At 44.5% G+C, this 144,179-nt stretch overlaps 2 protein-coding genes and 1 long non-coding RNA gene across 4 annotated transcripts; all 3 read right to left on the reverse strand.

The window, feature by feature from the left end:
* Positions 1 to 4,278: 4,278 nt before the first annotated feature.
* dpy19l3 (dpy-19 like C-mannosyltransferase 3) lies at positions 4,279 to 49,832 on the reverse strand. Of its 2 annotated transcripts, XM_037485902.2 has the most exons (19): positions 49,631 to 49,832; positions 48,993 to 49,124; positions 48,411 to 48,538; positions 40,073 to 40,163; positions 37,329 to 37,450; positions 36,766 to 36,911; positions 35,431 to 35,554; positions 27,666 to 27,800; positions 27,428 to 27,559; positions 26,455 to 26,556; positions 26,100 to 26,173; positions 24,422 to 24,580; positions 23,511 to 23,639; positions 20,264 to 20,375; positions 19,666 to 19,722; positions 19,261 to 19,343; positions 11,295 to 11,427; positions 6,894 to 7,052; positions 4,279 to 5,798 (listed from the first exon to the last, which is right to left on the reverse strand). In XM_037485902.2, exons 2-19 carry the CDS (start codon positions 49,108 to 49,110, stop codon positions 5,604 to 5,606), a joined length of 2,199 nt encoding a protein of 732 aa, XP_037341799.2. In that variant the 5' UTR covers positions 49,111 to 49,124; positions 49,631 to 49,832; the 3' UTR covers positions 4,279 to 5,603. The 2 variants fall into 2 exon arrangements, with proteins under 2 accessions (XP_037341799.2, XP_037341790.2); XM_037485893.2 differs by lacking the exons at positions 48,411 to 48,538; positions 48,993 to 49,124; positions 49,631 to 49,832 and adding an exon at positions 41,548 to 42,299.
* A 1,330-nt stretch (positions 49,833 to 51,162) lies between these two features.
* LOC134127320 (uncharacterized) lies at positions 51,163 to 53,548 on the reverse strand. The gene is made up of 3 exons (XR_009956056.1): positions 53,407 to 53,548; positions 51,406 to 51,554; positions 51,163 to 51,311 (listed from the first exon to the last, which is right to left on the reverse strand). It is a non-coding gene; the product is annotated as an uncharacterized LOC134127320 (long non-coding RNA).
* A 2,512-nt stretch (positions 53,549 to 56,060) lies between these two features.
* Positions 56,061 to 68,562, reverse strand: znf507 (zinc finger protein 507). The gene is made up of 7 exons (XM_037485874.2): positions 68,435 to 68,562; positions 65,105 to 67,234; positions 63,837 to 63,954; positions 63,567 to 63,675; positions 60,752 to 60,856; positions 59,693 to 59,827; positions 56,061 to 59,554 (listed from the first exon to the last, which is right to left on the reverse strand). Exons 2-7 carry the CDS (start codon positions 67,229 to 67,231, stop codon positions 59,140 to 59,142), a joined length of 3,009 nt encoding a protein of 1,002 aa, XP_037341771.2. The 5' UTR covers positions 67,232 to 67,234; positions 68,435 to 68,562; the 3' UTR covers positions 56,061 to 59,139.
* Positions 68,563 to 144,179: the final 75,617 nt, after the last annotated feature.

The following is a 144,179-nucleotide window of genomic DNA, read 5'->3' on the forward strand; positions in this document are numbered from 1 at the left end:
CCATGAAAAGGTTGTTTGGTACTGATTTAGTCTGAATTCTCCCATCAGGCCGCGGGGCCACAGCTGATGAACCCAACAGGGAAGACGTTGAAGGAGCATCCAACTCCCACGGAACATCTGGAACTTCTGTAAGGAACCAGCAAACCCTCCCAACACATCTTCTGTTCTCTAAAGAAGGACTTTTGAAGAACAGAAGCACGACTCGCGTTTGAGGAAACATTTTAGTACATTTGCATACTGAAGAAAACAAAGTGGGGAAATTAGAGTGAGTGATTTAAAGAATTTAATGTGCAGCCATTAGAGGCATTTACAATGTGGTGGGCTCCTGTGATTGGGGTCCCCAGGGGCCCACGTCAAAGCCATTATTTAAAAGAGAGATGATTCAAACAGAAAACATGGATCTAAAGTCGTTGGGGACAACTTCAGCATCAAAGTAATAAAACATTTACAGAATAAAGCACCTGTGATAAAAAATGTGTATGGCTTTGGTCCCTGGTGGTGCCAGTGATGCCCCGCTAAGTGGAGCGGCTCACTGGGGGCCGTAGGGGGGGGGGGGGGGGGGGCGTGGAGTCCTCACACGGGATTCAGTGATGTATTCTCTGGTGAATACGTCTGGTAATCAAGCTGCTGGTGCGACATGACTCATGATGTCTCTGAGCACCCCCCCCCCCCCCCCTCTCCTTCTTCAGTGGGTGATCAGCCTCTGCTTGGTCTGTGACCTTTGGCTCATATCAACGCAATAATTACAGAGCATATCACATGGTAGATCTAAAGTAAAGCAAGCAATGATACACATTGAGTGTCAACTTGCAAAAGTCACAAGTATATTTAGTTGTTTATTTATTCAATGGATTAATGGCTGATTGGTGGAATTAATCCACCACTGTTTCAGGTCTGTGTTTCTTTTCATCTACACTTGACCTTCTAGGCACTGAGTTTTTAATGATGAATGAAAACGTTCTGCCCCTTTGCACCTGGAGCAATGTGACATTTCTCAGAAGTCATTTCTGATTTGGACTTTTGTAAAGCTGGTGTCGACATATTCCAGATATGCTCAATTCAAATTTGCAGAGGTACGTTCACAGCACGTCATCATGCAACTTGTGAATGTCTAGCGTGTGCTGTGATTCAGTCCCATCTAGAGCAGTTGTACATGTACATCTCTGTACATCTATAGTCAACTGACTGTCAAATCAATGACATTGAGTTCACTTGAATTCTATCTCAAAGATATTTGCCAGTTTTCAAATTGAGCTTGATGAATTACAAATATATAATAAAAATGTTCTCTTATTCCAAGTAAAATATGGAAAGTGCTAATCTAAGAGAAATCAATTTCTGAATTGTATGTTCTGCAGCTTTAAATTTGTGTTTTTATAAAGTATACAATGCAGTGCCTTTGATTCCCCAATGTACACAGTTTAGTGAATACGATGTATACTATATACACACCACTCCTACATAGTTTTGTGTAGAACGGTACCAAACTATCATTGAATCATCACACGTTGTCTTGTTGGTGGCTGAGCTGCTTCCTGAGAACTTCCAGATGCTTTAGAGTAGCTGTGCTCTTATTGATCAAGCAGGGAGCAGGTGAGAAGACGCCGATGAGCAGGCAACAGAAGCACGTTCAGCTCCATCCTTCCTCGGCGTGTTGTAGCCATTCAGGGCTGCTCCTCCCACCACTGCAGGGCCGTTTCATGGAGACCACAGAAGAAGACCACTGGGCTGTACTTTAAACTTTTAAGGTATTGTGAAGTTCTGCGAATCAGATATAACAATATTGGTCAGTATCCCACTGGTGTCTATCACAGACCAAATTGTCTACATGATTTTTAAAAAGTTCCCAACGTAGCTAAATGGGTCACTGGTTTTTAAAAAGGTACGGTGTAACAAGCTCTTTAAGATAAGATGGTGCCTCACCAGCAAGTGCCTTGTAGGTGAGGAGAAGTACCTTAAATTCTATTCTTGATTTAGCAGGGAGCCAGTGCAGAGAAGTTAATACAGGAGTTATATGATCCATTTTCTTAGTTCTTGTTAATACACGTGCTGCAGCATTCTGACTCAGCTGGAGAGGTTTAAGCGATTTACAAGACCAGCCTGATAACAAAGAATTACAGTAATCCAGTCTAGAAGTAACAAATGCATGAACTAGTTTTTCTGCATCACTGAGACAGGAAGTTCCTGATTTTCGATATATTCCGTAGATGAAAAAAGGCTGGAAGTCTTCTTTATATGAGAGTTGAAGGACATATCCTGGTCGAAGAGAACTCCAAGATTTCTGACGGTGCTGTTGGATACCAGAGCAATTCCATCCATAGAGACTGGATCACGTGACAGCTGATGCTCACGATAAATTCTGTTTTTCGGAGTTTAGCATCAGGAAGTTTCATCAAAGTTTTGATGTCTCTGATATGCAGCAGACAGTTCAACATAACACACGTTTGTGGGATTTATCACATTTTCAGTTAACATTGACTAAGATGAATCTTACTGCAGCATGGTCCCTATCAATAGATGCAGTGTTTGGGCAGCGGAGGAGACTTGTGGCGTGTTGGCGTCTCAGAGCGGCGTGTAGTGATGACATCCAGTGGGGCGTCGCACATGTTTACCGGCCAGTTATTTGGAGCTGTGACTTTTCCAGAAGCCAGCAATGTCGCATCATCAACAGGCCATTTTACCAACGGAGCAGCGTACAGGCCAACAATACACAGTTCACGGATTGACACTTGGAAGAGAAGAGCCCACAGCGCGCCTCGCTGAGCGAGCTCTTCATCGGTTCCATTTCAGCGACACAACGCAGGCGGACGCAGAATCCATTTAATGCCCCAATGGGAAAATGCAGCTTGAACCACAGTAGCGTCGTGTCCGTTACCCACAGCGACGACCAACAAACCACCAGCAGCACCCTGAACAAAGGACGGCAGGAGAGAACATAGATGTGCATCCTCTGCTGGTCCTAGGACAAGGTCTGTAACACTGTAACAAGCTGCTTTTATTTAATAATCCCTTCAAAACATTTTTCACCAACTCTGACGTAGCAAAATATCTTATTAGTGAAATAATAAAAACTTTATTGGATTGGCTCTGTTGACCTTTAACTGTATCCAGAGAAACAAAAGCGGCCCAGTTTGGAGGACACAGTAACAGGTGTGATTTAAGGTCAAAGGTTAGACTTATTTGCGATTTCTTTATTCAAACTATTAACGTCCCCGAGCAAAAACATGAGCACAAGTGGTCGCATTCCTTCCGTGGCGAGAAGCGGTTCGTCGAACGAGTTCCAACGAAGCGACACGTAGCATCCTACACAAAAGTTAATGACTTTATTCACCCCCCCCCCCACCCTCCCAAATGAACTACTAATCCCAATATGTATGGAAATTAACAATGGTGACAAAAAGATTACATTAGTACACCCTTATTAGGCAATCGTAATTGAATCACTTTCATTTTAAATAAAGCAATCAGACATCTTTAAATTAAACATCCGATACCAAGGCGGGCATCGGGGGGGGGGGGGGGGGGGGGGGGGTTGGTCCGTTTGGTATGCATTACAATGAGGCCGAACACATTTTCAACAACAACAAATGTACGAATTGTCAAAGACAGGAAAGTGAACAGATATCAGTAGACTGTGTGTGTGTCTGTGCGCGCATCCACTAATTGTTGCAGCCCCCCCCCCCATAATTACCGACACGGCCCCAGCCTTTCAAAAGGCCTTCTCTCCTCTGCATTCCGAGTACAAAAGAAGCAGCGAGAGGAACACAAAAGGTTCAGATGCCTGTGAAGGTGGGCTTTGAGACGCTCTGCTGTGTAAACATGAGGCGCTCCCTCCCTCAGCCATTAAAGACTCTTTTTGATATGCAGGCAGTGCCTGCCCCCCCCCCCCCCCACTACCATTTTGGTTTGCGACGTCGTGGTTAGCCGGCTGCAATTTCCTCACCGCTTACATTATTCATGTGAGTCTGAGACAAGATGGAGTGAAAAGGTTCAGGCTGCTGCTGATGAGAATCAGAGCCAACACCCCCCCAGAACAAACAACAACAACAACATCACAAACACTCGGCACATAAAAGCTCATTTATGGGACTCTGGTCCCAAAGCGGATGGATTGAAGGGAACTAAATCCTTCCCCTTCAGGACTAATTGATGGCATCTGTTAGTGAGGGGACCAATGTGACGAAGGCTTGTGGTGAGAGCTAAAGGTCACGGTGCAGCTGTACACATGTGACACGACCACACAGCCTACTTCTAATCAACGTGCAAAATAGTCAGAAACACTGAAAGAACACGTTTATTTGTGACTACAAAAAGGCATTTAACGACACAACAACATTCAGCCACACACGCCATCAGAGGACGGTACGAAGCCCTGAAGAAAGGGCACCGGTTTCCAGGGTCAAGAGTGAACGTTTATGCTTTACTTTGTTGGCACTCCAGATGTTTGGGGGGGTTAATCGCATCCATGGAAGCCCAAAGACGTACGTCTTCACTTCATCAAGCATCTCAGCGGGGCTGGAAAGAAAGAGCCAAATAATCCACAGTGGAGGGAACTAGAGAAGCTTATTAGCTGATTGGCACCATGCACATTATTTGAGTATAAACGTGGCACAGGTACGAACTAAATGAATCAACCGCAGCAATTTTGGCCAAAAGTGGGCCTTCGGCAATGAAACTTTACGGAATGAAATAAGGTACAACACACAGAACAAGATGCCACGGCACAGTACAGAAAAATAAGAGAATCTGACTGACTGGCGTTAGCTCGTGCTAGCGCTAGCAGCCACAGAGCGCTTCACTGAGGTCACGAAGGTCACTGATGGACATCGGGTCTGCCACGCTGTGCAGGGCATCTCAAAGGTTTCCATCTCAGCAGTGCCTAAGCCCAACTTGTGACACACCTGCCACTTGTACATTTGTGATTTGCAGTACTGCAGTACTATTACAGCGTTTCTGTAGTGAGACTCATGGAAACAAAAGAAAAAGTCTATATAGACTATATAGACAAAAAATGAAAAGTAACATGTAAGTAGGGAAATTCAATCCTGGTTGCTGAACTCGTCACACTTCAATTCTTCTCTAAACCCACTAACTAATCCACTAATGGAGTTAAAAATACTCAACAATACTTGCAACTGTTGCAAATGTAAAGAGTAAGAAATATTTTTTTTGCTTAGAACCACCAAGATCAAACAATTCTTAATGGACGAGTGAGTATTATTTGGCATCTCCCCATCTTTTCCAAAAGTGGAGAAGAACCGGAGGTTCAGTTTGCGCTACCAAAAGCATTTTCTTATTACGACGTGTGGAATTTCAATCTTTGGAGTCATTCATGCCGCGTTGCTTGAATGTGAGAAAAGCAAAACTAAAATAATGGATTTGATAAAGTTTTGTTTTTTCATTTGATCTGATGTTGTATCCCGATTTGATCAGTTCTACTGAAAGCCGAGCAGAGAAAACAATATGAACGGATTAGATCCATTTCATGCCGCTGTGCAGCTGCTGTGGTTCCGGAAGCCGCTCGGGGGCCTCGCGTTTGTTCATCTGCACCGAGCCGTGTGTTACAAAAGAATGGCCATTGTGTTCTCTCCCCTGGTCCCGCTCTACAGAGTCCCACTGGGCCCCTTGGAGCTCTTCTTGCTCTTCTTCTTGACCCGGTACACGTGGAAGGTTTTGTTCTGGAAGGTCCTGGTGAACAGAGCGCCGTAAGCATCCGTCTCCGTCTTAATGGCCTCGCAAAATCGAGGATGGGAGGCGGGGACGAGGTCTGGGTCATTCTCCCCCGGGCCGTCCATGATCTGATGGCACACACACACACACACAGCAGCAACGGTTACGTACGTACATCAGCAGCAGGTAGTTGGTTGTAAATAAACACTGATGGTCTCACAGAGGCCGGGAACACTGCTGAGATAAGGTGCAGCAGGTCGGGTGAATATAGGAATCAAATAAATGGGACCTTTAGCTAATATCATCCTAAGAAACCGGTACTATTCTCTGGCAGTCGTGACTTAAAAGGAAGCTCCGGTTTCTGTGTGGTCCCTAAACATTTGTGTCCTGTGTTCAGGGAGCATTAAAGGACATAACCGTCATGGTGCTCTGCAGGGAACGGACCTTGATGCCCACACCACAGAAGCAGCATTTCTTTAGGAAAAGCTTGCTATCTTTGTGTAGGTTAGTGCAGATATCATTTCATATATAACTCAATCTAAATCATTTCAAATATTAGGAGGGTACGATAATAGTGATCGGCTGCAATCCGCCGTCCCTCCAGGACCCTGAAGCGAGCTAGAAAGATCGTAGCCGACCCCCGTGACCCCGGACTAGAACTGTTGGTGCCCCTTCCATCTGGCAGGAGGCGCCGGTCCATCAGGACAGTTTCTTCCTGTCGCAGTCGGGCTCATCGACAGAGGTCCCCCACTGAGTGACCCACTCCCTCCTCTGCACAGTCCTTCATGCCCCATGTTTAAATACACTCGACACTTTTGTTATGCGTTTGCCTGTGCACCTTATTTTTATTTGATATTCTTCTATATCCTGATCTTAAATTGAGGGTGTGCATATTTCTTGCACTGTGTAATTTGTCTTATTGTCCATTATTTTCACCACCCGCCTTAACAAATTCCTTGTATGTCCAGTATCTCCGGCAAATAAGTGGGTTCAGTTTCATATTCACAGAAAGAAAACACATACAGACAGCCATCAGACAAACACACCAGGAAGCTAAAAGAAAGGAAAGACAGAGTGACAAATAAACACAGAAAGGAGGACAGGAAGATTTATTCCCAGTGTTCTGTCAATAAAGCTGTCTGTATGTCAGATGTTGTGTGCGCGGTCTGACATTCACACACACGCTCGGTCAGGATGAGTCACGTTCAATAAATGCCACCCACGTGTCCGTTGGCCAGGTCGAGCAGGTCCCTCAGTCTGCAGCCTCGGCTGTGCCTCTTCTCGTAGCAGATGCTGTTCTCCAGCACCACGTAGTCGGCCCCGATGGCCCTCAGGATGCCGTGGACCTCCTCCGGGGACCGGCGAGCGTACACCTGGTACACCTGCTCACACACACACACACAATAGAGGAAAATTCATCTTGGTTCGTATAGATTGGATTGTTTTCCCCCCCCACAGATCATCTCAAGTTATACATTTAACAGGACATTGCTGGAAGGAAAGAAACTCCTCTCCCGCAACTCAATTACCACACATTTATTTTCTGAATTACATTTTTGATGAAAGTCTGATCAATTATACCATGTTTACTGAAAGAAAAATGAGCATGAAAACATAATAGAAGTGAGAACAACAAGAAGTGTTAAATCATAACGGACCTTAGTGAAATCTGTTATGGTTCATCTTTTTTTTGTAGCGGAACAAATAGAGTGTGCGTCCAATTTCACACAATAACAGATTTAAAGGAACTGGATTTTTAATAAGATTGAAGAGTCAGAATGGGGTTTTGGTTTAAACGAGGGCTGGGACATCAAAGTGACAATAACAAGATGCTTAATGTTTTCACTTTTGTGCCTTTTTTCCCCCACAGACAGTCAAGTGACACTTTCTGCTTCAAATCACACAATTGTCTCGGTTAGAATCACACGACCTGATGAGTATTGATAGGTCAGTGTTCACTAGTGAATACTACTGAAGGGAAATTCCCACTATGATACACCCTAACTACACCTGTGCAGCCATGGATGAAGGATGTCAAAGGGTTAAAGCTTAACTGCTGCCAAGGAAATAGCTCGTCTTTCTATGCAAATGAGACTCATTGTGACAAAGATCAGCGCTGATGAAATAGTTGGAGTCTCCCTCGTAGTGTCTATGCAGTGGTGAATGAGTCCGGGGGGGGGGGTTTGCACACCGCCCTTGGGATAGAGATCAAATTGGGGAAAGAACGCTTACGGCCTATAAATGGCCGAACCCTTTTGTGTCAGCCTTAACAGGAACGATGAAGAACGCTTCCCACACTGCGTCTCACGTACATCACTGAGACTCAGACGAGGCGCCGCCATCCCTTCCTCCAGCCTCTGCTCTCCCAAACCTTCCTATTCACAGCCACTTAATGGATGCCCATTGTGCTCAGAGCGCCGTCTGATCCCACATTCGTCCCCGCAGGTCACATGGCCTCCATCTACAGACAGGTCCCCTCGTCTCGGCCGCTAACGAGGACGCTAACACGGAGCCCAGCGAGATGAATGGTGGCGGTGACGTTGGCTTCGGCGCGATGGATCTCTCTGAGGAAGAGTGGGTGCGCCGTTAGAGCAACGGACAGCTGGGCTCATTTAATACGATGTGATGGCGAGGTTGGGAGTGACATCACAGCCCCACACGAGCTCCCACTCGGAGGGCGAAACAAAGCTGCCTTCATCCCGGGTTTGACCTCAGCGTGAGCCCGAGTGGCGGGCCGACGGGAGGATGCGTTGCTTCAGAACCCCGTGAGATTTAATGAGGTGGGTCACATGTGTTTCTGCATCCTTGAGCTTTTTGTCTTTCGAGAGCAGGTTCAAACACTCGAGGGTCAGCGTGTATCCACCTAGGAATGAAGACGAGCTTCTGCTGCGCTCACAGCGAAGGCCGAGAGGGATCGTCTGTGGTCATTGTGGGGATAAAGGTTCATGGGCTTCATCAGTCGTGGCTGGAAAGGCCACTGTAGTTGCTTTTTACATGTTGAGGCAAACAACCGTGTCACCGGGAATTGAGCTTTAATGTACACTCACCGGCCACTTTATTAGGTACCCCATGCTAGTAACGGGTTGGACCCCCTTTTGCCTTCAGAACTGCCTCAATTCTTCGTGGCATAGATTCAACAAGGTGCTGGAAGCATTCGTCAGGGAGTTTGGTCCATATTGACATGATGGCATCACACAGTTGCCGCAGATTTGTCGGCTGCACATCCATGATGCGAATCTCCCGTTCCACCACATCCCAAAGATGCTCTATTGGATTGAGATCTGGTGATTGTGGAGGCCATTTGAGTACAGCGAACTCATTGTCATGTTCAAGAAACCAGTCTGAGATGATTCCAGCTTTATGACATGGCGCATTATCCTGCTGAAAGTAGCCATCAGAAGTTGGGTACATTGTGGTCATAAAGGGATGGACATGGTCAGCAACAATACTCAGGTAGGCTGTGGCGTTGCAACGATGCTCAATTGGTACCAAGGGGCCCAAAGAGTGCCAAGAAAATATTCCCCACACCATGACACCACCACCACCAGCCTGAACCGTTGATACAAGGCAGGATGGATCCATGCTTTCATGTTGTAGACGCCAAATTCTGACCCTACCATCCGAATGTCGCAGCAGAAATCGAGACTCATCAGACCAGGCAACGTTTTTCCAATCTTCTATTGTCCAATTTCGATGAGCTTGTGCAAATTGTAGCCTCAGTTTCCTGTTCTTAGCTGAAAGGAGTGGCACCCGGTGTGGTCTTCTGCTGCTGTAGCCCATCTGCCTCAAAGTTCGACGTACTGTGCGTTCAGAGATGCTCTAATGCCCACCTTGGTTGTAACGGGTGGTTATTTGAGTCACTGTTGCCCTTCTATCAGCTCGAACCAGTCTGGCCATTCTCCTCTGACCTCTGGCATCAACAAGGCATTTCCGCCCACAGAACTGCCGCTCACTGGATGTTTTTTCTTTTTCGGACCATTCTCTGTAAACCCTAGAGATGGTTGTGCGTGAAAATCCCAGTAGATTAGCAGTTTCTGAAATACTCAGACCAGCCCTTCTGGCACCAACAATCATGCCACGTTCAAAGTCACTCAAATCACCTTTCTTCCCCATACTGATGCTCGGTTTGAACTGCAGGAGATTGTCTTGACAATGTCTACATGCCTAAATGCACTGAGTTGCCGCCATGTGATTGGCTGCTTAGAAATTAAGTGTTAACGAGCAGTTGGACAGGTGTACCTAATAAAGTGGCCGGTGAGTGTATATACCCCCGATTTACTAAACCGAAGAGTACAATATAATGAAGAGTTTTTCAGAAAAAAATGGTGGCAGCACTGTGGCGAGTGCTTCTGTTGCGTTGCATTGTGAACGGAGACAAACAAGAAAATCCACTGAGCGCCTCATCGTCAGCTGGAGACGGACTTCATCTGCTAGAGCTAAAAATGCTTCATGTTCAGTGGGAATTTGTGAAGTTCTTTTTCCAAGCTTCTCTGTCACTGCTGATTTAGAGACGGGAGCAGAAAGGAGACGGTCTGGAGGAAAAATAAATGGAAATCACCGGAGCTTCTGGGCTGTCACGCATCAGCGGTTGCAGCCCAAAGACAGAAAGCACTACTGCAGCAGGCCAAAAGAGCCACGCCCCTCCTATTCCACCAAAAGGACGTGGACCGGGAGCCAGTTAGTAGCTCCGCAACATTCAACTATAACAGAGAAACATGACCCTAAAACTCACTTTGCTGATGAGGTTACATTAAAAGGGAGGGAAGTCCCAGGTCAGACACAGCTATGAACGATGACCCACATTTAAGTTCAAGTTCATCCGAGGAGTCACTCTGTCCACAGAATCTCAGAGGTTTGGTGTTTCTAAACTGTTTTTAAAGCAGTCGGCCCTGGACTGGTTGTTACAGAATCTGTTGTCTACAGCTACTTTAGTCCTTTAGTGTGAGAAAAGCTCCTCCTTCATTCTTTAACTTAAACATAACGGCACACGCAGAAGCTTATTTTCCCAAGCTTTGAACGTAAGGAAGAATCGACATTGGATCCAGCTGGTGTTTTTTTACGAGAAGCAGCTGGCAGGAAAGATCTTTTAGTGTAAATCATATTTTAATATTTATAATTGATTTGTGTCTATTACTTCATTAAAATCTAACATACGGTTATTAGATTTTACTAGAACATTTGGTGTTGTTTGCCTTGATCCATCTGCAGTGGATCCGACACTGGACAAATGTAAGCATGCATGTATTGACACATACTGAAGGATTTACCCTGACCTCAATCCAAAACATCCTTCTCTAAATATAACAATTTATACTACTTTTACTGCACCAAATACCCCCAAGTGCCAGTTATCCATAATCCTCTCTGGCATCACCCCAGGAAAACAAACTATTTTGTTTATTTCAAACCTTTTGTTTGGAACATACATGGCTTCAAACCACCACAGGATGTAACTCCAACACGTGCACCATCGGCACTCAGGACTGACACTAATAACCATCTATTCACCCCTGAGTTCAAATGTTCCTTCTACTGTGTTTGCGCTGTTCCTTGCTGTGTGCAGCCCCCCCCCCCCCCCCCCCCCTGTGTGGGTGTGCTTGACAGCATAGTGCAGCCTGTGGTACCTGCTTGGTCCTCTCCCGCAGGTCTTTATCTTCATAATGGGGGTGGTTGGTGAGAACTCTGCCTGTGCACAGCTTGATGCCGGCCAGCAGCTGCATGCTGCCCGCAAATACTGCTCTCTTAGGGGTCTTTGTGCTGTAGACAAACAAGAGAGAAAAGGGGACACATCATTCTCACCAAATGTGTACAGAATCTTTTAGGGCGCTTTGTGTGATGCTGAAACCAGAGAAGAGAGAAAAAGAGAAAATAAAAACATCTCCCACTGAAAGTTGTAGAAAGAAGTCAGAAAAAGCTTGATTCAATTGTGCTCTCTCTTGTTTTCCAGCTTGATCACCCCTCATCATTTAGCTTCCCGCATCTGCAGCTGTTATTGAGAACATAACAAATAGACTATAGAGCGCACCTTAATCTAAGCCGCACCACCTAAACGGAAAAACTATATGTGTACATATATAAGCCGCAGCGTCCGTGAGTTGTCCGGAGTTCTTCACATTGACGTCTCCAACGTCTCACCATTGATTCATTAATGGGGAGATTACGTGCAGATGCTCTGTTTCCTTCCCCTAGACAGACAGATTGGTTTCCTGTAACGCGCGTTAGCCCTTCAAAAAAAAAAAAAGATACATTGGCCGCACCGTTTTATAAGCCGCAGGGTTCAAAAAGTAGCAGCTTATAGTCCGGAATTTAATTTAATATTGAGGACGGAGGTCTATGTCAGGACCAAAGAGAAAAGCCTTCATTGTGCGGACAAATTGACTCAAAGAGATGACGAAAGCTCTGCAGTTCGAGCGTGTTAACCTGGGGGGGGGGGGGTCATCTCTCATCCAACCCTCTTACCCTGATTTAGCAATGAAGCCGTGAAGTAGATCAAAACAAGGTCCTGCAGCCATGCTAGCATCTCAGCGAGGCTGTTCCTACCCCTAGCACGCTTACAATCACAATGTTCACCAGCTTGGTTCGCTGATTGAAGGCCGAGGCTGATGGGAGCATCTTCACCTTCACAGGCGTCTTGGTCATAAACCAAAGCATTGGACCAAATGACAGGAAAAGTCAGATCACAGAACGTGTTGAGGATTTCATAGCATTCCATGCTAAAGTTGTGGAGGGTTTAGCAGAAACGTTAACCTCATGGTGGTAGAACAGGAAATGCCAGATGATGTCACAAAGACATTAGAACACGCTTGAACAAAACGTTGAGGCATATTTCACAGGCTACGTGAAAAGTCTGTAGGCCTCTTACTGACTAGAATAAACCCCAAAATCATTAGACTTCATCCTCAGGGGACCACGCACTGAACAGAATGCCACAGCGATCAATCCAATAGTTCTGCTCCAAGTGGTGGAACTGCCAGTCACCACAGAGCCACGCAGCTTGCATGGCGACAAAAATAACACGAGATCCACTGTGGCCAAAATCACTTAGTCCCGCCCCTCCTATGGAGAGGCCGATAAAACATAATCACTCTTTACCTAGGCCATTCTGCTCATCCGGCACGCATCAAAATTGATGACCCTTGCAGCAGGTTCCTGAATGAACTCCCCCAGCGGACCGAGATGACAAATTGCTCCCTTTTTATTATGCGGCATGTGGGAGAGCTGGCTGGGGACCATGGAAGAGTCCCGCCAGCATAATGCCATTAGACAGCTTTTTGAGAGATTATGGAGTACGTTGTGCGAGTTTAGAAATGCAGGGCGGTGACAACGTGGCGCCGTGTTGATTTGTTTTTGTGTCTCAGGCACTTCTGTTGTTGAGCCAACTTCTAGAAAAATCGGTGTCCAAGCTGTAATTAAGGCATGAACGCTAATTAAAAACCGGAACCTGGTTATCAAGTGAACTCTGATATGACAAATAAAAACCGCCAAAACAAATCAACATTCACTTTGTATTTTCAGGAGAGAACTTTTTGCAACAAACTTGACTGCAACGCAGCACATCCAGCAAAAATGTGTAGCAGTCAAAGCCACAGATAATGAGGGAGTCTTCAAACCCCGATCTGAAGTGGCAGAGCTCACGCATGCGCGTCACCATCGATAGAACTGCCCGTGTAAAGTCCAGCTGTACATAAAGTGTGATCTGTGTGTGCAGCACCATAATGACTAGCCACAAGCCTCCTGTGTGGAATGCAGCCGCTTCGCTCGAGTGGATGTGCACATAGGCGTGTGTGTGTGTGTGTGTGTGTGTGTTTACACGGTGCGTGTTCTCGGGGCAGATGTGGGGGCTGACGTGTTGCCCTCCTGACCTGTAGTAGAAGTGGGTCATTTCCATTTCTGTCCATTTTCCCTCTGCAAGTGTGTGAATTTAATCGCCCACTGCATCCCGGGGAGCAGCTTCTGTTCCCCTCTGATGCCGATTCATATTTAATTCCATGTTTATATTCTCATAAATAAATGCCAGAAGGCACTGGCATGCTCCCCACTGACATTCTCAAAAGGATAAGAGGACATCAATGGAGCTGGGGGACTCACTGGGGCGTCCTGCAGGGGACACAGGCTTGTATGCATTTTACTCTTTGTGTATGGGTCCATGTATCAGGACCACGCACCTTCAGAAAGCACCATAGAGAGGAAAGTCCATAAAAAAGAAGGTAGAAAGAGATTCACACTACCTGAGAAAAGTGTCGACATCATCCATCACCGGCAGCCATATCCAGTTTTTAAGAATCAACACTGTCATGACAGACAATCTGAAACTACTGTAATCAATATTTCATTCACATTAAATAATGAATGCAATTATTTATTTTTCGGCAGCATGTGTGTGGCTCTCTCATTCAGCGACTGGGGTGTGTCAACTTGATGTATAGCCCGCTAACCCGCTAGCTTCTAGAGTCTGTGCACAAGCCTACTTGAATTACCGTACACACTAAAATTGTGTTTAATTTGATTTAAATTCGACAAAAATAGAAATGTGTTAATATCCAATTTCCTTTCGGAAAGTTAGGTGTGATCCAAAAAGTGACTTAATGTAGAATAACCTATCACACAAATTAGGCCGGATGCAGTTTAATTCCCTTAAACTTCACATTGAGAAAAACTAGGTTTGTGTGATGAACCCACAGGCTTTTAGAACTACGCCTTTTTGACTGTTCTGACCAAAAGTCTAAAAAGATCATTGGTACAATAATAATAATAATAATCCAGTATCAGTAACTTTTACTACCAAGTAATTTGGAGTGAAAGGACGCTGTAGACATCTTAACGCTGACGTTTTATTGCGTAACCTTTTCTCCAAAAAGGTGGCCGGCCAGTTGACACACAATTCATCATTTCACTGACGGGGGATAGCATGACAGACACGTGACTTGCACCATTCCACCATTTTTGCGGGTGTGAGTGTGGTGCAGCACGTCTGAAGAGCTGTGTAACCTGTCTAATCAGCATTTAAAACTAAGCCATAGAGAGATTTCATTTCGGAGGGAACGGTGTGTGTACTTGAGCTACACTCTCCTCCTGACTCCCTTCTCTCTCTGAACTTCCACCAGACGAGTTAGAATGCCAGGGAAGACTGGCAAAGGCACGCACACGCAGACACACACACACACACACACACACACACACACACACACACAGAGAGGATGAGGACAAATGCTGCTAATTTAAACAATTCAAAACGCGACGAGGAGTGGCATGACAGGGAGATAATTAAGGGAACGGCAGAGAGAACGTTGGGAGAAGAGCGAGCAGACGACGGAAGAAACGACGAGGTCGCAGTCTCCCAGAGGGAGCCGGAAAAAAATGGATTGGTACAGAAGGATTGATGTAGGGATGAATAGTGGCACATGCTTCCCAAGAATGGATAGAGTAATTACTTTTAATTATACTGACAAATGGACACTACGAGAGCGACTTGGTGTGTGTGTGTGAGAGAGAGAGATGAGCTCTATTTGCACTGGCCTTTCGAGGGACCTCCTGTGAGTTAGGAGCTTGACCTTTATCCCGACAGAATGCAGAATGGAGGCCGGCCGCCACCACAACCCTGACAGCATTGCTCATTTGCCCGAGCAATCAAAGTGACCATTGTTTATGGCTTTCAATAAAGGCTGCCCTCAGGGGAGAACCAGAGTGAGTATATACTAAACCAGATCTTTCATTTGGTTTTGCCTACTTAAAAAGGACTTCAGCATTTGGTTGTATTTGGCTCCACCTTCTTGTGTTAAGCCAGGATAGCGACTAGAAAATGCTGAACTAGAGGCCACGTAACATTTGTCCACAAACCAGTGCACCATGGTGGCTGCGTCCCCTTTTTTCCCCCCACAATTAATTCTTAGGACATGCCTAAAAATACACATAAAAAGACAAATTAATTGTGTGCTACTGCCAAAAAACAAATGTTGGATTTACAATAACATAAAGAGTATAACTAATACACTGTATTAATTCACTGAAAATTCTTTGGGGATATAAGGAGTGTCTGGAACTGACTTTGGTTACTGTCAGGTTCAGTAAGAGGTAATGTCACAGTCCCTTTATCGGTCACCCGCCCCCCCCCCCCCTCCTCCTCATCCCTGCCTTTGCTCGTTCTACTACATCATTTGACTTCCACAGCGGTCGCTCTGTGCAGCCATTGGCATATCTGATGCCCCGGGATTGAGACCAGGCTGATTCGTTCTTATTTGGGTCTTTCTGATGACCTTTTACATCATTTTGTCAATGTTAAACTCGACTGCTGTCACAAGACACTGACGGATCACCTGTTTTCTTGTTCCAACGTGAGGACTGGTGCGATAAACAGATCCGATTGTACAACAAATACGCTGACTCCTTCACTTGAGCCGGTTCGCTCTCTGAGCCTCATGCAGCAAAACTGCTGCCAAAGCTCTTATTAATAATTCCAAAGGCTTCTCCAATCAGAAGAGGAGTTATATATATATATATATATTATTTTTTTTTGGGTGGTAAGGGGGGGGTTAGGAGTAAAACCTCTTGTGCCAAGGAATGTCAATAAATCCTACAAATACCCTGCAGTTGTGACTTTCAAATAGTTTGAAAGGCCTCTCATCTGTTCTGTGGACGCGTGAGCTCCATCCACCCGGTGAAGCGCCTCCATTCTCCTGGAGCCCCGACAGGGCATCACGTGGCGGGGCCTCAGCTGCTCCGCTCCACGCGGTACCCGGGGCGTCATGCTCGTACGGACCAAGAGCACAGCGGCAGGCGGGGAGGGAAAGGCGGGGGGGAAGGCGGGGGGGAAGGCGGGGGGGTGCTAATCAGCACTCCGGCTTTCTTGCCCAAGAGCACTCTTTGATAAACCGAAGCAGCGCTGTTGCGACAAGCGTGCAATCCTGAACAAAAAGGAGGGCGGCGGTATAGATCAGGGATGGGGGGCCAAATAGGTGACCTTAAGAAGTGCATACTCACAACTATAACTCAGGAGCTGGAGGCAGTGAAACGACCTGGCGCCGCTATTGATTTATTGACCGTACGTTCAGAAGGGACCATCGGCCTGCAGCTTGGGAGCCGCTGCCGTTATCAAGTAGAAACTTGTAAATTATGGCCGTGCAAAAGCACAAATTAATCTCTGCTGCCTGCTACGGCGTTAACCTGCGGCACAGTTAAAGTCCAGGGGTCATGACAGGTTGTCTGGACAACCCCCTCATCCACCTGACCCGATACACATATTTCAATTGCCAAGAGGGCTGAGGATGTTTATCGTTAGCTCCTCTACATGATCCAAATCTTACTGTTGAATACATCTTTTAAACAATTCACTCTATTTTATAATCAAAAGTTACAATTTTGCCTCAGAGGCACGCACACAGATATCTTTACCCTTTTCCTAACCCTCTCCCTGTTTACCTTCTCTTTCTGCAGCCTCGTTAATTCCATCAATACGGATAAAAAGAACCCCTTGCACTCTGGCTACATAAACTCCTTTGGTTCTGTGTAGCCTTATTAGCTTACATGACTCACACATGCAGCAACAACCCCCCCTGCAGATCGAATTAGCATAACATGGCGCTGCCCCTCTTCTATATGCATCCATCTGTGTTTTGCCGTCCGAGAATGTCCCGCGATGCATCATCCGCGGGAGAACAGCGCGGAACACTGAAGCGCTTCTTCTGGGATGTAATTAGCGCAGCGGCAAGGAGCTTAGCGTTTAGCCCCGACCAAGGTAACTGGAGGCAGCCCCTAATCCCTTCGGAGCCTAATGGGATTAGCGAACCTGTGTCACACCAACTAATACATCCTCCTCTACCTCGCCATCCCTGAGCCACTCCACTATCTGTCTGACGGGATTTCTTCAAAATCAACACACGTGCTCCACGCAGCGCCGTGTTCCTGATGATGGGATGGAGGGAAAACATTCCCCACACGTTTCAATGAACCTCCCTCCAACACTGTGCAGCACAATAAGTGGAAGACACTTGCGTCACTGATGTCAAGACTCCTTTCACAGCGTTTCCAGGTACCTCTGCTTTCATATTGCATAGGCCTTTCATACACACATTCTCTGCGCTGCACTTCAGTTCAACCGGCGCCGATCCCCGAGAGGCAAAAACTGTCTGTGCTTCACTGAGCAGTCACACACTCACAACTCCCTTACACTACCGAGTACTTCACATGCGCTTCATTTCATTACAATTTATTAGGTTTTTGTGCCTTATAAGTCAGTAATTAGGCCCTAAAACCCATGGGCGGTGTGGAGGGGCGGGACCGGATACGTTGGAAACGACGACGCAGACCTTTGCCACTTGATTAGCAGTCCCAACATGTCCTTCTCTGATTCGTCACATGAGCCTTTCCCCAGACCTCACAAAAACAGCAGCTGTGATTATTGATCTATCGGGTGCATTTGACATGGAACACTGACTACAGACGGCTGACCTTGTTGTCTCTCCCAGCTGCTGTTGAAGAGTTAAAGTCTGCATTTTGGCACAAGAAGCAGCTGCTATTGTTGAGATTAGCGAGTGATTCTATAGATATCTATCCATCTATATGTAATATATATTGTTCCAGAGAGAAAGACGGCTGCCCTGAATGTACTTTAATTTTTTCGAGCTCTCCACTTTATGTTTTGGACCGGCTGCATGCCACTTCCGAGCATTTCAGAAAGTAGAAAAGAGAGGAGAAGCTCGTATTACCATCTGTCCTACACTTTATATTTTGGACACACAGTATCACAACGAAGACCAACACACCCATTGAGGAGAATATCGTCCGGGGGATCCTGAATGTTGGTACTTTTGTCACCGTACGCCTCGTCTCTCCTTGGTCCAACGTTGGCTGTCAGATCGAGGTTATTGTGCGAAACATGAAGCAGACAGCCACAGTGAGGTGCTTATGGTGAAAAGGAATAGATGGCATACACCAGTAGGTAGAGTGGTGATATGTTTTCAACATTTTGAATTCTCAAAAACATAGAAAAGTTCCCCGTTTCTTTTTAAGATTCCTATCGGTCGATCTCTATTCTGATACATGCTAACCTCAAGTCTAGGGGAGAGGTATAAAGACAGCTGGGCTGATCTGTTCACCGCAACTCACGTCATTGTGCTTCAGCGGACAAATAGTGACAAAAACACACGTGTGATGTTGGTTGCTGCATAGCTACATGGTACGCATTGTAGACCTACAAACACCCTACACACACACAACAGGATACAGTGTCATTCCAAATCCCAGCGCCATCTCTGAGGCCGTCGCCGTGACGCTGTTGCTCAAGAAGCACAGGCAAACGACACCAACCCCCCCCTCCCTGATGGTGGGTACAGCTCCGCAAACAGCTGCGCCCTTTCTAGCACCCCTGAGTCTTAGTCGTGAAGACCTGCCGGCTCTCATCACTCATTGGCCACACTCACTGCAAACCAATGTCAACGCACATGTGAAACACACACACACACACTCTCGATCTCTCACTGACTAATCAGGGGCATCAGGCAAAGTGAAACTTGATCGGTGTAAATGCCCAGATTAGATTTGCTTCAATTAGATGTGTGAGTGTGGAGGTTTGTGTGTGTGTGTGTGTGTGTGTACCTAATCCAGGTCATGAGCTCCACGGTGTCCGGGTCAAAGAACTCCCTCAGTTCGGATAGCTCCTCCATCAGCTTAGGCCAGAACTAGAAGGAAGCAGAGGGGTGATGGAGGGTCGTTCCTCTGTTAGCGCTCATAAAGGCTGTAAAGCCTGAGCACCCAACCCGGGAACGTGTGGAAGATAACATGTCATTCCTGCACTGAATGTCACCCTGAGTGTCCCTGAGAGGAATACATCAACATGGATGAAACCCATTTGCTTGTTATCATCTCGTCTTGCAACTTCCGTTTAAGGTTTTATTTTATTCTTCTTTTTTACAGCTTTTTACAATTTTTTGTTTTTACGGCTCCGTGATGAGACCATACTACACGGAGGATGAACACCACGCCGCAGAGAAAAAGGCATACCTTGTAATACAGGCAACCCATCACCAACAGTGGGACTGCGTATCTCACGAGCCGCAACTGCAAAATGAGAGAAAGACAAACAGCAGTGACGAGACGAGATTAAATAGATATTCAGGGCAGCATTGCTCACAAGCGTCACTTCTTATCCGAGCCAAACACTGCTGCCGTCACGTTGTGACCACACTGACACCTGGTGGCCTCACCAGAAGTCAATGCTTTCGGAGCACATTAAATGTCATTTAATGTTGGTTTGCCCAGATAAATAACACATTATCTGAGACAGAATTTAGTTTGGACTCTTGTTGCTCTTTTGTTTTTGGTGTATTTCGTAACATAAAAGAATGTTGTTCCTGAACCAAGATAAAAAGTGTTGATAGTGGAACAGCGTGTTTGTATGATGAAATTGTGCAAAAGACATTGGGAGCTTTAAAGCCACAGTTAGACTAACTGTAGCGCTTTAATGAGGTGTCATGTTAGAGCTCACAGGGGCAAAGCGCCCTGAGCAGCAGAGGGGGACTCGATGCAGGTGATGTCGCTCACTCCTTCCACGTCACACACAACAATCACATCAGTCTTGCCACTGGTGGTGAGCCCTTACCAGAACTTTGCTGTTGCAGCGGAGAGTGTCGAGAAGCAGAGTCCACAGCTCCTTCCCACACACACCGTAGGCAGCAACGGCACACATGTGGCCGGTCCATATGTACTTCATCCTGAGTGGGAGATAATATCAAGCAGAGTTGTCTTTAACTTTGATTCTTGGACTTTAGTGTGTTCCCTCGAGCCAGGAGAGAACATTACATTTGAAACAAGACAACCAAATTGTCTCCAGTTTAGTGGACGACTTAGCGAAACGGCTCCATAGCTTCACTTCACTTCATTCATTGATGGGAACACAGCATTTCTCCTCAGATCTGCGTTCTGATTCAAAGCACTTGCGTTAGAGTTCTCAAACACATGACAGGACGATTGAGTGAGCAGCAGAGAGCAGACTGAGAGGATGAAATGAGCTGGAACCTTGTTGACAGGTGCAGAGACGAAGCCAACGGAGGGAGGGAGAGACGGGAGGCATGAGTGCCGCCTCAAAGAGATAAATCTCAGTCCCTGTTTTAATGCAAAGGAGCTGTCTGACAGAAAACCAATGGCTTCCTGCACTTTTGGCCTTTCCCTCTTCATCAGCATCTAAGGGCAAAGTGCTGAAAGTTTTCTCCACTGCCTTGCAGAAATACTCTCGGATTGTTCCCCCTTCACACAAATCTAATCAGAGCTTTGATTCTAGACTGTAACAGGGATGCATCGTGCACACTCACAAATATATTATTTATGGGCACAAAAACACAATGTGCATCACCAACAGTCAAATCCAGCTGCTTGATTAAAAGTTTGAAAACCTGCATCCGAATATTCCCCTTTGCTTTTTCGAGTAACAGCACTAGAAATACAAGTCTGATACTCAATGGGAAGTCATCTGCTGGTTACTGCAGAGAAATAGCACAACTCGTTAGCGAGCAGTACCAGAATACAGCACGTACACTCTTATTTATTTACTTTGAAATAGAAAATTGTCAATAAGCAGATTGATAAAATTGTGGAGATGTCAAATGGGATTACTGGGCCTGAAGCATCCCCTGGTTTACGGTTTACTTTACTCCAAGTGGAACATCATTTAGTAAATGAAAATCGACTTGAAACTAGATATTGAGACCACAAACTACAAAGATTACAAAAGGAATACATCAAGAGAACATTAATCATTTTCTCATAGATTTCTGAAGTGGTGACCACCTGATTCATACAGGGACGTCACTGGGTGCTGGAGTCCACCTCAGCTTCCCTACAGCAAGGCGAGCAGTTAAACTAGAGGTTTAACAGTTTGGTAAAACAAAGGTAAGCAAAAACAAGACTTCTAAAGCGTTTCAATTATCAACATTAAAAAAAAAAGAAACCAGAGAAAATGTTTAAAGGATCACGAGTATTTCGATCTTTGCAAGGAAAGACAAAGGACACAGATCGGTACACCACACAACAAGCGACTGCACTGAGTGCTAAAATTGAAGTCGGCCAGTCGGCATCTCCCAGCGGCAGTGCGAGCCGCCAGCTCACAGAGCGGAACATTCAGGGAATTAAAAAGCAAGTGGTTGGTTATAAAAGACAACTGCAAGTATGATGTTGTGCCACGGTGGGCCTGAAGTCAGGGCTCTGCAGTCGAGAGTCTGTAAACGGGCCCTCAGAGGAAACCTGCCAATGGATGATGCAGTTAGGTGAACTGGGCCACAGGGTTTGTGTGCAAGCAACATGACTTGAGGGTAATGAGGCTAGTGCACTAATGCTAACGGCTAATGTGAAATATCCGACAGAGTGCAGAGAAAGTACCATAAAGATCCGTCCACATGCAGCACTAGTGTGCAAGTGGCTGCACGAAGAGACAATCTGCCTTGTGGCGTTTGGAGGGTGGCATCTTGTTTTCTAGCATAAACAAAGCCATAAACACAAAGGCAAAAGTGTAAAGAGTAGATTAAACAGTGTGTTTCCTTTACCGTACGCTGCAAATAGCCTTAGCATAGCTAACCAGGTTGCTGGCTATGTACTTTACTATGTTTTACATTTAAAGCCTAACAAGCACATCACTGACTAATTACGTGGGTTTGTGAGGTCAGGGGTCACATTGTCCTTTTCATTTAGCAAACGTAATGGTCTGGTGAGAGACGCACACATGGCACTGAAAGCCAGTGGGGTTATTGAAGACTTCAAGCAAAACACTCTTTTCTGTAAAAATGAGGGAAACTAATGTTTAAGTATGTTATGGCCATCAGAAGGCAGCAACATGGTTGAAAAAGTTTAAAAGTTTAAGAATGACTACTTAGCTCTTAATTTATTCCCTCAGTAAACATTGAAAAGTTTAGAGTCTCCAGTTTCAAGTCTTCTTCAATGCAGCATGATGGATGGATTAGTAAATTATTGTCCATTAAGAGACAAATAGAACATTAAGCAGAGTGTGCTAAAAGGCGGGTCTAACTTATTTTGATTGACAGGTCCCTTTCAGTGTTGTGTACGCGTCCACTCCTCTGCAGTCCCAATATGCTCACATCTGTTTAGAACAAAATTAAACCGAAACTTTAAAGTCCTAGTCCACAAATTGGTGAAGTCAAAGAAGTTATATAAACAGTGTATGATATAAACACTAGCTCTGTATGTCATAGTTTTGTTTAGTTGTATCCACTTGGGTATCTGTATGTGTGTGTAGTAAACACAAATGCATTTTCAGTATTGTGACATTCCTATTCCTGACCCCAGCACGAAGACTTTGCAGTCAAATAAAAAGTATGATCTTAGATTGTTCCTTACAATACTTTGATGAGCCTTACACTGCAGTACAAAACAAATGTTGTTATTTTATTTTCATGTCTTCTCCTGGTGTGAGAAACTGGGCTTTTTCTTCCATCTAGACATCATTAAAACCCCTCTTCTCTAAAACAAGTCAGACCGAGGGGGAGACGGGGCTTAGCAAGTTGTCAAAGGGATGCTTGTGTTGTGTAGTGTGTGGTAACTAGGAAACACGTACAGCCGTCCAGAAGCAATCAGAGGCGGTGTGTGCCGGACGAGGGATGCTGCTCGGAGCGCGGGCTGATCGAGGCTAGAGTGGGCCACTCAGACACTTGGTGAAAAGCATTTGAGCGGCACTCAGAAGGATTTGCAGGCATCTGCTCACGAGCATGCACAATCATGTGCGAAGCCAGCCGAGGGGAGAAAGAGTCCCCGTCACGAAACCAGACCGGCGGGACCGCTTCGGCATCGAGCATGAAATGACGACAACTGGGTGTAGACGATCCTGCATCACACGAGCTTACCTCATGGTGCTGAAGGCCAGGAGTCCGTAGAACAGCGTGTGCAACAGGTTGTAGGCCACATCGGGACGGAAGGCCACCGCCCGCCCCTCTCCGCCCCCCTTCCTCTCCTCGGCTGAGCAGCCTTTAGGTCTGCATACAGAAACAAAGCAATGCAAGGCCGTGAGGCAAAAGGCAGCGATGATACATAAAACATGACAGCCAGACGCTGCAGAAGAGAGGCAGGAGGGTCGGTGGGTGGAATTATTCAGATTACTCAGATTTGAGTCGCTGTTCTTCAGGTTTCATTAGCCGCTTAGGCACAATCAGACGTGCAATGGTGCACACCCACGGGCGTCTGCAGGTGAAAACAGGCAGACGCACAGACAAAAAAGGCCCGAGGGCAGTGGCCTCACTCCCACTCAGACATACACCGGCGCCCACTTAAATGAAGTTCTTCTTTATATGTAAACCGGGGTGAACTGGACTCAAGTAAATGAATCCCTTCAATTGGGCAGGCAGCCTCTTGTTGTCCCGGTTAGTGTTCCAGCCCTCCAACAATGTGATTCGCTGAGTGTGACCCCTCGCACCAAACCACAGTGGCTGCTTTGCTGTTTCTGTATGAAATGTAGACAACTGCGTGCAGACAATCCTGCATCACACAAGCTAATGAAGCTTTCAATGTCTGCAGCGATGTCCGACGGAGACATGGAGGCGCTGAAGGTAATTCTGTCCCACTTCCTTGTTCCTCCCTGCCAATTTCGATGATTAAACACTTCAAATTTGCTTACGTGAAGCAAATGAATTTGGTTGGAGGAGCTCCCTCGACTGCCACTCAAATAAACATTAATAGAGAGGTTTAAAGAACACATGCACACCACGTGTGTTACCGTGCACCTTATATTTGACAGCAAAGGCGGCTTACACCCCCTTACCTGAGGTTGTGCACGGCAGCCACTGCCAGCATGGCGCTGAGAAGCAGCAGTGTGAGCACGTAGGGGTACAGCAACAGCGTGCCACCCAAGCGCTCTAGTGTGTCCAGGGGCAGCAGGCCGAAGGCCTCCTCGCACAGATACAGACTGGCATCGAAATCCCTGCAGGGGAAGGGGGCAAAAGAGAGGAATAGACATTGAAAGATGTTGATGGAAGTCAGAAGAGAAGGTATTTTTATTTAGTGTGCAGAGACTGCACTGGGTGTGTCGGGGGCCATGTCTCTTATATAAACTGTTAGATGCACTCAGACGAGTTGGGTCCGGTTAAAGTTTGTCTTGTCCGTTGTATAATCTGATTTTTGGCAAAATGGTTGAACCAACAATTGTCTGGAAAAAAAAAAAGTAGCACTTGTAGTCCAAGGGTACAAATTCAACTTGAATGGCATCAGAAATAATCAATATCACGACAGGATTAACATAATGCCGTTTATTAACAGGCAATTTCCTGCCGAGCCAAGTGCATTGGTGCATCACAGCGCTTTATTTGAGATCGGCGTTTAGGGAAGCTTCTGTTTTTCACAAGAAGCGTCTCACAAAAAAAATGGAAGCGAGAAGTGAGGACTGGTCAGCAAGTACCGCAGTCAACTATGGCTCGTTGCAGCTTATGTTTGTATATGTTGAGGGAGGTGAGGGCTGTTAGTTTGAGCGTGTTTTGTAACGAGTTCCAATCATTTGCAGCGGCAAAATGAAAGGAGTTATGACCAAACACGGACTTTTGGAATAATGAGCCGAATGAAGTCCCTGGATCTTAAATGGTGATTGCTGTCGGAAATATCCAGAAGATTATAGCGGTAGCCGGGGGGGTCATTCCCAAAAATTGGATTTGTAGACCACGATCAGCCAGTGTTGTATCCGTCGCCAATCATCCATAATCAAATCAAGATACATGATGTATGTGTGCCAATCAACTGTGGGGCCAGCTTCATGGAGCTGAGCTGCAGTATTACTAACGTCACTAGGCAATTCAACAACTCATTTGCGAGACACAAAAGCGCACTTTATTGAGCAGCTTTTTTTGTCCAGTATTTCAATAAGGCATGCATGTTTCCTGTATTGCATTGTCTTCTTTTTTACATACGTCTGCATACGTCAAGTCGGTAGTTCTGCTCCTGGTGAAACAAGCCGCGATGATAAGTCATTGATCCGAGAATTGAGATATAACCGAACTGAAGGCTCATCGAAAAGCAAACAAAGAAAGGAAGTTTCCGAGGAAAGAAGTCAGTCTCGGCAGGTGAGGAAGACGAGAGACAGCGCTGAATAATTGAAAGAAGGGGAGGGGGGGGGGGGGGGGCAGTGTTATGCCACCCTGGAGGAACCATCCAATGACTGAGCTGCTCAACACACACACAGTATGTGATCAATGGGAGGCCCGGTAGCGTTATCCCAACATCTATTATTCGCACACACTTAACACCCCGGGTGCTACAGCGCTGGCTTGGTGAGTAACAGTCAAGCTCTGCATGAGTGCAGGCTCTGCACACTCACTGCTGTGTGTCTTCGTGGCAACATAGCGATCCACCAGAGTGAAGCGTGCCGATGTTCGAAGAGCGCGCAAAGTTGTTGTTTATGTGTCTCCATCCATGCAGTTTGTCTCTGTGTGTGTGTGTGTGTGTGTTCATACCTCGTCGGTCCCAAGGCCAACTTTGACTTGATGAATTTAAAGATGTGTTCGTCCGATCGGAGCTGGAGAGCTTTCTGTAAACACACACACACACACACACACACACACACACACACACACACACACACACACACACACACACACACACACACACACACACACACACACACACACACACACACACACACACACACACACACACACACACACACACACACACACACACACAAAAAATGTGTAAATAAGTAACTATGGGGAGGGGGGGGGCTGCAGTAGTGGGAGAGGTGGAGAGGGTACGGGCAGGACAACAAGGGGAGGTGACGCAGCAGTCAGGGAGGTTTGAGAGGAGGAGCACCTTGGCCATGTGGTTGATGGTGACGGTGAGGAGGAGAACCATGGCGCTGTGGAGGAGCAGTTTGGCCAGACGGACCAACGGGCTTCCCGTCTTCAGACCGGACTGCAACAAGAGATTAGTACTTAGTACTCATACTAATATTCCGATTAATACAAAAAAAAAACAAATCTGATTTAGCACTGACAGCTATGCACTATTTAATTAAAGTCTGGATTTCTAAAGCTCAACAGTCCAATTTAAACCAGCTTGTGGGGTATAATTTAAATATGGTTACTACTCATCATATAACCAGCCTCTTTGGCAGTGATGAAAAAAAGTAGAATGAAATCTTCAGTAAAGAGGTAAAAATGAAACTTCATAATTTCAAGTGTTGATTAAAACATGTAATCTATGTAAAGAGAGGCTATATGGAATCAACAGTGATTTGGTGCGTTAGAGGTGCCTGGTGACCGTGAAACAAAAGAGCCACTAGAGGCAGGAGGTCATCAATGGTGCTTGGCGTCAGACACCAGTCAAAAGTCGCAGTTCAGCATTTCATGTCAATCAGCTACAGCATCTGCCGTCAAAGGAGTGTGGAACCAGTGAGAACAAACCCAGAAAGACGGACCATTTCTGGTATAACATTTTACAATGACACCGTGTGCGACTGTGTAGAAATGATCTAAAGCCAGAAATAAAATCCATCGCAACCTCCGTCCATCTGTCTCCCCTTCCCACTTTCAGCCTGTCACATTAAATGTTTCTATAATGGTTACTGTGATAGGATTAGATTTAACTACATTACATTCACACCCGACTGGAAAACGGGTCTCCTGCATACAAATGAATGATCTCCTACGTAAAAAAGCTCCTACGTAAAAAAGCAGACTGCTGGGATCTTCCATCTGGGTTTTGTGTCTGTGCGACTTTGACACACTCACACTGTTATGTTGTTTCTTTGTGTTCCCAATTAGTGCCTTTAACTTTAACTAACCTGGCAGTGTCTGATGAAGAGTGCGGCTACGATGAAGCTCAGAACCAGCGATCCCAGTATCATGGAGTTACAGAACTGCAGCAGCCACACACTTAGCAGACCGCACACTTGTACGAGGTACATCGTGGTCACCTGAGGAACAGCACGTTGTGCGTCAGGTCACACGGCTCGAACAAAATATTTTCCAGTTGGATGGATGGCGCCATGTTGGAGGTTCTGGTCCTTGTCGGAGTCATACCTGTGTGGAGGTTAATAAATCGCCACAGTCCAGGGTGTAAATGATGAGCGCCTGAACCAGCAGGATGAACTGGTTGAACTGCCACGTGAGACAGAAGCAGAACGTCGTCACATACATCAACCACACCAGCACCTTCTGAGGAGGGAAACACACACACACACACACACACACACATACGGGCAAAGGTGGTTTGTCAGGACATTTTCCCCGTACTTGCTCAAACCATGGTTTATGGGGACACACCTTTCCCTTTGTCCCAGAGAGTGCTAAGAACTATCAAAATGGTCCTCATGATGTAGGAAACAAAGCCTACTGTTCAGAATTAATTTCTGGTGAAAGAGTCAGGAGATCTTAAGACTTGACATTCTACAGGACTGTGGGGACGGGGCGGGATGGGGGCGGATTCTATCATGATGGCGACTTATAAAGACCACCCTTATTTATGAGGACATTACCGGTACACATACACAAACGTGACCAGACCCTTGGTTATGAGGACCATCGTGGTTTAACAGGACGTTACCAGTACACATACACCAACATGACCAGACCCTTGGTTATGAGGACCATCGTGGTTTAACAGGACGTTACCAGTACACATACACCGACATGACCAGACCCTTGGTTATGAGGACCATCGTGGTTTAACAGGACGTTACCAGTACACATACACCGACATGACCAGACCCTTGGTTATGAAGACCATCCTGGTTTAACAGGACATTACCAGTACACATACACCGACATGACCAGACCTTTCGTTATGAGGACCATCCTGGTTTAACAGGACATTACCAGTACACATACACCGACCAGACCCTTGGTTATGAGGACCATCCTGGTTTAACAGGACATTACCAGTACACATACATCAACATAACCAGACCCTTGGTTATGAGGACCATCCTGGGGATGGATGGCTATATACAAATACGTGTGTTTATCAGGGCCCCTCCCCACCACAAAATTAGACGGCTTTTATGTGAAAATACATTTATTGTAATGTATACCATTATCAAACATTAAATATTGGCAATATATATATATATCTGCTTAAGTATTGCGTCAAAAGACACAGTAACAAGTGCAGTAAACTATACTGCTTCAAAAGACGCAGTCACAATTGCAGTACATTTTACTGAAAATGGAACTGTACATTTTTCTCAAAAGTTGTACTGTAACAGGTGCTTTAAAGAGGTTTCTTGGACATATTCTCTCAAACTAAATTTCCCTTTGTGGACATGCGTCCCCTGTTCCTTACAAAGTCTCTAGCACTGCTCTCACTCCATTTTTTGGCCAAGTGTCCCTTCCAAATGTTGGCCTTGGAGTGTTTCATCACCGCAGACACTTCCATTTTTCTCTATGACTTATTTACATATCTTCATCTACATATAACACATTTTCCTCGTTCATATTATTATAAAGACAATTATACATAGGTAAGATTGTCATGTATATCGGCATTTTGAAAAAACAGCAGAGAAAATGCGTTTTGGAAATACATTAGTTGGACAAAGCTTTATGTTGCGATTTTTGTGTGAAGCCGGAGCTGTTCATAAAAATGGCAAGACATGTGGAAAGATTCAGCCCAACCAAAACATTAGATTTTACCACACTGGCTCTAACTTATCATTAAGAGGCAAAAATTGTGGTGAACAATGTGGCTTTTTCATTCTTCTATTTCAAATTTTCCTAAACACTACAGTAAATGCATTTACGAAGAGTTTTTTTTGGTGTCCGCTTAAGTAGAAACCGTATCGCTGTAGTGCTACATTCAACAGTTACTTGGTATTTTTTTTTTGCAAACCCTCAAAAAATAATAAAATAAATTAAATCTGATTAAATGTTGTGCGGCAGGGCCGATACTGCACTTTTGTAACTGCGACCCTGAGGGACAAGTAGTAAGGGATGAGTCCTACCTTTGGAGCTGGTGACCTCACCTCTGGTTTCCAGGTGAATTGTCTTTCCTAGAGAAAATAAGTAAAGCTTTATTAACCTGTACAGATGTATTTAACCTGAATTTACAGCAGAGTAGTAATCGGGTGAACGAGTAGTAGCGGTAACCAAAAGGAACAACAGCGCTGCATGTTGTTTACGAATTGATATAAATAAATAAAAACACCTCGGTCAGAAGTGAGGGAACCGTCAAGCATTCCACACATTCTCTGTCATTACCTTACTTGATGACTCACACTGATCAATCGCGATCGAACCTATTGGGCACCCCTGATTTACAGAATATAGAATAAACAAGGTATCTGAACTGGAGCCTGTATTTCACTGTATATACTTCTATTCGAATCCTATTTCACTAAATATACTATATACACACACACATATACTCTGTATATAATTGTATTATGTGCATTTTTTCTTTATTTAATATGTTCTTCTCTCTTTTCGTGTTTTGCATATTTCATTCCATAGGGAATACTTTTATATTATGTTTACTATGTAACCTTACCTACGGTTACACACAAATTTCCCCTCAGGAGTTCTCAGGTGACCAGATTTAGCTTATTGATTGGTCCATTTAACTGGCAATTGATTGCCTGGTTTCAGACTTTAAGAAGAGCAGCGTGATAAAGTCAGATTGTGTTAATAAGAGTAACAAAAGGGAGCTACAGTGTATGGTCCAGAGTCCAATCTTATATGCTGTACTACTAATGGATACTATAAGACGACATATTCATTACATACCTCTTAATCCAAGGACAGGATGAGACTTTTCACCATCTCCATCATCGTCATTGTCGTCTGGATCTTCCTCTCCAATCGTTTCCGGTTCCAATTCATCTAAAGAAAAGCATGTTTGATGAGCACACTCACCCCATCCCATGACCTTGAACATACTAAAAGCACACTGCAATGAGAAAAATTTAAAGGTAGTATACATTTATCTTAGTTTTAAACGTTAAATCACTTTGTACTGTAGATGGTAACAAATATGAAGGTAACTCCAGGAAAGGCATGTGAGTGTTTGTGAAATGGTGATGGTTTAGCTCAAATTTCAATTAAGCAAAAAAGAAAACGTGTGTTTATGTGAAACTGATACTGACATTTACATGTCCAACCAAGCCATTTTAGACTTGATACTGGTCCTGAGCAGTCTTGACAACAATACAAAGCCAAGATAGATGCACTTGTGAATTCATGGTGGCACTGAGGATCCACAAATGTAAATATAGTAAGACAAGGAATGAAGAAAAACAGAAAAGTGCAGTAGCTATAATACAATTAATAGCCATGAGAACCAATAGCCACTGAGCAATCCCCGGAAGTAGGCCGATATGTCAGGTAGGCCTTCCCCCACCCTACTCCACAAAAACCAGTACGCAATTTACAAAGATAAACTCACCATTTCTTTTTCTCCCAAGGCTGGAACCACTTGCTTGGGCTCAGGATTGGACAGTTCTTTGCAGGGTGCCTGAGAATGTACAGAGAAGATGCACACTGTTGTCATATAACTTCTGTAGCGGTTTGGGGAAGACTCGTTTCATGTCTGAGGTTTTGCAGTTATGAAGTTCTGTACATCGTCGCGTTTACAACTGTCCTTTGCGCTTGGCGTCGCTCAAGGCGGCGTTCCGCCCCAATGCGCACAGAGACCCTTAACCGTTGTCACAACAAACTGAGAAAAACCCCCGCACCCCTGAAAAAGTGTGGATTTCTTTCCCCTACATACAACTGGGTGACAGCCGTGCCGTCACCGACCCGTCAGCCGTACCACTAGGCCACATGTGTCAAACTCAAGGCCCGCTGGGCCACATCCGGCCTGTGAATGAATTATCTTTGGCCCGCATGATCAAATCTATTTACTATTGGAGCTGGCCCCCCGATATAGGCACGCATCACCATAATACTACAAATCCCACAATGCACTCTGTGTGTTGTTGCGCATTCGCAGTCCTGCGAAAGTGCGCCTCACAGTCTGTATTACATACCACTTGTGTCAACTTTCACCTATCCCAAGACCAACTGACAACTTTTTACTCGGTTAATTCTGTGGTTTTTCCCGTAAAATGAAAATACGAAGCGTAGCCGCTAAACCGGAAGTACGTAGATTTTTGCAGTAAGAATCGACGCAACCGTCTGTAATGACAGCGGTTACCAGGGTAACAAGAGGAGAAAAGTTCATTAACGGATATAAATAAATAATCCTGGTCTGACGGGATGTGTTAGCAGCAGTAGTTGACTACACTCGCTGCTCTTGGCTCTGATATTTATTGTTCACAGATTGTTTTGCTTCAGTGAGCAGAGCAGAGACAGTTTAAGGAGACGCAGCGTAAACGTGTTCGCATCTCCACCAGCATGTGACAGAATACGTGTATTTAAACAATAGATTTAATCATATTGAACTGTCGATGTTATTTGTCTAGGTTACATATGTTGAACTCGCGCCCGTCCAGTGCAGTGCGTACGTCCCACCGTCAGCGAACCGTCGGTCGGCCCGCAAGCTCCCCCTGTCAGCCGTTCGCACATCGTCAGTGGCCCGCGTTCGGTCGAAGTCGGCAGTATCTTGCCAGAACCTGAAATGAGTTTGACACCCCTGCACTAGGCGGTCAGCGCCACCCCCCCACTCCCGGTCAGCCGTACCGTTAACCATCTGCTCGACCACCCCCTCCCCCCTTGAAGTTGTAAACCTAGGGGAAACACTAAGCTAATATAAAACCAACTTGTCCTCACAGAGCAGGTGTCCTCACAGAGCAGGTGTATGCTGTGCTCATCGTCTGACACAAAAGTGCCACTACTGATGAAAACACGATGGAAAATGATTAGTCAGGTTTGACAATTTACCTGCTGTCCTCACAAGACACCTTGACAAGACAGAACTTTCCTTTGACGACTATTCTAAAAACATGTCATTAGTAGGAAGTAGGCCAATATGTCCCCCCACCCTAATCCACAAAAACCAGTACGCAACTTACAAAGATAAACTTACCATTTCTTTTTCTGCCAAGACTGGAACCACTTGCTTGGGCTCAGGATTGGACAGTTCTTTGCAAGGTGCCTGAGAATGTACAGAGAAGATGCACTGTTGTCATATAACTTCTGTAGCGGTTTGAGGAAGACTTGTTTCATGTCTGAGGTTTTGCAGTTATGACGTTTTTTAACATTTTAACCGTCGATCACAATAACAAACTGAGAAAAATCCCCCCACCCCTTGAAAAAGTGTGGAATAAAAAAAAGTTCCCCCACAGGGCGACTTCGCTAAAACACGTGTGCGCATATGTCCGTATACGAGTATTCTAAAAACATGTAATCAGCTTCTGTTTAACTTTATACTTCTCCACACTTGAGGTCAATGTCAGACAGTCATGTCCTACAGTATTCTCCCAATGAGCCACATGTAACGTCTTGTGTGTGAAAGAAGAATACTTTCTAACTCATATGATTGACAAAATGCAGCTGGTTGACGCAAAATGTGCCCAAACCCATCTTTTGCTCTTAGAGCAGCTAAATACAAAAGCTAAAATCACTGCACTTCAGTTTTACTGGGACTTCAAGGACTGGTTAACTTCTAAAAACACATATTGGGGAATAAAAGGGAACATAAACTCACCATTGAGGGCCATGGCCAACAATAATCCCCATAGTTGTACGTTATCTCCTCGTCTGGAAATATCTCTTTCACAGCAAACAGGCACAAGTGTGGCCTTCCTCTGACAGTATTTTCTTTTACTCTGCAGTTGGGGTTTATGTGGTCATCATTTGCCAGTCGTCCAGTGTTCCATCCTCTTTCGAAGAGTCTATGCTGAAAGACAAATAGCCCAGATAAAAATTACATTTTGTGGGATTAAATATTTTCTTGTAGAAAAGATTTATCTCTGCCCAAAATGATGTGGTCCACGGCATCCTGTTCAGGAGTCTCTCCTCCTTCTCTCCATCATGTTTGCTGCAGTAGTTTTCAGAAAACATAGACTATTAAGTAATAAACAAATCAGTATATATAGATAGTGAGAATAGCTATGACAATTACATTAAGTTGGATAATTGCTAAGGTCACAGAATATAGTGCATTGATGAAGGAGCAGCAGGATGCCCAAAACTTATATATCCATAAGAGATGGATTTTATAGGTCAATTGGTCTTAATGTTACCCCTTTAAAATTACTTCTGCACAGATCACGCGCTATTCATAAATGGATCACTTGTTTGTCCTCAGTCTTACATTAAAGTAACAGTACTGCATCCTGCTGTACAAACCAGAGAAAATTAGCTTGTGAAAATGAAATATTATTTAACTGGAAGTACTAACTTCTGATAATGAAGTTCTAAATATACACAGATGCAAGGAGTTCCAGTAGATCACCATTAGAAGCAGTAGCCTTTAAGGTGCTTAACATTAATATATTTCCATATTAAACAGATTCATACAACTTACACCTTCTGAGTTTCTCTCTTTCACCAAACTAAGCCTAGCTAAGTTAACTTTAATAAATCAAAAACACTTTTTTGCCTTCTGCCTTGGTTTTTCTAATACACTCCAGCAATCACTACGGTCTGGTAGAAATAAAACCTTCATTTAACATAGTAAAATGTGAGAATTAGCCCACTCAACATGCAGATCTTCAAGGGTCTGAGCAGCAGCCCCAGCTCGGGTGGGGGTAGGTTGCGGGGGGTGTGCTCAGGCGGGGCTGATTTAGCGACCCTCGCTCTTCAGAGGCAAACGTTTAATTATCAAAAATAAAACGCCATTTGAGTTAAATTTAAATCTGTTAAATCAAGCACCTTAAAGCTTGATAGCAACTAACGTTAGCTAACGTTAGCTACGTTAGCTACGTTAGCTAACGTTAGCACAACTGGACCCGGATCCACGGCTCGTTACAACATAGACAAGTTAGTTAGACATAGCAACCGAAATACCTACAGCTTTCACTGTAGACACGGTTTATTTAATGCATCGTTAAAATATTCACTTACCAGTTTAGTTAAATTGAGTTGATAGAGGTGACTCTGCCCTCATGCGGAGTAGTGACGATCGCCGCCATTGTTTCTTCATTGTGAGTTGAGAACTTGGCCGAGGGCTCAACAGCCAATCACTGATCAGAATCACCCTGATTGACGTCAAGTAGAGCCAATCACTGATCAGAGTCTGCCTGATTGACGTCAAGTAGAGCCAATCATTGATCAGAGTCTGCCCTAGGCAGTAGCCAATCGACTGACGATACACTGATACACTCCGCAGTAGAAAAAAAAAAAGTAGTGTCGGATATAACACACTGTGAGCACACACTGTCATACACTAGAAATCGGGTAAAACCGAGTTATGGAGACATGCCGAGAAAAAGCGGGAGGTGGTCATTTACGGCTTGATAAGCGCGGCTGCAGTGCTTGACTTGTGAGGACATGGCCTTTGTCCTCACACATCCGGTATGTCCTCATAGAGTAAGTGTGTAAACAGGTGAAATGTCCTCATAATCCGGAAATACCAACACACACACACACACACACACACACAACATACAAATAAGAATACACATTTGCAATTTTAGAGCTTAATTTAGAATTCCAAATTTTTCTTTAGACAATTCCCAACACTAGAAAAAGTAAAAACTGTAATTGTTAAAACCTGTACAACCCGTTTGAATGCTAAGTCAGAAAAACCAACCGCACTTAATCACACATCTAGACCTGAATTAAACTATTTATTTAACATTAAATTAATATTTACAACACCCAGAATTATGATTTTCCACACTGTTGTGTTGTGTACATAATCTATTATTTTTTCCCTATGGATTTTTCTCATTATTTTGGCGCTCACCTGCTGCAGGACGCTGAGCTGAGGCCTGAGGTAACAGGTGATGACGGTGACCTGCAGCGCCAGGAAGGGCAGAGACCAGTTCTCTCTGAGGGAGATGGTGAACTCCACCCGAGTGGTGTCCACCCTGGTAGGAGGGAGAGAGAGAGAGAGAGGGAGGACGGGATGGAAATCAATAGTCTGCCCTCTTCCCTGGTTTTGTTTTCATGTGATGTGGAGGGATGGAGGGTCCTCAGAAGGTTGCTCCGGTGAGTTTCATTATAGCACCTCTTTGCATACATTTGCTGGTTTTAGGTAATTCATGTGTCCCTTCTGTTTTTTGTTGGTTCAAGTTGGATGACAATGTTCATGGTGATCTCCTGTCAGCAAGACTGAAACAGCAAAATAACACCAACTCACTGGAACATCTTTAAACAGGTTTCTTTGTGGATTTTAATTGAACACGCTACTCAATGAGTAATAAAAGCTTAAATAGGTGCTGTCACTAAGAACTATGGCAATCGATTCATGGCCCACTAGAAGCATCTTAGGGGGACTTGGTTTTGGAGCAAGTTATTTATTTTACACTCAACCCTGCAAGAAACTAATAATAAATAATGATTATCTGGATAGTCACACCTGACATGAGAGAACTACGGTCTACGGTATTTTCCTTGTGTTGAAGAATGATGACACACACACCCAACCAAGTCAAGGCGATATAAAAAAAAAAAATCCAAAGAAAAAGGAATGGCTTCACTTCTTTCCTGGGTTAGGCTGAGAGATCGAGATGATTTGGTGCCAAGTGAATTCTACTTAGGGATTACTACAGGGGAGAAGTCAAAACAATAATGTAATATGATTAACATTCAAACCATACAAAATAATAAATAAATGCCAGCATGATTTCAAGGGTTAATTACTAAAGATAAAGCCTCAAGTCTCACCACGAATGCTAAAGTATGACACCCCTACTACATGTATGCTATCTTCAAGGTCGAGGTGCAAACCGTGCACAACGCGCTTCATCATTTAAAGCCGATAAATTGTGAAAAAGAATTGTGTTGTTAAACCTGGGGTTAAAAAAATATTTTTTTCTTCTATTTTGTCTTCATTCCACAAAAACTGTGCTCATGTGCATATGTCCGTGTGAACACGACATGTATACACGGAGTGGAGATTTTGTATATTTAAATGTAACTCAAAGTACAAAAGTTACGACTGAAATGAATAGGCGGACCACAGACCATAATGTGAGGGCTTGTTTGAAGCACTCCGGTCACAAGATGAGCAACGGGGGATTTTCAGTGACGTCACAATTTAAAATGACACACAAATGCAAAGTTGCTTGTTACCCACCTGTTGAGTAGGTACCAGACCCCCGAGAGCGTGCCAGCCAGCCAAGAACCCGACAGCAGCCACGCTGTGAGGTACAGAGCGATCACGTACACCGCTTGGAGCGAGAACACCGTGTAAATGTAGAAATACACGGGCTCCAGATAGGACTGGACCACACACACACACACACACACAGAGATAGAAAGCATTAGTTCATTAGGAGCTGTGAATGGACACAGTTGACTGCAGTGACTACGATCCGGCCACTCAGGAAGGAAGTGGCCTTTTCAAAGTTTGGTCTGATATTTCCCTCGTTGGCATTCCTGTCGCGGCAGATCTCGGAGGGAGCTCAGGAGCCGTTTCCTGGCTAATTGACGTGCCAATACGCAAACCTCTTCCTCCGGCGTGACAAGTGGCGGGTGTGCCAAGTCACGTCGAAAGCAAACTGTAAAATGCCACAGCTGCCTCCTGAGACAGCCTTCATTGTATCATTCAGACAATCAATCATATCTTTTTGTGGCGGTCATTACTCTAATCTTCTGGTGTGTTACAAGCCAATTGTAAACAGCGGGGTGATGGGGTACCTGTATGGGCAACAATCTGTAGAGAACGCTGAGGAAGACCTCTTGGTAGATATTCATCCGCTGCAGCAGATTGATAGTCCTCTTGGATTCTGTCAAGTTGTCATGGATCAAATCGGAAATCCCTAGGAACACACGTGTACACAAATGACTACTGTGAGGAAGGAATGGGATGTTTTCAGAGTACTCTGCTGATTAAACAGTATTCTGCTTCAACCGCTATTAACTTTACTATCATAAAAGGTTTTTATCGAATTGAAACCGTAAGCTTTTGGGGGGGGGGGGGGGGGGGGAGGAACATCACTTACTATATAACACAGAAAAAACTTCTCCAGAAAGACTTGCTGCCGGAAATCCTGTAAACGGATAGGGAGGTTCTTCCAAACGTGCTTTAAGATCAAATATCTATCAACGCACTGACTGATGGGTTAGGGAGCACTATTGGCACGCAATTGTTAAGATGCTGCAAACAGGAATCAAAACAAAGGATAATGATACTCCTAGACCTGTCGCGATATGCAATATATTGACTTATCGCTCAATATAGGAAAGTTAATGCGATCATCTTTGGTGGTGAGATATTCATTTTACAAATAAATGAACGTCACATTTTAGTCAGTCGCGCTTCCCTCTGGTCTGCTTTCATTGTCGGAGGCGGGACACATTTTCTCGAACCGCATCGCACAAAGCCCGATGATTCGCCCCCTCCGTGATCCTTGCACTTGATTTTGTTTTATTTATTCAGGATATATTTTTTCACACTAATATCTAGCTATTCTGACGAATAAAACGTATTATAATTAGCATTCCGTTATCCGTCATAAAATTATCTGAAAATTACAATATCTCATATCACAAATAATGGTGGTGCAATAATCGCACAACAAAAATGTGATAATGTGACAGCCATAGATACTCCACATCTGCTTGAAGAGTCGTTGAGCCACTGTTTTCCCGTTAAGAAGGGGATGAAATCTCTCTGTTGTGTTTCTGCTGCCCCCAAGTGGCTAAAAAAGGTTTAAAGGCTGTGTCCCCCCCCCATCTACCCCTCAATCTCTCAGCAAGTACTTTGGGGAGTATTACAGGCAAAAACTACTAGAATAACACTTGTATCTCAGTACTGATACACACACACACACACGCTGGTGTCATCGCTCCAGGCTGGTGTATTATTACATACATACATTTACTATATTAGTATTAGTATGTTGGGATGTGTCCACCTGTGTTATTGATCCCTTCAAGACCAGAAAAAACAGCTCTGCTTTCCCTGAACAAGAGAGATATTACTACCCACTAACACTCATTACATTTCCCTTTTTCATTGTTCTTTCAAAATGTCATTTTTGCTTTCTCCCCTTTTCTTTCCTCCCTGATCCTCCTCCTTTCATTGTAACTCTCCTCGCTACACTCTCCTTACTTTTCTCTTTCCACGCCTCCTCGCATCCCGTTTTCTGCCACTGACTTGCTTTTCCTACATCTCTTCTCTTGGCATTTCGTCTGTGACATTCGGCCCGTGTTTGGTCTTCTCCCTCCTGACCCCTGTAGTATGTGCACATTGAGCCTTACTGCTCACACACAGTGAGACAGAAAGGGAGGTCAGCCAGCTGCTCAGCGTGATTGCAGCTCTATTATTTGCCTTACTGGAAAATTGGTAGGCTGGTTTGAAACTGGGTATTTTACATGATAATGGGAAAAAATAATTAGACTAATTTTCCTCAGACCAGAACACGCCGTGATTTGTTTGGTATGGTTGGAAAATGGTAGATACTTGGGTTAACACAGCCATCTGGTATCCATGAAAAGAAACTCAATTTTATCAAAAATTCCAATGTTATGAGAAAATGTTGGAATAATTACAGTTAAGATGACAATTACCAAAATGTTCATGTCATGCTGGGTAGTGTTATTTAATATTCCCAGGCAGTTATTATATGATATGAGCTGCAGCAAGCTACCCACTTGAAGGTGTGATGGTTGTGAAACACTCACTGTGACTTTACAGGGAACTCGCCTATTTCACTACAAAGCAAAACTCAACGCAGTTAAGAGAAACACTCCATCATTACTTTAAGACAGGAAGGTCCGTCCATCTGGAACATTTCCAGAGCTTTGAATGATCAGATTAGAGCCACATGAATGCTTCTCAGAGTTTAAGTAGCAGACACATCTCAACATCAACTGTTCAGAGGAGACTGCGTGAATTAGGCCTTCATGGTCTAAACACAAGGAATGGACGTTAAACCAGTGGAAATCTGTACTTTTTAACATGCCATCCCATCTGGTTTGCACTTGGTGGGACCAGGATTTGTATTTCAACAGGACAATGACCCTCCAGAACACACCTCCAGGTCCCTGCGTGGCACACAGGACCACCACTGGGTCCCTAAAAGACAGTGGTTTGCAAATGTCCTGCTAAATGTGGGGACATTGTTGGCACTTCAAACACATCCGTTAAATAAAATTAAGCGCAAAGTGCACAAGGACAGCAGGAAGAGTCACTAGTTCAACATGTTCCACCTGGTGGGATTCTGCCTCCAAGATGATCAAATGTGTGTCATTTTGGATTTAAAAGAAACAAAACACAATTAAACAAATACATCTAAAATACATGTTAAGATTTAATTTTTAGATGAAAAACTAACTTTTAATTGAGATTCATCTATATTAATTAATTTTAAATCTACTAATACACATAATGTATGTATGTATGTATAGGACATAACCGCCATAAACACTGTTTATACCTTCCTGTATGGACGGGGCCTGCAACATCTGCTTGTAGTAGGAGTAGTACAGTCCACACTCGGTCCGGAAGGAGATCTCCCTCTCCATCTCCTAGAAGGAAAAAAAAAGGTTTTTTTTGTTGAAACCAAAGACTTCTGTTTCTCTGAAATATGTAAAACAGAAATCCTGGCAGAGTATGACAGAAACACACAGGATAGAAGCAAAGCAGCGAATACGCTCATAAACCTTGGCAGTAACAATAAGACAGGTAGCGAGATGTGTGTGTGTGTGTGTGTGTGTGCGCGCTGAGACGATGGCTTCCCAAGAGGTTTCCACTTGCCATGCATGATTACTGTTCCACTGGGGGGTAAAAAACAGAGCAAACAGCGAACAAGCAGCTGCAGAATATTAACTCTATCAATCCATCCTGTCCCGTTTGAAAAGAGCTTTTACAGCTGTGCTCCATTTAAAAGGAAACTCTTTGACCATAGAGATATGTTTCTTTGACTTAATCGGCTGGTAGTCAATCCGAGGAGCTCAAAATTCAAGGTTTCTAAACATAATTACGATGCCATTTACGATAATGATCTATGATTTGAAGCTCATCCCACGTAAAAGAAAGACCATCAAAAGAAGAATGTACACAAACAACTCAACTGATTAATTGACCAAAGGACACCAAGTGAAACAGCTGACATCCATTCACATCACAACTTGAGCTATTGTGCTGACATTATGAAATATTCATAAACACTTTGTATATGAAATGTCCGTATTTTAACTATTAATAAATGTCCCTCTGTTGCCGCTAGCCCACCACCCCTTACAGCTCCACGGTCCACCCATCATCTTAAGCAGAAATGATGGCCCGGCCCATTTACATCAGCTGCCTCATAGCAGGTATTACATAATTATATTTAGTATGATGCTGTGCCACCCACACAGATGCAGGTGGAAATGATGATGCTCGGCCAGCACTGTGAACAGTGTGAAAACAATGTTAATGGGAAACAAAAAAAAGAGCGTTCACAGATGTGTGGTTAATTAGAGTCTTCATGGGAAGTGGAGGGCCAGTACAGAGGTGCTAGGCTGACATCTTCCTGACTCCATGACCTATTAGGACGGTGAAATGCATTAAACTTCTGCTGCAAGACACGGGCTATATTCTCATTCTATATTCTCATGCTCTTTGAATCACGGTCTAACATTGGTCTCCTAAAAATCGTCCGGGTGTTTGGCGGGAAAAGAACGTCATGCTTGCAACTATATCTGTCTATAAATAGATATGTTAACCCCCATTCAAATAACTTGACATCCGGTGTTCCACGACCGGGACGAAAACCACATGGTTCCTCTTCGACGTGAGTTTGCTATTACAAACACGTACACGGAGACACACACTCTTGCAGTAGGAGCAGATGGTGCAGCTGAGGGGCGTGACCCTTTTACCCCGGCTTATCAAAGCTGCAAACGAGCGCGGCCTCAGAACTCCTACCGTGAGCTGAGAGAACCACAGCAGATTCTCGTGTATGGCGTTGACGCACACGGCCTGAGCCAGTGCCAGCAGCCCGGCTAACGACAGCCCGACCGCTGTGGAAACACGCCGGCGCCACGGCCACCGGGGTACCGCGCCTGGACCGGGCCGAGCGGCGGATCGTCCAATCAGAAGCGGCTCCCCCGAGGCCTCCTCAGCACAGGTCCGCGTCGCGTTGCCGCTTCGCCGCCCTTCGTCTGGAGGAGGGCCCGGGTGATGTTGCAGCTTGCTCGGCTTAACTCTCTTGCGAGGCTGCATTGCCTGAGACGACGGAGATCATCAATACGCTCTCGGATCCTTTGATGTGCCGAATCCAGGTAGATAAACAGCACGCTCCCGGGCTGAGCTACAGAACTGATCCAAACGCATTACAGCAGGAAGTGGGAAAGCGGTACGTTTTTCTTTTCTTGATGTCGGTCCAAATAAATTAACTTTATAAATTGCTTCGAGTTCCTTGCCAAAAGGAGATATGCAAAAAAGCTTCCTCTGAGGGAGCGAGCAGCTAGTTTCCTTCCCAATGCGCTATTAGAGTTTGCTCGCAGGCAAAACCAGCCTTGGCTGTCCACCAGGAGCTCTGATGAGACGGCTAATCCTCAGTTTAAATGAAGGCCAAAGAGAACGGGCCCCGTTAGCACGTTACTCATTACCACGAAAACTCTTAGCTTTTCAGCAGGCAGCGATCCTCCCCTGTTCCTCCTAACGGCTCCGAGCGCTCAAAGAGTCAGAGTGAGCTTCCGCCCGGCGCCTTGTACTCCGTAAACAGGAACCAAGGCGACACCACCCCCACCCACCCCCCCCCCTTGATCTCCAGCAAACACCTCGAAACGAAAAAGCAGCGAGCCGCGGTCCGGCTGCGCTGTAGATAAGTGCAGCAGTCAGAGGGAGGGAGAGGGGAAAAAGAGACAGCCACTACTGGTGACCTCTTGTCGGTCTATAAAAAACACACACGTGCACACAGGGAAAGAATAGGATGGGGGCGTGGGGGGGGGGGTTAAGGGGCGGAGAACGCCGCACGGAAAAATGCGGGGAGAACATTGGTCAGATATTTTTTTGGGGGGGGGGGATCTGGAACTGGGGTCAGGCTGTGAGCACACGTCTGATAGAGACATAAGCAGACGGATAATGATCTGTGATAATGAGCATTGTTTGTGCCTGGGTGTGAACATGATAACAAACCCTTCCAGACCTGAGGCTGAACACCGCTACCCCATTCTCCTCGACACCGCCGCCGTGAGAGATTATTAAAACCAGTCCCCGGGTGGGTTGGGCAGCGGCTCCCTGCGCAGACCAGCATTCTGACAGCATCAGTCACCGCGGCAACAGCCAAGAGTAGAAAACAGCAAGCGAACGGGACTCGCAGACACACAAATGACTTTACAGCATGTTCCACGGCCCTTTCCATCCTACTTGACCTGGACACAGCGTGTGGGTGTGTGTGTGTGTGTGTTTATGAGAGTCAGAGAGAAAGACAGTTGGCTCTCTAAGGGCAGGAAATCAAATACACAATATCAACTATGCTTGAGGTAGAATTCCAGCCTTGGTCGTGTAGAACAACCAACCAAACTTAAGTGGAATCTCATCACAGGGGCTTGATCTACTGCACATTACTTTAGGGGTTGGAAGGTGAAAAGTGCAGGTGTGGGTTTTTGGCTGGACAGAGTGGAGCTAATGCTGCTGATGCGTATGTGTTTACAGACGGTTGCACAGCGAACTACACAATGAGAATTCGGCTTGTTGGCCAAATGCTGTGTTAATCTGCTGCTATCACCTCCATTACATGTGGAGGGTTTATTGCATGTGTGACAACAGACTCATCACTACAATGACTAATAAAGTAAGCATATACACTTCTTCAATACGTCTAAATACATCAAATTAGTTTTATACGTGTTGTTTTCACATATAAAAAGCATTTGCAGATGGAACAGTCTCTTGAGTGAACAGTCTAAGACAGAGACGCTGATGGCATTACCAGAAGGAAAACACACACACACCTGTGTGCAATGTGAGATGATGTCAGCCAGAAACACACTTATGTGAGAACATTTTGGGAAAATGTTTGCCTTCCCTGTAAAGTGACTCCTTTTTCATGAAAGCATCTGTCCTCTTCCCTTCCCATCCGAACCATGACCCCTGAAGAGTGGTCCCAACCTCTCTTCTGTCCTGCAGAAACAGCACCCACAGAGTCCATCCCCACTTTAGGAATTTGGCTTGCTTGTATATTAATTCGGTTTAGTCTTGCAAAGTTGCAGATACTAATAAGTGCCCCCCCCCCCCCTAATCTAAATTCAGAGGGGGTGGTGCCAAGTGCCGGCGCTAATCTTTCACGCGACCATTGACATGCCTGCTGGTGTAAGGGCTTAACCTCTGCAAAGAAACACTGAGCAGAGGGAAGGAGGGACAAGGGAGACATTTAAAATCTCTGCCTTTGTGTGTGTGTGTAGTCGTGGGACGAGCTAAGCCCTCACAGAGAGCATAGGAGGCGTTTGCTGAAGCAATATAAATGCAGTTAAAGTTTATTTAATTAAAAAGAAAGACCAACTTATCTAATTCAATACATCATTTCCTAGCACTTTTTGATTTTGTTCACATGATTTTTTTTTTTTTTTTAAAGGGGGCAAACATCCGTCCCTCAAAAACCTCAATAGAATCAGAATTGATTTTTTCAAAATCAATTATATAAAAGACACATGAAACTATAGCTACATTCCTTTTCTAAGGACTCCAAAACAATGACTACCACTGCACTGCCAAAGTCGGATGGTAGGACTCGGACACGTTCGGCCGTGTCAAACCAGATAGAAGCCTGCTGAGAATATACATCCCAGTCTGAAGCACAGCCATGGGAACGCTTTTAAAAAGGTGGCGTCCCATCTGTCAGGCCATGATGTTGTGTTGCCGTCCATTTACCGGGCTCAGCATCAAGCCCCTGCAGCTCATGGAAAAACAACCGAGCCATTACATCAAGTGTTAACGACCTGTTTTTAACTCCGGATGAGGGGACGTATCTGATTGGCACTTGTGTTGAAGCAAAGTTTTCCTCTTGAGATAAGCGTGTGGAACTTTTTCAGCCTATGAATTTTACTGTGCGGGAGACATTTTCCATCTGTAAATACCCACATCTATGACGTGCTTGATGAATACTACACATGGATATCAGTCCTCAGAGGACCCGGCCAATTTTGCTGCTTCTGAACAACTGCCACATCAAAAAGACATTAAAAGGCTCCGTGTGGTTTTCAACGTTCGCAGCTCTTCTTTCTCGCATGGCACAAACGCAAATATTTGGTGTCACACTGTCAACGATACTGTAACTATCTGAAAGTGCCTTCAACTTGCATTCTCTTTGGTGACCGGTAGGGGGCTGGATTTATTCCCTCAGTAAACATCTGGGCCCTTTCTCAATACCTAAGACAGCGAGAACGGACTTGCGAGAACCGTAGTCCTGACTCACGGGTTCGGGAGACGGAGAACGGTCATTTTCCGCAATTGGAAGAGCAGCTGACTTGATGACGTCACCACGTCAGTTGGTCTTGCTAATACGTTTTAATGTAGTTCTTGACTGTTGAGTATTTTACTATTATCAAGCTTTTGTTTCATTTTTATTTAAAATTAGAAACGGTATATATTATATTGATCATTAAATATATATATAATCAGTCATAAAATTAGGCAAAATATCTCAATGGATCAAATCACAGTTGTTATACAGTCCAACATCTTTTTAAAGCAGATGAAGGGGAGCAGCTGTAGTTCTGGTGCTGCTGAACTCTGTCCTCAAAAACGTTACCGGTGAACAACGTCAGTCACCACATTAAAAGTTAAGTTATAAGTAAGTAAGTATAGTTATATCTCATGTATAACCGCTACGGAGACGTGAAAACCAGTGGAGCATTTCACTGAAGGCTTCCCGAGAACAGTCTGCTCGCTGCGGGCTGAGATGAGCTGACCCCCCGGTGCTGGAGGAGTCTGGCGGTCCGTTAACCACACCTCACATCTCCATTCACGGAGCTAATTGTTACGAAGGCTGAATGTTGACAAACCGACCGCAGAAAAGTTGCTTTAACAACTAAATACTCGTCTGAAAAAGCTCTAAAATTACATTCCGTTACTTAAATATAGTAGTATTTATAAACTTGGACATACAGTTGTGTTTATTTTGTTGCCTGTTGCTGAGGTGAAATGCATTCTGGGATATTTGGCTCTCACAAGAACAGACGAGCCTGCTCCGATGCATGCCCGGTGGGGGGGGCGAGTCACCGTTCTCGTCCAGATGCGGACTTTACAATTGGAACAGTACTCGGGCTTCGACTGATGACGTTTCACGAGTCCACGAGAACAAAAGTCCACACAAGAACGCATATTGAGAAAGGGCCCTGGTCTCTAGTTCCTTCTTCGATAGGGCGGGGCTCCTGTGATTGACAGGTCTGCACTGCTCACAGAGCCATATACTCAAAGCTTCAACTCCGTCACAACAACAACGCACACTTCTTATAACAGGCAATGGTTCTTACTACACACCCGAGTCCCCACTCCTATGGTCTCTCCAGTTCTGTGTCCTGAGCACCACTTCTGCCACTGGATCGAAGTCCTCAGCCAGTTTGGAAATAACGGTTACAAGGCCCCCTCTGTTCCAGGAGTCACAACCAAGCACGAAGAGCCATTGTTCTGTTATTCTGCTCGACAGAAACTCAGCCCATTTGAATTATTTATGGAAGAAGACGCTTCTGTCTGCTGCGGCCTTTAATTAAACCAGATTCATGGATGAAGTGGATGCTTTTATGGTTTATACCATTAAACTGCTATGCAACTTTTATTCCTGTTTTTACTTAATTGTTTTCAAATGTCCTCTTTACCAGATATTTTCATGGTTGTATGTGAAGCATTTTGAATATCCTTTTTGTTGAAATGTGCCATACAAATTAATTTCACTTACATATTCATAATTTGCCGGAAATATGCTTCAACATAAACATACATAAAAGTGTTTGGCTCCATTGTGGTACAAAAGGTAAAAGTCACAACATTCACCTTCAGAAATCAAACAACTTCCCCCAATCTAGGGGCAAATGTTACACAAGGTTTCATTCAAAGTGAGAAGAACTTCACTGCAGACCATGTACATTCCTCAGCAGGTTAGTTTCCTCCTCCAATTGTTCCTTGTAAACTCCCATTGCATCCAATAATAAGAGGTTGTTCATCTAGTCAATATGTACATGGAAGAAAAGCATCAGTGACATGAAACTAGAGCAGATTATAGCACCTGAATGCAACACGACACTAATCTGGGATTTTTCTGTAGCTACACCCAGGATAGACCCGCTTCACTGTCATGACATCTCAATATCATTTTTGTCTACTTACTACATTGGGGAAAAAACGCACATGGCGCGGTAACTGCTGTTTTATGGTCATTCTGCTCTACCGTGTTGTGAGGGGTCAGATCACTGCTGAAGATCAAACGAACAACGTTTAATCCATGTTTGATGGGCTCAAATCCAGAGAACACTAAACCATGTAGTCGGTGGGTCAAAGCTTGTTGGCTCCTGATAAACGTTAATGCTGACGATCAGTTGGGATAAAAACCCTCCAATGAGGTGTCTGACCCCCCTCTGGTTTACATGAGGCGTTCAGATGGGTGAACTGCGGCCTCTTAAAGCCCTTTGAGAAGAACAGGGAACTAGGGCTCTAAATAAACTAGGAGTGTTGCATTCATTTGCCCTCCACCCGTACATTCACACTGAGGCCCCTTATTAAAAATGTATCGGCTGGTGATGTGATACAACAGCGATATTTCTTTTTGACAGTTTTTGTTCCACGACACTGATTACAAATTCATGTGGTAGGACACACAGATAACTCAAGAGGAACTTGGAACAGCCAACTATGGCCATTACTGCAATCACGAAGGCCGGAGCTTCTTCAAGGACATAAAGTTGTCACTGTGGAAGTGGGGGGTGGCCACGTGGAGGCGTGGTTGGAGATCGTTCTGTCCTCCGAATGTCCATCTCCCAAAAGCAGGCCCAAAACAATCCAATCCCTCTACAGCAAGCCTGTGGTGTGAAGTAAGGGTGCGTGGCGGCGGAGGAGGCCGACTATACACCGCAGAGCCCGACAACAACACGTCACAAAGTGCCAAGTCATCAGTCAAATTGCCTGACATTTCCTGTTGTGTTGAATATTTTTTGATTGATTATTGTCTCCGTGCACAAATGTAATTGTATATCTGTTGTATTTAAAACCCCTTTGTGTCATTTATTAGATTACTTATTTTACTATTTATATTTTTTCGTTGAAGCTATAGTTTGAATATTTCAAACTGACTTTTTGTCCGTTTATTTGTGTGCATGAAAAGTGACTTAAAATCGATTGTCTTTAGACAATCTGAGTAGTGCATGAGTCAGGCGAAGTTATTGCACGTGTCGATCTCCAAAAAGAGAAATGTGGACAGCCAGACCTGAACCTTTAACCATGAATGGATACACTGATATACTGCTACGTCCTACGGGCTCCTCAAAGCCAGCGTGTCTCGTGTGTTTAGAGAAATATTAAAATCACTATTATTATTAAAAGCAGAAATGTGAAACACGATCAACACGTTCAGGCAAAGCACATCTCTCACAGTTGATCTTACCAAAGATGATAATAGATTTAACCACGGACACAAATTTGTATTATTAGATGAGAATATCTTTCGTCACCAATCGAAGCATTTTTCATATTTTATTTTCCCAGAGCGTTTAGGAAGTAATGGTGTTATCTAGCATATGCTGTAATTGAAATGAGGGAAGAACATAAAGGAGAGTGAGGGGGGGGGCCTTCACCTTGATGTTGGAGAACCACAGGTCGTTCTCGTGCAGCGTGGCCATGTAGATGCAGCACAGCAGGCCGAGACCCACGGACACGGACCAACCGACCGACGTCCACAATATTGCCCCCCATGACCAATCTCCTGCAGGGACATTAGCGCGTCAGCAGGTCGCAACTCCCGAGTGAAAGTTGACCAACTGTTGTTAATTAAAACCAAGGACGGCTCGATTTCATTTAGCTGTAAATGTAACACAAAATGAATATCAAACTGTATTAAATAGATATTGAGACTGGAACTCAGGGTTTACGGAGTTAACTGAGGAAATAAAGAATGAAGTAGAGTAATTTTCTTACAGACCAATAAAATCAGACTTCTTTTCGGGAGGAGGTCAGGGGAGAGAGAGCTAGTTTTATTAAATTGATTTTGTTTGGGAGGAAGGGGGATTCAGTGAATACAGGTAACTCATCACCAATCATATAAATGATATTAATTGCATCATTTAAACTTGCATGGGGGTTAAGCCTGATGTACTCTGGGGATGCAGCCCAAGGAAACACGTGACTGAAGTTTGAAGACCGCGGGCTTCTTCACTCACCCTGCAGGGTCCGGTGCGGGTGGTGGTCGCTGCAGCAGCTGGACTGCTGGGCCTGAAGCTCTGCGCCGGGAGGGGGCTCCTTGCCCTTGCTGCCCTTCCTCTGACGCACGACCGTCATGTCGAAACGGGGGTCTGATTATACACACAGATAAAACACATGAACAGATACCCTGTGACGACACAAGCACGTGACCTCGACTCGCAAACAGCGCGTGTCCAATGTGAAGCCAGAGTCCACAGAACGAGCCGCTGTGGGTCTGAAGCCGTTCATTCGGCCCCGTGGACGCGGCGGACAGGCCTCCTTCACGGCGGCGTTTGTGCCCACGTCGCGGTGCAGCGCAACGTGAGACAGCACCAAGAACACCGGCAGGCTCCGTTCATTCTAACGTTACCGTGTTCCCGCCGGACGGGGCAGCAGCAGCACTAACAGTACTCATTTCTAAAGGGTCGTTATGTCAATACATCAAGCGTAAACTGCTCCTGTGTAGCACACTCATTCAGCCTCATTCAAATCGATGTGCGGCATTCTTTTTTGCATTCATGCGCGAGCTACTGTTATGGACGCCAGCTTTTCTTTTTGTCTTGACAGCAACAAAGAAGAATACGATTTGCGCCAACGGTACATGAATAAGCCTCACCCTCCTCTAGAGCAGCGGCGGGTCTCCTCCACCTCCTCTCCCACTCCCTCTTTCTCTCTCTCGCTCTCTATCTGCCTCGCTCTTTCAATTTCTTCCCCCTTTTTTTCTCCCGTTAGAATTCATCAGTCAGCTTCATACCCGCATTGGGACACTACCGGAATACGTGAGAGACCGCCTTCAAAATAAAAGCGTACGACTCTCGCTGTTGCGAAATGAAGGGCACGCGCTGGAAGAGACTCGAAGTGTCCGGATGTGTTGACGTCTTTGCTGCAGTTGCATGCAAACGACTGCGTGCCAAATGACCTGAAATCATTATTTTCTGGATGAATTGCTCACGAGTGCTTTTTAAATAGTTACATAAATACCAATATGTTGGGTTCAAAAGGATGCTGGGTCAAAAGCATCCAACTGCAGTCTTTAATAAATGGAATAGAAGAGATTAATGAAATGTGGTGGAAAAAATAAGTGCAGTGGCCAACGAGAGAAAGCAGTCTGCTGAACTTTCATGGATGAGGGTACACAAACAGCAGCAGGGTGACGGAGGTGGGCTGGCCCATACCGGTATTAAGGGCCAGCCCACCCTTGTTTGTGATTGCAGATGACGACAGCATTGTTTTTTGGAGTGTGCTGTTTCTGTTTCACTCCGAACAGAGCAGAGATTGTTCATTGATGTGTGCAACAAGTGTTTAAAGCAGTTAAATTATGTAAAAAAAAAAGGTATGACACCCCTGCATTAGAGCATCACCATTGCTTCCAAGGCCCAAGATCAAGTGAGCGGGGATGTCCTTTGTGTGAATAACATTCAGCGCTGTCACTGTTTCATGATTCATGCATTTCCCGTCAGTCAGGCAAATCAGATCCAGCAATTGGCAGAAGACCTTCCCCTGCTTGTATCTAAAAATGTCCTGTAACACATTTGACCACATCCTCGTTTGTTTTTCATCTCACCTGCGTGTTTCCTAACTCTCCTGTCATTTCAGATCCTCCCACAGTACCCTCACCCGGTTCTTCTTCCCCTTTCTCACCTGCAGCACATCCCCCTCATCAGCCCCTCACCATTTAAGCCTGTCACGTTCTCTGGTTTCCTGCCAGATTGTCTTGTGTGTGTGTGTTGCCAAGTCATCCAGCGGTTTCCCAGATATTCGTTTGTTTTGACCCCCGATTCCCTGCATGCTCCTTCTCGGATTTGATCGCCCGCCTTATCGCCGTCCTGGTTCCGACCCCGCCTGTCCTTCGTCTATGGGTCCCCCCCCCCCACACACACTCCTCTAGATTGGTCTGCCTTTTGACTGATCTTCTGATTTGGAAATAGCCTGAATTTTGAGTAAAGCTACCCTACTCTTTCATTGGTGTCTGAGTCGTGCTTTTGGGTTGCAGCGTGCATCGATACAAGTAACCATTACATGTCCAAATGATACATTTTATACAATTCAATTATCTGTATATTGAAATTGTATTGGTCAGTGAAATGTAACACTTTGAGTAGACTTACCTTAAACAAGATTCTGATCTGTGGTCTCATCAGTCTCCAAGCATCAAGCAAATATCGCTCATATATAATGGAAGGGGAAACACAGGGTGATCCCTCTATGTTGGTGTGAAGCGAAATGAATTCAAAGTCAACTACATGGAGCTGTCTCAGATTCCCAGAGAAGGGTTTTGGAGCAGTAAATCGATGCGACTGAAAAAAAAAGACATTGCAGCAGTGAGTGCTAAAAACATTCTCTTTCTTTCTCTCGCTCTGAAACACACGCACGCACAAACAATAAACAAACCTTTAGGTCCAGAATGGAGATGAAGGTGCGAAAGGCCACGGCTCCAGACATCTCCTCAGATCCTCTACCAAACGAAAGGCCCTCCAAAGCTGGTCCTTAAACAATCTATTTTAATGATTTTTAGTGCCAGGCATTCAAATCACATGAATCTGTGGAAATAATTTACATTGATCCCATTATAATGTACAAAATTCAAATGATTCAAAAGTAGTGTATTACACACTTTTGTTTGTGTGCTTTTTTTTTTAGCAGTATTCCCTTTAGACAATCAATTAAATTTAAAATTCAAAAGATGAATGTATGTAATACCAGGCAAGTTAACATTTATAAATAGTTTTTTTTACCAGGAAGCTGCAAAAACAGTATATCAATAATCTATCTAATAATAATCTATGTTCAGAAGCCATTGTTAGAATGAGATGAAGTGGTTCAGCACTAGGAACACAGCTTGGATTTAATGTGCACAGACTTTTTACTTTAAGAAGTCCATGTTTGAACTGGATTTCCTTTGGAGAATCTCAGTTAAAAAAGGAAAAAAAAACACATTTTCAGTGATGCAGGTTATAAATAACTTTGCTTCTTTTCACTCCGACCGTCTGGAAGAGGTTCAAAATAAAAAAAGTCCAAGAGTTTGCTTTCTTTCTTTCTTTCTTTTTCCGCCCCTCTCCCCTTAAAATCACAGTTTGTATATGTGTTCAGAGCCAGTGAGCTACGGACAATAATTTAAAAAAATAAAATAATTTTTATTAAAACTTCAACTACAACCCTGCTTTGGTCTCTTCCATTCCTGCCGGCGATGACAGGTCCATAGGACGGTGTCCTTCAGCTAAACTAGAGAGCTGGTGGTGGACAAACCCTCTCCTCCGGAACAAGTGAACATCCAAAGGAACCGAAGTTTACAAAAATTTACAGAGTAAACTATCTGCTTAAGGGGACTAAGGTGGCTTGGAGTGCAGGGAGAACTAGTGAAGACCTTCTTCCACTCTGTTGGCATCAGCCATCTTTTTTTCCCCCTCTTCCTAGGTCTTCTGGAGGCCCCTCCTATTCAAAAAGTAGTGTAACGGGTCTTTCAAATGGTCAACCGATATTAATATGTCCTCAATATTAGCTATAATAAGTTAAATAGAAGACTATAGAAATAACAGTATAGGCTAGTATAAATCTCAGAAGTCCAAATTCGGCTACAGGAGCTGGTGGTGAGTAACAAGACAGAAACATAGGTTTAAATTTGGTGCAGGTACCATGTATTGCAAAATAATTAAACAAAAATATTTACAAATAGAGATAATGAAAAAAAGAAAAGGATCCCAAAATATTATACCGGTTATATTTAAGCGCACTTTGTAGTGGTTGTTCAAATAGGCTATACTAATATAAATTACAGCAAATACCACACAAAAACAAAAAAGAAAAAGAACCGCCCCTGCAATGGATGGTATACAAGACCAGCGGGACAACCCACAAGGATTTTATGGAATGTTTGTATTGAATAGTCCGGAGGTTATTGTTCATCAATGAAATGATGTATATGTGGGATTGAAGCACTAGTCAATGGAGGAGTGTGCGGGGGGGGGTCAGGCTGTGGACAACCTTCCTACCAGACCAGTAGGGCCTGTAGTGCAACAACAGGACCAGTAAATAACAGGGCTAAGTTGGAACTAAGCATTAACATTAGCTCATTCCACACTCAAATATAATTTCCAGGTGCACACAATTTCTAAATCATTACAAAATAAATCACTAAAATGTACAAACTACAAATAAACATTAAGTGCATGACAACTCAATCAACAGTACAATGTTAAAGTTGTATTGCCTGCACAAAGTTCAAAAGTATTATAATCAAATTCCCTTAATACATGTATACGCACTTACTGAAAACAAATATATTTGTAACCCACAAATGCAAACATCACTACCGCATAAAATTAATCTAAACCAGTTGGTAAATATTTGATTAAAATGCTTTCAGCATGTAGTTCATTCATTCAGAGTACTCACCAGTTCCTCCATGTAAACATATGGCAACCTGATGATGGTGACGATTCCCTGCAGCCACTAAGTTATTCTAAAAGTTACAATATGTTTACTCTCAAGGAATAAATCAAGCACAAGAGTGAATTGTTTGTTGAACACAAACCTGTCCACACCTCTGAAATGAGGAAGACCCTGCAGCCTAGTTAAAACTCGGGCTCAATTGCGCGATTGGCCAAGCACAGTCACGTGACTGGGGTTGCTTTGAGATCGCATCTTAAAGGGCCGGGGAGGGCAAAACCAATGTAATACGTTGCCATATTTCAACCTGGGTTACAGTAGGAAAAGGCATGCTATCACAACTATGCAGACGACACACAAATGTACAGAACTTTATCGGCAGGGCACTAATCCCATACAAAATCCCTTAAAAAAATGAAACCACTGGATGTGCCGGAAGTTTCTTCAATCAAACACAGAGGTAATTGTGGAAAGTCCGCGCTGTGCTTCAAACCGTCCACACAACGAAGCTGCCCTTGTGTTTTCAAACTGATCCGTCCTCTGGAACGTCTCCTTTTGCTGCTGTGATCCTGTGAGTTTCCCCACTAAAAAAAGATTATCTTGAGGGAGTTACATATATCTTTGCCATTACAGGCCCTCATTGTGAGAGCAGCAGGTTGAGGTGGACCGCCTGGCTGATCCGACTGCACCACGGGGGCCAAAGGAGGCTACCTGCACAAAGATAGAAACACTGGGACAGAACGTAAAAACACTAACAAATAGTGATAGTTCACAGATTCGACAAACAAACGACTTCTTACGCACGTGTCCAGCACAAGACCCACAGAGACGTGCCCCCCTTACAACAGCTACAGCTCCGTCCCTGGCTCACTGGCCTACTTATTTGTGAATAAGCATTTTGGTCACATAGTATACGATTGAAAGAAGACGAGACTCTCCAGCTCGATCAGGTGGCCCCCGTTTGTCAGGAGGACATGAAGACATTCTGCTACAGTAAGAGACAAGAATATTATTCCAATGGCTCAGTTCACCCAATTTAAAGTATGTCACGCATCCCGCCCCCCCCCCGCCGAGGAGTCAGAAGTTGACGAGCCGCCCTGAGACAGCCGACATGTCACGTAGGGAAGCGCTCGGGTCATTCAGATGGAAAGGAGATTGTGTATCTAGGAGGGCATGACATGGAGATTATCAGAAGAGCTTTAGGAAAACAAATTGGCTTGACTCCGGCTGGAAAGAAAGATTACTGGGGAAGAAAACCGATGGTCATTCTCTCCGCCTGTGTCCACTTGAGGTCTCGCATCATTTCCTGGTGGACACACTTACGCCCGGTCCAATTTGACCTTAGTCCTCCCCCCCCCCCACTGCCCCCATTTAATTTCTCCAAGTCTGGTGACCCCGAGCGAGGGAGTGCCACTGATGGACGACGACCCATTAGAGATAACGCCCGGCTCTCCCAGTGTGCCCAATTGTCGCCCCCTTTAGCCAGCAAAGGATCACGTCTCCTCCTCCTTTTTCCATTCACTGTAACCAAAACCAAGGTTCATAGAGCGGGGGAAGCTTGGAATTAACCATTAAGTCAAAAGCAGCCCTTTGTCCATTGAACTGATTCTAGAATATCTCCAACTGCTCTGCTGCTTGGGTCCTTTCTCCGCCTCATTGCGTTGTTCTCCACTGTCATGGTGGGTTTAAGCAGAGAACTCCACCCTGTAAAGAATTTAATAGACTAGGAGGAATTTCTTTCTGCGTGTGCAGTCAGATTTTCCCTCAAAGCAGCAGCTGGGGAGTGAGTTTTTGTATTTAATAGTAAACTATTTGGAAAAAGCGAGAATATAGAGACCTGTGTTTGATTTGAATAAAGTCAGGGATGTGTCGATGTATTGATTTCTAAATTTGTATTCAAGGGTAGGCTTTCCTAACATTTTGTCTGGGTTTACAGAATATTGTTTTTCTAGTTTGAGTTTTTATTAGATAAAACTTTTTCCCTCTCTGACGCTCTTTTACCTGCCATTAACCAGTTGAGTCAGCACTTCAGCAGTAATTTGCACCGTCGGCGCTTCTAGCATCATTGACAGGGTTTCAAAGCTACTTAAAGTAAAGACAAGAACAAGGACACAAACAAGACAGACCTGCAGAGATGCAACACATACAACTAGTGCTTGTCCTCATCATTTGTGTCTGCCTCGCTTAGAGCCGTGTTCCTAAGATCCAATTAGAGTTGCAACCCCAGTACCGTGGTTCTGAAGTCATTTTACAATAATGTGGGTTATTGGGTAAGATTCCTACAGCCCGGGACCTAATTCTCCCAGCAGTGTTGATCTGTAGCTGTGTATGCATCCTCATGAGGACCTTCACAGTGGAACAACCACAGAGTCAGAACCAAGCGTCCCTGAGATGGGACGTTCTGGCCTACGAGGGGGACTTCCTGCCTCCTTCACCACTCCCGTTGCCTAGCAACCTGCTGCGCTTGGCAGTAAAAGCGTTAAAAGCCGAAAAACATCTAAAACGCAGATGGAAAAGGTAATCTTCCTCTGTGTTGTTTCTAAAACTCGAAAACCAACTAATTTAAATCAAATTGAACCTTTGATAAATACATATATATACACACAATACATGTATGCAGTTCCGATCCTCTCACAAACACAGCCAAAGACAAAAAGCAGTCATTTACTTCAGTCTTTATTAGAAAAAATACAATGGCAAAGTGGTGACATAATACTGCCTATGATGCTAAAAATAAATAAACATAAAGCAAGTGTCACACTGTGGTCTCATACAATTACATGTTGAACCTCAGTACAAAATTAAATAGGGGCAAAAGTAATCAGGACGGAAATGTTACACCTTCCCCGCTTTTGTTTAAAATGCATTTAACTTAAAACCATCAACTCTGAAATAGATTGGAAGGAGAGGAGAACACAGCCGAAATACAATCTAGTTTTTTGTCTGTCTTCTTTTCTTTCTTTTTTTTTTTTTTTACAAGATCAATAAAAAATAGATTTTCTTTAAAAAAAAAGTCAGTTTCAATGTTCTGCAGTAATGATCTACAATATGTACAAACTGACAGTAGGAAACTAGTTGAGCTCATTAATAGGTTAAAATAGCAATTACAAAAATACAGAGCTGGTTCATAAAGTTGGTTTATTGTGGTTTCTGTGTCCCGAAGACTGAATGAAACAGATGTATGAAAAACATACTGAAGTGGGATGACACAATAAATAAATACACCTCGGTACTACTGGCTGTGCCCAAATATGAATTTGGATCATTTTTATATATATATATATGCTTTTGGCAAAATATTTCTAGTTTCAAAACCTAAATGTATCCAAAAGGCACAATAAATTATTTGCCTACAAATAAACTGATGTGGCACAAAATGAGTTCTTTATTTGTGGTGTAAATAAGACTGACTGAAGGAAACAATCTGAATTCCGCCCGTGTTTGAGACACGTGTTCACCTTTTGTGAGACTGATTTGGTCATCAGACACACTGCGTCTGTGCTGCTTGCTTTGCATTAATCCCAATTAACGCAAACGTTGTACAATCAGAGTTCAATGACATTATTACCACTTAGGGGCTATTTCTTCTGATAAGAATGTCGACTCCAAATTAAGGACAAGTCTGGTCAAAGAATACATGTTTCTTATTGTGAACAACCCATGAAAACGCAAAAAAAACTGAATGAATGTATCTTACTTCTTTCCTATAGTTCTCATATAGTGGTACAAAAGACTCACTACTACACCAAAAGTGTATTAATGCACAGCTGGAAATCCAACACACACACACACACACACACACACACACACACACACACCATTTACCACCTTTCAGCAACTTCTGCTGAAACCTACACTGCCAAACTTCTATTAGAAATGTCAGTTTAAAAATAATTTCTGATTTTTGTTGTTGTCAGAAATGAAGTTACGTCTTCCGTTGTGTTCAGTGAGCTTGGGCTATGGGGGGGGGGGGATACACAGTTAGTTTGTCTTTTCGTGGGATTTGTTAACGTTAACAGAACTATATTGAAACCCAATTGATTTGCTAAGGCACCACAGGGCAACATGATCACACGCCATTAACTGACCACTTCATGTGAGCTCCTCCTCCTACGAGGGAAAAGAGTGCAACACGCTGTACTTCTGCATCAGGCAGGGGAAGAGCACTGCAAGTTCAACGTAAGACGTGTCACCAACAGCTGCTATGAATTAGACATTTCCCGGCCAGGTCTTTAACACTTCCTCCCACGTCAACCAGTCCAAGGTGGACCTCGTCTGCGAAGGACTCCAGGCCCCCCCCCGCGCCCTCTCAGGAGATGGAAACAGATGAACTGGTCTTGGGTTGATATTTAATTGAATCCACCAAAGCTATCGCATTGTTGTTCTCGGTGCAGACAGGGCTTGTGGTTTATGGATAACCCATTTGATCTTAATGCCCTTACTGGCCTGGTCACATACTGGTGCCTGATTTCACATTCCGGGGGATGGGTTGGATGTTTTTGAGCATGGTCAGTGTATCACTACAGTAGTGGTCAACATGACCCCAGGGACACCTACAGATAGTGATATCAGATAAGTCTTTTCTGCACTTTCTACCCAGCCAGCAGCAATGAGCACATTGCTGATGGGTCTCTACCTCGGTCACTTTTTATTGTGTCACTTGTTTTGTTTTAAACCTCACTTTTTTTCTACTGTCAAGAAAAAGCCACATGCTACCTGCACATTGAGCCCATCGATCAGCATTAACACAAAGCTTTACCCTCATTACATTACATTACGTTACACTCCCGCCTCCCACATCAGAGCACATGGAGGGACCTGCTGCACCCAAGTCTTCATATTTCAGACCTGTTTGTTAGCCTTGACACTGGAACAACGAGCTTAGGTGTTAAAAAATGTTCTTATAATACAGCATCAATTTCATGGCCTTAAACAAAGCGACGATGGCCTTTAATGAGCGTGAGCCTGGCATCATAATCACAAGTAGCCCCACATCGCTGCTTCCAAACGTGGAGGCAGCGCTCATCAGAGATCACCGCCGACGCCACTTTCCCTTTTCATCAGTCCTTTTGTCAACGTGACCCGACAACAAACACTTGGTCGCCTCCTTTGAGTAGAGAACCGCCTCCTCCGCAGACACTACTTTTCCCATCCTACAAGTAAAATTAAACAAAGTCGTACAGGAGAAATGCAAAGAATAATATTATAATAACATATACCGCTATAACTTGGCATAAACGGAAACATGCATACATAACAAGACTGATAATTCAAATGATACAAGCCTTTAGGCATCTCCTGAACTAGTTTACAAACTGATAAAATACATTAAATATTACAGTAGCAATAAAGAGCTGCCTTATGGTCAATGCATGTGAATTAGACTGGAAAATATGTTTGTTTCCATTTCTGGTGAGGGCTCGTGTGGTTGTTGTGAGGTATGAACTTGTCCCCGTGTATTGAGAACTTTGAGCTTGGTGCTTGTGTCGTGAGAACTTTGTCTCTTCCTCTTTGACACATTCTGCGTCTATCATTTCAACTTGAGATACCGATTTGATTTCTTTTTTTCTATTACGCTTAGAAAATAATTTCATCACTTTCCTCGCCACCTCTTTTGGGTGTCTTGCGTTAGACGCAGCCTCGAGCCTTTGATACCACCTGACCAGAGGTCATTGTGACACACAGCAGACGTGAAATGTTAATGTTAATATAAAAAGGGTCGGGGGGGGGGTGGTTGTCTCACTCGGCTGTTTGTGCCTCTGCTTGCTGCTGCTCCCTGTTGAGGATGATGCTGATTATGTCCCCCTCGTGTTCCTTCATGTGCTCCATCAGCCGCTCTTTGCTGGTGGACTCGAAGCCGCAGATGCAGCAGCAGAACAGCAGGACGCAGTATTCCATGGCGGGGCCCTGAGCGGGGCCCTGAGCCGGGCCCTGAGCCGGGGTCTGACTGGTGCGCGGCCGGCTCTGGTGCCGCACGTGCTCCTTCCCCTGGGGGGTCTGTGAGCTTTCGGCCGAGCCGTCCGAGGCCACGCTGGGAGCCGCCGTGTTGGTGGCGGGGGGCTCCACAGGGCCCCGGGCGTTGTCCTTAGAGGGCAGAGACACCGGGGGGCGCTCTGCCACCGGCTCCAGCACCGCCGACAACTTCTGGGGAGCTCTGAGGAAAGGGTCACATGTGAGTTAGCGACAGGAAACACCACCACCACAGGTGGAATACAGTGTGGGGCTTTAAGGCTGCGTTTCCAGGAGCAACAGTGCTGTGCATATACTGTGGAATACAGAAATGACTATTTACCGGCTGCTCTGGGAGATGGCCTCGTTAATGGCTTTGTTAACTTGCTCGTAGTTGTAATTCTGGTCTCCGGCATGCTTCCACATGTGGGATTTGAGGGACGGGGGATGGCTGCAGACATAGCCACACAGAGAGCATCTGGAAGAAGAACCAAGGAGAGAAGATGTACATCAGTGATTGGATTTAACATTTGCTGTAGCCATCTCCTGCTTCCAGACTAGAAACTCTGCAAGGCCCCCTGGGGTTTGCAGGATGGGGAGAGTGGGGCAGGGAAATAGGATTCAAAGGTTCAGCAGTAGAGAGAAATTGCATCCGTCTGCTAGTTCCTCCACGTTGTCATGCTACACCAATATTATCCAAAATCAGGTGCCACTGCGTGTGGACGAAGCATTAAGACGTTGAACTTTACCAATCAAGCTAGCTTCCACGCCAACTCCACCATGCTTCAAAGCAACAATGGTCGCGGAGAACGATGTCAATCAAGTTGTCACTCAACTGGCTCGAACAATGCGCTTCCCTGAGAGGTCACCGTAACTCATTCAGTGCCTGGCTAGTTAGCTTGCTACCATTATTTCACACGAAGCAGCTCCTGGAGGAGAGCAGACAGGAGCTCTGAAGACAAGCGAGTTAACAGATAACAAGCCCGGCTGTGTGAACCCGGCTCACACAGCAATGCTGGTTATTAACCAGAGTGTTTTTATAAGGCAATTTTGAGATAAAACAAGACTTTTTTGGGGGGCAAACATCGCTGTGTTTGCAGACATATGCTGCCTGCACCTACAAAACACATCATCATGTCCTCTGAAAGAAAAGTTGGTCTATACATTTACTCTTTAAAACCAGTGTCAATATAGACTGGATCAAGCAGGGCCTTGTTCCAGGTTGTGGATATTTAACATAATGACAAAGCGCTAGCCTCCATTCCCTTCCCCCATCCACCGGCGTGGCGATCACACAACCATTCCTCAACCATCCAGGCTGTTCGCACGAGTGCAGATCCACACGGACTGATGATGGTCTAGCCGTCCCTCTGTGAGAGATTGCTATTTGAGGTCGTCTCACCTGTACTGCTCCAGCAGCTGCACGGCCTGGTGCTCCTGAGGGTGCCTCCTCATGTGGCCCTTTAAACTGTTCATGTTGGTGGTGGCATAATCACAGCTACAGCACCTGGCAGATGGAGCAAAGGCGTGATGAGGGAGAAGTGGACAGAGCGGCTTAGCTTGACGCGCCGCCCTTTGAGCTCAACGCTTTGCGTGTTTACACTTGCGGCCCGACGGGAGACGCGGGATTTCCCACTAAATCCCAACATGTGGTACTTTGTTGCACTTTGGACGTTGCAGTTGGAAGATGAAACCAGCTTTTTAGCTGATTAGAAGCACCCATGATCTATTCAAAATGGCCTCAATGTCGGTGCAGAAGTCTGGTCTGAAAACATTGAAGTAGTTGGTCTATTTGTGTCATCGCTCAGTCTACCCACAGCTACATGTTCAAAGTAGCCACAACTCATTGTGCTCATCACAAGTACTGATGCCTATCCCATTGATTTTCACATCATACTACACCCACAAAATATTCTCTGGATCATAAAATGTTGAACTGGCAGGGACACTTGTACTACTGAGCCACAACTCTAAGAAACGTTCAATTAGAACAGAAATAAACACACTTTTTCATGCGCCAGTGTAATGATGAAAATCTGGAGGGAAATGAAGACGCTGTAGACATCAGGAAGCCGTATTGAGCCTAATGTCTGGAAGTGACGTATCCATACACAGAATGTAGTGGGTGTCTTGCATAAAATGCTTCTGTATACGTTAAGGGCAGAGGAGGGAGCGATGACGTGGGATACTCCTTTGCATCAACTTTTAACCAACCACAGAGCCAGCTCCGTCCCCCTTTAATAAACTTAGAATACATCAGATAGATACTTTCATTATTGCCCGAGTTGGAATCTTCTCTTGGTTACACCATTTCATATCCAGATATTGCCAAGCTCCTCTTTTGCTCACGTTCCATTGGCTCTAAGGACAGCTCACCCCTCTGGTTAGAAACAGCAATTAGATGCTATCTGACCTTATCAAAGCAGGGCGGGATCCTGTTGGTTGTGTGTGTGTGTGTGTGTGTGTGTGTGTGTGTGTGTGTGTGTGTGTGTGTGGTGTTGGATGCATATTTGACCTTAGAGTATGACACTGTTTACACCCACCTCAGTCAGCTCTGTGTTAACTAATGCAAGTTATGTGTGCGTGTTACACAGTGACGATCACTGTGGGGGTCTGAGCATCACCGGCCACCTACTGCCATCTAGTGGTCCTTTCTAAAATTGACAGCTCAAGCCCGGAGAGGCTTGTTTGCTAACTTCTACGTGAGCTTCCTGTGTGTGAAACAGTACCTGAAACCTGGAAATGCAACATGCAAATCAGTCACACACCACAGACATCCCTACACAGCACACGGGCGCAACAATCATACTGAACTGAAAAGGTCTTCATTTTCTTTCCCGGATTCAATTTAACTTTCAATTATATTAATATTGTTTCATATTAAAATTAAAACATGTTAAATGTCTTGTTGTGAATCTAGCGTTCTGTTAAGGAAACTCAAATAATGAACACATGTCTTTATAGTTAACACTTCATTTAAAAAGGATAATATATATGCCATCAGTCCCCAAAAAAACATGCAATCAGTCTTCAGATTGGTTTCTACATCATTATAATGTCATACAGGCTGAATGTCATATGTAATTACTGCAGCTGACATTAAGATATTATACAACTATAAAACACAGTATAACTGCAAACAACTAATGATGTTCTTTTAAAATGGTTTAGGTCAACAGCACATGGAGCCTAAGCTTATGTTCTAAATGATTCTACATGCTTTGCTCTTAATAAAAAGCACCAAATCAAACATACTTTGTTGAAACCTTTCATTCATTCATTTTTAACATACTTTAGTTCTGAATGTTGGGGTGGAAAAACGCTTTATGCCGCTATACTGCAAGACAAGGCTACTTTAAACCACTACACAACACGCCCACTATACGCAGCGGCACAGCAGGACACGCCCACAATGCACCGCTGTACCGCATACACACCTCACTATATGGCATATATATATATATATATAAATTAATACAATATTTAAAACAAACCATGTACTAGTTGCGACATGAGAACCATAAGAAAAACAACAAACTAAGAATAGTGCTAGGCAACTATTTACATTTTTCATTAATCGCATGAATGCGCAATATTTCATAATGAATTAAAAAGTATTGTATTGTTTACTTTGATTTTACAAACACTTACAACTAATATGTTTTTTTAACAGCAGTATTCTCCAACAGTAGGAGTTAAAATATGTCTTGTAAACTTAATTCAAAACATTAAAATTCATGACACTAAATCATATAACACCAAAGCTATTTGCCACAGCAAGGGCATTTACGCTTGTTATAGAAAAACAAAAGGCCGCCCACAATCCTAAGACTCTAAAGAGGCCAGTTAACATTTATGAATCTTGATGAGGTACACGCACAAATACATCAATAATCTACGTTGAGTAAGGGTCCCTTGGTCCAGCAGTAAGAACACAGCAAGGAGACGTTTTACTCTGAAGGTATGTTTGTACTGGATTCCCTTTGGAGACTCTCACTCAAAAATAAAAAATCGAATAGAAAATGTCCATGTAAGTCTTCGATACCCTTCTCCATTTTTCACTCCCTGCCAGTCGGTTGGTGTGAGCCCTGCAGCAGTCTTAGCTGCACGCCCAAATGCTTTTACTGGTTGATTCGCATGCGGGCGCCCCTCCCGCGCCACTACTAATCAACACCCCCCCTCCTTGTATTTAGGTGATCGTGGTGCATTCAACTCACCGATAAGGCTTGTCGGAGTTATGAATCCGGCGGTGGTTCCTCACCCCGACATACGTAGAGCTGGTGTAGTTGCACACGTCGCACTTATACATCTTCTGTAAACCGCCCTCTGTAGCGGAGCACAATTTAGAGTAAATTAGATCCATGGGGGTGTGAAAACACTGTGGGAAATCAAAAGGCAGCATGTGGCGTGAGAGGTGGGGTTAGAACTCATCGTCGTAGCTTGTAGCTCTTCCCACCCTAAAGCATGGGATGAAAAGCACGCCGTACCTTCATCCGTCACCTGCTCCGCTTCCTCCACCACGCCCGCAGTCTCAGAGACCGGTGTGAGGGCCGCCATGTCCACGCTGAAGCTGTGCTGCTCCCTTTCATGATTCCTTAACTGACTCTAAAAACACACACACACACAAACACACTATAAGGACACTAGCTGCAGTCCACATTTTGTGAAATAGCACAGTAAAAAATGTAGCTACTGAGTATGAGAACGTACTGTCTTTATTGAAAGCATGGCACAGCAGAGAGAAATCCTGTGTGAAGGTAAGAGCGAAGGTCAACGTGGTCTCCCCGCTATGAATACTATTCAGCCATGTCTATTTTAATGTCTGAGCTTTGTGCTGGTCCTCCTGACAGTGGTAACCTGGAAGGGATGGTCCAATCTGCATCTAAACCAGGTCTGAAGGACCCGTTCTTCACGGCTTGGAAGGGGGACAGGCATCATCTTTCTGGGAGATTTGGATATTAATGATACCCTTTTCCAGCAAGTGCAGCCATGAATTTCAGTATCTCTAATGAACTTTCTTCAACTTTTGACGATTGGGACACTTTAGTGAGGGCTCATGTCTCGCTGTGGGAGCAGAAACCTCACCGTGCTGCTTTAGGAAGTGCCTATTAAAACATATCCTAAAGCTGCTGTGTCGTATGCTTTGCAAAATACTATTTAAATTGCCCATCATAAGAGGTCGGCAGGACTGGCAGAAAGAGATAGTTATTGAAATCACAGATGAAGTGTGGTAAATACATGTTGAGTATATTTTTAACAAATGCATGGCATACGTTGATTCAAACTAAAAGTTGCCCATAGAAAAACGTTTTAGTGTATTTACAAATTGCTTAATTAAAAAAAGGATTGAAAAGTAAGAATGGTGTTTGTAAAGTAGTGAAATGATTTTTAATTCCAGGTAGCACGTCTTCTCTCATTCAGTTTAAAGCCTAATTCTCTGTTCAGTTTAATAACGAATCAAGAGAAAAGAAACAAGCAGCATATTCTGACATTTGAAAAGGTGCAACCAGACAATTTTTGGCATTTGAACTGGGAAAGAAAAGATTGTACAATGTTGTTTTTCTTTTCTAAATGAGGATGTGACCAAAAAGGGCCATTGTTGTTCAAGGTTAAACCGCGGGGCAAAAGGAAACAAGTAAGTTATGGACTTTTTTCATGTATTTACCAGGAAATGTAATGCTGCGTCCCTCTGGGAAAAGTAATAATATCCAGCCTGAACAACAACTGAACGCCTGCGGGGCGGGCGGGTCCTCACCTTGTAGTGGAAGGCGTCCGAGCACTGCTTGCACTGGTACATCCGGGTCTTACGGTGGTGCATCATGTGGCTCTCCAGGTCCTGACTGTCCGAGGCGATGTGCTCACAGATGGGACACTGGTACGGCTTGCGCTCCCTGTGCACCCGCAGGTGCTGCTTGATGTAGCCCTTGTTGCTGCTGCTGTAGAGGCACAGGCGGCAGCGGTACGGCCGCTCGCTGCCTGCGATGTAGTCCACCAGGCCGCCGTCGGCGGATGCAGCCAGCCCGTCCATTCCCGAGAGGCCACACACGTGGCCCCCGGCTCCGCCCCCCGTGACGCCACCCTTGTGAAACTGCGCGTTGTCCTGAAGCTCCTTTAAGATGTCCTCGTCGGAGGCGTTCTGGTCCGAGCGCTCGCGAAGCCTCTCGATGACGGTGAGCAGCGACAGGCTGATGCCGGCTTTGGCGGCGGGCCCCTCCTCATCCCCCTCCCCTAGGCACAGGGACGCCAACTCTTCCTCTCTGCCCCCGCCGTGAAGCTCCAGGTCCCGAAGAGCCGCGGTTGTCTCTGCGTCTGAAGTCCTCTGCCCGGCCTCCGTGGGTTTGAAGCCCGAGTTGGGGCTCTGTGCCTGGGCTGTGGCGCTCTTCAGGCTTACCTTGGAGCTGGAGGTGAGCAGCTCGGGGGTCCTCATGGGCATAGCGACCAGGACCTCGGCCGCCAGAGAGTGTAGGCGCAGGGACTCGGAGTGTGTCCGCGTGCGACCGGCAGGGGGAATGTTCTCGTCCCGCGGAGAATTGCTACCCACAGCGGGTTTAACGTCAGCTCCTAAAGGATGGCCGTCGGGGGGGGGCGCCTCCCCCTCGGCAGCCCTCTGCTCTTCCTCCTTTGCACACGTTAAGCCCTTGTTCTTGTCCCTGTCCAGGTCCGGGCTGAGAAGAAGCGAGTTCGTCGCCATGAGCGAATCCTCGGCCGAGGGGAGCCGCTCCACGATCACGTTGATGTGGCCGGCGTTGTTGGGACCGCTGTTGATGATCTTCTGAGCCGACGACAGTAAGCTGTCCGTCACAGGGGTGCCGTCGCTCTCCGCTTCGGACTCCGCCTCCGTAGTCACCTGCACCTCTACCACCGTCTCCTCGGAGGTCATGTCTTTGATGGGGTACGCGCGCTCCTCCTCCGTCTTCGGGCTGAGACCAGAGGCGGGGGGGTTCAGCGCGTCGCGTCGGCTCTCGGCGTCCATCGGCACGCAGAGCTGGAGCTTGAAGCCGGGGGGCAGCTGCTTCTCGACCACTTCCTCCCTGGTTGCCCGCGCGTTGGCTACGGCGTGAGCCTCCCTCCTCGGAGCCCCGTCTTCATCCTCGAAGATGGGGTAGCAGCAGTCGACCAGGCCGGCGTGCTTCCAGGCGTGGGTCTTGAGCATCCGCTGCTGGCTGCACACGTAGCTGCAGATCAGGCAGCGGTACAGGCCGTACTCCTCGTAGCTGTACCACTTCTTCTTCTGCGGCAGCTCCCTGGGACCGTCCGGAGAGCTTTTCATCGCCTCGACGGCCACGCCGCCATCAACGCCGCCGCCGCCGCCCCAGTCGCACTCCTCCTTAACGGTGTCAATGTGCAGCCTGACGTGGGCCTCCAGCTGGTCCTGGTCCCTGGATGTGAAGCGACACTCGGAGCACATGAGGACGAGGTCGCTGTGCTGCTCGTTGTGATGCTTTAGGTGCTCTTTGAGCAGGGGCAGCGTCTGGGAGAGGAACGGACACAGGCTGCACTGATAGCACGTCACCATCCGCTTGTGGCTGGCGTCGGCCTCGCCGGCTGAATCCGTCGCCGCGGAGGCGGTGCTGCGCTTGTTGCTGTCCCCGGGCGGGGAGACGGCTGCGCCGCCATCTAATCGCACCGCCTCCTCCTCACAGTTTCTCCTCGTTTTCCTAAAGGGGGAGCCTCCTCGGCTCCCTCTGGGCCCATCCTCCGCACCTTTAGAGGGGGCTCTTTTCTGGGCCGCCAAAGTGCAGCGGCGCTGCGGCCGCTTCTCCACGATTTTGCTGAGCTTCTCGATCACCTGTATGAGCGAGTCTGCGGCGTGTTTCTGCTGAAAGGCCTGCGAGGCGTCCCGCGCTGACGGGGTGGAGGCTACATTGCTGGCCTCCTCCATGACCTGGCAGACAGCGGGGGACAAAGGGAAAAGGGTTGGTGCCTCGTGGTACATTAGATTTAAACAGGTGTGGGCCCATATTAGTAATTTGAATAAAGACATTTTTAAGTGTTCCTTCTTGGATCCGTCCAAAGATCATCTGATCTTGTACAATCTGTACATTTGCTGCTGTACAACTAAACCACAAAGAAGTGTGGCACCAGTGGAATTGGAAGCTTAGAAATCAGTACGGAAACTAATACTGATTTATGTGTACTGAGGGGCCGATTTATGTTAGCTCTGCATTTTGTTTATTTAAAAAAAAAAGTAAGTCCTCACATCGAGAATTGAAATATGAGAAGAAGAAAATAAATAGTTCTATCCGTTCGATTGACAAAATGAGGACAATCTCCTGCCGGAAGACAACTACCAACATTTGTTTGACCACGCTGTCACATATTAAGGCGAAGAGGTGGTCTGTGCAGGAGAAGAGATGTTAGACTGAGAAATCCTCTACGATCACCTCCGTCAAACAACCTCTCCGTGTGCCTGTGTTTACAAACCAGGCGAGAGGGAAGTGATCACAACTCATGCGGTTCAATTACTCAATATGTACTCGCTGCATACCCTAAACTTTCCTCTTTGTGGCCACAAACCACCTTCCCCTTTTTTCCTACTTCCGCTTCTGTGCGTGACGATATGAATGAAGTAGGATACACATATTTGGTGGAGGATATGCACACGTGCGACAGACATCCATGCTACGGGGGGGACTGGTGTGGTGCGATTAGGGCTGTATGCGAGAATAAAGGCAGCCCAGAATAATCTAATGCTAATCTCGTATCGAGCGATGGAAATCCGATCAGTTTGGGGAGCACAGATAAGGAGTGGGCCCGCGGACAGCATGGCCTCTCTCGGAGGAGGAGCACCTGTTATGTCGAGAGTCTAAAAATATTTCGTCCACTTTCACTGGAGTTAAAATGAACACAGCAGACGGCGCACAGCCAGCTAGCCGAATTTGAAAGAGACGTCCATTGACATTTGGATGAAAGGCAGCGCTGTTAGCTTCACAGCACGCACACACATGCACGTCCACGTACACACGCGTCTCACTGGGTGCTAGCAGTTATCCACACATGAAGGTACAAGGGCGTTTTTATTGTGATTTTGGTCAATGTGTGACGGAGAAGCGCGTGGTTGCGGTTTGAACGAAGACGTACTCACAGACACGGAAAGGCTCGACGCTCTTTGTCCTCAACACATAAAACCGGCTTCGTTTTAATTGTTAGCAATAAAAAAGTGGATTCTCTCTCTTTCTCCCACATTGCAAAATGGCGAGGATGAAATGTCAGTCACGTGACGTTGAGTTTGGGTCAGGTGACCGACCCTGACCGATGATTGAAGGCTTTGCCTGATGCTGCCTTCAGGTGCTGCTCGTAAAAACATCGCAGCGCATTTTTTTTTTTTTACCGGTTTGCCGCTACTTCTGTTTGGAAGACATTTTGTAATAACGTGGACCAATGTCGTCATTATGAACAGAGAAGAAGTGGCAAAATAACGTATGAGTCGGTTATGCTCTATATTTGCGTAATTGAATGTGTTCAGAATATAGTTACCTTTGATCAGCTAATAGCTTATTATCTTCTCAACTCATTTTGAATTGAATTGAATTAATTTAGTTTTCTACTAAAAGAGTTTCACATACGGACAAATACATTGATACGTTTAATTTTGAAATAAGCTAATAATAAAAAAAAATATCTGACTTGTTTTGAGATTAGAAAAAGATGAAAAAAAGGAAGGGAACAAAAATGAGAAAGGACTCCCGCTGAGGTCGGAGGTTTGAGACATCTACTTGCTTATTTGCCTTGTGTTTTCAGTCACTTTGCAATTTTGGGCTACTTTTTGTGCATGTGTCCTTCAGATGAGTCCATCCATCCATCTTCAAACCACTTATCCTGTACTCAGGGTTGCGTGGGCTGGAGTCAATCCCAGCTAACTTCAGGCGAGAGACAGAGTACACCCTGGATTGGTCACCAGCCAATCGCAGGGCAACACATTCACACTCACATCCACACACCTATGGGCCATTTAGAGTTCCCAATCAACCTCATCCCCAGAGCATGTCTTTGGACTGTGGGAGGAAGCCGGAGAACCCGGAGAGAACCCACGCAGACACGGGGAGAACATGCAGACTACACACAGAAAGGCCACTGGGTGGAGTTGAACCCAGGACCTTCTTGCTGGGAGGTGCTAACCACCACACCACCATGCCGCCCCTCCTTCAGATGAGTGGAAAAGAAAATGAAAGACAAAAGAATCCACACATCTGTTTATTTTTTCTTCTTCTTTTTGCATCTGTAGAAATTGCTAAAATGTCACCAAACGTTGTCATGAGATTCGAACCATTTGAATGGGACAACATTTCGAATATGAATTATAGTTTTGTTTATATGTAAGTAATCATTTTACCTGATTCAACGTATTCTAAAGGTTATCACAGAGGAGTTGGTTCATATATCATGTGATTAGCTTAGTGATTAGATGATAGCTGTCATCAGTACTTCTGAGTAATGAGTGATGCAAAGACATTTCCCAAAAGTGACTATAACACATCAACAAACTAAAGCAACATTTTTTGAGTCTGGCTTTATCCAATATTCTAATTTCTGTGAAATGAATGGCAAATAGAACATTTAATAAACACAACATTTCAGAAAACGTGTATCATTAATAATGTTAATGTAAGTAATTATTTGGGGACGTTTTAACACTATTAGGTGTCTCCCAGTAATCTGTATGCCATAAAAAGTGAAGAAACTGGGAAGCGACTTGGAAGAGAATAGGGATAAGAAAGAGAAATAGGATCTGTCGGGGTGAGAATTATGAGAAGCAAACTAAGATGTCAAGGAAACTGTTTCTTAAGAGAGAAAACGTTACAGTACAAAATATTTAAATAGAGACTATCCAATGAGTCACATAGAGTAAAGGCATGTGTGTGTGTGTGTGTGTGTGTGTGTTCATTGAGGTCCAGAGCTTTCAGAAAGCCTTTAACATGACGATAGAAACTAAGCCCTTTATAGTACAGCTATATGTTTCCTTATTAATAACTATATCTAGCATTTTGTCTCATTCATTGATAGGACGACATATTCATATCGTAAATTGTAATCATCTAAATCCCGGAGCACAGAAAAGAAATACCCATAGAACGCCTTGAATGACTTAAAGGGCCACATTGTTGGATTTGGCGGCATCTGGTGGCGAGTTTGCAAACTGCAAGCACCTGACACTTCTCCCGGGTGTCAAGTGTTGAGCCCTGTGCTAGTGCCCAGTGTCCCCCTAAATAAGGATCCCTGACCCCCCAGGGAGTTACCTGAGGTCACCTGGTAAATGTTGAGTGTGAGAGTCTGAGAGGGCTTGAAATGGTGTAAATACATACGAGACAGCACACAGGTCACGTCACTATGACAACGTTTACAAATTTACAATCTACGGTAATTATTTTATATGTTTTACTCTCTGTTTTCCAAGCTCCTTCAAATACTGGTTGTTCACATAAAAAGAACGGATCAGCCTAAGATATCGAACTGACTTTAGTTGTTTATGGTGAGCTTGTGGTTGCTACTAATTGGTGTTGTTTTGTCACAGCCAGGTAGAATATTATTTTAAGGTGGTAAATGTCAAACATTTAACCATCAAAATTGGCAGATAAAGTTTTAGGAAACATAAAACGCTACCTGAGTTTATGACTCAGTTAATTCAAACGTATACAATGCAAACAAAAAAGCTTTAAACACAAACCCTCTGAATACCATACACATACACACACAGAAATACACCCACACACACACACACATATGCACGCATACATGCACACACTCCACACAATGCAATTGAGGCCCAATTGGAGGTAAAACAAGCCAATGCAGCAAATGACATCTTTCATTGTTGGCCGTGTCCATTCATATGTGATTTTCATGAAGTGTAATCCCACCTTCTATTACCCCCACTGACTCCGCGTCAAAGGCACAGTGAGACTGCTCCCTAATCTGAAGCGACAGCCCATATACACTCACTCACACAGTACAGCGCCGCCTCGGGCTACGGAGCATGCTCCTTTCAAAAACCTGGAAACCAGGCTCTTTCTATTGAAGTATTAAAGTAATACTTCAGCTTAAGCTATTATTTCAGGGTTTATTATTATTCTTTTTTTTCTCCCCCAGGTGCAGGACTGAGCTGGGATTGATTGAATGTGATTGAGGGACAGCGAGGACACACTGGGGCTGGAAGAGGGGAAATGTGGATAAGGAGAAGGAGAAGCCACACTTCCCAGTGCACCTCACCGTCTTCTCCAGCTGAGGCGGCTTGCTCAGTTGCATGTGAATGTGCAAGTTGTTATGTTTCATACTTAGGTCATGTGACCAAACTCTGCTGAAGAAGACCACGACAAGCTGGGGGAAGCCATGGAGAAGCGGACCCTGATGTCTGTATTCTTACTTTCTTGTGTATGTAAAGCACCAAAACCCTTTTCCCCAAAATGCAACTCAATAATGTTTTCATTTGAACCTCATTGACCTCGTGCCTCCCTCGATATTCCAGCTCCAGTCCACCATCGCTGTAACAACTGTGTCATTTTCCATCCTACATGACGCCATCGGGGTTTCCTTACTTCACGAAGCTTGTGATACATCCCACAGCTGTATTATTGTGTGAATTGAGGTGAAGGCAGGAGACAAATGAAAGAGATGGATGTTCTACATAAAGGCCTCTCTTACACACACGTGGAAACTGCTGTTTGAACATCTCCCGTCACGTCTAAATGTTCATAGATCGGCATCCGCAGAGGTCAGACAACAAAGCGTCTACTTCTTCAGGACTGTGACAGTGTGATGTCATCACATTTGATTGACAGCGGCTGTTTGATTCAAATGTTGCTGGATTCTTGTTGGTGCAGAGGAATATGTGCGGTTGCCAGGCATGAAATGTCCATATGATACACCACGAGGGACAGTGGGAAGCTGATGGAGAGGATGTGTCATCAGGGCCTTTCCATTTAAAATGTTGAGACTGAAGCAGCTAAAAACACGGATTGCTTTTAAAAGAAAATACTGTACAAGACACAGCAGGCAGATTTGTTATTGTCCAGAGCTCTTTATTAAAGATTTTACTTTAGTAGGTCTATATGCTCCTAACAACGATGATAGCCAGTTTTATAATGACCTATTCCTGACTTTATCAACATTCCATGGTCACGTTTGTATGGCGAGAGACTTTAACTGCCCTAATGTAAGACAAGGATGTCCCTGATGTCCTCTTCTTCCTGACCATTGAACCACTAGCAATGGACATTAGAGGCAATGGTGGGATAACTCTTTTCACAAATAATGACACTGGGAATAAAATGATTATTTGCTGATGATTTCTTTTTTTGACAGACTTGAAACAATCTTTTCCTTCTGTATTAAGTTGAATAGGTAAATACGGTGAATCTAAGTCTACAATACAACTCCACCACTAAATAGACCATTTAGAAATATTGTGGACAGCTTTACATAGGGGCGACGGTGGTCCATGGAGTAGTTTGATGCAGTGCGAGCCGCAAGGTTGGTGGTTCGAATCTCGGCTGCTCCTTGTGCCATGACGAAGCATCCATGAGCAAGACACCTGACCCCTAATTGCTCCCCAGGCAAAATGTAAGTTGCTTTGGATAAAAGCATCAAGCTAAAAATGACATGTAATGTACATACCTTGGTGTTAAAATAACCCCTACAATAGAATCCATGGTAGTGAATTACTACAACTGTGTGAATGAGTCAGAAGTTGAATCTATTGATAGATCATTTTCCAATGTTGGATTGATTCATCGACTCATTGATTCATTGACTCATCATGTCGGGAACCACAGAAATCTGGTGGCTCAGATTTCCTTCTCCACTCAGCGACGTGGTCCGGAGCAGTTAAGACTATTCATGCTCTTCCAAACATCCCCACAGGGTGGCAGCAGCGACCCTCTGGTGGGGGACACAGACACCTAATTGTTATTGGGTGTTTTTATCGCTGATAACACTAATATGACGCATTTTTTCCTTTATTCGTATCAATCATCAGTTTGGATTAAGTGGAGCGATGTCCTTTTTTCAACATGACTTTCTTTTTTGACATTTGAAATGCACTTCATCAGAGAGCCATGAAATGTAGAGACCAGAACAAACGAGTTGAGTTACTTAAGTCAGTAATTCGATTTCATTATCACGTAAAATGTAAATGTGAGAGAAAATGAGAAAGTTACATAGAAAGGAAAAAATGGAGTGAAGAGGGAGAGGAAGTGAGGAGGGGGGGGGTCATACGGTGGGTTCTTCTGGCATATTATGTGATGATGAACTGATGGCTCCGAGGGGGTGTGGAGGGAGAAAGGCAGAAGGAAGAGTGTGTGAAGGAGGGAGGGAGGAAAAAAAGAGAGGAGGTTTATTTTTTTGTGGCAAATTGATGCGATCCATCTGAGCCATGTGACTCCTGCAGCACACTCCCCGAGTGACCAGCGGCGTGCCACACCCAAGGGCAACTGGAATTGCATTGTGGGCCACGACTTCTCTCCCCCGCCCCCCCCCCCCCCCCCTCTCTGCTCCTTTCTTTTGTTTTTAAGGCAATAAGAGAGGATGTATGTCCTCCATTTTACCACGAGAGTGAGCGAACAAAACGTCAGCCTGTAGTTATATGTATGGCAGTCCTTCCCCCCCCACCCCCCCCCCGTTAGAATACATATATTCCACTAACACACACGTGTGGCTGGCCTTCTGCTTTATTGTGCCCACTGATCCCATTCGTCTCCGCTGGGATTTCTCTCCCCGTTGCCCCGGCCAATCGCACAGCCCCGGTTCGACCTGCGAGAAAGAAAAATAGCGTGACCTCAAACACCCAAACACTAAGAGCAGGGGCATAATAACACTCTCACGTGAGGAATAATGCGTCTTCCTGATCTATCTGGGCCACATCAAACTTGTGGATCATGTGGTTCTGGGGGAACTGAAGCAGAGCTGTGCGTGCAAAGGTGTGCGCTCTCGTAAGTAAAAACACACATTTACCATGTAGTGAGTCCTGACAAGAGCTAAACACACATCAATGTCTTTTAAAGAAGAACAACATCAGCGCTTTTTCAAAAAATCAAGAAAGTGGCTAAACAATATGAACCTGGTTATGATAATCCACAACCACGGCACCGTCGCAGTGTTCCAATTCTCCTCCTTTTAAATCAGTTTACCTTTTTTTTTAATGAGAAGATAGATGACGCACAAAATGATGAACGTAACAATGAGGCCACAATTGGATTCCTCCAATGCTGCGAATCAGCCTGTGTGTCCATGAAGAAAACCCCAGGCCTAAAAACAAAGACCCCTCCTTCAGAGTGACTACACTTCACAGCGAGTCGATGCGCTCGCCCTCTGCCCCCCCGACTCGCCCCCAACACAACCAGTACCACCCGATCTGTGAGGGGGGGGGGACGCAAGACACACGGAGGGATCGACCTCTCCCATCTCCTCCTCTTCAAAAGTTTTTCACACGAGAAGAGAAGTCGGAGGCTGGAGCGACATTAGCGACACTACGCCGCCTGTTTTCCCTCAGCCGGGGGAAATTAATGACTTATTGATCAAAAGAGCGGCTGAATAAAATGAAGCAAATGAATAAGTAAGTGAAGAGGTAGCAGAGAGCGGCCCATATGTGGGGCTACGGGGTTCACATTTGCAAACATCGGGGTTGGCAGATTTCATTTGTTTTCCATTCCATTACTACCAAAACAGGGCCTTATGCGCACAGTTCATTTGTTAAAATCGGACACTTAAAAAGAGGAAAATAATGTGAGGAAAGCTCTGATATAAAACCCTCCATGTTTGTCTGCTTTTCAAATATCCCGCAGTACTGGTATTAGAATCCTCGATTAAATGGGCCATTGAAAAAACGAGCCCCCCCCCCCCCTCCCTTTTAATGATTGGTTGTTTTGAATTAAACGAACAGTTAAATGGTAATAATTCCTTTTAATAATTCTGCAGCTGGAAAAGATGTGCACTGATTGGAACCTGCCTTAAAACTTGCAAAGTCTACGTATCATCCGGCCTTGGTCCCGGGATGGCCCAGGGTGATAAACAATTATTTATAACTAATTATTGCCTAATGTATCAAATTAACAACATGCGGCGCGCTCGCCACATTTACTACTCTTACTCAAAGTGTGCAGCGACACCCATTTGGCGTCAGACTCGTCTCCCTCTCGGTGTGCTTTATGGTGGGATTAACAGTGTGAAGTGGGTTTTTGTTTGCTTGATTCATGGACACCGTAAAGTCCAGTTTATTGGCCTGGTGCAAATAATTAAATGGTGGAGTTTTTTAAAGTGGAATATTCACCTGAAAAAAAAGAAGAAAAAAAAAGGAACGGGTGGGGACATTACCTCGTAAAGCCGAAGTTATCTCCAAAGTCAAGGAGTCAAAATATTTACATCGATAAATCCGTCCGCAACACCTCGCAGCTAACGGGGCCACCGGCGGGCTTTGGTGGCGGGTGGGGGGGGGGGGGGGGCACCGAGATGGATGTCTGCAGTGGTTTTCCACCCATTGTAATTACCTTTTTTTTTACCCTCCAGTATGTAGAGTTTAGGACACAAGAGGAGGAAAAGTTACCCAGCTACACAAAAACACCAAAAAAATGTGATGCAACCAATTTGTTTCATTCATCTGAGAGCCAATAACATGCACCTGCACCTGCATGCAGTATGGAGAACACACACACACACACACACACACACACACACACTGAGCATGCACAGCGGCACACGGACAAAGAAACATTCAGCCATCTAGGTCAAAAGCAGCAGAGACTGAACCAGTCAGATTGATTCCGCAAGATATTCATAGTAATCTTAAAATTGCTGCCTGTTGGATAATAAGACCCTTTATCATCACACGCCGAGACAAGGTGCATTAGTCTCGACCTGCCACAGGGGCAAAAAGAAGGGGGGGGGGGAAACGGATGCAGTTTGATCCCCATAACAACCCGGCTTATTGATTACGGCAACGTGTGGCGGGGGCGGATTTGTCCTGCGGCGATGCCGCTCCTGCAGAGAGAAGGTGAAGAGGACGGAGGGCAGGAGAGTCCCCAAAAGGAAGAGGACAGCTGGGGTCCGTGTGTGTGTGTGTGTGTGTTGGTCCTCTCTCCCTCCGTTCCGGGCAGGGGGGGGGGGGGGGGGACTCCCACAGGAAGATAAATGTCCGCTTCGCAGGAATTCAATAGACGTTCAGAGAAATTCAACAGCCAAACCGGGCCAACCTTTTTTTTGTGTCATTGTATTTTTTTTTTAGAAGTTAAGTGAAAGAAAGTGTTTGACCCCCCCCAAATTGTCCTGGTGTCCCCGGGGGACAGACAGTGGATGCTTGGTTTGCATAGTCGTCTACAGTAAGGTGCGGTGAGCAAACCACTGCGATAATTCACATGCTCACAGACGTCAGATTGTTATCTCAATTCCACTAGTACCAATTTCTCTTTGTTTAACATTAGATGAACTATAGCAATAAACCTGTCAATAGATTAAAAGGAAATTCCTGAATTAAAAGTAAGGAGTAATCACTTTAATTTCGTTTTAAACACAAACGGCACACATTTGATCATCTTGGAGGCACGGCAGAAGTAAACAAAGTTGGGTTAACGGCGTTCAAACATTTTATTGCAATAATCTCGGACACATCATTCGCATGGATCGAGATGCCAAAAATCCTGAGCAGCAGTGCGCTCAGTACTGTCACCGGTGGAAGAAAAATAGAAATATATAGTATATAATAAGGAGATGACAGTGATGCATCATTTATATCACTGCAGTAGAACTTAGGTCAGGGCTTTGTGTAGTTGAATGACGGAATTAGGAATACTCAGATTTGCTATAATATAACTTCCAGATAGAGAAAGATTGTGGTTGCTTAACATAGAAGTAGTACTCGGTATTGATTGGCTCGTATTCTTGCTTTCTGCCCTATACATAAAATAATCCTTTGTCCTTCCATTAACACATTTCTATTCTGCATTCTAAAAGAAAATGTTGAATGTGCACATCCATTGGTATTACTTATTTTGTTCCTTTCAAGGAGCTGTGCTTTTATTATTGATGGTATTTTGTTGTTGTTGGAAATATGATATAATCTTGCAAGATAGACCCTTTAGTCCCCCTTCTCTAAGTATAAAATAAACCATTACATTATTATTTTTTCAGGAAGAAAGCATTGCCAAGATTTAACAGTACATTTTCACACAAGTTGCCAGAAAAGGCAGAAATAACAGTGACTTACAGAATAACAACATAAACCCATGTACAAATCAAGTGATTAGCATCCAACAGAATGGAAATCGTGAATAAACCACCAAATGAAAGAATGATGTCAGTGAAAACACTCACAATGGCACCTGAGGAACAACAGAAGCAAAGAGTGTGTGCAATGTGATGACCTAACGCTGTAACAGGTGACTACCGGGCCGCTACCTCGCTGTCCGCCTCAGTCCAACAAACAAAAGGATCAACGTACACGCTCAGTACGTGGAATCAAGGGTAGAACCAGATGTGATTGATATCATTCACAACATATACTTCATCAAAGCTAACCGACCAAACAACAGCAGCCTACTGAGAAGGTCCGGGCTCACACACATGTGTGTGCATCTGTTTACACACACACACACACACACCAGGCGCAGTGCCTGAGCTATGACCTAATAGGATAATGAATTCCGTGTGTAGCGGCTGTGTTAGGGCCTGTGGTGTGTGTTGGCGGGAGCGTGCAGGGCAGCAGTGGGGGTTAATACAACATGATAAATATTTGATTTCTGCTGGGGCCGGTCCCCACCTACAGAATGGGAAATGGCTGTAATGCGATTCAGAACAGATTGTCCTCTGGGAGGGCCCTTTGTGTGTTTGCTCGCTACGCGTGTGTGTGTGTGTGTGTGTGTGTTTGCGTGAGTGTGTGTCTGCGAGCATGAAGGCCCTGCGACTGCATGTGTACGGCACGAGGGAAATAAAGGAACAAATCGGCTTACAAATCACCGCGGCAGCGAGGCAATGGCCCCTGTCTGACTATCACCCACCAGCAATGACCCCGAACACAGCGATCAAGTTGATATGGGCTCTGACGGGACATTATGTACGGGTTCAGGAGGGGGGGGGGGGGGGGGGGGAGCACCTCGTCGCACACCGGGACGCACTAGTTGCACTAACTGAGTTGTGTTGGCGTGAGGAAGAGAGAATAATGTATCGACGAGGTCGAATCACAACAAATGTGATTCCTTAGTTGTTAAATGCAGAGAGGATGTGATTTAAAGACTGTAAATCAGTTTCCTGGCTGGTACCCTGGGTCACACAAGCTAACCTCTCCCAAAGGAATATGGGAGATGGATATACAACGTTATATACGACCAAACCCCAATGTCAATGCGATTTCAATGAAACGCAAAGTCATTTACTATTGTTTATCAACACAATAATGAACATCTGCTGAATTCCTCTGCATGTCCCAAAAATAGAACAAATCTGTAAAACATTCCCTAATGTGTTTAGTGTTTCCACCAGTATCCGAATGAGGCATCTAAAGCAGGTTGGTATGGTTATGAACCACGAGCAAACTATTGAAACAGATCCAGGATGACACAGGAAATCCACAAAAACGTCCTAACCTTGACCAGCTATGATGTAACCTTCTTTTTGGCCACATGGGGGCAGAAAAACAAGCTATAAACACATTTCTGACGCATAGTTTCTTTTAAAAGGCCACAGATCTGCGTGTCTGTTCATTTTGAGGACGTGCACACTATGGATTGGCAATATGGACATGCGACTAGTCCAAAACTACTAAAGCAATAAAAGATCAGGCTCAGCAGTTCTCCTGCTGGAAGTTGGAAATACTAATATTACGGTTACATTTTCCTCACTTATCTGGCCACTCTCATTGACGCAGAAATCTGCGCCAAACTCCAACGTAATAACTCACATAGCATGAACCTTCTTAACCACACAACGGATGCAAAATGCCAAAACCCCCCATGCAAATGTCTGTGCTATTCGGAAACTTCCAGATCATGTCTATGAGCTGGAAATAACAAAAATCTATGAAAACAATACAAAATGCAGGAAGATTCCTAATCAGTCCACTAGGGGCAGCACATGATATTATGTTATATTCTATTTACTTCTACTTTAAAAAATTAAACCGAGAACCCATTTTCCAATGACGGCATAATGAAACTGACGGATAACGTTCACGTTATTGCCATTCGTTAGTCAAACTGGCTGTGGGGGGTTATCCAAACATCGGCTAGATGACCAGTTTCAGGCTACGCCAAGGAGAGGTGGGGCTCTCCAAAGGTTTTTGGCATGGTCTCCCCTTGGGGCTACTCTCTGCTCCAATGACCAGACACTACAGCCAGGAGTTGGAGGCCGTGCTCCGCTGTATCGCCTCCCAGGATCCTGCTACCTGGAATAATTCTCTCCCAGTCTCTGCCACAGGTCACTCTCCCTTCCAGTGGGTCCATGGGTAAGACCCCCCGGCCCCTGTTTCCGGATCTGGAGAGAGGAATTGGGCCCCATCCGCACCAGCATCGGTGATGTGCGATTTTGCTTGTACATGAGCGAATCTTATCTTGACAATCCCAGCGCACGCCCTGGTGTCGTTGTTGCCTCCCAGGTTGGGAAACATCGCTGCATTGCATCCTAATATTTGCAGGTATCGATATATAAAAGTTAACGTCCAAATCGCCTCGGTGTGTTCAGGCCACTGATCTGTCACTCGAAACGACTGTAACAGATGTTTGGTCCTAAGAAAATCCTGGACACCTTCCAAACAAACATATTTACACAGATATACACCCGCCCACACACACACACACACACACACCCAACACGCAATCATGTTGTGATAAAGGAAAGAAAGGAAAAAAAATATCCCTCAAACTCAATACAGCAGGGAGTGTGATATATTTATAGACAAGTGTGCCACACAATCAAGAGAGGAAAATATGGTTTTGGTGATATTGGGTGGCACGGGAGAGAGGGTAATGATTGATTATAGCCAGACACAACTCTTGTTGCTAATTTAATCATGGCTGAAAAATGACAAGAGCAGTGTTGCAACAAAAAACACACACACACACACACACACACACACACTCGTATCCAGCCACACTCCCACTCCCTTGTCCTTTCTTTTCCTGTTGTGCAATTGTCAGAGCAAATTAATGCAATTAACGTGGCCTTGGGCGGAAAGCGAGTGGTTTTGAGTTTGTCACGCAGCAATTCTGTTATCTAGAGATGAAAAAACAAACGCACACACACACACACACACACGCACACACAATCTTGTTTCTTCGACTCGGACTATTTTCCCCCCACGTCTTTCAAAGGAGCGATCCGTTTGTGGCGTGTGCGCCGCTGTCACGGCGTCCCCTCTCATTTGGGATGAGACGGAGACGTTGGCGTCAGCCCCAATGAAATCACTGTTAATGTGTCCTAATGAGTCAGCCGCGCTGACGCACACACCGGCCACTCGGATTCCTGTCTAGACGCACTGCGTGCGCTGGGAGAGGATGCACGTGCACACATAAGCCAACACACACACACACACACAAAAGGCGGCCTTTATTGCAACAGGCTTGATGACAGGTGTGATAACTCGATAAACTCCATCCCTCCCACCGCGGCGTGGGGATTATCCTCACGCACTTTGGTTAACTATTATAGCCTCTCAAAGCGACTATTGAGCGCATTTATTCATTCATTTTATCCCCCTCCCTTAACAGCTCACACTCTGAAAGGCGGCGCATCCGACGGCAACCTGAACCTTGACCTTGAGCGTTATTGCGGTGAGACACTTGTAAGAGACGTCCACGCCTCTATTCTCATAATTGTCCTTGTAAATGTCAGTGTTTGACATTTACCAGGTGACACACAGTCAATATTTTCCACTTCGCAGTTTTATACTGCACGTGATATACAACGTGCGCATAGCTTAAACTGTTGGACGCTAAGTGCATGAGCAGTGAGGAGGAGGAGGAGGAGGAGGATGGGGGAGGAGGGGGGGGGGTCTTATCGCGCCGCGGCGGGATTCTGCTCCCCGCTCCCTCTTGCTGATGTTGGTACTGAGCCCAGACACGCCGAGCTGACCCTATTAGCGTTGTTTATGACATGTTTAGGACTAGTAAACATAGTAGCAAACACTCCATTAGGCTTCACTATAAAAAAAAAGGTCTTCACCTCTGCAGCCACCAGAGCCCCGTGTGTGTGTGTGTATGTGTGTGTGTGTGTGTGTTTTCCATGTGGCCTGATAGCTGAGTGGTGGAAGTATTTCTTCCACCGCGTTTGTCCCATTGTGCTGAGGCCCATTTGTCCGTCCAGCAATCTGTGATTTAGTACGAGCAATAAGAGCTTCAGACCGAGTGTGTTGCTGCTTTTTTTTTTTCAACTGGTCATTGTGCAGAAACGTGAAATATGCATTTGATATTTCAAGATGCGACAAAAGCAAGAGGATGGAGCCACACAGGTGGACAGGTCAGGGGCCCTGGGTTTTTATGTTGCAGGGCAGATGACAATTCTTGAATGGATGGTCCAATAAGACGATATGATTATGTGTCGCAAGTTCAAAAGCTGAGGAAATATGGGGCCCATATTCAGACGATGTTGGGGCTGTTAATCAAACCTCACCGACCGCTTCCCAACAACTTCTTTCTCAGGCCTCTGAGCACAAAAAATAAAGGATTTTCGACTAGATGGTTTTAAGGAAAGAAATGAATTGTAATTTTTGGGGCCGTTTGTAAATAAGAAAAAGGTGTCCGGATAGCCATGGCGCAAACAGGATGAATCCTCATGACCTGCTTTGTTATCTCAAAAAGGTCATAGTCTTTAGTTTAATAAAGTAATTAACTTTGGTGATATTCAAACCGAGGGCAATCCACAGGTCGAAATAGTTCAATACTTCAGCTTAAATGCTTCAGCTTATGTCCAAATACCTACAAAACTAAAAACATTCCAGTCAGTGTGGGCTTAATGCAGATAAAAGTCCAACCAAGGTCCATGCATGTAACAAATGAAGTGGGAGGATCAAAACACATTACATTCAGTAATGTAATCCGCCCGGTAGACTTAGTTCTGCAGGATGAAGTAATTTGAAAAACAATTCTAAGATGAACCAAAAACATCCATAATAAAGGTTATGTTATCAGCCTTGCCCTTTGGTACAACAATAGTTCAACAGGAGTTCAAACTTATTCAAGAGGCAACGTAATTCAATTCATGTATTTGACATTGTCTGCACAATGGGAAGAAATATGTGAAATATCCTTTAAACCAACATTTTGGGACCACAACACCGGTCTACAAGTTGAATGTCCCGCGTTTGTTTGACTCATGCAGCTCAGCTCCAACCACCGTCCGTCGGGCGACGTCTCCATGCCAACGGCCACGCGTCGCATTGTCAACGGGTCGCGGCCGTTGCAGGGCCGTTGCATTACTGAACATCTGTACCCCAGCGATGTGGGGCGGCGCCTTCTGATGAGCTCACCGGATGGTCTCTGACAGCTGTCAGCAGCAGCGATCACACATCTTCATCAGGTGTCACTGGTCCGGCTGGTTATCAACAAGCAGGGTCGCCGGGCCTGAGATTGGTTGCAGAGAACACGGAGTAAATATGCAAAGGCAGCAGAGCTGAATGTCGCCGGGGTAATAATAATATAAGACAAATAAAATAATAAAGACAAATCTGTCTGAACCACATCAGTCTGGAGATTCAGCCCAGCTGCTAATTATAGCCGTGGTTTTTACAGATCGGAGGAACAGTCCTTTTAATTAAATCTTTAGCTTTAGTACTGGTGTTCAACTTGTCAGGAGGGACAGACAGAGCTTGTTTTAATTGGGGCAAACTCAGATATGAGAGAAACAATAACAGTGGGTTCCTTTTTATTTACGATGATAAAAGGAAGACACCATGTGGGATCGACTTCAAGGTAAATCTCAGCAACAGGCTTTCATTTATAAGGGGAGGTCTTTGTGCAGCAATTACAAAAGCCCAAGTGGTCAAACTGACACAACCGATCCCCCAAATGTTTCTTATAACACTACAGCAGAGAGCATGTGAACACAGCCGAGCATTTAGTGTCTGTACAGTGGGAGGTGGTGGAGACCTAATCAGAGCCAAAAGCAATTAAGCATTAATATTACATTTTTCCAAACCAGGAGGTACTAGTTCATTTAACATGAGGAGTAATGGGGTGATTGCGCTCCTTTACTGACAAGTGCCTTGCACAAAGGCACCTTTCCACAAAGCACTTAAGGGATTTCAAGCAGTTATTATACTTAACAATTAGTGCAAATGAGAGTATTTCCTGACTTGTACCTGGCTGTACAACCCACCCTGACTTCCACACTCATTTCCTAAACCTATCACCTGAGGGATTTTATGGCCGAAACATCCTGTTAGGACTAATGTTTAATTTGAAAAGGAGATTTTGCAGGATGTAACAGGCGTATGTTGACACGGCGTCACTGACACGTCCACAACTCACGCTTGAGGGGAATGTGGAGCGGCAGAGTGTGGCGCTTCGTTCTTTTTCTTGTCTTCATTTAGAGCAAATAATGAACTATTTTTGTGACTTCTGCCTGATACTCCATGAAATCGTCAAATGTGACTGTTTTTGATTAGGATTTGAAGGGAGTTTTAGTATGAAGCATTTGAACTGAGTTGGATTGGCCACTGATTGGTCCAGGAGGTTCAGACAATAAACAACAAACGCGCCCATCCAAGCTGCTTCATGTGTGTGTCTCCGCACCGATGGAACCACAACTCCTTTGTGTGATTCAGAGGAAACACGTTGGCCTATATTCCAAACAAACACACTAACATGTCCATACATATCTGTGTGCTGCTCATTAAAGTGAGCATGTTAGTGGGATTAGGATCCCAAACAATATGTGTGTGTGTGTGTGTGCGTGCGCGCTGCTTGCCGACGTCCGGAGGCAACAGATCCAAAGTGTGTGAAATGACGGAGTAGCCGGCAGTCGGCCCTCGGCTATGAAACGGCATCGAGGAGTGTGTGTGTGTGTGTGTGTGTGTTTATGGATGTGTGTGGGCCACATACATATCAGACATATGTCAAATTCACTGACACATCTGCTGATGTGAGTGACACTGAGCCTTCAGGCCCCCTCCATACGCCCCCCCCCCCCCCATGTTTCCCCCTTGACGTGGAACAGTCCTCCTTTTGGGCTCCTGGGTAATGAGGCAACGCGATGAGATGGAGGGAAGCTACATGGTTCAGTCAGGTGTCACATTTACTGGAGGCCTTAACTACGCCACGCGAGGTAATAATACAACAAATTCAGGGTGTGTTTATTTCACACAGGCTATGGTGTGTGTGGAAACTCATTTACTCTGCTTCTTCCTTCTTTTATTCCTTCATCGCTCATTTCCTTCCTATGCTTTTCATCATCATGCATATATATATATATATATATATATATATATTTTCGCTCTACTTTACTATGCCTCATGTTTCACCTTCCTTCCTTCCTTCCTCAGTGTCTCTCCTCATCACTCCCCAGCCGTTGGGTTTAGTTCATTATTCCACTCTGTTCGATTTGTTGCTTTCTTCGCTGTGCAATGAGATCCTTCCAGAGACCAGGAAAGGAGTGACGTGGTTCTCTGTGGTCTCTGTGTTTCTTTTAACATCCTATAGATGGTGCTGTTGCCCACGGCAGGAAAGGCCTCTTTCTTCTTTTGTCTCTTTTTTTCCCTTCTCTTCTTTTACTGTACCTTCGACCATTGGATGATCCACAAACAAAGATCATGCAAATGATCCACTGCCGATGATGCTTCCTGCTCTCGCCAACAAAAATACAAAAAATGCTACTTAGTTTGTGTGTTCAAAACATTGCTTTGCTTCTGCGCTCTGCGACCCGAACAAGAGAGAGGCTCTTTGTGAGATCATGTGATTCAGACTGAGCGTTCCTTTTCAGGAACACAGATTTTAAAGCAACTCTTGTCAATATTCTATTTAAGTGCACCCTTTTTTACTCTGCTCTGCATTTTCATCCTCATTGGTGTCAATGGGTACAGACTTTTTTTTATTTGTAAAACCTCTCAGGCTGTACAGGTAAATTATTATCAATTGTAGTGTATATATCTTCAGTTTTTCATGAAATATTGCTTTTCTGTACAACATATATTTCCATTTCTTAAAAAAAGGAGAAAAAAAACAAACAATAAATCAAATGGAACAGATGGTGAATCCTGAAAAATAGTTCCCGAATCACCATCTGTCATTTGGGTGTACTTTGGTCTCAGAGGAGGGACTTCTCTTTCATGTTTCCTTATTGTTGAAGCTTCTTCCGAAAAGGAATGAAGGGGGATCCGAACGGGGGGCGTTTTTCACCACACGGCAGCAAACTTCCAAAAGATCTGCCCTGAAAAGTGAAAAGCTGTGCTTTCCTATAGTGAAAGTTTCACCATCTTATAAATCCAGATACATAATGATGATTAGAACATTTAACAGAGTGACGGGTCGGAGCCTGAGTAAAGGAGGGTACACCGAGGAGCAGACCACCAGAGGCCGGCCGCATGTCTCATCTATTCAATGAGAATCAATGGAAAGGATTTTTTTTTAAAGAATTACTGCAAAAACGGAAGGTATGAAATGAACAAGGCTTTTTCTTCTCTAGACCCCCGTCTCCATGCGGCGCGTGGAGCACGCGGTAACCATTTCACCTGCCCGCTTTAGCGGCCTGGATAAGAGGCGCTTGCATATTCATCAGAACAGATAAGAGCTACCCGATGCAGCTCCCTTTAATTGAGAATGATGGAGAGGGACGGAGGGACGGAGGGACGGAGGAGTGCAGGGGAGGCGGGTGGACGGGGGGGGGGGGGAATGATAACCCAGGCGCTTGCCGTGATGCATTAATTGAGGGTATTAGAAGGAGGGATGGATGGACTCAGAGGTGGTGGCGGTGGGCGGGCGGTGGCGGCGGCGTACCACGCAAATGCCAGCAGTGCCAATAAATCACTCCCTGTCGGTGATTGACTCTGCAAATGCAGTCAGGAAAAGCCGGGGGAAGTTGGAGGGGAATCAATCAAGGCGAAGCCAAAACTTTTTCAACCCTCTGCCGAGTTCTGCCGCATTCCGGCAGATAACAAGTTGTCATCACAATGGGGGGGGAACCTCGGGTGACCTGGAGACACTTGGACTAGATGTCACTTTTCAAGGACAGTTCATTTGCTTGTAGCCTTGGAGCCCGTTTGGGTCAGCGGTAGTGTGAGGGGATGCGGAAATACAACATTTTGATAGTTTGGACCGTTTGTCCTGTCGGTTAGGCTTCCTCTTTTAAGAAAGAGACAGAAACGTGACATAATGTGCCTTGAGTTTGAAGAGGGATGCCGGCAATCTAGCATTACACTTCCATCAAGACGAGAGAGCAGCGGCCCGCTGACGGAACATTTTGAAGGTAGGGCCATCGAATCAATTTCAGCCAACATCCTGGTAATGCAAAACAATTAAGGTATCAACATTCCAACACAAGAAAGTAGTAAATTACACTTATTTTTGTCACCCTCACAGGCAATCCAATACATATATATACATATATATATATATATATATATAGTTTACTGTACTCCAATGGCCTCGTCACATGATCTCAATCCAATAGAGCACCGTTGGGATGTGGTGGAACGGGAGATTTCATATTATCTTATATATTTCAAATATGTAATAATATTATAAATATATATATATATATATATATATATATATATATGTCCGTGAAAATAATCCTTTATGACCAAAAGCATGCAGTCCTGTAGTCTGTGACACCTTTACACATACTTGCTGTGTTAAGGTGCTCCTCCAGAAATCCCCCAATCCCCTATAGATGCCACGGGTTTTGATGAGTCTGTCTCGTCATGCCCATGAAATCCATATTTAAAAAACACAAAAATTGACATTTTTATATATTTGTATTCTTTCATTCGTATTCATTTTTGCCTCGTTGCTCAATGAGGGCGCTGATGGGGGTGAGTGGTCAAAAGCAAAGCAGCAGAGGTTTAGGTGCAACCCAACATGAATGCAAACATATAGTATTACTGACACATACTAGCCGATACTAATGCATAGTACAGAACATTTTGGAGGAATAGTAAAAAATAGGGACAAATGATTTGGAGTGTCTACCAACCCTCACCCTGTGAAATAAGTAAACCCAGATCAGAAAACATGTGATTCAACAAGACCGTCAGATGAAGCTCCACTTCCCATGTCACATGCTCTCATTAGAATATATGGTCCCAATAGTTGAGCCTCTCCCCCCACGGATTGGGAACTATACCTTTGCAAAGGCTGTGCCTTTTTTTTTAGTCGCGAGCCAACAAAGACGTCGCTGAACATTAAAGCATGTAAACATAATATTCAACAACCTGAGAATGAGCACCACATGGGGCCTCGGTTGAAGGTCCCGTCGGCGTCTCTCTGTGGCAGGATGTCAGCTATCATACTATTATGGGAAGTTGGGTTGTCAAGGGAACTCAATCTCCTTGACCTTATTTACCGGAGATGGCCTCAGCGTCTGACTGTGTCTCCACCACGAGCTCCACTGCTGCCACAGAGGCCGCCTGTGTGTGTGTGTGTGTGTGTGCCTGATTGTGTTTTTTGTTCCAGTAGTGGATTGATGTGCTGTGTGTTTTTTTTTTGGTACGTTTTTTTCTCCACTTTCAAAACTTTGTCTCTCTGCGTGTGTTTTTTGTGAATATGCCTGGCTGTTTGTATTTCTACTACTTCTCTCTTGCACTGTTTGTATGCTAGTGTGCATGTGAGTACATACCTACATCTAGTGTCTGCCTCTGTGAATGTGTGTGTGTGTGTGTCGGAGATGCCATTGTTTGGCCTCTGGAGGTTTCATTAAGGCCCACTGTCTAGGGGTAAAAAGTCATTCATCTCCCCTGTTGTGAAGAGGCAGCTCTGGGCTCTGCCCCCCCACGCCCCCCCCCCCCCTCCTCCTCCTGCGCTTCCTCCTCCTCTTCCTCCACCTCCTCCACCAACCTCCTCTCTGGCCTCCCATCTCTTTTTCCTCTCCCTCTGCGTATAGTCTCAGCCACTCTTCTCTTTCCATCGCGTCCTTTTCAGTTTTCTTCCACGCCGGTGTCAGTCTTCCAGTCTTATGCATCTGAAGAAAAGATATTACAGTAAAAACCCCAAAGTATAAGTGTAAGTGTTTGATGTCTTTCAGACGGACCGGCCTGTCTAATGAATCCTTCACCAAGCCGCTATGAGATCAGTTCATCTCCTTCTTTTTTGCTCTTTTTTTTTGCCTGCGTGCACATTAATTAGAGCTGTCAAAACTTATGTCCCTCCCTCTTTCGCTCTTTTTCCCTTTTTATTTTGCTCCTTCAAGTGCCTGAATGGGATACCGTTAATTAAAAAGATACCAGATCATAGAGGCCCCCTGAGCGCTAGAAAACCGTCTGGGCCCCCGCTTCCGTCGACAAGTTGAGACGTCATGTTTTTTCATGTCCCTACACACTCCAAAGAAATCGCGGTCCCTTTTGTCCCAAGTTAGAGCGATGGTTTGAAGTTCACAGGGCTGGACACGGGAGGGTGTGTATGGGTTTGAGCGTGCGTGTGAGTGTGTTGAAGTGGTGATAAAAGCATCATTTTTTTCTGTATTTAATTGTGTCTCAGCTTTATGAAAGCACGCATTTCTGCTCTGATGAGGACTTCAGAAGGTTCACTGTTTTAAGGAGAATATCTTTGCTGACAGAGCAAAGGGCTGAATGAAAGACACTGAGAGCACTACCTTTTCCTTTGTGAATGTATATTCATATTTTGGGGAGTTTTTCCTGTGCCGATGTGATGGGTTTCGGGACAGAGGATGTTGCATGTGTACAGACTGTAAAGCCCTCTGAGGCAAATTTGTAATTTGCGATTTTGGGCTATACAAAATAAAATGAATTGAATTGAATGTGTGTGTATGTGTGCACACATGTGTGGGAGAATACAAGTTTGTGTTAACGGCTGTACATAACATCCAACATCTGTTTGACAAAAAAGTAAAAGTAAATCAGGGACTGCAAGCTGCAAGCTTTTTCTAATCCTCACTAAGTAATTCAAACTAAACAGAAAACCTTCCTGTGAGGATACGAACTATAATTTACCCTATTAAAACTGTTGTATAAGGATAAGTCAATGCAGGAACTCAGTCTCAGCCCTGCCTTAGCTGAGGACGGGTCCTGCAGAGACGAGCACGGGAACATTACATAATGATCATGCAGGGTTAGCTGGTGAGGTAACATGGTCGCCAGGGTAGTAGCTAACTCTTCGATAGCATGCCAGTCCTAGCGGCTACAATGTCCTTTCAAGTTAGCGACGGCCATTCCACATGTATAAACTGGTCCCAGTCAGATATGTGCTGTTGTGAGAGCTGCAGCATCCTGGCATCATCTTTGCGTGTTTGCAGCTGTCTGCATCTGCATTTGAGTAATACATGCATGTTAGCAGCTTGTCATTGGTTGCCACTGTTATTGATGTTGATGCATGGCTTTCGTACATTCACTGACACACATACAGTGCTGTTGTGTTGCCACATCAGTAATTTGTAGTTAATCATTTGGGCTGAAGGGGGGGGGGGGTGAGGATGGTGGAGAGCGAGAGAAAGAGACCCCCCCCCCCCCACCTTCTCAACAGCGTAGTGGCAGTGGAGAAGCACAGAGACAAATGATGCACACATATACATACACACACACACACACACACACACACACTCACGCACACCCTTCATGAAGAAACCTAATTAATTTTGTGCAGTGTTTCAGAATTGATTGTGGTCATTCTTGGTAGCAATTTTTCATGAGGGCTTCCTTCTTTCTGTCATTGTCACCAGTCGGTAATCCTCCAGTGTGAGTGCTTGTTACCATTTATATATTTATATATATATATATAAATCCCCTACTCTTCTAGACCTTTCCTCTCCTTAGCAACTTTTCCTGCCGTTCCTTTTTTATTGAAAATAACTTGTCAGATTAGTTAGATGAGTTTGAACGTGGTATTGCGTAAAGGTTTGCATGCACGTAACAGGTAAATTATGTCTTTAATGTGAAATGTCTCAATTTACAGGGGGAATTATTGTAAGATTAGTGTGAAACCTGTCATTAGACGTTATCGCTGAAACTCTTTGATTGTAGCGGTATCAACGGTTTTAAATATAGCACTTGACACAAGACGGAGTGGTCACGAGGACAGATACTATGTTGCGCAATCAGTATTGTCTCAGAATAATGCACACTTTACCGCATCTCTATTTGAAGAGGCTGTGCTGCCTTAAGGAAACACGTTAGCCCTTAGAAATGCAGGAAATGAATGAATCTGATTACGGTTTTGTCTAATAGTTTATGCATCACAATTTCCTGTTTTTAATCACAACAGTAGGAGTGTGCAGCCCAAGGGCACGGTTTTAATTCTTTTTGTGTTACCAGCAAAAGCAAGGGGGGAAAAAATTATAAGATTAATAATTGTTTTGCCAGGATTTAATAACAAGCAATAAAAACCAGCCAACCAGAATGTTGCCATCATACCCAATCTGGGTGCTATAATCAGAAACCCTCCCTTTATGCGTAATTTGTTTTTTCTTTTACTTCTCCTTTTTTTCTACATAACTGCTGATAATATTGAACTTTTACTTCCATTTGGGATGAATATTTGAATTTGCTTACCAAAAGGGGCTGCTCATCTGTCAGATGAGTTGAGAATGATCTTCATGGCTCATTATGATTTACTCTGGCCAATGACAGACAAGCTCATTGAATATTTACGGCCTTTTGAGCGGCGACACCTCACAGCTGATATGCACCTGCTATTTAAAACTTTATATGTGCGCTTGTGAGTGTGAGTGTGTGTGTGTGTGTGTGAGAACCTGCCTATGCGCGTGTGTCTGCGTGCCACAGGAAGATAGAGTGACGAGAGTGGCTCGCTCACATGGCACCATAGTCTGCCCCTAAAAGAGAGATTACATTCTCTGTATATATCCAAAATTGTCCCTGTTTATCAAAACACATTGAAAGGGGCTCTTGTGGCATATCCATGTAGAACACTGAGTGCTGTCATGTTACATATAGCAGGTACTGTTTCTAGCATCGTCACTGTGTCAGTTTAGCATATTTGCATTCGCTAATTAACACTGAACAGAGAGGGTGCAGAAGAGGATGATGGGAGTTACCGTTTTTAAATATATTTGGTCACAATTTAAAGAATGAATGACTAGATAACGGCTCTGGATAAAAGATCATATCATAGCTAATTCATCCTCTGACAACCATGAATATCTATATAAAACATGCAATCACTCCAATAATTCATTCTTATATTTATTTGATGGTTCCTCTCTGCACAATGTCAGCCTTCTGATGCTGATGGAGAGAAGTCAGCGAAATGGAGATATGTCAAAGTTTTCTCAAGTGTGGACCAGTTGACAGTCTGTATATTGCAAAGGCTCAGAGCTACACAGCAACTCGTGATTGATGTAAGAGTTCTCTGATTTGTCACCTTTATGGTTAACATTTGCAAATTTAAATAACAAAAGGCTCCTTCACACACAAAATATTGTTTCACGTTAGTTCTGGTCGGTTTTCTGTTCACACTGGCTTTCTTTTTCTTTTGTTTTTACCAATAACATCCATTTCTACTGTTTCATGCTTTGGCCACAAAATGTTTCAGTGGCAACAGTACTTCATTTTAAGCCCTCAGAGCAAAAAGCCTTCCACAGAGGCTGACTACCTGAAAGGCCTCCTGTTCTCTTGCTCTCCAGTGTGGTGGGTGTTCCAGCGCGGCAGGTCCAGGTCCATCTGGAAAAGCTCACGGCGTCTCATAGTATTTCACCGTTTTATGGAGACAACTAGCTCTGGAGCTCCCTGTCTCCCTTTGGAGCTTCTCTGGAAACATCAGCTAGCGTTTTATTTACAACCTCTGAGCCGGGCCAGTTCCCCACCGAGGGAGGTGTATGCGTCGTGAATATTCTATGATTCAGGAATATCACTTGACAGATTGCGGTAGAGGTGGGAAGGCATTGTGCTTTGTGGTGTCCACGGATCCGAGCGCACAGTTTACTGGTGTCAGAGGGCCCGCTACGCACGCAGCTCTCTGAAGGCTTGCATTTCACGACCCAAACGTGGGTTCTCCACCAGGTTTGTTGGTTTTGTTCTACACATTGACATTCAGGTACCAGTCAAACGTTTGGACACATATTCTCATTCAATTCGATGAGAAAGCACGTCCAAACCTTTAACTGATACAGTACATGGACGATTATTATACTTTCATTTTTGAGTCTAAGCATGTTTTATGTTTATGTTTGGTAACAGATTCTTTATCTTCATCATCCTGTGATGACCTGGCTACTAATGCTAATTACATTTACTACTAATGCTAATTACAATTGTGACAGATTTTCTTACCTTGATTGTCTTTAATGTTTCCATTACAGCTCCAAAGTCTTTAATCCTGCACATTTAGTGAATACACTAAATCAATTGTATTAAAACAGGCCTAAGCCTTAAACCAGGAGGATACCTAACAAGCTACCATTGACCCAAAGGCACTTCATCTTACGTGGCCTCATACAAAAATTCCTATTTAAATACAACAAACCTACATCGTCAATTATGTTTCAAGGGAAATATTTTCTTTGAAATATGTTTGTATTTAGAGTTGACACAACGTTTTGGTCACTGATGATATGACAATGTGTGTGTGTGTGTATGAGGGTGTTAATACACATCAACATTTACCTGTGTGCATGCACCCATGTTGCTGTGTATAAAGAGTTTAGAAAGTAGAGTTTGGAAAGTCACGCTGTGTGTCTAATCTGTTGTTTGTGTTATAGAGTGTGTGTGGTTATAAGAGTTCAGCGACCTCATATGTGTGTGTAGGAGTGTGCGTGTGTGTGTGGGTGACATGCTAGCAGCTCCACTTGGCTACCTGACAGGCCGCTGTCTGATTATAAAGGCACTTTACTGGTATTAATATTAATGCCACTCCATTTTATTCAGGACGTCTGCCTGCCACTCCGATGAGACTGCACTTTAGCGCTTTAAATGGTGTGTGTGTTTGACAGGAGGTGTGTGTTGGAGTGTGTGTATACATGCATAATGATTCATGTGTGTCTGCCTGTGTCTCTCCTGTACAAATGCAGTTGTCACAAAGAACGAATCATTCTAGTCCATTAGCAGCAGGGCAGTTTTAAATTGACCCCCCCAATATTTTTAAATAAAATTATCTGCATCTCTCCCCAGCACTTTTGCATCCTCAAAAGTTTGTTGTCTAGTTCTAAAACAGACAAAATGCAAAATTTTGCACCCAAAAGGATGCGCCCATGCAAAACAGTGGAAGGTGTGTTTGTTGCTGGATATTATAGTCTTTTTTAAGTACTTTCAATCACAATGCAGAACACAGTTTATTTTTTAAAGCTTTTCCACATCATGAGGAGCATCAACTGTGTGTGTTAAGGACACAAAATACAAGTAGTAATACAATGTAGTCCGGACCAAGGCGGCTAATTTCATCACTCCTTCAACCTTAACAAAGGCAGATAGTAACAGATCCGCTCCCTCCGTTCTTACATTACATTACATCTAATCTTACCTTTCACAATAAAAGCCCTAGAAATATACACAGTACACTGAGTAACTGCGTGTTTAGCAGAGGGAACTTAAATTATCTAATTTTGCGGGGTCAGCAAAGATAACATAACAAAAAGTAAACAGTAGCTTTGTGCCAGCTATCACCAACCGCCTCAAAACATCATATGGGCCAAAGAGCTGATGCTGAATGGCTAGATTGTAGACAAAAAAAAAGATTTTACCGATAAACAAAGCTAATTATTTCTATGTCAAAGATGTGCTCAAAAATTCACAATGATAAAACACATTGTAAACCGTTCAGATTTTCAATGTACAATGGCAGAGCCAAACTTGTTTAAGCACTGTGAACTATTTCTTGTTGGCTTCTGAAGCTGGTAGCCCCCTCCAACCACGGAACCTCCCTCAAGTGCATCTATCTTGTTTTTCTCTTGTTGTTGGTCATGGTGTAGGTCGTTCCCTCGCCTGTCTGCCATGTGGGAAGTCTCTCTCTCTCCATCCATTACGGCCGCGCGGGGACGGAAACCCTTCAACGCCAGCGTGCCCCACAACCCCCACACACATGAACATGTCCCATGCAGACACATACACAAGCATATCAGCAAACACGCATGTATACTTAAACGGAAGCAAATATCAGCACACTGAACTCAAACAAGCGCATGGACTTCTAAGTGAACGTGTGAAGATGATGCAAAAAACAAACAAATATATCTTTGGCCGAGTATCCGAAGCCTCATCTGTGACAAATCTGCACGACATCATTTCACCGAACGAAAGGTGCCGCTCCGACTGGCGTTTCTGGTGGAGGTAGCTCAAGCGTTGGAATGGGCTAACTTGTCCCACGACGACGTGGTTAATTCTTCTCACTCTGATAAAGATGTACACAGATGCCGCTCAGTTGGTGTGCTTCGGCGGGTATATGAGTGAGCGAATGATGACATGAAGTGTTTAAGCGCTTTGAGTTGTTGTGAAGACCAGTCCATTTACCATTTATGTTCTCAGTTTAATTAACTCTCGAGAATCGGCCCCATCCTCTTTATTATTTGCATGCTCCCCCTTGCAATGAGAAAACATAGAATGTCCTTCTACTGTTATGCTGACGACACACCGCTCTACATCAAGACTGCCCTATGCCCAGAAACCAAAACCCTCCTGGTTGGCACTCCACACCAGGTTCAGTCAACCTCCATAACCCATCTCACATTTGACAGGCAGTTCATAGCCCTCTTCTCCACAGTCACTAAACTGGGTGTTAAGTTTGACCCCCGACCTGACCTTTAATGACCATATCAAATACCTGTGCAAACCCTCCTTATATCATCTCAAAAACATCTCCACACCACGCCCCACTTTGACCTTGTCAGATGCAGAGAAGCTCGTCCACGCCTTTATCTCCTCAAGACCTCCCTTATTACTGGAATCACTGGCAAGTAACGTACAGAAACTGCAATACATCCAAAACAGAGCTACCCGGATCCTGATGAGAGTAAATAAGAAAGAGAGCATAACACTCATAACAACCATCCTGCAGTTACTCCACTGGTTCCTTGTCTCAATCCGGACCTGTCTGCAAGAACTAATTCCTCCCCAAACCTTCACCCGCATCCTCAGATCTGCATGCAGCTTGCTCCTCCGGGTCCCCAACACCAAGCTCCGCACCATGGCCGACCGGGGCTTTTGCTCTGCAGCGCCACCTGGTCAGTGACCACCTGAGGGCAACAAAGTCACTGGATTCCTTCTTATTCAGGAAGGAAGTTTTTTATTTGTTTTCAAGTTTGCTTAAACAATATTTTTGCTTACTCTGTGGCACTCTGAGATCTATTGATGAAGAGTGTGTCATCAAAAAAATACATTATTTATTATTATATATATCATATATTATTCCCTTGAAAACCTCCACTGACCACTGCCTCTCCATTCGGTTCCTTCCCCGTCAGGAGCATTGAGCTGAAAACAGAGAGAAGTAGGAAGGGAGGAGGGGATGATGACAATGGTAAGCTGGAGCTGAGAGCAAAGCTCCGGGTTATCAAACTCATTAATCTACATGACATGGTTCCCGGATGAATAATTGTGCGTTGAATCTATCTGCCGGCCTGATAGCTACAGCTCAGCTCTCCCCTGTGCCACAATCGACTCTGCATTATGTGTAATGTGTAATAACTATTACACACTTTGTCTTTGGTAGGGATGGAGGCGGCTGAAGGTGGGTGGTTGAGGTGGAAAACCAAAACACAGTGCCACATCTTCTTTTGCAGCTTTTAATAAGGAATTATCTCAACAACCCTGCTTGTGATGCTTAATTCCGCCCCTTCCTCCCTTCAACCATTCTGTCGCATGGAAGAAACCCGACAGGCCCGAAGTAGAGCTTGACGTGCATGTGTAAAGATATTCAACCTCCCGACACCAAATGCTCTAAGAGCGGCCACCACAACACTAATGAAGCAATAAACAAGATGGAACCCAAAGGGGTGACGTCCTTTAACCTTAACAGGGGAACACTGTTTGTACCAGAAGCACTGTAAGTACACATACTACGTACATCCCATTCACACAAACAAATATGGGTCGCGACCCGGCTCTAACGCTGTGACTTCTATGCGCGACTGTCTTGCTGACGTCAAGGCATGGATGGGTGCAAACTTCTTCAACCTTAATGAGAGCAAGACTGAGATAATTGTCTTTGGCATAACCTCTCCGGCCTTCTCCACAAATGCCCTGGGCCCCCTTGCCTCCAACATCAGGCCCTCTGTCAGAAATCGGGGTGTGATTTTTGACAGCAAATTCAAGTTCGAACAGCAGGTTAGTGCAGTAGTTAAGAGCTTTTTCCACCTCAGAACCCTAGCTAAGACCAAAGCCTACCTACCCCAAAGCGATCTTGAGAGAGTCATCCATGCCTTCGTCACATCACAACTAGACTACTGTAATGCTCTCCACACCGGCATTAATCAATCCCAGCTCCGCCGCCTGCAGTTGATTCAGAACTCAGCCGCCCGACTCCTCACCTGCACTAAAAAACGTGAACATATCACCCCAGTTCTGGCTTCACTCCACTGGCTTCCCATCCGCTATCGCATCAATTTCAAACTCCTCTTGACTGCTTACAAATCTCTTCATGGTCTGGCCCCCATCTACCTGTAGCAGATCTTCTCCACCACCATTCCCCTTCCAGAGCACTACGGTCAGCAGACCAACTGCGGCTGGTAGAACCAAGGGCCCTGGCTGAAAACTAGAGGGGAAAGAGCCTTTTCAGTGGCAGCCCCTAGACTCTGGAACTGCCTCCCCCTACACATCCGTTCAGCTCAGTCGCTAAATGTTTTTAAGTCCCTTCTAAAGACCCACCTCTTTTCACTTGCCTTTGGCTGTGTCTCCCTCTATGTGTTTTGTTTTAAATGTTCTTTTACTGCATTATCTTAACTTATTTTAACTGTAGCCCTTCTTTTGTTTTGTGCCTTTGGTGCGGCTAAGCCGTCTGTAAATGCGCTTTATAAATTCAATTGACATTGACAAAAGAGTAAGGAAAAAAACATAGGGCACTTTATTTATTAACTAAAGGTGGGTGGCATTACACCACAAAACACAGAGCAACAGTTACAAGAGATCAAGGGCCATCTCAAAGGAGGAGCTTATATCCTTGGAGAGCAACATGCCCAGGTGCTTCGAAGTAGAGTGTTCCATTCCCTGGGTTACATATTGAGTGCAGGAGACGGACAGACCGGTGGACAGGTTAGCAGGGTTGACTATGGTGGGATGCTATGCAGATACAGTGACATATATTTCTCTAAGGAGCAGGTGGAGACCATAAACATGATTCCAAATAGAGGCCTCAATGCGCCAAAGGGCCTCAATCCAGTGACATTGTTGCAAAGTTGGAAAGACATTTTTATGATGAACGTAAAAATGAACAGACCTCACAGCTAGCAGCTACGGTAAATGCACAATGGATTTGAACGTATTGGTTGTTGGTTGGATGTGAAAGGCGATGTTAACATCTTTAATAAGAATATGACAAAGATACATTACCATTGTTAAAAGATATTCACGTGTTCACAACTTGTTAGCACTGCTCACAGGGGTTCAGAGTCAGCTATTTCCTCACACAGACATATGGTTTGTTTGCATGTTTTATATCACAGCTTCACAGTTTAAACACAGATACACACACCCAGCCGCACACAGGGACATGTGTAAACACCTCAAAGCTGCTTATTGGTTCTTTTGTCTTTATGATCTGAGGTGTAGTTCTCCGGATGAAGTACGAGCCGGGAACATGAAAGGAAAAAAACAAAGGACTTGTTGGCAGTGGTATGTGAACACGGCAGACAGGTAAACAGGCTGTGTGTTTATCCAGCTCTTAATGCTCTTTATCTTCAAACAACCCTTTGCCAGCCTCTCTGAGGACGTGAGTGTGACTGTGTGTGAGCAATCCAGAATGATAAGCTCTGTCACACTGACTTCAGGAAGTATTTGGTGTAATCCACAATGTAATCATCATTGTGATAACTTTATAACAGAGGTACAAACTCTCCAATGTTATGACATTTGGAAAAAACACCATTGGTCACATTTGTACCCACAATGCAGCACTATGTGCCAAATAATCGCATTGCCGTAGCAGTTAGGTTTAAGTTTCCTCAGGCAGGTTTTGCTAAACTAAATGTATTCTTTCACATTTGGATTTAGTCCAGAAATGACTAATTATCTCTTGTGACTGAATTCTGGTATGTTGCGTGTGCAAACCAAAAATCCAAAGATGTTTTTTCTCATTTATCCACCATGAATTATCTGGAACTGCTCATCAAGACTGTTGCATAGCGGAGAGAGACGGATAAAGAGACCAGTAACTCTCCCACTACAAAGGTAAAGGTAAAAGAGTTTGTATGATATCCCACTCAAAGGTATTACTTGTCTTTCACGCGCTCTGCTGTGAAACACTTTAACACATGTCAACATTCTGCTCGTTACGTTCATACAATCTTTTAAAATCCAACCTCCATCTTCTGAGTGATGAACTGTAGTTTAGCACATCCCTGACATGTGTTCCTCTTTGCGTGTTTTGCTCTTTCTCCTTCTTGATCATGTTTGGAATCATACAAATTAGGGCAGATTTGTTTTGGTATACTAAATGTCTTCACATCCAGTATTTCAATTTTCATAAAAAATTTCATTCCTAGTCACTTGGTAAATTTACAGAACAAAGTCAAGGGAAACCCAACACTTTGTGTGAGTGTGGGGTGGGAGGGGGCCTATTATTGTGTGGTTTGGATGCTCAGAGTGTGCGGGTCATGTGTGTGTGTGTCTGTGTGTATGTGTGCAAAGCAAAGCCAGCTTGTCCTTGAGACAACCTCAGATCTGACTCAAAGACAGCATTGTGTTTAATTTGTTTTTTACCTCACGGAAGGTCATCAAACCTGCAACAGAACGGTGGTTGGGAGAGTAGCTTGGGTGAGGGTCAGGAGATGACCATCCCCTCTGATTATAAGAGCCTAAACCCACTCTCGACTCAATGCCGCATTTATCATTTTCAAACAGCTAATATCTTCGAATGAAGGGGTAAAGGATGATGACCCTACCCCGCTGCTGCAGGTGGACCAGGGGCAGGTCGGGGGGAGACAGGAGAGACACGGGTCAACCTTCAGATGCCCCAGGCATTGTCCAGACAGAGAGAGAGAGAGAGGGAGAGAGAGGGGGGATGTATTTTAAAAAGCTCTCCTGACCTGTAGGCACCCTGTCCGATGTTGGCTTAAATGGACAAGCCATAGTTTTAGAATGTGCTTTGTGTAGCAGATTTTGAAATGCATTTCAAAGGACACCTACGCTCATCGCACACACACACACACACTCACATGCGTAGACACACACTTATTTAAGCTGTATAGGGCATCGGTGTCAGCCTGAAGGTTTCTAGCAAGGTCCTCTAGGTAATTCCTATTCACCTTGTCCAGGGTCCGTATGAACAGAGAAGTGTGTATATTTTGTATGTGTGTGTGTCTGTTTGGACACTCGTTTTGCTGTATCTGCATGTGAGCAAACTCATTTTTATGAGATAGAAGTACAGAAAATGAAAGGAAGTTTTGGAGGTCACAAACAAATCGCAGCCTCTACCTTGTGCTCTCAGTGTGTGTGTGTGTGTGTGTGTGTGTGTGTATCTGTGTTTGTTTGCACTCGGGTGTGCGCTCCAATATAGTAGCAAATTGAGGAGAGCGTGCTGCTGTGACTACAGGTATTTGTGGAGACTGTCTATATGCAAATGATAAAAGGATGTGAACATAATGACCCGGCTTTGAGAAAGACCTGGGCTCTTTGGCTGTTTAGAATAAGGTGGAAGCAATAAGAAAAACCTCATGCGGCGGCACTGGTGAATGCTGGCAAGGGAATATCTGGGCAGGACAAATATCCATTTTGTGATTGTTTGCGTGTGGACATACGCGGTATGTAAGTGCAAGACAAAGTGCGAAAAAACACTCTACAAAATATAAAAACAAAAAACGGAATGGTTTTAAAACCAATTTAAACCCTCTGGGCAGCTGTTAGTTTGTTTTATCGAGGCCTGTAAGTATTACGCAATGTTGGCTTAAAGCCAGGTTTATGTCATTTATGTACTAGAAATCCATGAAATGCAAACCGTTGTTGGGAAATAAAAACCTATTCCAATTTCAATTCAGCCCATTTTCAGCCATGTGTTGCCAGCGTTTTGCAGCATTTCTTTATTTAACTGCTTGACCTTGCATTCCTAGGTTGAGGTTTACTTTCCTTTGAATCTGACTGCTTTTAAGCCCATTTTCTGACTCATTACCATTATAGTTGAGAAAAAAGGAAGACATTTTTGGACATGAATTGAGACGGTCCAAATTGTTTCACGGTTGATTTGTGCTTGACCCATCTGTGAGTGAGCGCAAAAGTTTACAAAGCCTAAGTGACATCACGCCATCAGACACGCCCCTTCAGGGGTCCCTTGCATTCGATTTGTGCCATGTCAGTGGACATCCAGCATTGTCCTGAACTGCGCAGACTGTGCACCTAAGCTATGATCAAAGGCTGGTATAGACCTGGTGTTTTTGATGAACTGTCCCCTAGAGTTTGGGAGAATATTGCTTTGCTTTGAGTATAAATGATAGTTGTTTGTTTGGGGAAAATTCACCACTGACAACAAAGACAGATTCATAATATCCAGTAAAGACGTGCTGATTAAAGGAAAAACTTCCTTAAGCAGCTTAGTCGGAATTAGATCCAAGAGACAAGAAGAAGATCCAGACTTTGAAATGTTAGAGGTCAGTTGATCAAGGTTGATGGAAGAGAAGCCATCCAAGACATCAGGGCCCACTGCTGCATCCAAGCTTCCTACATCCGGGGACGGGTCGGCATTGGTTGAAGGCAGGAGACCATCAATTTTCTCTTTGATACTCAGAATTTTATCATGGAAGAAATTCAAGAAGTTGTACTAATACTGAGGTCCTAAGGAGTACACGGCTCCATAGAGCTGCGACTCAGACTGACTACAGAGCTGAAGAGAAACAAGCAGTTGATTTTATTTTTCCCTACTTGATTATATGTTTTATAAGAAGGCTACCTCGTCGTAACCTCGTCATAACTCATACTAAAGGCCTCGGAAATCTTTCTTGTATGAGAGTTTATTCTAAAGTTCTCTTTAATCATCTTTAATCATGCCGACTAAGTCTGTACATACAAGTTCTCCACTGATCTTTCAGCAGAAGGATCGCAAGGTCTATGACAGCAGGAGTGAAGATAGGGGGTCTCACACAATGTTAGACGCACATGTTAGCAAATGTTAACTTATTGGACTTATTTATCCTGATCATCTGGATCAGTTCAAAGAGCTGGCGATCAGAAGAGACCACTAAATGATGGCCCCCCGTTACACATCCAGCAGCATGTGTGTGTCTCCCCGCTCCACGTGGACACATTTGGTCTGGCTGAGGTACACAGTCTTTTTGTTTCCCATGTGGATGTGTAACTCACACTGCTGCTGGTCGTGCTGCTGGCTGGGCGCTCTGCTGCTTCCTCATACTGGTTGGATGCATCCCTGCATCGGATACAGCTGGAGTATAAATGGCCATAAATACCAGCTTTGTTTACTGTGGCTTTGACACTAACGTTGGAGTGATGAAGGCTTTTTAAGTAGACATTGCTGCTCGGAGAGTATGCTGTGGGAATCTTTTTTACCGTTTCAAGATAGATTTAGGCTTCAGTACTGATTGTAGATTCAGTCAATCATAAAACGATGTTCAAAAAACAGCCTTTGCTTAGTCACACAATAAAAAGCACAAACGCAGTAAACGCAGCAAGTTTTCGGTATTATGTGCGTTCAGTTGACTGTTTTTGTCAAAGGACTTGTGGCTTTGAAAGAGAGCGATGCAACAGCTTCAGTTCCCTGTTGGACGCCAGGTCGATATCATACGCCTTCTTTTAGGTGTCAAAGAAGGTGACCTTGTCCACAGCAGTATATTCTCATGCCTCTTTGCTGGTACTCCTGTGTGTGTCCATTCTGCCACAGCCTCTGGTCGATGGCGTAAAAACGGCATCCAAAGTCATATGCATATATTGAAACTAAATACGCTGTGTAGGTGACAGATTTTTAGTCTTAGTAAAGTTATTAAAAATGAAATAAATGTATTCTGGGGTATCAGAATTTATTTTGAATTTTAAAATGGGAGAATTTCAATTGGAAACGTTGGAATGGACGTTTTGTCCCTCCTTTGCAGTAACTTTAATTTGACCACGCAGTGAGTTAAAAGTGTCCACAAGTTGTTCAGCTGAACTGACTTCATTGTTTTCCGTAAGTTGGTCATTTGAAAATCAAATGTGTAAGGATTCATGAAGCGACCATAGAAATGAGGAGTGGACATACAGTACATAGCTTGTAAAAAGTATTGCGTTTCTAGTATTTATTTCCTGCTCATACGCATGCCCACTCCTGTCTATAAATGGGCTTTTATGATTGCAATTGTGCTTCTGTCTGCATTTGTTTGTCTCCGTATCCACGGTGCCTCCTGTCTCATTTGCCCTGTCTTGTGTAATCCACACCCACACAGTGAGCGTGCATGTCTTTGTGCCTCGTTGCATCAGCGCGGACCGCTGGAAACAGGCTCATCACTGCCGGGCAGTGGGGGGGGGGGGTGGGGGAGCAGACAGAAGGTGGGGCAACCAAGGAATGGGGAATGTGGATGCAATCTTAAGTGTTAGTGATGGACTAGACAATGCAAGGTGATGTGGGATTTAAATCAACTCTTCTTCTTTTTTTTCCCTCTCTTGGAGCACTTGGAGGCTGATGGGAGAGGAAATGGCTCTGTGATGGTCTGTGTGTCTCCTGGTGTCTCTCAGCTTCCTTTTCTCTTTTTGTGGGTGAGTGAGGAGACCACGGATAACAAGCGTTGAACCAGGAGGTTGACCGGATGCTCAGCCAAAGACCAGAGGAGTGACGCATTAACCACCGGTAAAGGGGCTGTGGAGCAAGATGCTGACACAATATTAACATGACGGCCACCGTCACCCCTCTCTGGCTAAACAGCACACACACCTGTTAGTCTTTATCGGTCTAACCTTGGTAAAATCCTCCCTTTTCTTCTGTTCCGCTCCTCTTTCCCTTCTTTCTCTTGCTCCCTCACACGCTTACACTGAAAACTTCACATCTCAGCAGTATGCATCATCCCGCTGTACACTGCAGTTTCAAGTCAGTTATGAAAGCTACCCAGCAGAGCGGAGGTGGTACAGAGTATAGTAGTTGAACACGAGATAATGTCTTTGTGCCTCTCGACTTGTTTCCAAAATAAAGTACAGTCTGAACCGCATTCTGAGCCAACTGAAAGGGAACTTATTTGCCCGTTTTAGAGATAAAAGAAGGGTACATGAGAGGAGTAAACACTGTAAATGTTGGCCGGGTCTTTGTGTCTTCGACCCCAATTTGAAACTGGGATTAACATTCAATCAAAACGTGTGTACGCAGTTCATGAATAATGCTATTTGATTATGGCCCTTTGCATTAAACCTGTTATGTTTCGAGTTTTGTTGTTACTTTTATTTTCTTCACAAAACATGGTCGCACAATCGATGTGCATATTATCCTGTAATAGCAATTGCTTAGTCTGCAGCAAAGTGGATATCCAGAGGATTGAAGTAGTGGACATATTTGTAAGATCTCTTTTTGACAAACAGCATGAGTGTGTTTGTGTGTGTGAGAGAGAGCTACGTGACATTAAATATGGTCACATATGATTATTAATGTGGAATTGATTAATAACCAGAAACATGCCAGCAATGTGGATGAAGCCGCAGCCTCGAAGAAACAGAAACATAGAAACTAATGTATGAGCAGGGGAGAATCAGAACACACAGGCAATATGGTGTATCTACATTCTGCCGGACTCTCCACACAATGTCAGTGCGTAGTGGTGCTGATGCTGACATTGAGCTGCTCCTGAGCCATGTACTCTAATACGAGCAGAGACCACCAGAAGACTGCTTCGGTCGGCGGCGTCATGAGGTGGGCGGAGATTTTGGGAGACTTGAGTCTAAATAACTTTATTCGCGGCAGAAAGAGGCGACGGGGTTCATGTCTCTGCATGGGAGCTCGCGCGTACACACACACACACACACACTTGATGTCAGACAGGGAGACACACAGCTGTTTATTCGGTAAGCACACACATCTGAGTAACCCTTGCTGCGGTTGATCCTCTCTCCCTGTAGGAACTTGTCTGGCTTTACCCTCAGCCTGCCTGAGCTCCTCATGGAAAATGACACACATGGCTCAGCGCTTGCGCTCTGCGCCGCACACACACACACACACACACACACACACACGCACACACACACTCAAACTGCAAACGCTTAAGCACCTTGTGTGTGTGTGGCTGCTCAGAGTCGTGGCGGAGTTGGGTTGTGACAGCTGAGTCTCAGGAGAGGTTGTGCAGATCATAGCTGAGCTGAGAACCAAGGGCCCGGCTGTATTAGAGGAGGAATTACACGACAGCAGCCCCACGTGAGAGCCTTATCTCCTGGCTCCTGCCTCTCCCACAGCCCCTTCGCCCTGGAGGCCTTGGGGGAGGATACATATCTGTCCGACTTACCCCGTGACGGTCTGTCTGACTTACCCACTGAGTCTATGTCTCTTCGACTTACACCCTGGCTGTCTGTCTGTCTGTCTGCTTTGCGCACACACGTAAGCCCTCTGTATACTTTTTTAGTCTGTCTCAGATTTCAGAGTTTACACTCTTAGGAAACACAAGGTGAAATATCTGTTCAAAGTGAATATTCTCAAACAATGAAAATAAGTTATCATGTTTTGACCGTAAATGGCTGCAGTTACAGCAGAAACATGTCAATCCCCTTCTCGATGGTGTCTAAATGGAAGTCGGCTACTTCAGCACCAGGGACAGCGCAATGGATTCATCGATACACATTTCAGTCCGATAACCGAGACTCTGTTGCAGCCGCAAATTCTAACTCGCACAATTGGTACAATAGACTAACAAAAATCAAATCAGTCTCGACGGAAATATTGTTTAAAATCTTGTGGTGGTCATGGCTTCACCTGCTGACTAACTTCCTGTAGTCTATTACTGTTCTCTTCCTCCTTCTGTCCATGTATTTGCCAGGAGACTCAGCGCTGATAGAGGAAGACTGAGCTGTTTACACCAGGGTTAACGATGAGGATTTGTGTGTGTGTGTGTGTACGTGTGTGTACGTGTGTGTGTTCATTACGTGGAAATGCGAACACACTCACGGCTCCGATCACTCATTCATCCCACTAGAGTGCTTAGTGTTTCACCTTGTGTTAGCTGGCAGATGGTGATGCTATGGGCAATCACACTGCTATCATGAGACAGAGATAGAGAGAAAGAGAGAAAGAAATGCACAATGACAAAGCATTCATTGTAGAAGCGAGCTAGAAAAAGGTTCATATTTAAACCTAAAAGGACAATACAGCACTTCACAATCAAACTTAAATTTACAACGTCCAGCAATGTTTAAATACATTTGAAGGTTTGAGTTTCTGTCCAATATTTTGTGGAGAGTTTGAGAAAACCAAAGTTGCATATTACTGAAAAGACTGCAGAGTAGTACATCACACTCTCTTGACCTATGACCCAACCACATAAAAGTAGTTCCAAGAACTCATGAAAAAAATAAACGTTAAGGAATAAAAACATTTTTTTCAAAATCAGCGGAAAACAAATATGTAAAATCATATCCCATATGATAGGAAGTTAGTTGAAAAATGGGTTTTCTTTCTTCCTCTCGAGGAGATTCAATTCAGTTTTGTGTGCACACACATCTCACAAATCTCACAATTGCAGTGTGCAGATTGGATTTGGATTGCGTGTGTGTGCTTTGACATCTGCTGGTCTCTGTGTGGATTTTCATTGCTTTTGAGTGTACTTTCGGTCCATGTTGTATGTTGCTATTTCATGACATGGGCGACAGATGACTTCCCAAGTCCTGTGGGTCCTGTTCTTTAGTGGCTGCCATACTTCCTACTGCAACATGACAATGGAACCTCCATGGATGAATACGTATCTTTTCTGCCTGGAAACAGGAGCTCTGACCTCTAGTTTTAGGTTCCTCAACTTAATTAGACATTAACCCGAGGGGACATCAATCAAGGCCTTTTAGGCCCTCTTTGGCTGTGTTGGAGGACACTGACAGGTGCCTATTTGTTTTTTTTAGAACAGGGTGTATTTGTTGCTCTAATCCCATCCATCAAGCTGACATCTGAATCACAAATTGGAAACCACCAGGAGTTATTTTCTATTTGGGTTGATTGGGGAATTTGCTCAATTGTGAAGCATCATTTCAAATAAATGAACACGCTGGAGCCAGATGTCTGGGTGAGCAAACCCCCATGCATGCTGGATGCACCCACAAGCCACTGCGGTGTTGGACTGATTCACCATACGTCTCCATTTCCTAGGCAGAGGATGGCGTTGAGCGTTATTAAATAGGCAGCTTCGATATCTACTCAGCCGTCTGGGGTCCAGGGTCAGGGTTGATAGACGCCATCTCTGACATGATGAATGTGTCCCCCCCCTTGTTCCTCCTCAAAGAGAAACACAACAACAAAAGTTTTTCTCCAAACTAAGAGAAACTAACTTGAACCCCCACTACCCAGCTTCTGTCCTCTTTCTGGAAAGACAGGGAGGGACGACGGGGTGATTTTGGGAGGGGGGTGGGGGCGCTGTCTGATTGCTATGCATTGTTTAGTTTCTTTCATTAATGCTGGGTGCCAGTCGAGGGCTACAGATGAACAATAGCTGGGGCCCCGGGCTTGGATCAATAGCAGATTGCTGATAGTGCCCCGTCCATTCTCCCCACCAGATTACATGATAAATGGGCCGGTCCATACACAGTGACAGGCCCGGGGCGAGCAGGGCCCAGGTAAGGCCCTGTTTCTACTGGATACCCCATCCTGTGTGTGTGTGTAAGGGGGGGGGGGCAGAGTGCATGTGAGGGTAAGAATACAAGTGTGTATTTTCAATGATTTGGTGTTTTTGTTGGAGCATGTGTGTGTGTGTGTGTGTGGATGTTTTCGTGTCTTTTGTGAGCGCCAGTGAATGATATTCTATCTGAGTATGTGTTGTCCGGGTGTGAGAGACAATGTAATGGCTGTAGATGATGCAGCGGCTGCTGCTGTTGATTAAAGCTTTTATTTTGGTGTCGTGCATGCAAATGTGCAAAGGACTAACAACACACCAAAAATCTGACCTGAGGACGGTACGGATGACAAATCAAAGGATCAACCATGATAAAGTTGATATATAATATTTCTCATCTATCTCACTCTTTGGGCTTCATCCTCAGGATTTTTTAACTTCCTTGCAATCCATCTATTGCACAGCAAAAACATAAACCTCATAGTAGGACTAGGAGAATATCAGGGTTCCTCCAGTGGGGAACAGTCTGGAAGAAAATAGCCAACTTACTGACTGAAGGACAGAAAGGCGGAGTGACTGACACTACAGTCCTACAGTACTACAAACCAACAGCACATTAATCACTATACTTGACACAAAACCATAAAAACACGAGCTGTGTTTTAACTTCTAACCCGGTCTCAAGGGCCGGTATCTGAGTCTGGCTTTAATGGAATAGGCCCCAGCTGTTCTGCGCTGTGAACAATAAGCTGATCCGTCTTCGTTGCTACGGTACGTTGACGCGATGCTCCGTGCTGCTTCTTGGAGCTGAATTATGTCATCTGAAGTGAAAATGGGCAAAGCTTTTCATTCAAAGGATCTTTTTCTTCTAAAAAGCGCCTTCAGAAAGGATCAGTTACTATTACTAACAGTTTCTTCAACATTCCACACATTTTCCTCTTGAATGCTTTTGAATGAGCCTCAGCTGCTAGAGGAATCATTCTGGTTCTTTGTTGTGCAGCTCAAGCGCTTTGACTTGATTCAAGGCTATATTTGTACTTAAGAATCAAATGTGCTTCATTTAGATTTTGACAATGTATTTTCTGACACATAAACAGGCTTAAACATGGATAAAAGCTTGCTTTTGTGTTTCCATGATAACGGTGAAAAAAACATGAAATAATTGAGAATTGAATAATGAATCGTTTCTGAATCCCAGAAGCACAGTGGATGTTTCCACATCTATTAGTGTGAGGAGTCCTGTCTTTGTTTGTGATATGAGTACGTATTTGCAAAAGTGGACATGTGTCTCTGTGTGTGTGTGTGTGTGTGTGAGGGATGGAGGCGGGGGACTAAAACAATGACTCCCTTATAACAGATACAGAGAGGACCAGAGCAGATAAAAGGTTCTAAATTGCCAATTTACTGTAGCTACAGTAGGACACAGTGTCAGCTGGGCCTCAGTCTAATGGGGGTTAAAAACCTTAAGTGGCGCAAAGAGCGCGTTGAACCTCGACACAAGTTAAAGCAAACATACATATTGATCCGGTGTTTCCAATTATTCCCTCTCTCCCCTTTCACGTGTTCAAAATAAACACTTGGACAATCCCCTCCTCCTCCCGCAAACCTTCAAGGCCTTTTATGAGTTGTGTTATATTTCCCAGAAAATTGATGGGAGGGAAACAAAGTGAAAGTTGCTATAATTCAAGGTCCTTTTGTAAAGCCGGGAGCACCGATGGCTAGTTAATCTACTCATTGACACGTTGTCCTCTGGTGAGGCTGAAGGACGGTCTTTAGACTAATGACCACACATATGGCGCGTTGCCCATTTAAAATAGCAAACAAACACCTCCTGGCCATGGAAGTGTGCGCGGTGTGTGTCGGCGGGAAACACACGTGTGCAAAACCAAAGCGCGCACAGACACACAACGCTGTGTCTTCTCAGGGGACACGTGAATCCGGATTTCGGAGAGCAGCCGAACCCCCCACCACCCATCGTACAGCTTTGCATTTCACTTCATCTATTGGTTTTCAATTTTTATTTCCCTTTCCTGTTTTTACGGGCACAGGCCAATTCTTTAGAGGGTGTGTGATTCGGTGTTTGCCTTCCTTTGATTGATGGAAGTTGGACGTTCGAAACTGATGGAGTGCTTGAGGGTTTTGGGAGTTTTGACATAAAAAAATCCTGCTTTTTCCGAACGGTTGATGTGACACAATGAGGGATTAAAGTGGGTCTTCTTTGTTTCTTGTGCTCCGAAGTGAGGACACCGTGATCACTGCACAGCGGTCGGCACAAAAAAAGTTTAATGTTTTTAAGAAACCAATAAATATGTTGAATATTTCTGAACCAAAAATGTGTTTCGCAAATAGAAAACAACCGTAACTAATGGGATGCAACTATGGGGCGCAATTTAACATCTATATATAACATTTACATTTATATTTAAAATTTAAATTTTACATTTAACATGTAACATTTACATTTAACATTTATATTTAACAGTTAACATTTACATTTAATATTTACATTTAGATTAAATATTTATATTAATTAACAACTTTGTGTTACTGCCAAACATTATCCTCGGAAAAGTTATTGCATGTATTTACATTCACATCTCTCTAAATGTTTGAAAAAGTTATTTTTTCATATGATATTGCTAAATGTACCAACCTGCTCAGGATTTTAGAACGTGCAACGTTTTTCCAAACAGCGCCCCATACGCAACCGTCATTAGCAGACTTGATTATGGAAAGCTGCGTAACAAACTTGACCGCGTTTGGGAACAAACGGCAGTCATTTTGCCCTCAAACAGGTCTTGAACACCAATGTATTGGGTGTACGTCCTGTGTTGTGCAAATGCAAGTTTGTCTTCAAAAATGAGCACATATCTTCTTTAAGAGTATAAAAGGATTTCCTCAATCATTTTTTAGCCCATTTGTTTTGTGAAATGATTTAATGGTTGCGATGCAAAGTCCTTATAATGAAACTTTTGTGTGAAAGAGAAGCAACGTCAGACACTCCCCCCGAACATGTGAAGTGATAATCTCAGAAGCATTTAGCAGAAGTGTGTTTCCATTTACTGCACGCTGTGTGCTGCTGGGATCATTCACACCGACAGTCCCTTTATGTACTTCTATACACCTTCAACACAATTAGACAAACCCCTGTGTACAGCCCCCAAAACCCACACCCACTGCTGCATGCTCTGTCGCCCCTTATGATGATGGTGTGCTGCGACATGATGCATGAATCCATTTGTACAAATCCTCCTGTAATGTTAGCCTCAGAAGTATGCTCTTTTGACTCTTCATTGTAGAGTAGTATTCTTGTCAGTCAGCTCAATGGAAACCTGATTTTGCACCAACACAAGTACATTTTATACGAGAAGTAGTGTTGGATGGGGGGCAAGTTGCTATGAGACAAACTCCCTTTTGCTCTCTGGAGAGGCTCAGTAAAGACCAGAGGTAAAGAATATTAATGTAATATACCATCAGTCAGCAAGCAAATATACTCTGCACATACGCTCAGCCACTAAGGCAAACCACATCGTTGAGAAAATGCACTGGGGTCATCATGGCAGGTAAGTGGTTCTCTTGGTTTAGAACATCCCATAATAGACCGTTCCATCTCAGAACCGCCGATGGATCATAGGAAGCAAAGGTGTTTGTGTGTGTCTGTCCAGGCTGTTCATCCCCAGATTAAATGGTAATCCTCTATGTTCTTGTCAAAAACTGGAGTCCATCATCCAAGAAGTCAAGTCGGAGCAGAATATGAGTAGTCTCATCTGGAAGGTTCGGCAGAGGAAGGGAAGTTCATTCTGCCACAGTCCACGGCGTCTTGAGTCTACAGTGATCATACCCCATCATCTGGTGCGCTGCTGCACTGTCGGGGATTACTGCTTCATGCAGCTTCCTCATCGGCTGCAATCTGCAGTCGCCCTCCAGCTCGGATTCATATTCCAGAAGAACTATCCAGTTTTTGATCTGTTTTCATGCACCGGATGCTTTGCTTGCAATTATCAGAGACAGATTGGTTTTCTGTCCATCCTTAATCAAATTAACCTGACTTTTACAATACATTTAAATGGCAATAAGAATTCAAAACATTTCAGCTTGCAACAATGCCGCAATAACCTGCTCGCCGAGGATTCTATGACACATATTATTGAGATAAAAGTGTGAAAATGTGGCTTTTTTTTCAAAAGTGTAACATATTTGGGCATTGTGGGTACGCTTGAAGAAAGTATGTGTGAGTTTAGGAATGAACCTTTAAACAAGCCCCATACTGCCTGCTCTCTGCCTTTTAATATTGATACTAATTCACATAACTCCAGACTTAAGACATCTGCTGCAGAGAGAGAGAGAGAGAGAGAGAGAGAGAGAGAGAGAGGGAGAGAGGGAGGAGATCATTGGTACTGTAGGTAGAACGCTTTGATCACAACTCTTCAACAAAAGCAGCTCCTAGACACATTGTCACAGAGACACACACACACACACACACACACTCACACTCACACACACAACCTGAAGAGCCAGGGAGAGGAATGGGAGTGGGAATGATGATGAGAGAAGGTGAAAGACTGCAGGACACGAGAATAATCCTTTTGTCTTTAATTAAAACTTCCTAATGATCAGAGGGAGAACGGCCGACTGAAGGAGGTATGTGTGTGTGTGTGTGTGTGGGGGTGGGGGGATGTAAAGGGCAAGGGAGAGATGAGAAGTCATTTTTTCTTGAGTTTCTTTCCTCAGAACATCAGCTCTCCTCACATACACGGTTTCAGCTGACATTTGCCAGTCTTGTAGCTGTTAGCACATGAAACGCTGCGTGCAGATGCTCGCAGGCGGCAGCTCTCAAGCATGTCGCAGAGCCTCAAGCTCACTCGCGTTAGACTGGACCCCCATCTGAGGAGACTCTGCAGTGCGTATGAGCAGAAACCCGTTCTAAAGGAAAATGTCTGTCTTCTGACATCAAAGCAATTGAGGGCCCTGAATTCAGCATACGTTTAAATCTTTAGAGTTTGAGTAGTATTGACCAATCAGGCTTTGGTTGATTACAGGTAAACATCCATATGGAGAACAGAAAAGGCCTATAACATTGCCCTGAAACTTATCTGGGAGTGACAACAACATTAAACCACCACAAAAACACAAAATAACTAATTTTTTCCAGTGTGTTTCGAACTAAGAACCCCACTGCAAATGAAAACCTAATCGATTTAATTACAGTTTTTTTCAATCGCTAACAAGCGCTTATCCATACTTTTTCTAAACTCTTAACACTCACACCTACAAGCAGAGGTGTGGACTCGAGTCATGTGACTTGGACTCGAGTCAGACTCGAGTCATGAATTTGATGACTTGAGACTCGACTCGACAAAACGTACAAAGACTTGCAACTCCACTTGGACTTGAATACCGATGACTCGTGACTTGACTTGGACTCGAGCCTTTTGACTCGAGAAGACTTGCTACTTCCCATGAAAACTGGGGGAAAACATTTTCACACCACCGCGCCGCTCTGTTTATCTGCATCTGTCAAAAAATGTGCGCCACCTGTATGCAGAGAGCGCGCGCTGCCTGCACGACATCCAATCACTGCAGTCCATTTGACCGTATCAACGAGACAGCTCGTTCATGCTTACAAAAATCGGGATTTTTGAACCCGGATTCAGACTCCGATGGAAATCCTCGCCAACATTATGTCAACGTCCGTTTTAAAGTACTGTAATGAGCTGAGTTAAAGTTATTAGTTAATCAGTTATGCAGATGTTGCATGTGTTCACGTTATGCTCCGTTACCAGCTGTAGTTACGCGAGACAACCCGAGTTTTGGGGGGCCGTGTATGCGGAAGTGTTCGTTCGGCGTGGTGACGGCCAAGTGACCGAAGTTGAGTTGTTTTATATAAATAAATGCAGCGGAGTTGCAAGCCAGTCATCGCCTCCTTATTTACGCTGCAGCATTGGGGTGAGCGTTACAGCACTATAACACAGTCACAGTCGATCCACCATTACCCTTCCCTTCGTAGTCTAGGTCTGTGAGGCAGCGCACCATCACCCAGGGTTCCCCGTCCCCACTATAATAAAAGGACTCGAAATGACTCGAAACTAAAATGGTACGACTTGTGACTCGACTTGAGACTTGTTGGCTGTGACTTGTGACTCGACTTGAGACTTGTTGGCTGTGACTTGTGACTCGACTTGGGACTTGCTTCGTCTTTGACTCGACTTGACTCGGGACTCGAGGGCAATGACTTGAGACTTGCTTGTGACTTGCCTAACAGTGACTTGATCCCACCTCTGCCTACAAGACACAATTGGGCAAATTGATCATTTTCTTCTCAAAAACACATTTTGTTAAATATATACTAACTCTTTATTTCAAAACAGAACACATGTTTTTCTCTGCACACACTAACTTTACCAAAACCCTGGAAATCTGACTCAAAATGAAATTATTCTGTCAAAGAATAACATTTGTTTTCACTTCACAAGGTACATGCAGTCAAACAGTATAATAGAACAGAAAAGGTTTATTTTATTTTAACAAAATATCCATGAAACACAAGAGCATTCTGAACAAAAAAACAACAGCAAAAAGCTAAAAATAGCAAAAAATGTATGCATCTAATTCCTGCGATCTTCAGGGTTAGGCCACATGTTTTCGTCAACATCACATCTGATATCATCTATCGGATCCACCCATGGCAATCTTGAACTGTCATGTCCCTGCAGCCAGCATCCGTGGCTTCAAGGAGGGACATCTGGTCATGTGGCTGATGGTCATAAACCTTCCACCTCCATGCAGAAAAGAACTCCTCTATAGGGTTGAGGAAAGGTGAATAGGGTGGAAGGAAGAGACTCACCAGTATTGGGTGGACTTCAAACCATGCTGTTATTTCTTGTGAATGATGGAAAGCACCATTGTCCCAGGTAATTACAAAGGTCCTCATGTTTTCACCCTCCTGACCCTGCTCTGGTACCAGGCGCTGGTGGAGATCATTAAGAAACGCAAGGTATTATAGAGTCCAACCTGGCATCTGTGAAGGAGTAATCCTGCATTTGACATTGCTCCACACATAGTAATGTTTGCCCCTCTCTGTCCTGGCACATCAACTGTAGCCCCTTTTCCAAATTATATTTCGCCCACGTCGACGCCTTTTGGACAGATTGAATCCTGCCTCATCGATGTAAATGAATTCATTAGGGGCCTGGTTGGCCTCCAATTCCATAACTCTCTGAAACAAAGTTTATGTCATGTCATTACTGTGTCTACCATACTCTACTGTAACCTATTACTGTGTAGGTTACCTACTTGCAAAGTGCAAAGCTTATATAACTGGACATTGAATTGAATATACACTATACCTGGACATACCTGGTTTAGCCTTGCAGTGTTGAAAATCTCCCCCGAGACTAAGTGGCTGGCAGGAAGGCTCTGACTGCAATCTGTGCATCTTTTGGAACCCAGCTTTTAAGAATATAGAATTTAGAATTACAAGAGATAGAATTCTTTAGAAAGAATCAGACAGCAGAAGCAGAGGCACCTGTATAGTTTCAGGACACCTTTACCAGAGGACTATGGAAAACTCATGGCCATGTTTAGGTCATTGGTGAGTAACCGGCCAACTTCGAAAGAAAAACTCTCAATTTGCAAGGATGTGGCTGCCTGTTGAGGGCTTCATGTATGCACTAAACTAGAAGTAAATGAAACATGTAGTAAAAGTTGACTCTACTTTACCCGGCCTTTTAGAGCGCTCGTCAAGACCATTTATTTTTCCAATCAAGGAGATGTTATCTGCCTCTTGTTCATCCATCTAACAATGCACATGTAGCTAAGCTGCTGCTTAGGGAAAATCAGAGAGGCTGATTTCATCCAAACTGTGAGTTTAGACCGTGCCGTGTTTTCATTGGAGTTAACCAGTAGCGCCGGCTCTTTGAAGGTTAATGCCCTTAACCTCTAATCAGCCCCTCCACTGTGCTTCATAAAAAGAGTTTACAAATGTGTTTCCCATGCACTGTAGAAGTCCTTATGAGCAGCAATGGGACTAATACAGTGAGTGAATGTACACCTACAGCACGTCTTAAGGCAACAGCAGGAGCTTAAACTGTGGGAACAATGTACGAGTTGAAGCTGAGAGCATTAAGTAGCTCTCGAGGTGGAGGACTGGCTGGGAAACACAAAGCTCATATCCCACGGGGTAATTTATTAGACGAGCCAGCCACTTGTTCATTTTGTAAAGGCCTTTTCCAGAGGCAGACAATACTTTCATTCTCCTGACACGGGCGACGGCATAGCAGCGAATGTGAGCGCGAGAGAGGAAAGGGAGAGAGAGAGAGAGAGAGAGAGCACATGCTCAATGTTCAGCCTGCAGATGAGTTCTGTTTTGCTCTCAGATTAAACATTGGGGGGGAGGGGGGGGGGGGGGGGGTCCCATGTCAGATACTTATGCTAGCATTGCTCCATCCATCACCATGCAAACACACACACACACACAGATGCTTGCACGAGACACAACAATGTCCAATCCGTGGATCACAATCAGAAGGCATTTATTGTCACAAGAGGAGTTTGTCTTAACAAATAAAAAACACTTAAAAGAAGATAAAAACATACAACAACAAAAAAGAACAATATAAACAAATATTATCCACTCTGCAAATGCCCTGAGGATGTAGTGTTTGGGTCGGTCTGGGTCCTGATGGACCACAGCCTCCTGCCAGAGGAAAGGGGCTCAAAGAGTGTGTGTCCAGGGTGAGAGGGGTCGGCCACAACGTTTCTTTCCCGCCTCAGAGTCCCTGAAGCGAACGAGCCCCGGAGGGACGGCATGTTGCGGCCGTTCACCCAATAATGGAGGGGTTCTCACGAAAAGACACTGGATCAAATTAGTTTGGCCCACGAACAGACACGAGAGGCCGGTTATAGTTCTGGCTGACGAAGAATCACGTCTCGCACTTACCATTCTTCTTTGTGAATAAATCTTTAAAATATTGACTGAAGAACTGCTGGCCCTTATCTTGCTTTTAAAATACATTTTAGTTGTTAATTGACTTGGGATATTAGAGGCCCCTCGAAGTTTTGCCATTTAGGCTTTAATGGGGCCCCTGGACTTACCATGTACTCACAGCATCACGCATTCCACAGTTCACCCTCAGCTCTGACACAGCTTCTTTCAGCTTGTTGGTGTCGTTTTCAGTACGTACCCAGCATCCATTCGTGTTGCTTCAACCCTAGATGACAGAACGTTTTTCTTAATGGCCATTAATTGATTGGACCATGAAGGCTGATCGGGAAGTTTTGAACTGTACTGCATTTGATCCTTCCGCGGACCCGTCATTGGCGGCTGTGTTTGCTCATTGTGTATCAGCTGCAGCACTTTGTGTGTTTTGCTGCATGACGGCTGTGTTGGCTAATGTATTGTTTACTGACCCCTTTCTCCTTCCCCTGTCTCCACCAGTCATGGTTGACAGGTGACATTTAGTGGCAGGGGAAGAGCTATGTGGCCGACAATCTTGTTCTCCACATTGGTGTATGTGTGTGTGTGTGTGTGTGTGTGTGCCAGAGTCTCCGTATTTCCAGCCAGTCGGGTCACTCAGAGTATTACATGTGGCCTGCAGGGGCAATGGGCAGAGGAAATGAAGGGCTATTAGGCTGGAGAGAGGGAGAGACAGAGAGAGAAGACTGGCAGAAGGTAAAGACAGAGGGACAGGGGGAGAGACTTTTAAGCTAGAGGCTATGTGACAGTGGAGACTGTCCAATAATGATTATGTGGTCCTATCCATCTACCCATGGCTGCATGTCGGCAACCGCAGCCTCGCTGTGCGGCCTTCAAACGCTCAATATCATATTAAACCGTGTTGTACCCAAAAACAAATAAAAGTAACATGTCTCGTCAATAGAAAAGGGTGAGTTTGCATTCACAGACCAAGCGTAGAATCACTTGGTTATGGGTAATCTCTCCTTGTAAAGCTGCCGAGAGAGAGAGAGAGAGAGAGAGAGAGAGAGAGAGAGAGAGAGAGAGAGAGAGAGATTTTCCCCACACAGCCACATTTGCATGATGAGAAAGCGCCACTCATATTAATCTTAGTAAAGTCACCGTAAATGACTCCAACAGCATCATCATCTGTTTTACGCAGGTGTGTGGCCGGGGAAAATCACTCACTTCAATCAAAAAAAAAAGAAATAAAGAAGCTTCAGCTCGCTGCACGAGGAGCAGGAATTAGAAAGAGAGAGAGAGAGAGAGAGAGAGGTTGAGGCTGGGAGGGAGAGGACATAATAACTTTATTTCCTCTGCGGGTTACAGAAGCCGCTCCACCCGTGTGGCTGCGCGACGGTTCGTATCTGTGGGTGTTTTTTACGGTTTGTGCCGACATTTGTGACGTCTCAAAACACCCAGATGGTCTTCATCAAAACCCAAAACTATAAGCAAGGCAAGACAACTGAATGAATTGTGATGCGCTCAGCTGGACGTATTCTAATGTTTTCGTGGTTTTACTACTAAGTTGTTGGGCCGTTTTCCATTGGTTTTCCTTATAGAAAGGAACCTCTGTGTGTTTTTCACATTTCTTAGAACTGTACATCTGATTGGCTTCACATGTCAGGGCATACAATCAATGCAAATAGACCTTGAGTAAAACAAGTACACATAACACTTTATATCTTAACCCATCATATTTAGCATTTAAACATTGTTACAAATCTGGCTAAGATTGTAGTTTGGTTATGTGACATTTTGGTTTGTGGACTCATGTTAGTTGAAGGCCTCCCCATGTGGACTGCACCAACTAACTTCCTCCTTTACTCCCACCTACTAAGCACATAGAGCATCAACTCCTCCTCCCATGGAAATAAATGACATCCTTTTAACATCATCAGTATGTGTATGTGTACACTTGTGTGTGTGGCTGAGTAACCTTTGGTTATGTATTCCTTTAGTGCCGATCCGTGTGTGTGTGTGTGGTTAACGGCTGTAGTTTGCCGGTGACTCTATATTACCTGGCTTTTGCAAAGGAGGGAAGCACAACAGACAGAGACAGGGCCAAATCATGGTCAACCGGAAAAAAGCAAAATGAAATCCGAAGAATAATGTATTTCATAAATATTTATACCTGTTTTCTGATTTCATATTCATCTACTGTGCAGGAGGGAAGCTGTGTGTGTGTCTGTGTGCGAGTTGCTCCCAAGTTTAAAATGCCGCTGGTGGGGACCGGGGTGGGGGGGGGGGGGGGGGGACTCGCAGATCGAGGGGACCGTACATGCAGTCATCCTTGTGTGAGGGATCTCAACAAGTATTTTCACAGATGGGGGTGATGTACACGTGTAGAAATATTTGTCTTTTTTTATGTTATGTTTAATATTGGACCGTGTGAGTGCCATTCCTGACAGTGCAGCCGAACCAGATTAAAAAAACCCAAAGTGTGAACGCCCTCCTTAATCTCATCAGAAATGCCACCGTAATGCGACGTAACAAATATCTGGACTGCTTTTGTTTGGTATTAGCTACAAAGTTTAGCCCCCAAAAGCTGCTTTTATTGTTCTGCTGAAGCACCATTGAAGCTCCGTTTTCTTCAAATCACTCCTCTGACCAAATCCAATCATTGTTTTCTTGCGTCAGATTTAACTGAATAGAGGGAGCGTCGCCCGGGAATAAGTCCTCTAATCGCACTCTCCGTTTGGCTTCACTTTGCTCGACAAGTTTTTCTTTTTGTTCTTTTCTTTCCTTTCCCCCCCCCACCCCTCCTATCAAGAGCAAACACACAGAAACGTTGCAACCAAAGCAAAGTACGAAGAGCGGCCTATTGCAAGTGTGCAATGCAATCACCCTGATGAAACGTAATTGCGTTTTAACGTGATAGAACAATATCCCTGCCCGTAACTCCCTTTAACTCTTGCTTTTTGACGTTCCACTGAAAACATATTACTGCATGAGATGCGAGCCACTACCAATTCTGTCTGTTGCTCCTTTTTTTTTCTTCTTTCTTCCCTTTTTGCAATAAAACCGTTGCCGCTCTAACCCTCCTTCAATCTTCCTCTCTGCGCTCTCATCCCTCCCCACTTATTTATTCTCTTGATTGTACCTCCTCCTCCTCCTCCTCCTCCTCCTCCTCCTCCTCCTCCTCTGTGGCATCGGGGAAGGGAGAAGGAAGGAAGGAAGGAAGCAAGAAGTGGTAACACGTAGCACGTCTTCATTAAAGTGTCACTCCCCATTACTTTTGTGCTATCTCAATTAGCAGCAGGTTTAATAAAGGGCCTCTTCTCTCTCCCTCTCTCGTTCCGCAACTCTGTCCTTCTCCAACTCTTCTCTCTTTAACTCTGCAATCAGAGTGAATGATGGAGTCGCTGCTTACGAAGTGACTGGGAGAACACGGGTGGAGAGAGGAACAAAGGGAAGGGGAATGCATGAGATTTTTTTTTTAAAAAGGGAAAGGTGGATCTGCACCAGTTTTCTCCTCTGAGAGCAATTAGACACTGCCGGCAGTGTTTGGACCCCCTGGGTCCTGCTTTGTGTGTGTGTGTGTGTGTGTGTGTGTGAGAGAAGGTCCTGTTTTCAGCCACCACAGCAGCTCAAAGTCCTCCTCATGAGGTCAACAGGAAGGAAGCAAAGTTCCTGTTGGCCAGATCAGAAGGAAAGCTTATTTCATAATATCAATAATGTATCAACATGTCATCTATTTGTATGAATAGATCAGAGCGTAACTCAGTGAGTGAGCCCATGACGCATGGCCGTCAATGTGGTGGGAAAGAAGGAGGGAGCAAGGACTCATTGAGGGTTGAATGAATTACGTAATGCTTTACGTGAGGTCATTTACAAACATTATGTTGTCCAAGACAAGATCCTTGTTGTTGGACCCGTCGATCCAAACCAACTCCTCCCTACGCAGACTTCTCGCTCCCCCCACTAACGCCATGTGACTTCCTCCCGCCAGGAGAACCCGAAGCCACGCAGAGCAGCACCTTTGTGTCTCTTTCTGGGTTAGATCCAATGTTTGTCCAGTTTATATTGTGTCACGTTGTTTTATCGTCTGTTTTGGTATTTCATTAAAAACCGCTGAGATTACATTTGAATTGAGATTAGAGAGTGTTTTGCAGTAGTGTTTTGGTGTAATACTTCTACGTTTGAATCCAAAACCTTTGGCAAACCATTAATATTGTACACATGAATAAGGAGGAGAGTAGAAAAAGCACGGTTGTTTTTTCTTGGGAAAACCCAACTCTCTATTGTTCTTCCCCTCATTTCAACAAAAGTACCAGTGGAACCAGTAAAGTTTACGTCTCTACTGGTTAACGTGCAAACGAGACACCAACAGCACCAACACAATTGTTCTGTTCAGTGACACAAAGAAATGGACATGCACTCAAATTGCATCCAGCAGACACAAAAGTACGGGCGCACTCTCGCTCGCGGACGCCGCTTCGGACACACACACACACACACACACACAAACATACACACCGTTTTTCCCTTTAGCGGATTGATTAATACGGAGAGCTATATCAATGCTGCCATCCCACATTTAGGTTTCCATGGCTTTGGTTTAACCACACTAACTGAGAGTGCATACACTTACATCCACAATCTTCTCTCACACACACACACACACACACACATTCATGGTAGTGATGACCAGTGACAGGAGTGGGTGGTTGGTCAGAGGCAGACCTGTGTGTAATTGGGGGATATTACAGCAGCCATCACACTTAGCCTCTGGGAGACTGATCTATATTCATTCTGCAACTCATATTCACATGGCTTCCTGCACACACATACACACACAGCGTGACAAACACACACTTTAACCACACACCCACTGACAGGCAATATCCCAGTCAGAAGCAGAGCAACACCATCAAACCGCGTTTTGAGGCAAATACCTTTTTAGGGTGATTTCATTCACTTCGGTGACTTCATTGAAAAAAGCATCCATTGTCTTTAGTCAAACATGACTGAGTATGCAAGTTTAGGGTACTTGGACACTTTGATCTGCTTTCTATCCTGACCGATAAAACCAAGTCTGGTTGTACTTCTTTAATGTTTGCTGCACTGCAGCCCTCGTCCACCCTAACGTTATATAAGCCGTATTACATTAAAAATAGATAAAGGGTTAGGCTGGCGAGGTCTCTAACTTTGGTGTCTTAAAGGACCCATCTTAAAGGAGCCGCAGTGAGTGTTTCATCTTGGCACACATGTCACTGACAAATTGAATAAATTATTAAGTCGGCGATCCCACCTTTTTCCTCGAGTGTGCCACAAAGCAATCCTCAAATCCCGGCCTTTCACCCAGTGCATTGGACATTACTGTAAAAGGTTTTTTTTATCATTGACAACTTCAAAGACTCTAAAAGATGTGCATTGCAGACAATAGTGGAAGAAGTATTGATACTACAATTAAAAAATGATTCAATTGTTCAAGGAAAGGTTGAGGATTTAGAAGCATTAAATGAGAGTAAAAGTACAACAGCATAAGCAGCGAAATGAACTGAAGGTATCAAATGCAAAAATACTCTTCAGAGAACATATAAAACTTGGATTATCATAACTGATTCATTACTGTAACATGAGCTGGTCTAACGGACTCCACAGAAAAAACAACGTCATGTGTAAGTGACAATAACCATTCACAATACATTTATTTTAGATTGTAAGTGTACTATTACAAATAAGTCACTTACGATACAATACATCCCTAATTGACTATATTTAGAGTCATTGCCGTAGAGATAATAATCAGATTCAAAAAACGCCTGATTGAATGTACAAAGTTATTACAGTTTTGAATTTGAATTTCCCGGTGAATCGCTTCAAACGCTTCCATGACGTCCCGTTTTGTGTTGATCCTCACACTCACTTGGTGGACTCGGATGCCACAGGTTTTGAGAGCGAGGCGATCTCTGTCCGGGGCCCCCGGAGAGCTCCGTGCTAATTTTCCCCCGGCTGAGCGAGCATTAGCATTGATAGCTTCAGGCTGCGCAGACCACCCTAACCACCACTGTGCTGTTACTTTGAATCCAGGGCGTTTGTTCACTCTGTGATAAAAGACACTGTTGGAAAGAGGGTTTTTTTTTTTTTTTTTTTCATTACAGTGTTTTGTGGAAAATAAAGAAACATGTGATTTATCTTCGACTGCTGCTGAGAGTCAACATCCCGTCTTCTCCCCTCCCGTCTCGCCCGCTTTCTCCAATTCTTCCCTCCTCTTTAACGTGGCTCCCCTTTCCCTCCTCTTGCACTGTTATTAAAAAACGCATTTACGACATAAATCACAGGAATCCAGGGGCTGTTATAGAATAATTGCAATGAGCATATAGCATTTTTCCAGCCGCAGCTTTCGGAGCTTATTAAAAGCAACACCTTGAGATGCGTTTGTCAATATATTAGAGCATAGCAAAGCTGTATATTACTACACACAGCTGCCTCTCTTTGTGTCCATGGACACGCACACACTTGTCACTGCCAACACGGGAAATGAATGCGCGCTGAATATTCTTTTAATTTTTTTAAGAGATGTTCGCCCGCGCACTAAAAGACTCGATACTTCAATAATTGACTCCTGAACATGATATTTCAGGTCATATTAAACAGTCCTGGGAAGTAAACCCGATGCTTCCGGAGCGCAGCAGTTCACATGTGCTCGGCAATAGGGCCGCACGTATCAAGATGTTAGAGGCTTTGCTGCCACTCACGCGACACATTATTTAGAAATTTCCTTTGATTTCATGCAAATAATGGACGGGGACAAAGCCGATCAAATATTAATAAGGGGACTTTGGGAAGCACGATGAATTATTGAGTGTTGGGCCTGATTAATTCTTAATGGCCATTGTCAAAAAATCACCGTCTTCTAGTGCCGTTAATTCTCATCAAGCCGACTGGGCTCCGACACTTGGGTGCTACGGAGCCCCCCCCCCCCACAAAAGCCTGGCTACAGTCAGATGTTTGTGCCACTAAACAATTCAAAGCACCTCATTTCATTTCCTGTCATAATTTTAACCCCCCCCAAAAAACTCCTCAATATTATAAATTATTGGGTAAATATAAAGGTCTTTATTTCCTCCAATGGGTACTTTCTATGGAGCCCATTTCCGTAATGCATCGTAAACACACTCTGAGGTCTAGGGCCAAAATACTTGTCACTGACATTTTCTTTGTTAGGTTTATAGTGTGTTGTATGTCTAATTGTCACAAGTGGAATAAAGTATAATATTGGTTTATGATGCATTTTAACCGTATGATGTATGCAGTGTAAACATGTTACACATAATAAGCATGTTTACGACGCACCAATATCTGTGAGCAGCAAATTTGTTGAGTATCGTTAAAAAATTCTTCAGAATGCGTTCAGATTTTTAAAAGAAATCATTATGCATTTCATGACTGTTTACATCTATGGTAATAGAGTGCTCTAAACAACATTGGTACATGTATAATGCATATAAGTAGATATGGGGGTCAAAGAGAGGGGATCTGGAGAAGCATGAAGCAGAACACACTCGTAAGCCCTCTCAACCAATCAGGAGGACACTTACTGGACAGATGGACACAGATTGTCCATTGCAGGATCTCAGTATACGCTGTGACGTCTGAGGGACTTTTACAAGCTTCTGTTTCATTTCCTTAGAATAATCTCCCGTCTAGAATGGTCAGAAACATCCATAAAGACGATGGCACTAGCTCTCCTTGCCATCATTTTATCCCCCCCCTCTCTGTGTAAAATTATCGTTGATGAATAAGAAACTAAAAAGGCTCACACAGTCGCTTGATTCCCAGTGAACGTTATTTGGACACAAGCTGCAGCCGAAACCCATGTGAAGAGAGAGAGAGAACCCCATTTTATATGAACAAACATGCTAATGTCGCTCTAACTGTTCATGCAACCAAATAGCACAAATTTCTGCTTCCTGCGCACACTAATCAAAATACAGCATCTCATTTCGAACATCAATTTCAAAACATGTTCCCATGAATTATAGATTACAGATATCAATATGTTAATAGGTGCACAACATATGGTTAGCTGCTATGATTATGGATTTACACCAGTAGGGGGAGGAGTGTGCAAGGAAACAGATCTGGGTCTTATGCAGGCAACAATGGAGCCTCGATGCTCGTGTACTACAAGGCAAAGTTACATGTTCCCGCTCACATGCGCTGACATTTACCACCAAAGGCAACATTAGGACTTCCAGGAGAACAGTATCAAACGTGCTCACCGGAAGGAATCTCTTTCTCTTCCATTAAGGTGTGCTGTGTGCGTGTTGTGAAATCACAGAGGTGGATACTGATTCATAACTACGTTGAACAGTGGGGGAGCAGGAAGGAACCATCTTTCAGCCACAGTACAAGGTTACACTCCTCAGAGCTTGGATCCTACTTAATATCTTCTTTTACCCAAGTAAGCAGATTTATTTCACAGAACACAACCTTTCCTTCATACCGTTGTAACCAGGATCTTCGATCTACTTATGAGCCATCAAACAAATGTGACCAGAATCCAAAGTAAGAGCTTTTTTGGTTTTTCATAGTTTCATCTATTTGTTTATAATTTAACCAAAATAAATGAATCAATCATTTAAAAATGGCATTTAGCTATACATGTTGTTTCTAACCCACTGCCAGGGATTAAGCTTCAATTGACTTTTTAAAAATCCATTTATTTGCTCAACATAAAAACATCAGCCAACTGAAAATATTACATAGTCCCTGTAGGTTATAAAAGCATCGTAATCCACAAAAATATGATGGCGTTCTGAGTCACTGGGACCAGTTTAAACACACCGTTTATCTGAAGTTGTGGAGTGACCTTCGGCCTCTGGCAAGAAATGTAACATATAGCATGTGACGCCTCCGAGAACATCTGCTTGATTCCCGGCCAGCTGTGCAACTCCAGCAATGCATTACGGGCTCTCCTTTACTCGGCTCTGTCGAGAGTGTGTGTGTGTGTGCGCGCGCGTGTGTGTGTGTGTGTGGGCCTCGCCGCTCACTGTTGTCTGGCACGGCCTGTCTTCCTTTGCATATTCAACGGCGCTTATGAATATCAAAGCCACTTGATTGCATTGTGATTATTCGCCAAAAATCCCGCTCGCGTTCCCCCCCCCCCCCCCCCCTCTCTCCCTCCGTCTGCCCTCTGTGCTCCATTACCAGTCAGAACACAGCGCCGGCGCTGGAGCATCGGCGGCTCCGATCTGACACCGTTTCCTTTTTACGGGTTCAACAGCTTGCTTGTCGTACAGCAAAGTAATTAGTACTGCACGCTCGTATTAATTAACAACGAGCGTTATCACTTTATTAATCCATATTAGGGGAGGTGGGGTGGGAGGAGAGGGGGGAGGGGGGGGGGGGGGGGGGCAGTCAGCGCCAGTACACGCAGCGCTCTCTGTGGGAGTCCTCCCCGGCTTTGTGGTCCCACCGTCTGTGACCCTCGGCGCCTTCGCCACGTCCCTCCGCCACGCCTCGAACTGTCCATGAAAACCTTTAAATGCAAATAATGTCGGTTGTGTAAACAAACAGGGTGGCAGGATTTGGTGTGTGTGTGTGTGTGTGTGTGTGTGTGTGTGTAGGGGAAACAGGTGCCGTGGTGTGAAGGCGCACTAAACGATGTGATAGTGGGGGAATTAATTACTACCACGGCGCTAATTGGAAGCAATAATTTGTATGATTAGCGGGCCGCTTAAGAAGTGAGACACATCCGCCGCCTGTACACACAGGCAGAGGGGCGTGGGCCTGCACACACACACACAAACACACACACACACACACACACACACACGACGGCCACACAATGATCTGTTGCCCTAAACTCCCTGAAGTAAATTGTCTAAAGTACAAGCGAGCACACGAGTTTGTGCACTTTTCAGTGTTTGTCCTGATTCGCAGACCCCCCTGCGATGAGGCATATCCAAAAGGATGTATTTGAAAATGCTGACGTGGTATGGGCTAATTAACCCTCCTTGTTTCTGGCCCCACCCCCCTTTGCCTTCTATACATCTCTCTTTCTCTAATATCTGAGGCTATTCAAACCTCAAAGCATGGAGAGGATCTTTCCAAACGCAGCACTTCTAAATGTAGACTACAATTAAAACAAGATCCCTGTATCAAATAGCCCCCTCATTAGTTTCCTTTAATTCCTATTGCCTGCAATGATCAAAGTGCATCATTAATTTCTGCCAATTCAGTATATAATGTGGCTCTATTTCTCTTTTTGGTAGAATACAGCTGCATACAACAAATCCACTCATCCGTTGTGTTGGGGAAACTCTAATCTGCACACCTCAACACATTTACTTCCTCTTCCCCCTTATGTAAATCCGCCCTCTTTCCTGACACTACCATTGGCATCATGCCCCCCCCATAAAGCGCCCAGCGCTGAGATCGTGTTGCCCCGTAGCAGTGCAATTGTTCTGACTTTATTACCGCCCCAGCAGACTTTGCTGCAACAATTTCTATTACATATTGTCGTGTTTCTCTGCGCTGGAGTCACACCAAGCGCTGGCTCTCATACATTTCTCTTTCGCCCCCCCCCCCCCCCCCTCCCCCCGGTGTTGCCTAGTTTCACTATACTCATGCATGAGGCTGTCACGCTCTTGGCATTACCAAGGGACGTTGGCGTGCTTTAGCTCTGTGATGGAACGAGCATCCTGGAAGTGAGTAAAAGGGACAAATGCATATATTAGTCTAAAGATCTACAAAAACATTTTCTAACGTAAATATCACATGATCTATAATATGCGCGTGAAATGGACATTGCGCTGTTGGCCGTGGAACTTCTTCTGTTCGCAGAGGGCCCGATGATTTCCCAGGCACGCGTTTTTTAAGCACGTTCCCTGATGAAACATTGAGCAAGCGGCAGATGTTTTAAAGGACGGATATCACAGAGCTGTTATCTGATTCCTTCTGATGAATTAGAGCCGGGTCCCACCGGTGCTCAAAGCGAGTCCACTCCGCATGAATTATTACCAAATATAAATTCAGCTATTAGTCTTCTTTCGTGAACATCTGAACAGGGAAAATGTGGAATTAGAAATTAATACCTCTGAATATCATGGCAGGGTTTTGAAACCAGGGGATTCATCTTCACGTCCTCCCCTCTCTCTCTTTTTGTATTGTGACTGAGTTCCTGACACATTTATGTGTTAAGTTGGGCTCAAGCAGTTCTATTACCATACAGATTATCCATTGTGAGCTTGGTGTACCGCAGAAAAGCATTTGCATTCTGTAGAGAGAAAGGAATATAGAGAGCCAAAAGAAAAATGAAATGAAAAAGGGGATTATGTGTCTCCGGCTTCCCTCCTGTTTACGTCTCTAATCTTCACTCGGGTCAATGTTTTATCCAAATTGATTTCTTGCAGCTAAATGCTCATGTTCTTGTTATGCAGGATGGTTTGTCTGCCTATCGGCGTGCAGTTAAGCAGTTTCCCTTCTTATCTACTGGCACTGGGATGCAGTACAAGTTGATGACTTCATATGCCGTAACAACAGGGAAGAATCGACCAAGACTTCCCTGACTTTTCTCCTTTGTTTAGGATTCACATTCATATACTGTGTGTTCACGCCCATGTCCTTCAGTCACTTCAATTCTATCAAAAGAGGAGAAATGTGTCTCAATCCTCTGTATGCTGCAACCCAACTAGGTGAGCAGGTCATAGCTGCCACTATACCTCTAACCCTAACCCAGGTATATGATTGAGTATATATAGTACACACACACACACAGTTACTTTATTATGAAATCATAATATGAAGCAGCTCTTTTCATCTAGGAACATCATGTCAGGACTGCAGCAGTTACGCTGGGTGGAGTCCAAGGCGCTACGCAAACAGTGTTTTCTCACGTCCCACAGACGTCTCCTTGGTCCTAGCCCCCTTGTCTCCTAGACGTGTATTTAAGGGATTTGGAAGGTCCTTCATTGCAGAAGGGGAAGCGCTCCCTGTGTGTGTGTGTCTGTCAAGTGGAAAGGGAGGATGCAAGGAAGTACAATTTAGCACATCACATCATCTGCAGCTCTGTGACCTTACAAAGAAGTTGATCATACACGCTTTACTGTGTACAGTTACCTGGTTGCTGAGTCCCCTTCCTGGTTGGACAAAAGATGAGGCTGAAGGTGGAGTCGGCTTTTGTGCCTCCCTACCACTGTTGGTCAAACATGCCTTTCAGTTGGTAATACAACACTTGCCTCAGCCCGGCCCTTCCTCCCCTGTCCGGGCCACCTCCTTTACTGTACTCTCTCTTTCTCTCTTTCTGTCTGGCATAACAGAGGAGACATCATGAGGGGAGGATCCCTCCTGAAGGGTTCAGCCAAGTGTTAGCAACAAAGGGAGGAGACTTTACTGAAGAAGAGCAGTCACTCTCTCACTCTTTGTCAAACACATCTCCCCCCCCCCCCCCCCTCCCTCCCTCAGCCTCCTCCTCGCGCTCTTCAGTTTATCATTCCTCCACTGCAGCCGGCGCTCGCCGTCTGACTTTGTGAGACTGGCGGGGCCAGTGACTGTGGAGTAGTCCGATACCATCGGCTGCTGGAGGCAGTGGAGGCATCTGAGCGGTTGTCTAGCAAAACCCAAACACCTGTACGCTGTCATTCGTTTGATTGCTATCCCTCACCCCGCCATCCCTTTCTATCATTCACCTCGCTCTGATCTTCCTGCCTGTCCGTCAAAGGGGGATCTGCCAAGATTTCTGCTAGGCTGGAGAGGTGTGTGCGCACAGTGTGTGTATGTGTGTGTGTGTGTGCGCGCGCGCTTTATTTGACGGAGCGAACAGGGAGGCGATTTATAAGCTGAGAGAAGGCCTCTTCAGAAGTTTGGCAGAGGTTGAAAGAAGTAGAGCCACGGGTCTGGAGTGATCATGTCCCCGATGGCCTGTTGCACGTCTCCCTGCTGCTACCCGCGCCGCTCCGTCCTTTTTTCCTCCTCTCTCGTTTGTTTTTTTTGAGAGGGAAAGAGTTAGGGAAACGCATTGGGGATGTGAGGGGTGAGAAAGGGGTAGGGGTTACTGGAACAGCTGCTGTTGTAATGTGCCCAAAGAAGTCCGTCTTGCCTGTTGCCTACACCTAAGAGCTTCACATTACTGTGGGTGTTAGATGAGACACTTCCAGAATGTCACTTTTTCCACAAACATCGGTCCTTTGGAGAGCAGAAGTCATTCAACGAGTCCTTCTCACAGTGTGAAAAGCATTTCTGGGGTTATAAATTCTAGTTTATAGTATATAAAAGTTAGAACGGTAAATTCATATCCGCTAAAGCTTTGCAATTTGAACAGTTAAAGGGCACATTGCAGCACTTAGGGGGATCTATTGGCAGAAATGGAGTTGACTGTTCATTTAAATGGTGTTCAATACCCTAAAAATAAGTATTGTTTGGTTTTAATTACTTTAAAATCAGTCCTTCACATCTATATAGGAGTCGGAGTCCAATGTTTTTAACATAATCAGCAATCTCCTCTCTTTTTTAATTGCATCTGAAGATCTGAAGCCATAAGCCAGTTGCATTCAAATAAAGTCTGAAAACATAATTCATCTTCATCTAAAGTGTTTCTTTACTGTTGAAATGCGGTCTCACTGTGGGCAAAATCCTCTGCGGGCCGCCCCCCCCCCCTCCATAGTCCATAGTCTGGACCAGCCGCCAGATGACTTTGCCATTGTGAGAATTACAGAAAGGTTCCCACACATGCGCGGTTGCTTCTGCTATTTTTTATAGTGCTCCGTGCGCCCCCCGTTAGTAATACCTGACCATGAGCAAAGGCCTATCCTTGGAGATTTAAAAACATACAGAAACAAGGGCTTTACCAATTGAATAGTAATGGAAATACCTAAGTGACTATAACTGCTGGTAAAGTCCTTATTTCATCTTTCCAAATGGTGAAGCTGGAAAACGGGAAAACATTCCGCCTCGATAAAAAAATGTTTCTCTAGCCAAGTCTGTCGGTTAGATTCATTCATTTTCAGGCAGAAATGCTCAACCTCCGGAAACCTGCGACAGCCTGACAAGCAGCACCTTTGTTTGCAGTTACATCCGTGAGATTCATTTTGACCTACAACGTACAAAATCAAACACCTGTATCCCCAGGCAGCCTCTTCCTTATCCATCATCCAAACAATGACAAAAACCCCGGTTAGCCACTACTAAAGAATCACTCGGGCTTTGACGGCAGAGAGATTGAAACAAACAGCTGAGAACAAGAGCCCTTGTTGGTGTTTGACAGCGAGCATAACGCTGCTGCTTCGGGGGATTTGGGTTCAGTGGCAGGGTGGAAAAATCTGTGGGACATGCGCTACGGGGGTTGGTTGGTGTTCGACATGAGTCAATGCTGTTTGGGGAGGGAGAGTGGGCGGCCGGAGTCATAGATGTTAGACAGACAGAGTGTTGTGTCTCTGGGGGGGGGGGGGGGGGGGGATTGAGATCTGACGAGTGGAGCGTGGTCGGCGCCACTTTTTGTCAACGCACATGAATACAGCTGCTGATGTAAAGCTTGTTTAAATTTGGCAGAGAGAAATGGGAAGCTATGGTCCGGAAGGATCCGCCTTGCACCAGTGTCCCTTTATCATCTTTTATGTGCCGCGTCGTCTTTGCACAAAAAGTGGAATCCTGGCGTGTGAGATAAATACATCATTTGGATGGAGATTTGACACATTTAGAGATTTAGGAAGACAGCCAAAGACAAATATGTTTAAGCAGGGGTTTTTTGTGGTTAAGGCAAAGAATTTTATCTGAAACTGAACTCAATCAACCCACTGCATTTAAAGCAACGACTCATCATTTCACTGTCATAAAGTGGGGCAGATATATAACTATGGCTATGATTCAGTGCTTTTTCTTATTTTTTCTTGTTTCTTTTATAAGATACCCACTCAAAGTTCAGACACGCCTCTTTTCCATGTGCGCTGTAACCCTGAACGTATCTCCACATTAGAATAGACGCATTTCTCAAACATCGATATGTGAGAAACCAAGTTTGACATGACTAAAGAGACACTTTAGCATAGCTCCCATGTATAAAGTCCATGTATTGTCTATCCCACAGGTCTGATACTGGAAGAATACAAACATAAAGGTGAAGCCCCCGAGAAAAAAGTCTAACTGGAGCGGAGCTGAATTCTGAAACTCCTGCCAGTAAGGAGCGCTATAAAATAATCAGACAATTTTTCATGTCTGAATTACGAACTGGCTGTTTGTGGTGTGATATCGGGCCCGCTGCATCCTCATGTATAGATTTTTTTATTCTTTTGTCCTCAGTTTGACTTGATTATGAGTGGCCATGACAATCAATGAAAGCCTAGAAGTTGGGTTGGTTACAGTACACTTTTAAATGGTTGTATGGAATAGTAATAGTTCTCGAAAGGAGAAACAACACAAATGTACAAGGAATTATTGTAGTAGCAAGCTGAACATTTTACTTCATATCCTGCTGGGAACTCTCCGATCTCAGTTTCAGGCATCGTCCTCAGTCTTGCTTTCCTTTCTCACGGAGCTGTTTGCAGTTTTAAAACATTTGAGAGGAAAATTGGAAGCCCCCTGCAGGGTGAAAAGGTATCATGCGGCTCACTTTGGGATGACGTTTGAGTATCGCACTGAGCTTTCCCACACCGTATAAATCATCATCCTTGGGTTGTTAAATGTAAAATTGCAGATGGTGCACTTTGAGTGAATTTTTCTCTTGTTTAATTTCCCTACTGACCACGGTGGTAAAATTAGATCCTTTCGACTATATTTATACTGTATATGGCAAGAGATCAAGAGCTGGAGTCAAAGGGAAAAGAAATTGCGTCACACACTGAGCAGCACATACTATAGCCGAAGCACAGGATGTTTTCAAATTATGAGTCACATTTTTCTTACTGAGAACTTGTACATTTTTCAAGACGGTGTATTAAATGTAAGTGATTACAGTTGCTGAAACTCATTGGGTAAATTCATGGAGCAGGAACGTGAAGAGTGAGAAAGCATGCTGCTCTCTGACAGCGAGCACCTTTGAACACACACACACACACACACCAAAACGCAAAACCCCCAAATGGGCCTCTGTGCTTCCCGTCTCAGCAACTGAATTCAACAGTCGCTCTCTCTCTCTCTCTCTCACACTAATACACACACAGAGCACAAACCACAGAGCACACAAAATCTCACAGATTGATACAAAGAAAAAATATGGTTAAAATCAACCCCCTTTCAAAATCAAACATCTTTGACTCAGAACCAGCACGTCGAGTACAGCAACTGCAGAGAGCGCCAAATCCTGGAGGTTAAATGAAGAAGATGAACGGCATGCAGCAATGTCACTGTCATGGTAGCCTTCCCACAAACCCCCCCCCCCCGATACACTCCTACACACAGTGTGTTTTATTACAATCAGTACCTATGTCTGCTTGCACTGGGGAAAATGTGCAAGAAATAATGATCTTGGATGGTCTTGGGGGTCTGGATTGAAGTGTTCCTGTAAGAATTCTAGCAGTGTAAGCAATTTATTTCTTAACACATAGTTCATATTGTTTAAGACACCCCATATATCTGCCAAGTGTGATGCGAAATATGGCTTTAATACAGCATCGTGCACACTGGGGGACAGGGAAATATTTCTAACCCCTCCACCACCACCCACTCACCCACCCTTCATCCAAAACTGAGGAGAAACTGAGCTTTGAGAGAAAAAGCACGCTAAATGACCACACATGTTGTTTCAATCTCCCTGTAAACTCAGGAAAAATACCATAATAAGAATGGAATTAGCATAAAAGGGTTATAATATATATAAAAAAATGTCTCCCAGAATCCACTGCATTCAGTGTTTCAGTGAAAAGGAAACAGTGAAAGGAAACATGCACATATACACTACAATGTGTGTAAGTAAGTGTGTCATAGAGGAGTGGCCTGCTTCTGTCACCAGGGGTGGCTGTGTGTGTCTGTGTGTGTGTGTGTGTGTGTGTGTGTGTGTGTGTGTGTGTGTGTGTGTGTGCATGTGTGTGGAAGGGTAAAAGAGAGAGAAGGACTCTCAGTCCATGGACTGGGTCAATAGGAAACCTTCCCTCCAGAGACCAGCGACAGGGAACCGCAAGATTGATTTGTAAGTGTGTGTGAGAGTGTGAGACTAGAACGAGGACGGCGGGACGGAGGTTATGTGCCTCGCACACATTTCATTTAAAAGAATTGGACTTTAGCGCTTGGTTCTTTCTGATTTTTTGAGCTGTATGAAGATATCCCGCTTGATCCACATCAGATAACCATGGCAACTTTTTGACCATTTAGCTATTATTAGATCAAGCAAGAATAGGATCTGCATAAACTACTTAGCTTAACAAATGTCCAAGTAAAGATTCATTTTATTATGTAGATCAAACATGTAATAATGACGTCCTGTCATGTTTGTGAAAGAGTTGGTAGAAAAGATCATTATTTTAAACCACATCTCTTGTTTCTTTAGAGGTATTGTCAACATTGAGACAAAGTTGTGTGGAAAAACTCAAAATGTTGTCTGGGATTATGTTAATACATGTTATGAAGAGGAGAAATACACAAGATTCAGGTCTTTTGAACAAATACAGATTGATTTCTAGCTAGAAATTTTCATGTGAATACACTAACTTATATATTTGGCTGCAGGAAGAGAGAGAGGTGAGGGGTGAGAAAGCAATAAACGGGGTTGGCGGCTGGTTGGGAGCGGCGAAAGGCTTGGGGAGGGCGGAGTATGCAGGCAGTAATTAAGAGCGGAATATCTGCCATCATTGCAGTTTTCATCCCGCAAAGCACAGCTTTAGAGGCTTTTTTCCCCTCTTCTCTCTCGACACCCAAGGCAAATTTTCCCACATGCCAGCCACTCTCCTCTGCCACTGTAAAGCAGCACAGAGTCACCGTGTGTGTGTACATGGAGGTGTGGGGGGGGGGGGGGGGGGGGTGTTGTATGTGTGTAGCCGGGGCCCTGGGCATCTTTAACGCCAATTAAGAAAAGGGGCGCAGAAACCAACCCCGGCTCCAGCAAGCGCTGACAGGGAGGAACTGAGGCAGGAGGGTGGGGGGGGGGGGGCACATTTGTAGGTAGTATCTGGGTTACATTATTAGCATCATTCGATATAGATACTACAAAAGTCTTCTCGGTCCTATGGGGTAGGACCTGTCAGTCCAATGCCATTTTATTTTAAATATCTAATATCAGCTTGTTTAGCTGATCTGTGGTTAGGCTCTATTTAAAAAGGGAGGAGCTTGAAAGAATTTGGGGAATCTGTTGTCCAGTTGTGGGTTTCAGAGTGTAATCTAAAGCAGAAGCCACTGAGAAGTGTTCTGCATGAAGTTTGGCATTAAACTGTAGATGGAACATTGGGTTCCATCTACAGGGGTGGGTAGCCAACAAAGGAGGCCTTAAGTACCTGAATTGCTTGGTGAATATTGGCTTTAGGGTTATTCTTGAGAAATTGAGTGAAGATTTAAAACAGTTAAGTAATGTATGACTCAATTACATCTTAATCGAGTATTTGCAATATTTACTATACATTTGATTTGGTATCAATGCTGCAATTGACTACTGGTAGTGCAGTGTATACAATCTACACACATTTTCTGTTTATAAAATAGTTTAAAACAGATATTGATAAGTAGTTTGGCTTTTTCCAGTTTACACATATTTTTCAGGCTCCCAGTTTTATGAAAAACCGATATATCAGTGCATGGTTTGTCACACAGAACCATTGGAGAAGTGGCTGTAGCAAACTGGACAGGTTGTTTTAAAAATATGATCATGTGATTGGATGAACAATCTTTCAATCAGTCACTGGTTAGAGGAGAAAAAAATGGAAAAGCCTTCTTTAATCCTCTTACTTTCGAGTTTCTGATAGACCTAAAGCTAAAATGAACAAAAGGTAAGATTTTTGCACTTAGTATAGTAACATAGTATAGTATCAAAATGACATGTTCGCAAATATAAATGTAAAATGATCAACGTTTTCTATTAATGTATGTAAAGTGTTTTCCATCTAAACGCACAAACAAACACACACACACACACACAAACTCCCACATGGGGAGAATGTAGGTGCTACAACAACAGCAGCGGGATAGTAGTATAGCTGCGGCTTTTTGGACCCGGGCTCAGGCTGTGATTAGTTTACTGCAGGTTCCCAGGTCCCGCTCATTTGTGTCAGCCACCCAGTAATTCTCCCTGTAATGTATTTGCTGGGCCTCGTGAGTGATGGCAACGTGCGCTCCAGAGAGAGGACTGATTTGTGATGGTCGGGCGGGCTGCTTGCATTTCTAATACGATCCTGCTACGCTTATTTGTCCATCTGATATAAACAACGGAGTAGTAGTGGGGGTGGGGGCGTGAGGAAACAACAATGCAGGATGGGTGTGAAGTAAAGTCTTCGGAATTACCCCTGCTCCAAAGACCCAAGAAGCAGCCGCTTTCTATTTTTTTACCATTTAAGAGTATTTTTGAAAAAGAATTGCATTATACAGAATGTATTGCCGGTTAGCTGTAAAACACGTTGGCAAATGTCACCTGTGAGAGAGCTAAATAATCTAAGGCAGACAGATGTAAGCCGATGTAAGCCATGACCCAAAGATACCAGTAAAAATTGCTACATTCTCCCCAAAGTTACAAAACCAAAAAGCTAAAAATACACAACGACAGACCACGTATAATGTATAAGGATGATAATGTGACCTGATGTGTACGAGATCAGACGCTAGATGTGTTAAAGACAGAGCAGCTGTATAACATTGAATCAACTAACTGAAATAAAGGGGGTATTGTGGCTAAATTAGAAAGATGAGAGAAGAGGAAGAAGAAGCTCCCTGACCCCATCGGTTCATATTACATCATTCCTCCTCCTGGATTTGCCCTGCAGCCTCTGAGAAGCAGCGGCCTTGTAAGACAGAGACGGGTGTTGCAGTATCTGGGCACTCCATGCCAGGTTGTCTCTTTGTAACTGTTTGTAACGTCATGGATGATTTTTGAAAAGGTTAGGGGCTCCCTCTGTGTGTGTGTGTGTGTGTGAGAGTGTGTGTATTTAAATAGCTTGGCTGCAGGATACAGTCTTAGTGTGTCTTGCTCTTGTCGGTGTAGGAACAGATGCTGGAGGCGAGCCCCTGGGCTGCCCTCAGGGCTTCATATACTCTGGAGAAACACACACCTGACGTGCAGCCACACACACACATATATGCACAAGGGCAAGCAAACACTAATCTTGTTAACGCCTGTATTTACATAGGACCTTCTGATCAATGTCACAAGGGTTATTACCGATTCTTTGAGATAGACACACACACACACCAGTGTGCCCCTTGTGCAGACAAACAAACACTCTGCTTTATCCACTCCTTTTCCGCCCTTTTCTTAAGAAAGTTGCACTTAATGTGCTCTAAGGTGAACACAGCTGAGTTGTGTGAAGGTAGCTGTTAACTCTACCTAAACACTGATTAACCAGCATTGTAGGTTGAGTCTAATTACCTGATTGAGTAGCCGACACAGATTTATCCCGAGTCTGTCAGACCGCTCAGAGCAAGCCGCTCATTATCACAGTCAGCCCGGCCTTAGCTGGAGGTTATGTTTTACTTTCAGCACTCCGAGGTGTCATTATGGTGTCAGAAATCAGTGGAGTGACACACGTATACGAACACACACACACACACACTGTAGCAGCGGGCCCTTGTGCAGTCAAGTTTGTTTTTACTTTTATCTCGAAGACAACATTATTATGAGCAAGACAAACTTTCGAAGGTACAATCAAATTCATTTTGATGGAGAACAAAGAGCAGAAATGAAAATCAGAATCAGTCCTCCTTATCGGTCTCAGTCGAGAGGTGGGTCGTCCTTCAATCAATGTCTGAATGGTACGAATCCAACTTCATGATGAGCAGGTTGCACGTTGTATCAGTGTATGAAAGGGAGAATGATGACATGTAGTGTTTAAGTGCTTTGAGTGGTCGGTATTACAAGAAAAGCAGAATACTGTCCATTTCCCATAGTGAAAACAATCACCAAACTCCTGAGGTGAACTACAAGGTGAGGCAACCTGGGAGAAGGAAAACCTGTCAAATTTGCATAATCAATATTTTGAAGAAATGGCATGTCCCTGATGGGTCTTCAAGGGCAACCTTAACTGTTGGAATCCCAGACCCTTTCCCTACACATGCCTTTAGGCCCCCAGTTAGGCCCAGGCCAACGACAAGACATGGTGGAATTAACTAGGAGGTGTTTTCCAACCTTTCTGGACGCACACAGGTGATCCAACACAACATAATCACCGAGCCAGGATAGAAGGTGAGCGTTTGATTGCATCACGGAGGCAAAACGGGTGACCATCAAAGAAGAGGTGAGAATGATGTTGGTAACAGTGGTTATTGAGGAGTCCCATAGTGCCTGGTCCAGCCTGATTATTTTGACTCCCGAACCAGACGGCACAGAGAGATCCTGCAATGATTTTAGGAAGTTAAACGAGATCTCAAAATTTGATACCTACCCCATGGCGAGAGTGGATGAGCTGCTAGAACGATTAGGTCCTTCCCGGTTTGTGTCCACTCTAGATCTCACAAAGGGTTACTTATGCACGGAACTGGTCTTGAGAACGCCAAACTTTGGGGGACCCGTTCGTTGGACACGCCCATGCCTCTGGGATCAGGAGTGGGAGCAGAACTGTCCAGTGACATACATTAGCCGTAAGCTGCTACAACACAAGTTGAATTATTCAGGAATGCCTGGCTATTAAATGGGCACTAATCAAGCTGCGATATTATCTCCTGGCCAGAAAATTCACCCTGATAACTGATCATGCGCCCTTGAGGTGGATGTCAAGCGCCAAAGACACAAAGTTACACGGTGGTTCTTGGAGTTACAAAAATTACATTTTTCTGTTGAGCACATGTCTGGAAAGGCCCATGGAAATGCAGACCCCCTTTCAAGGAGAGAGGAATGCAGGTTTGTTGACACTCCTAGTCCCTGCCTGGAGCTGGTGGAGGGGATCTGTGGCAAACCAAGAGGAGGGGCCAAGCCAAGACTCAAGGCTGCCCAGGAGGTGGATTAGGTTGGGGGAAATAATAGAGGTTGTGTACTACCCAGTGCATGGACTGCGACCAATGGGCCTCTGCAGTTGGGCACACCTGGAGCCCATCAACCAAATCAGGAAATGACATATGTGTATATAGAGGACCGAGAAGCAGGGGGGGGAAGGTTGAAAGAACGGAAGTTTGAGCGAACACCGAAGGAGATATGACGAAAGACGGAGACCACGCAAAGGGATTGGAAGAATTCTGTATCCTGTAACGCCTCTCATCTGCTCTTCCCACAGAACAGAAATCACCTAAGCCCCGACCGGAGGAATCTTTTGTTGTTTTTTGACCCTAGCCCCCTTTCCCAACGTTTATCTTTAAAGAATGATTTTTGTTACCTGATTAATGCCTCTGTCTACCCGCTTGATTCTAGAATCTTGCCTCCACGTAGCCTAGGTTGCCACAATCCTTAGTATTTCGGATTTACCTGGAATAAATCTAAATTGGTTTTGTGGGATCTAAATTAATTTGAATGCATTGCTTTTCTTAGTTTTAGCCACCAACAGCAGAAAAGCCTAATATCTACCATTTCTGTCACATCCATGACTTTTTTGGTGACATTTGTCCTCAATGACCAAGACCTGCTGACACAAAGGCGCTGTGTGACATGTGATCATAAGACTGTCAGCATCAGTACTTGTTGGTTAACACTGCAGACCCTAATGATATATCCATTGTCATATGCTCCTGTTTTCACTGCCGTTCATCACCCCCACATCCAGTCTGAATTGTGCAAAGTTGCCGCTTGGTGTTAAGTCGAACCATATGCACTCCGTCCTCACTCTGTCAGGGCTGTTACAGGATGGTGTTTGCTGCAGCTGAAGGCTGGAAATGTGAACTGAAGCAATGGCCGATGTTTATTGCACCACAGAGAGGGAATGCCCATGTGATTTAGGTTTCGATCTGTCTCGTTCCGTCACCTAAAACACGACACCGCTCAAGAATAAGAACTGTATTCTTCTGTTGACGGTGCTAGTTATTAGCCTTGCAACGTGATGTTAATCCAAATCTCCAAACTAGCGCAGCACAGAAAACACGCTCTTATTCTGAGGGAACAACTGTCTTTTTACAATATGTAAAGAAATTAGTTAAAAGATGAATAGAGGAGAGGATAACAAGTAAAAGGAGAAAAGACGAGAGACAGGGTGGGGAGGTGAGGCGATGAGGAGGAATGACAGCGGTGCGCGGCGGAGGCACATGTCACACCCTATCAGGCGACAGAACGAGTGAAAGATGCAGTATTGCCTCTGCCGCGTTGGGAAGCGGCAAACACACCAATGTGTGCTCACACACACACATACACACAGACACACACGCAAACGCACAAAGCTGGCCCAGCCAAGCTTATCTGGCTCTCCACGGCTGCGCGGCCTCCATGCAGAGCAGCCGTAGCTGTCGGCTAGAGGCCCCGGATCATTTTGGACAGTATCATTAAATGCCATGTCATTACCCGTTATGGAGTAGTGCTCTCACTCCCTGCCGCTCCCCTGGGACGGGTGAAGCCCATCCGATAGGTATAGAGAATTGTGTGTTTGCATGCATTTTAGTGCGTGTTTGTGGGTTTGACAGGGGCGGTGGGGTATGGGGTCGGGCCGCGGAGGGGGGGTGGGGAGTGGGTTGAGAGATGGAATTGGCATTACATTTCCGACGTGGCGTGAGGATCGACTTTGACTGCAGCGCAAGGGGGCTATTAGCTTATCTTTAAGACCGTGTTTGTCACTGCGGTTGAGGGCAGCCCCGCTAGACAGGCCGGGAGAGGGGGAGGGAAGGGAGAGCGGCGCGGCACCGAGCCGAGCGTGGGCTGAACGATATGGATAGGTGAAGGCTCCCGGTGGGACTCGCTGCCTGAGCTTGGCGAGCTGCGCTCGGGGAAGGGGAGTGGAGGAGAGCGGGCTAAATTGAAGGTTTATTTATCCAATTCGCTGTCAAGGTCGGCTTGTCGGCGAGCTGTCCTGTGTGTGTTCACAAAATGCCAAAATCCCGATGAATTGTTTAAAAAAAGAGAGGGGAGAGGTGTGTAGGGTGGGGGGGGGGGGGGGGGGGAATCAATGACCTTTGGTTGCGTCAAGCTTCAAGCTGCCAGCAGCTCTTAAGGCTGTCCTTACCGGCCATTATGGTTGCCTTTTAAAAACAAGGCAGGGGAGAGAGGATCTGTCGAGCTAGAGAAGTCCAACATTGACACATACATACACACACGCGCGCATCAGGATGCACCCACACGCACTCACACATTTTACCTGCGTGTACCTCCTGTTATGCCGAATGTCCTCGCATCTTGCACACTGAAACTCAGCACACACCACAACTTGGAGTCTGTTGTGTTAACTCAAAGCAGTTCCCCGAAATCACGCTGCGTTGTTTGTTTGCGGCGCTCAGCAGAACTGCTTTCGTGGACTAATATGATAAAGTACCTTTGTCAGAAGGGAACCTACTAGCTCATTTTACATGATCGTATGGCACAGTGTCTCCAGATTAGAACCCAAGTGCTGCTCATCAGTGATAATCACTTTAAATCTCAATGTATAGTGACTAGATGCACAGAGCACCAGGGTTGATGGGCCACCCAAGTTCAGCATGGCTGCCTCCAGGAAAAGCAGGTTGACTAGGAAAAAGAAGGGCTTTTGATGTAGAGCATTAATCAGTGGGGCTTCAGCCTGAGTCGCTGCTACTACCAGTGCTGCTAGTGCATTGTAACCATTCTTTCCGTTAGAGGGACCCCCCTCGTTGAAGTTTTGGAAGGCCTTTGTCAACGGGAAAAGAACATGACCTTTAAGATCGTATCAGCATGTTTGCTGGTGCATACACAGCCAGGGAAAGGGTTCAGTGGCCCATCAGAAAAGAAAGGACAGCAAAGAAATGAGAGAAAAGACAGGGAAAGGAGAGAAAATTGTAATTCACTCAGAGGGATTGTTTGAAAGAGCAGTTTGCTGACACCAGAGAGTGAGCAGCTTGAATGCCACGGAGGGAAGGAGGAGATGGAAATAAAAATGACCTCTGCGCACTGAATGATTTGTTTCCCTGATTTTTCTTTTTTTTTAACCTTTAAATTTCATTTGAGAATGGAGTTGGAATCATTCAAATACAACATCTCAAAAACAGGTGAACATGTGTTCTTAAAATGTGAACAGTTCACTGCAGACTTAATGAAATTACATGACGTTGTTTGCACCCTATTTGTATTTAGTTGTTGCATCCGTATCAGTATTAACAAGTCAAACAAGCTTCTCTGGACACAGTGCGATATTCTCTGGAGAGCTCCGTGTTTACTGTGTGTTTTATTGAGTGTTATGATGAGCTGATAGTGATGTGATGGTGGTCATCAGTCACCTCCTACACCCTGTCTACATGTTTGTGGAGCGGCTCACTGTCTGCTATGTCACACATGAAAACACACACAGACACACACACACACACACACACACACACATCTGGCCATTGACACCACTGTCTGCAACCACCACTTTGCCCTGCTACTCCATATAAATCATTTGTTTCCTGTCCAGTTTTTATACTCCTGTAAATCTATTTGTCCTCTTCATGACATTATGCTTTTAGTTGTTCAGAGGTTGTAAAACACAAACCATATGATCACATTACAGAATGATTGGAGGGGAGGGGAATGGCCAAGTGTGATGATTTGAATCAATGCCACTGTAAATATATGGATTGATTAATGTTGACCATGTTTACATTCCACTTAAAATAGTATTTCAAAAACTAAAGGGAAATAACTGCTTATTTTCTAGGCAGCCTTTCCAATGTATAGATTCTGATCCCATCCTTCCCTTGAAACTGGCCCTTTTTACATTGACGGCATAACTGACTATCGCCTGGTTGTAAATCATGGTGCGTTTCATGTTCATGGAATGGGTCTAATTCCAAATCTGTGTTTCCACGATGTAAAGACAGTTGCACAGACAGAGTTGCGGGGTGTGTATCCCCTCGGCGTCAGAGATTAAGCTGCATTACAACCCTGTTCCTATGGACTCAGGGGAACATTGTCTGATTACTTAAAGTACAATGCAAGTTTCTTTTCAGTTTTTCACAAAGAGAAGGCTATGGACGTAATGGATATTATTCCTTGTAAGCTGCACGCATTTCCCTCAAGCATACTGTGATTACAATTTCTATTTGTCCCTCAGCATTCTCTCGTTCTCTGTCAGAGTTAAGGAGAGATCACACAATATCTCCTGTGCAAGTTTTCAGGGGATAAACGTCCCACGGCAGCAGCAACCCTTTTCCCTTTCCCCAAACTCCCCCCTATCTGCAATTGGCGCTGTCCAAAGCAGCACGTTGAAAAGAGAAGAAAGTAAATTAAAATGAATAAATGTTGTCTGCTTCCACGAGCCGTTTGTCCCCAAAGCCATTCTGTGATCGGGATCCGTGTCACGTCCTCGCTGTCTGCACCACTGGAATCCAACACGGCACGCAGGTCTGTGGACTCTCTCCTTCCTGAAGGAACAACTGAATGACCTCTGACTAGATGCACTAAGTATATGATGTTCGGCAGGTGTTTGAAAGCTAAACTGACAGTTATTAGGATTCAGCCGCATCTAGCTGCTGACGGCAACTTTCGATCATCAGGTAATCAGACACCAAAGAAGAAATAGTACGTAAATATATTTTGTTATATTCCATTTCCGTCACAAAATTCCAAGAAAATATAAACAATTATCATTAAAATGATGAATCCAATTGAAGAATCTGTTATTGTGGTTTTGGCCATTATTGCTGACAGTGATATTAACATTTTAACAATTAAGATGCTTTTGATTTTTGATTATTTTTTTTGATTTCTAAAGACTGCACAATATTTCCACATACATGAATGCAGCATAGGGAGGGACGGTAATGAACAAGTTTGGTCGCTGTGCACTTGAAGAACAATATCAGAATGTTTTATTTTGAAAATAATCACAGAGTTCCATTTGTCTTGGCAGAGGCCTGGACATTCACTGGATCTTAAAGGGATTTGGGGATTTCTGGAATTTCTTCCCATAAGGGACCAGCATGTCATCTACAGGTGATAGCTGTTTTCCTATTACAGCTCAATTAGTGATCTTACATTTATTCTTTGATTCACGATTAAAGTGGGAGAGCATATTAGACCGAATCCTACAGAGAGGAGTATGTGGCTGTCATCCCTAAGGTTTAATGCAAACAAAATGACCCCCCCCCCCCCCACACACACACACACCCCTGACTTGATCTGCATCACATCTTCCCTAAAATCAAACTGCTCCTCACGCTGAGGGGGAGACTTCCATAAATGTTTAATGACATCGGGTACAACCAACGCTTTGAAAATGTGCTACTCTTTTAATTTTTCCTTTCCTTTCCTTTCGTCTTCCCTCTTCGTTAGCTCGCCCTATGCTAATGTCTCCGAAATGTCTCTCAGCATGTCCTGAAGGGAGACGACGGCTGTGATATTGTGCTTTCACTAATGCGCCAATGCTAATTGTAAACCGCCCGAACCCCCCCCCCGCTTCCCTCTTGCTCTGTCCCAGCCTTTTACTTTCATTTCATGTATTTCTTCTCTTGCATCACACATTCAGGTCACATCAGTTACAGCTGTCGCTCCCAACTTAATGCACTTTTTTCAGTCTTATGTTTGCAGCTAGTTAATCAGGCCAACAATACGATCATGAACTCTCTCTTGTTTTGGCCTGTTTTTGTTGCCGCGGGAGACGGCATGGTGATGCGGAGAGACCTACTTAATCACTACAAGAAACAAGACAATAGAGATAAAACAACTGCCCCCCCAAAAAACGCAGAGGTGACCTATGGCTTGTGATGAAACCTGCACCAAGGGGTGCAGCGAGATGGACGGGTCTTCGCTGCAGGCGACTGCACCATAGTGTTTGCTTGCCTGCATGCCAGAGCGTCCCGCTGTGAC

This window comes from Pungitius pungitius, chromosome 4, assembly GCF_949316345.1.
Source record: "Pungitius pungitius chromosome 4, fPunPun2.1, whole genome shotgun sequence".
NCBI classification, from domain to species: Eukaryota; Metazoa; Chordata; class Actinopteri; order Perciformes; family Gasterosteidae; genus Pungitius; species Pungitius pungitius.

Bases quoted from the DNA above. Each gene is read 5' to 3' on its own strand.
- dpy19l3 (XM_037485893.2), bottom strand. From the start codon at position 41,844: ATGCAGCCTCGCAAGAGAGTTAAGCCGAGCAAGCTGCAACATCACCCG. The intron at 36,912-37,328 runs GTACCCCATCAC...TGTGTGGTCCAG, and splicing joins ACAGATTGTTGCCCATACAG to TCCTATCTGGAGCCCGTGTA. The intron at 35,555-36,765 runs GTGGGTAACAAG...CCCTCCTACCAG, and splicing joins GTCTGGTACCTACTCAACAG to GGTGGACACCACTCGGGTGG.
- znf507 (XM_037485874.2), bottom strand. From the start codon at position 67,231: ATGGAGGAGGCCAGCAATGTAGCCTCCACCCCGTCAGCGCGGGACGCC. The intron at 60,857-63,566 runs GTGAGTTGAATG...TCCATCTGCCAG, and splicing joins AACTCCGACAAGCCTTATCG to GTGCTGTAGCTGTGATTATG. The intron at 59,828-60,751 runs GTGAGACGACCT...TTCTTCTTCCAG, and splicing joins CAGCTGCTGGAGCAGTACAG to ATGCTCTCTGTGTGGCTATG.